Source organism: Leopardus geoffroyi, chromosome E3, assembly GCF_018350155.1.
Source record: "Leopardus geoffroyi isolate Oge1 chromosome E3, O.geoffroyi_Oge1_pat1.0, whole genome shotgun sequence".
Classification (NCBI taxonomy): Eukaryota; Metazoa; Chordata; class Mammalia; order Carnivora; family Felidae; genus Leopardus; species Leopardus geoffroyi.
In genome coordinates, this window is record NC_059340.1 from 23,625,182 (window position 1) to 23,769,360 (window position 144,179).

The 144,179-nt window shown below is 43.1% G+C and overlaps 1 protein-coding gene across 5 annotated transcripts; it reads left to right on the forward strand.

Moving 5' to 3' along the window:
- Positions 1–506: 506 nt before the first annotated feature.
- On the forward strand, positions 507–69,677 carry USP31 (ubiquitin specific peptidase 31). Of its 5 annotated transcripts, none has more exons than XM_045461869.1 (17): positions 507–1,311; positions 27,073–27,210; positions 28,442–28,530; positions 28,622–28,714; positions 29,278–29,413; positions 30,567–30,674; positions 31,677–31,821; positions 37,937–38,117; positions 41,424–41,535; positions 42,150–42,244; positions 43,938–44,015; positions 44,602–44,731; positions 49,482–49,601; positions 51,861–52,086; positions 57,580–57,738; positions 59,182–59,334; positions 61,463–69,677. In XM_045461869.1, exons 1-17 carry the CDS (start codon positions 685–687, stop codon positions 63,031–63,033), a joined length of 4,161 nt encoding a protein of 1,386 aa, XP_045317825.1. In that variant the 5' UTR covers positions 507–684; the 3' UTR covers positions 63,034–69,677. The 5 variants fall into 5 exon arrangements, with proteins under 5 accessions (XP_045317825.1, XP_045317826.1, XP_045317828.1 ...); XM_045461872.1 differs by lacking the exon at positions 507–1,311 and adding an exon at positions 1,756–1,844; XM_045461871.1 differs by lacking the exon at positions 507–1,311 and adding an exon at positions 3,146–3,270.
- The last annotated feature ends 74,502 nt before the right edge of the window (positions 69,678–144,179 follow it).

The following is a 144,179-nucleotide window of genomic DNA, read 5'->3' on the forward strand; positions in this document are numbered from 1 at the left end:
GAAGGTAATTCTGAGTATACAGTTTCACTGCGACCACAACGTGCCACCTGGAAGACAAGCCTATTGGGGCGTGCCAGACTCGGTGATGGCGTTCGGGTAGGCGCGCAGGCGGTCCGGGTCCCTCGGGAGCCGGGCAGGACTGGCTTGCTCAGAACTGTTCAGGGCCATATCCGTCACGTCTTCCACGGTCTGGTAAGGGGCGGCAACCTGATCTCCGCACTTTCTCAAGGCCTCCGCCACCAGATCAGAAGACCGAGACCCACCCCTGGGGTCCATCCCCGGGCACGAGCCCAGCGCTGTCCACCTAGCTGGGACCGTGCCCACATTAGACATGGCCTCTCTTGGACTTCACAAACCGGGACCGCCCCGGAGCCGAGAGTCATCTCGTCTGGCTGGAGGGGCACATCCATTCCCACAATAAACATGGCAGCCACAACGGCTTCAGCGCCGGGCGGGCGGCGCCGGGAGGCGGGTCACGTGAGCGGCCCAGCTGGGCGGATCGCGCGCGCGCCCGCCCGCCCCGCCGGCCGCCGCTCGCTAGCTGGCTCGCTCGGCGGCGCTCTGAGGTGTGCGGGGCGTCGAGCCCCCCGGCCCGGTGAGGCGCGGCGCGGCGAGATGCGGCGGCGGCCGTGGCGGGGCCGCGGGCCGGGCGGGCGGACGAGGTGATGAGCGTCGGCGGCCGCCATGTCCAAGGTAACGGCGCCCGGGCCCGGGCCGCCGGCTGCGGCGGGCGGGAAGGAGAAGCGCTCCTTCAGCAAGCGGCTGTTTCGGAGCGGCCGCGCGGGCGGCGGCGGTGGCGCGGGGGGCCCCGCGGGGCCCGGGCCGGCCGCGCCCGCCTCGCCCTCGTCGGCGCGCTCGGTGGGCAGCTTCATGAGCCGCGTCCTTAAGACGCTGTCCACGCTCTCGCACCTTAGCTCCGAGGGCGCCGCCCCGGACCGCGGCGGCCTCCGCAGCTGCTTCCCGCCCGGGCCGGCCGCCGCGCCCACGCCGCCGCCGTGTCCGCCGCCGCCCGCCTCGCCCGCGCCGCCCGCCTGCGCCGCCGAGCCGGTGCCCGGGGTGGCGGGGCTCCGGAACCACGGCAACACGTGCTTCATGAACGCCACGCTGCAGTGTCTCAGCAACACCGAGCTCTTCGCCGAGTATCTGGCGCTCGGCCAGTACCGGGCGGGGCGGCCCGAGCCCTCGCCTGACCCCGAGCAGCCTGTGGGCCGCGGCACGCAGGGCCAGGGCGAGGTCACCGAGCAGCTGGCGCACCTGGTGCGGGCCCTCTGGACCCTGGAGTACACCCCGCAGCACAGCCGCGACTTCAAGGTGAGCCCCGCCGCGTCCCCACCCCCAGGAGGGGGGCCCTGCCCCCTGCGTCCCTGGGGCACCCGGCCCCCCAGGTCTCCCTTCCATTCCTCCTTTCCTGGCGGCGCGGCGGGCCAACCAGCGCACGGGTCTAAAGAGGTGTGGGCCCCGAGTCTAGGACCGATGCCACTGTTTGTAAGGGAGACTCACCCATTCATTCTTCGAGTATTAAGGGCTTACTACGTGCCTGGCCCTGTGACGGGCCCTGGAGGGATATGGCAATGAACAAGACCTCCTGCCTTCATTGAACTTATGTTCTTGGGGGTGGGAAAGTTGAGCCTGGGTTCAAATCCTCGTTCTGCCATAATGGTTTACTAGCATTGTGACCTCAGGCAAGTTTCTCATCCTCTCTGTGCCAGCTTCATCATCTGGTACTTACCTCATAGGTGGTTGTGAGCTGCAAACAAGTTGATATGTTGGGTTGAACCCTGTGAGATTACCCATTTTTGACCGTTTTTGATTTACAGATTGGCACTTCTATTAGGTTCAACCTGGTATGCAAATCGCTTCCGTTGTGCATAGTACCATGTATATTTGCTGCGTTTATTCTCTTTATCATTACAGATTTTAGTAAGGTGAGGAGGTAATATCAGATAGTGGTTTGAAGAAATTAAAACTTGGTGATGTGATTGATGTGTTGGCAGGCTACTTTAAATGGGGAGGGGCAGGGTTAGGGTGACGCCTTTGGAAGAGGCGAGGTTTGAACTGAGACTTGAGTAACCAGGGAGAGCCAGCCTTGAGGAGGTCAGGGGGAATTGCCTCCCAGGTATAAAAGTGTGAAAGCCTGAGAGCTTGGTGCACTTGAGGAACAGTGTAGCTCTGGGATCAGCAAACTCTTTCTGTAAAGAGCCATATAGTAAATGGTCAGGATGCAAAATGGAAGCTCTTATGTAGGTACTAAAAAACAAGAAAAAACAAACTTCCACAAAATGTTCATTGACTAAAATAAAAATATGGTGAGTGAATACTGTATTTTGTAATACAGGTCTACTAATGGGAGGAGTGTTTACCTTAATTGGAGTTCAAAATTAGCGTTCCCTATCATCAGATTGATTACAAATATTTAGCTCTGCAAACTGTTCTTAGCTCTCTGGCCGTACAGAAACAAGCAGTGGACTAGATATGGCCCTTGGGTCCCCGTTTGCTGTCTGCGGGTGGAGCTGGAGGCGTGGTGAGCTCTGATGAGAGCTGAGTGGTAGCTGTGTAGGGCCATTTAGGCTGCACTAAGGAGATGGACTCTTATTTTGAGCAAAAAAGAGGGGAAGATGATTTGAGATTGCAGGAGGGATACTTTGAGGTGGGACATGGGTATGGTATTAAATAGAATGAAATCACACAGTGAGAAAGTTAATTCCTTTTCCATTCTGTCTGTCCTGATTATGCCCAAGAGAAGGTCTCAGCTTGGCGGTAGCCTGACTTTAACACCTCATGCTCACTCCCCCACCTTTTTGTTTTGTTTTGTTTTTTAAACAGAACAAGCTAAGTTTAGAGGCCTTGGCAGACAGCAGTAGCTAGGATTTAATAAGGGTATGTTTTCATTGTGTTTGTTTTTACATTTGTCTTCTATCTGTGACAAATGGTACTGGTTTTTCATTGGTGCTGTGAAAGTGCCTTTCTAAAATTTATTTAAGTAAAAATAAATGACTTGATTAAAATATAAAATGATCTGAGGATTCAGCACTTGATTGAGGACCTACTTTGTTGAGGAACAATACTGTCAGAGTGCACCCCTCCTCTTTTAATACATGTTATTTATATTTATTTATATTCTGTTTTTCTTAAAAAGAAAAAATGACTGCTGTTTGATCTTGGAAATTTGAATGGAAATACTTGACTGGGATAGGGACTGGAAAAAAATGAGATCAGTGTCAGAGATCTCAAAATAAGAAAGTAGGAGAGAATGGCAACCAACCAGCTACTGTAAGTCTTTTTTCTTCTTCTCTTTTTTCCTCTTTGCTTATAGTTGCCTGTCAGTAGCCACAGCAAATGGCAAACTTTTCAAGGTCAGAACCCAGTGTTTTAAGTTTGGTTTTCTACTCTTTCCAAAATATAAAAATCAATTCCTCCAGCATTTTTGTATGTGAACATTTCCATTGCTTTTTAAAAGGTTGTCTTTTTTTTTTTTTTTTTAATCCATTAAAAAGCTGTGAACAGAAATGGGTCAATAATTCTAGAAATGCGGAGGCTGATTTTTAAGCATGCTTTGGCAAAGTTGAACAGATTCTTAGAGGCCCTTTTTTAAAAAATATAATCTTCTGAACCCTTAGTAGATTTCACGTTGCATTCATTCATTCACTTCCCATTTATTAAGGGTTTACTCAATCAGTTAAGAATGCATTCAGCACAAGAAAGAGGAAGCCCCAATGATGATGCCTTAAGCAATAAAGATGTTGAAATAGCTCACACAGTAAGTCTGGAGGTAGGTGTTCTAATGTACAATGGCTTGAAGAGCTCAACAGGGTCTCAGACTATTTCTGTGTTTCCTCTCTGTTGTCCTTGGCTATTTTGTCCCTTTGGCTTTTTATCCTTAATGTTTGTCAAGGTAGGAAGGCACTGGGAAAGTAAGTTTTTCCAGAAGCGCCCCCTCAGCAGGCTTTTGCTGACATCTCATTGACTTACAGCCATGTCAGTTGGCCACCTCTGGCTGCCATGGAGGCTGGAAGGTGGCTATTGGGTTTTCTTGGCTTAATAGAGAAGTTGAATAAAGGAGGAGTTTGCCTCAGGGGCAGCCCGCCAAAGTGTGAGGCACTTTTATTTCGGAAACACACTGTACTTGCCTGTGAAGAACTAAGTCCAGTGAGACTTGGTACGTTCCCCAAAACATCACTTCTTATACTTTACTGTGCACGTAATTGTGGACGTCTCGTCACAAAGCTGATTTAGATTTGGTGGAGATGGGGTGGGGCCTGAAGTTCTGAGATTTCTATCAAGCTCCCAGGTGATGCTGATGGTCCACGGAACACTCTTGCTCTGGAGAACAAGTCAAGCATCACAGAGACGTGGTCTGCAGGATGAAGAGAAATTAGCCAGGCAGAGAAGAGGGGGTGGCGTGAAAGGGCATGCGGTTTTGGAGGAACAGACATTTGGTGGCTGGTTACACCATGAAGAGCAGTGGGGGTGCTGAAAGTCTGGGAGAAGTATGTTATGTGGATTCTGAATGGCTTTGTAGGCTATGCTGCCTTGAACACTGTTCTCTGGAAGTTGAGAATCCAGGGCTGATTTTTTTAAGCAGGAGAGTGATCGAATCAGACTCTTCCTCCTCCTCCTCCCTCCTCCTCCCTCCTCCTCCCTCCTCCTCCCTCCTCCTCCCTCCTCCTCCCTCCTCCTCCCTCCTCCTCCCTCCTCCTCCCTTCTCCTCCCCTTCTTCCTTCTCCTCCTCCCCTTCTTCCTTCTCCTCCCCTTCCTTCTCCTCCTCCTCCTCCTCTTTTTGCCCCTGAATTAGGTAAGCCTAGTGACACTGTGGAGGATTACTTTTTCCCCCCAAAATGTTTTATTACAGCCAAATTTGATGGGTATTATTTTAAGGATAAAGAAAGTCGAGTTGAACACCAAGAAGGTGAGTGCGAGGTATACGTGTTACCACGGCCCTTTGCCTGTATGTGTCAGACATTGGTGTTCCATGCGGATACTCTTTCCCTGAGCTCACATTCAACCTCAGAATCCTGCCCAATTCTGGGCTCCAGGCAGTCACTACCAGTTGATTGGAGTTGGCAGAGAAGATGAAACCAATTTGCCATCTTGAGAGTTTGCCTTGAGGTCTCGAAAAGCACTTAGTATGTCTTTGAGTATGCTTTTATCGTCTTAAAACTTTCTTAAGTTACTAATGATTTTCTTTGTAAGTTTTCCAATTAGAGTTCTTTCTTGATTCCTAACCACTTTGATTTATTTGAGGTTTAGGAGCTTGCCAGGTAGACAGATTCTTGGTTTTGGATGAGCTACTAGATGGTTGTTAAGGTTGGCCTTTCATTTTCCAAAATGAAATGAATTGACTGGCTCAACCTTGGCATGCTTTAAGAAACTTCTCTGGCTGCCACGTATATCCTTTTCTCCTTTTAAGCAGGTGTTTTTCTCCTCCTCATAGAGCAGGGTTCTCAACCAGGGCTCTTTTGCCTCCCAACCCTTCCATTCCTGGGGACATTTGGCGTTGTCTGGAGACATACTTGGTTGATGCAACTGGGGTGGGGGTGCTGCTGGCTCTGCTCCCCTCAGTAAGGGGTTGGTTATCCAGCCCAAAATGCGAGTTAGGCTGAGATTGAAAAACACTCTGTTGGAGGAAGGTTTTGTGCCTTCTTAGGGCGTTTTTCTTAGTATCCCAGCCTTTAGAATGCTTGCCGTGTTACGTTTTCTCCTCTGTGTGTGTGTGTTTGCAGCAGCACTAGAGTAAAATTTGACTTCACTGGAAGGATCCTTGGACCATCATCTTGGTAAAACAAGGAGAGAAAATAAATCATTCTGAAACCTGAATGCTCAAAATGCTGTTTTAAGAGGAAATGAGCTTATTGTCTAACTAGTAGGATGCTAGTGTGTGTGCTTCCAGTTTCTCCTACGTGCTGATTTCTAGTACTCAGTGCCCTTGCGCAGCAAGTAAAGAGATGGGTGGTCATCTTTCAAGTAACAAAGATACGTTTTATAGCAGCAGTTTTCAAACTGTGCTGCCAAAAAACAACTAGAACAGAGTTCTCTACTGATAATAGAACTGTGGGGATTCCTTCTAAATTTGCCGTAAAACAAAAGGTAATTGATGAATAGAAATTTCTATTCCATATTTTTTTTCCTTGAACTGCGGTGCCTGGTGGTGCCTATTTATGAGTGAGAGTTCTCAGGTTACAAAGGGAATAAATGTATAAATGAGTAGTAGCAGATAAGCTAGCAATTGGGTTTATACTGGCTCAGTTTCACACCTTACTTTTTCATAGACTCATGTTGGAGGCTCTGATTTTATGCTGCCGACCTATGATCTAAGTTTTCCTGGTTTGTGTGAAAATGTTTAGTATATTGGTATTTCACAGTAGTTCCCAAGGAGTATTCGGATTTGAGGGTACCCCTTAAATTCATTTGAAAAGTAAGAAAAAAAATTGTGTAGGTCACATTTAGATTTGTGGCCAAGTATAAAGTATGTGTCTTCCTGATCAGTTCCCTTCTCTGTCCAGTGCTGTCACTTGTTGTAGCGAAGCTCCACATCTCTGAAGGAGAAGGGAGGTAACCGAATTGTCAAATTTTAGACTTAGGGGAGATGTGAATGGCCTTTCTGGATGAAGGGAATGTGGTTCCCCTGCTGGCTAGAGACCGAGAGAACAGAACCAGAGCTATGCCTTCAGCCTTCATCACCTCTGCGTTGCTGATGCACACACCGAAGGACACCCGTGCTTTTGTTACCTTGTTTTTACAACCACTGAAATACAGTTCTCAACATAAAACATAAAGAGGTAGGGTGGGGTGTGCTGAAATATATAATGTTCTCCCTCCACTAAGACTCTGGTGCTCAATCTTAGTGAAAATAAGGTAGCTGCAGCTAACGCTGTATACATGCCATTGCTTCTCAGACTTAGGCACTTTGGGAAGTTGGCCTTAAAAATAATCCTTTCAGACCACTTAGTTGTGTATATAAACATGTCTACATCTTTTACATTGGTGGGCTCATGCTCCACATATAGTTCTGTAACTTGGTTTCCCCTATTCCCCTACCCATGGGTAGCATGGCTTTCCTTGTTTTTTGTTGATACATCCAAGCCCATCTCATTCTTTTTGGCAGTGGTATAGAAGCCCAATGGTGGGTGTTTAGGTAGTATAAAGTTTTTATTTATTTTTTTTTTATTTAAAAAAAAATTTTTTTTTTTTAGCGTTTATTTATTTTTGAGACAGAGAGAGACAGAGCATGAACGGGGAGGGTCAGAGAGAGGGAGACACAGAGTCTGAAACAGGCTCCAGGCTCTGAGCTGTCAGCACAGAGCCCGATGCGGGGCTCGAACTCACGGACCGCGAGATCATGACCTGAGCCGAAGTCGGCCGCTCAACCGACTGAGCCACCCAGGCGCCCCGGTAGTATAAAGTTTTTAATCATTGTAGCCAATCCTTCAGTATACACCAAGTCTCATTTTCTAAAGACTGAGTCTTAGAAGTGGCACTGCTTAGTCAAAGGGAATTTAAATGTTGCATTTAAAATGTTGCTGCACGTTGCTGGATTGCCCAGCAAAGAGTAGTAGAGGACAAGATTCTCTGACCCATCCATGGTGCATGCTAGGGCCTACCCCCGCTGACATGTGCTTCCTCTTATTAGTGACTGCCCTTGTTTGCCATTTTTTAAAATTATTTTCTTTTACAGGATCAGTTTTTTTTTTGGGGGGGGGCAGGACTATCCTGGCATTGTAGGATGTTTAGCAGTGTTCCAGTCCCTTACCCCAGTCATGACAATCAAAAATGTCTCCAGACATTGCCAAATGTCCCCTGGGGGGCAAAATTGCCCCAGTTGAGAACCCCTGATTTGGAGAGAAGGGGAAATAAATACAAATGAATGAGATGAGAAGGGCAAATTGTGGGTGGCCTTGAAAGTCTGTCACAACAGTTTAGCCTTGAGGCTGCAATCAGTAGTGTTTCAATATAGGCTTCTTGAGCTGTGCAGACACTAATTTGATGAAAAGGATGCTTTAGAAAAATGGGTCTGATGGTGAGCACAAATGAATCCAATGGAGGAGAAAGTAATTGCAGGAAAAGGACAATCATAAGTATGAACCGAGGAAAGGGTGAATCCAAGGGACATTTTGGAGGACATTATGACATTATTAGGGAGAGTCTAAGGGATGGAGTTGTAAACACCAAGGTTTCAGAACTGAGGTATGGAGAAAATCATGGGAATCATTTGATGGGAATGGAATAGTTGGAAAGGGGAAGTGGTTTGTGGAGCACAAGGGGCAGAAAAGATCATGCATTTAAATTGAACATGGGGTTGGGGCGCCTGGGTGGCGCAGTCGGTTAAGCGTCCGACTTCAGCCAGGTCACGATCTCGCGGTCCGTGAGTTCGAGCCCCGCGTCGGGCTCTGGGCTGATGGCTCAGAGCCTGGAGCCTGTTTCAGATTCTGTGTCTCCCTCTCTCTCTGCCCTTCTCCCGTTCATGCTCTGTCTCTCTCTGTCCCAAAAATAAAATAAATAAACGTTGAAAAAAAAAAAAATTGAACATGGGGTCAGTGATCATGGGATATTTAAGAAAGGGAGTCTTGATAGACAGGAACTGTGGTGCAATTTGGGACTAGGTGTGTAGACTTGGATTCAGCTGCGTATTGTGTGAGCTGTCTCACATAATTGTATTTTTATCACTGGACAAGTTTAAGCAGAGTCTTGGGGGTGGTTTCTGAAGGAGCCACATACGCTGTAGTGGATTGGAGTGGATTCAGCTTACTTATTTCCTTTTCCTTGCCTTTTGTTCCTTTCCTCTGACTTTAGAGCATGTATATAAAATCTATGTTTGAAGCAGAGTTGACAGTGTTTGGCAGCTTTATGGGTGTGTGAAGAGTGAATAAGAAGGAGGAACTGAACATAACTCAGAGGTACTGAAGCAGGGTGTGGTGGGATGGCAACTGTTTAAGACCAAAAGCACAGAATGCAGAACAGTTCTGCAGGTGGGCGGGTAAATTCAGTTTTGGACAGGTCATACAGTATATAACATAAGAGTCCTAGGAAGACTTTTTTTTTAGTTAAATTTGTCGAATGTCTGTCATATATCAGGTACTGTGCAAAATGAATCGTTTGAGTTTTTGGTGACCCATGTAGAAAGGAGCTGCTCTTGGAATTATCTCTTTAAGTCAAGATACAGATGTAATAACACAGGTGCTGGTCCTGACTTACAGAGGCTTATTCTGAACTAATTGTTTTATGTCGTCCTTTGTGTGGCCTAAAGTTTTTAGTTTGACTCTGCTTTTGTTTTGTTATTAGAGTGTGGTTTGATGGATTTTTCCTGTCCCCCTCTATACACTTGTCACAATGAGGGGCTACTAAATAGGGCAGTGTTCACTGTTTGTGTAGTTCCCCACAGCTGTTTCCTATAGTAAAGACTCTGGAAAACAATGACCTCATGGTTTCCACAAAAAACCTTTTATATATAATAGTGGAAAAGAAATCATTGAAAGCTGGGTAATTTAAAGTTCTGTCCTCTGTAGCTTTTTCCCTCAAAAATACTCTTGTTTGCTCTGCTAATTAATCCTTCACTGGCTGTTCCTCAAATGACCTTTTATGTTTAACAAACAACATTTTTGCAGTGGAGCACATCGAGATATCTTGTCTTTCATCTGACTGTGATCTTTCTTCATTTAGAAATCATTGTTTTATGCCATGGACTGTGGCAGTTCCTAGAGGAATTGGCCAGTCACTGAACATCTGTTGCTTCTTCCCTCCGGTTGTTGAGCTTGGATGGTAGCAAACAATGTGACCACAAACAAACAGTTCAGGCATTAGAAGATTTCATGGGACTGGTTGGGAAATGCCTTTGTTGCTTCTACTGCAAGAACTTCTGTAAGTGCATCACCAGCTCAGGAAATTCTTTGACTTGAATTCTTGGTCTTTCTTTCTTTCTTTCTTTCTTTCTTTCTTTCTTTCTTTCTTTCTAAGTTTATGTTCATTCATTCATTCATTCATTCATTTATAGTAATCTCTACTCCCAACATGGGGCTTGAACTTGTGACCCTGAGATCAAGAGTCACATGCTCTTCTGACTGAGCCAGTCAGGTGCTCCTTGGTATTCTAATATTTAAAAAAAAAAATTTTTAACATTTACTTATTTTTGAGAGACAGAGACAGAGCATGAGCAGGGGAGGGGCAGAGAGAGAGGGAGACACAGAATCCGAAGCAGGCTCCAGGCTCCGAGCTGTCAGCACAGAGCCTGATACGGGGCTCAAACTCACAAACTGCGAGTTCATGACCTGAGCTGAAGTCGGACGCTTAACTGACTGAGCCACCCAGATGCCCCAGATATTCTAATGTTTAAAAGCAAGACAGAGTCATCTGATTGATTCGAGAAACAGTAATAATCATAATGAAAATACCATTTATTTGTGTGGGGCCATATCATTTACAAAGCCATTTCTTGAACAATACCAGTTTGAACTGTGCAAGTCCACCTATATGTTGAATTAAAAATACACACACACACACACACACACACACACACGTGAAAAAATTTTGGGAATTTGTGGCAATTAAACTTGCAGATGAACTATGTGGCCTAGAAATATAGAAAAACTTAAGTAGAAGTTAGGTATGTCATGAATGCATAAAATATATGTAGATGCTAGTCTGTGTTATCATTTACTATCATAAAATATACACAAACCTATTACAAAAAGTTAAAATATGTCAAAACTTAAGCACACAGAGTGTACGTGGCACCATTTATAGTCAATTGTAAACAGGTACAGACATGTAGTATTAAATCATAGCTGTAAGGAATTAACTGTAGTACATACTGTACTACCGGTAATATTTTCATGGCCACCTCCTGTTGGCTGTTGCGCTGAGCTCAAGTGTTGCCAGCATCCACTTAAAATGCCAAGTGATGCTAATCATCTCTGTGTGAGCATTTAGTCTATTCAGTAAGTTGTATATCACAATTAAAAGTGATCACTTGGCAGTTCTCACTATTAGTAGTTAAGTTTTGGGGGAGTCCACAGTTATACACAGATTTTTGACTGCATGGAGGTGAGTGCCCACATTGTTCAAGGGTCAACTGTACATTCATATAAATTTTTTCATTAAATCTTCACTACAGACCTGTGAAGAGGCATTGGTATTCCATTTTTGAAATTAGGATACTGGGATTCAGTGCTAGTAAGTAGCAGAGCCTTGCTTGGTTTTTACAAGGATTAAATGAAAAGGTACAACTAAGAGTTTAGTGTAGAAACTTGCACATAGTAACTATTCAGTAAACGGCAGATGGTGATAATGAAGGTAGTCATTCTAACTCTGGCCTCAAGTACCCTTCCCCATTTCTAAACTCTGTCTCTTCCAATGGCCGGTTTTTATTGCTGCTGGATTAATCTTAAAGTTTATCCGAGATTATATTATTTCTCTTTTCAAAAATTGCTTTTACTTTTTCTTTTATATACAAAATATGGCATACATTTCTTAGCTTGGCATTTAAGCTTTTCCAGAAAAATGAAATAAAAGGCATACATAAAGCTAGCCCTGTTAAAAAAAAAAAATGGACTCACTAGACATAAAACTGTTAATTTGCTCTAAGTATTTCTGAATGCCAACTCTCAATTTTTGTACTTATCTTTTGTACTTACCAGTCCATGACTGGTGGCAAAAAGTTCACAGACAGGCATCTCTCTGTGGATCACATTTTGAAGAGTGCTGCTACAGAGCTTCCCAAAGTCTGATTTTGCCTGTTGTATTCCGGTAGTTTCAGTTAAAATGTTCTGTTCCCATACTTCCTGTAAAATGGTAGATTTAGAGGCTTAATGAGACTCAGGTTTGAGGTTTCTCTCTCTCTCTTTTTCTTTCTTTTTTTTTTTTTTTTTTGGTAGTGTTGTTAACTTCTATCAGGAAGCCTATAATGCTATAATGTCTGGTTGGGTCTCTTACTATGTTAGTAGACATTGATGATTATTCCTTGATCCATTAGTTCATTAAGGGTTGAAAAATGGTGATGTTATAATTTTAACATTCTTATTAGCTAGAACACTTCTGTAGCGACTCCTGCCCTCATCAATTACTTTGTTACCCCAACATAAATTTGGAGAAGAAAGGCAAGATAAATGGTTTAGGTTTTTTTCCCCTTTAATTTGGTTTTCTTTTTTTTTTTTTTTTTAATTTTTTTTTTTTAACGTTTATTTATTTTTGAGACAGAGAGAGACAGAGCATGAATGGGGGAGGGTCAGAGAGAGAGGGAGACACAGAATCTGAAACAGGCTCCAGGCTCTGAGCCATCAGCACAGAGCCTGACGCGGGGCTCGAACTCACGAACTGCGAGATCATGACCTGAGCCGAAGTCGAACGCTTAACCGACTAAGCCACCCAGGCGCCCCTAATTTTGGTTTTCAAAATAATTTCTTGATTTCCAAATGTGGTTAGTGAGTTTTTTGTTAAAACCATGTGAACTCATGGATTTAACTGTATATCTGATGTACTTCAGTTACAGTTGTTAGCCTAATTGACGCCCAAATTGTGCCATTTGTGTCCAGTAGAAGTGGCTCCTGAATCCTTCTGACATGATATTAGTAGTCTGTGATGTCAAACTAGAATCCAGGGAAGATATTCCGGCTCATCTTAACACATTTCCTGCCCCAGATCTGGGATCAGTGATTTCTTTAAGGATCCCTGGTTGCCTTTTTTGGCAAATGGTAGAGAGCCACAGTTTGGGCCCTAGGAGTGCATGTGGTTTCTTTGTCTTCTAAGTAGAGAGAGCTAGAAAATATGTAACTTTTTTTAAAGACATAAAAAAATCATGAATTCTTATTGATAATTCCCTTTAAGGGTTTCAGGGTTTTTCTTTAACTCCTTGATCTTGCATCTGTTTCTCCTTTCTCCCAAGCTGAAAACCCTGTTCCCAGCACAGTGTAATTTTTCATTGGCATTATCCTACAGTCCTCATAAGTCTCAGGATAATAATCCCAATACTACCACCAGTAGTATGTGTGCTTGAAAAATATTTAAGATTTATTTTTGGTATTTTTTTGTTTTGTCTGTAGGACATGGTCTACTGGGTCTGTATAATCAAATTATTAATACTTTTACGTTTATTTATTTATTTTGAGAGAGACAAAGCATTAGAGAGAGAGAGGGAGAGAGAATCCCAAGCAGGCTCTGCACTGTCAGCCTGGAGCCTCGAACCCACGAACCATGAGATGGTGACCTGAGCTGAGATCATGACCTGAGGTGAAATCAAGAGTTGGATGCTTAACAGACTGAGCCACCCAGGCGCCCCTCAAATTCCTATATTTTAAGGTCCCTTGGAATAGTTCTCAGTGTGGCTTTGTCACCAACTAGGTACTTAAAGTCATTTATTTCTTTTTGATTTTGAAGGATTACTTTTGAAAATTTAATTTTGTTGCATAATTATGTAAAAAATAAAATACATGGCCTGAAGTCAAATGTACAACATAAGATCTATTCAGAGAAGTCTGGTTTCTGTCTTTGATCTCTGTACCCTATTCTCTTTCTCCCTAAATTTTATGAATTATTCTTTTATTGTTTTAATGTAAGCAAATTAGTTTTCTTGCTTTGTGTGTATGTATATGTGTGTGTTGTGTGTATATTCATATTTGCTCTTATTTAGATAAATGGTAGCACATTATATAGAATTTTTTTCCTATAGCCTTTCCTATAGGTAACATGAGTGCTTACCACATGCCCTGCACAGTTGATTATTTTACTTATTCCTTATAATAGTGTAAAGTAGGTACATAAATTATTATTTCTGTCTTACAGATGAAGAAACAGAGGCATCTCTACAGACTTTTAATTTTGTGGTTCTCTAAATTTCCTATAGTAACCGGTCCTGTCTTTTGTATGCATCTTTATGAGTGAGTGAACGGGCAGGGAATTAACTTCTGTATCTGCTTTATTTTGAGCAATGAGGGAGGCAGGGAAAGGCTTGTGTTTAAACTGTGATAGAGGAGATTCAGCCTTTTCTTTGAGGTCCAGAGCTCTCTATAGCTGGAGAAGAATAACAGAACTGCTACTGACAAGAGGTGCTCCTAGTAATTCTAAAGATATATGAATTTGGAACATTCTTTAATCTTACCCAAAATAAGGGTCCCTTTGTAAGAGTGTAGTGACAACTTGGTAAATCTCCCTCGTTTTAGAGTCTAAAGAGAAGACAAACTCCTTTAAAAGCAGTAGCTCCTGGGAAATACCTACTAGTCAATATCAGGATTTTAATAGTGGCAGGAAGGAAAGAAGAGAGTAGTTACGTTTCCCTACAGGTGGGGTGAGAGAAAGGAGCATTGGCAGCTTTTTATCATCTATCCAGCGGGAGGAAGGGTTGGTTAGGTTGGAGACCTGTTGATTATTACCCTTTGAGGCTCTGTTGTGATGCCAGGCAGCTGGTTAGGCTGTTGTAACTGCCCGCACCCACTTCCTGGTGATACCCAATTCTGGTTCAGGCTTCAGGCTGTCAGTATCAGAGGATAGTGCCAGGAGGAGGGTGAGGGCAGCTAAGGGGCGGGTCTGCCCCTTCCCTTTTGAAAATCTGAACGAATGAGTTTTGAATACAGTGAGAATCCTGGAGCAACTGAGATCTTGGGCTGGTCACTGAGCTTCAGTTTCCTTACTTAACTTTTCATTGCTGTATGATACCAGCTTCACAGATCAAGGTGTTTGATAGCCATTGGTTCCTTTACACCTGAATGATGGGAACATTTTAGCAGGAAAAACCAACCAGCTGGCTCACACATTCACTAGCCCAGCCTGTAAGAGCAAGCCTGGGACATAGGCTTTTGGTTGTCATGAATAACGCTGCTGTGAACATTCATGCACAAATTTTTGTGTGGACATATGTTTTCATTTCTCTTGGGTATATGCCTAGGAGTGGGATTGCTGGGTCATATTATGACTCCACGTTTAACTTTTTGAGCGGTTGTCCAACTATTTTCCACAGTGGCTGCGCCATTTTACATTCATACCAGCACTGCACGAGTATTTCAGTTTCTCCACATCTTCGGCAACACGTGTTACTGTCTGTCTTTTATTAAAGCCATCCTAGGGGCTCCTGGCTGACTCACTCAGTAGAACCTCCGACTCTTGATCTCAGGGTTGTAAGTTCAAGCCCCACATTGGGCATAGAGCCTGTTAAAAAAAACAAAATGAAATAATGCAATCCTAGTGAATGTGAAGTGGTATTTCACTGTGTGGTTTTTTGTTTTGTTTTTAGTGACATCTTTCTTTTCTCTCTTCTTTTCTTTTCTTTTCTTTTCTTTTCCTTTCCTTTCCTTTCCTTTCTTTTCCTCTCCTCTCCTTTCCTCTCCTCTCCTCTCCTCTCCTCTCCTCTCCTCTCCTCTCCTCTCCTCTCTTATTTCTTTTTTTTCTCTTCTCTTCTCTTCTCTTTTTTCTTTTCTTTTCTTTTCTTTTCTTTTCAAACTCTAACCCTGACATGGGGCTGAAACTCACAACAACCCTGCACATTAAGAGTCACGTACTCCACCAACTAAGCCAGTCAGGCACCCCTCATTGTGTTTTTGGTTTGCGTTAAGTATGTGTGTGGTTTCTTCTGCTTAAGTTCATTATGAGATAAAATCTATTTTGGTAAGAGTGTTACCCAAGTTATTGTAGAAAACTTAGAAAATATGTAAAAGGTTGAAGGTGGAAAATTGAGGAGCACCTAGGTGGCTCAGTTGGTTAAGCATCTGACTCTTAGTCTCTTTCGGTTCAGGTCATGATCTCACAGTTCATGGGTTCGAGACCTGCATTGGACTCTGTGCTAACGGCTTGAAGCCTGCTTGGGATTCTGTCTCCCTCTCTCTCTGCCCCTCCCCTGCTCGCGCTCTCTTTCTCTCTCCCTCTCTCTTTCTCTGTCTCTCAAAAATAATAAATAAACATTAAAAAAAGAAAATTGAAAATGTATATAAGTTATTTGGTATATTACTCTCTTGCCTTTTTCCCCCTCTGGATGTTTTAACATAATTGATATCAAACTGTATATACACTTTTACATCATGTGATTTTCATTTCATATTGTATTATGATTAATTTTGTCACAAAACTCCAGATCATTGTATGAAGGTATATGATGACCTATTTTGGATGTTTCTGATTGTGATGAATAATTTTTACATAAGTCTTTTACTTTTTTTTTTTACAAGCAGAAAATGGTGATTATTCATAACATATGAATTCTTAGAATCAATAAGAAAACTACAGTTACTTTTGATTATTTCTTTAGCATATACTCTGTGAAATTCCTGGGTCAATGCTTATTTAGTTTGAAGATCCTTAAGTTACATTGTTACCTTATTTTATAAGGTTGTGCCATTAGCAGTGTGTAAGAATGTCTGTTGTACCCCACTGTTGCAAAATAGAAATCTTTAAGTTGATAAATAGAAAATAGCATTTTATTGTTTTAATTTTGATGTCTTAAATTACTAGTGACGTAGGACAGCTTCATCTGTTCTTTAGAGTGGAAGTGTACCCATATGATAGCAACATTTTGATAACTTAGGGAGTTACCCTGTTTTGATTTCGCAGACTTCCCTTTGTTTTCTGTGTATTCACACGCTCTTCCATTTAGCCTTCCCCTTCTACCGTCAGATGACCAAGGCCTGAACCAACTAGAATTGGTCAGGCCAGACCAGGCTGAGGCTGGGAAAGTTCTAAATTGTACTTTGTTAGGGAAAACCTAGAGGCAGAATGAGTCCCTATGCTGGTTTTTATGCAATCTGATTTTCATGGTGAGAGTTGAAAGAACTGGCAGAGGCCAGGATTGATTTGGAGACCATACCTGTCTGCCACTCAGGAGTCAACCTGGCTTGACTTTCAGGCCTACACAGTGTTGGGTGTGGAGAAGTGACATGGCAGGCCCGTGACTTGAAAACATCGTCAGCCAGCTAAGATATAATTGGGTTGATGGCATTCGGGTTTATGGCAATACGAACACATAATTTGTAGTGAAACTTGCTGGATCTGTTTTGAATGATACCTCTTGGTTACTACTAGTTGATGCTTCAGTTATCAAAATGCAGTAACAATAATGCTTCAAAACAAGATTATTTGCAGAATATTTTGGATAACTTTATAAAACTGACTGTTTAGTCAAAAACATTTCAGGGGGTGCCTGGGTGGCACAGTCGGTTAAGCGTCCGACTTTTGATTTCGGCTCAGATCATGATCTCACGGTTCTTGGTTTCGAGCCCCACATTGGGCTCTGCTGGCAGCACAGAGCCTGCTTGGGATTCTCTCTCTTTCTCCCTCTCTCTGACCACCCCCCCCCCCCCACTCACGCTATCTCTGTCTCTCTGAAAATAAACTTAAAAAACAAAAATTAAAAACTTGAGATCTGTTTATCACCAGATACTAATATATTCAGAATCAAGAGGATGCATGCTTTGTCTCTTTGTGTATAATTACATACATACATACACACACACGCAGATTATGTAAGAAATATATGCATGTTTAGCCTCGGCATAATTCAAGGCTTGACCTTATGTGTTCCCTACTTTTTGTCTCTCTCACCCTGTTCCACCTCTAAGGGGGTACAGGCACTTTACTTCCACCCCAAAGAGCAGTGCCACTCAACCAAGAATTTTGGCCCCTGGGCTGGTGAGCAGTGCCACGTGCTGAGTTTATAAGCCAAGCCTATGTTCCTCCTCTGCTTCTGTCCACTTGATCAGGAAGCTGATCCTGGGCTGTCTTTTTCTCTTCCTAGGGCTAAGCTTTCACCTCCTACCTGGCAAGCCAGGGTGGCTTAAAAAGGCCCTTGGTGGGTGTCTGTAGACGTAAACTCTTTTCCTGTCTCTTTCCGCCAATTTTCTTTGATGCTAGCCGCTGTCACTTTTTTCCTCCAGTGATAAGATCCAAAGATTGGTATGGGTTTGAGTTTAGGATTACGCTAGGCAGAAAACTGCTTTGAGGCTCCTTAGGTCTGTCTATTAGAGAAAAAAGAAATTCTCAGCATAGTACAGTCTGATTCACTGGGATTTGGGGCCAAAGCCGTAACTACAAATAAGGTACATATCTGTGTTTTGCCAGCCCCATCTTCTGTGCAGAAGATTTGGGTTCCCTGGCCAAAATACCGGGGTGTGCTCTCGTAAGATCCCCTTAAGTTCCACCTGGTCGGCCTGGTCGTTGTTACCAGCAAAACCATTTTAGAAAACATCAGAAATATGGAAACATACAGGAAGAAAGGGATAGATCACCTAAAATTTGCCATTCTGAGGCAATGACTGTTAATGTTTTGGTGTATATTTTGAAGGATAAAAGACAAAAAAAAGGTCTTTGAAAATGTATCTTAAAAGTTTGAAATCATGTTCATATGTAGTTTTGCATCTTCTTTTCACTTAATTGTATTATATATTAATTTCTCAATGATTTTAAAACTTTATAAAATTCCATTGTAGAAAAAAATAATTTCTTAGGTATTTTATTAAGTTTTTTTAACGTTTATTCATTTTTGAGAAACAAAGAGCGTGAGTGGGGAAGGGGCAGAGAGCGAGGGAGACCCAGAATCTGAAGCAGGCTCTGGGCTCTGAGCTGTCAGCACAGAGCCTGATATGGGGCTGGAACCCATGAACCATGAGATCATGACCTGAGCTGAAGTCAGACACTCAACCAACTGAGCCATCCAGGCACTCCTGTAGTTTTTTAGATATTTAGATGAATTTTCTAGTTTTTCTGTTTTGACTTAAAAAAAATTAAGATATAATTAGTTTTATTAAATAATTCATGAATCAAGCAGCATCCCATCTAGCAAGTAGAGGGGGTTCCAAGATATCTGTTTCGACTTTTAACTGTTGAAGATTATTACACTCCCATATGATGATGGCCTTTTGGGTAAATTGGGACTAGATGTATGCTTTTTTTTATTTTTTTTATTTTTTTACTGTATTGTTAGCCAAAATTTCCCCCTTCCTCTAAAAAACAAAAACAAAAAACCCACAAACTTTTTAAAAGGCTTTATTTTATTGTGGCTGGCAAGAATCTTAGAAATATGTTGGATAATGACAGACCAAAAAGAAGATACTCCTGAGTTACTTAAATTACTTGATTAGATACATAAACACATTTTGGCAACCTGAGCTGACTTTAACCTTGGAGTTGGCTAGGCTTGGCCACTTGGGGTGTGCTGGAAAGGATGGACTGGATCGGAATTTATCGCCACCAGCAGAACAGCTTGAGCATTTTAAGGTGAAAGCACTCCCCTTTACACTTTTTGATGAGAGACAGATGTAGTTCTCCAGAGCCAGATTGTTGTCTCTCTATTGTTTGCTTTCTCTAGCATCCTGGGACACTCAGGCAGGACATAGTTCTTCACATGCTGCAACTTGATCTTCTGACATAGTCCAAATTCCTCCTTACCCCTCAAATAATAACATTTCAATTAGATAAGCTCCATTTTTATTTCTGGGTCATATTTCAGTCATAGGAAAAATGCAAATTACAACAAAACAAACACCGATTAACAAGGATTTATTTAAAAGCAAATAAACTCCCAGAAGCCTCAGGCTTGGTACAGCTGTAGTTCAGTTTCTAACATATGTTTTATGTCTGCATTGAGAAATGACATACCGAATGACCAAGCCCTGTATGATCCTGAGTCATATAAGGAAAAAAATCATTTATTGAAGGATTATGGACAAAAATGCCTTAAGGCTGTTTTAATTAGAGGAGGTTGAAGAACGGTGTAACTTTGGACAAGTTATTTCACTTTTTCTGAGCCCAAGTTTTTTTGTCTATAAATAATGGTAATAATACTTAACAAAATAGGGAATTTTGGGGGATTAATTTTATAAGAAATAACACCTATAAATAATTAGTCTAACGCCTGATGCTTTATAGGCTCTCAATTATTAACTGCCATTACTATTACTGTTTGTTTCATGTATTGTATTTGCTAGATATTGGGGAAATAATATTGAATAAGACCTTATTGATCACTGTCTAGTGGTGGAGGCAGATGGATTATATGTTCTGGTGATACAAATACAGCATAGTGTAATAAGTGATATAATATAGTTATGACAAGAGCCTCCTGTAAATTTTAGTGCCTTTGGAAGTGAAACTTCAAGGCTTTTCCACTGTGACCATGTTCTTTCTGTCTTGGCTTCACATAGAAATAGAATTTAAAAAAAAAAATCACACTTCAAAAAAATTAGCAATGATCAGGTCCCACTGTAGATAATTAAATCAGTGTCTCTGGGCTGCTCCCAGTTCGTTGTTTTGTTGTTGTTTTTTAAATTTCCCTTGATGATTCTAACGTGCAGCCAGGGGTCAAGAGCCAGTGCTTTTCTTTCTCTTTGACATTTTCCAGGCTTCTATAGGATAATTCCTTTCTTTTCTCTTGACTTTTGCAGCTTAAATAATAGAAGCTGTGTAGAGTTTAAGAGTTTATAAAATGCTTTTATAAAACTTTTTTATGAAATGCTTTTATAGAGTTTGTAAAATAAATCTCATTAAAGCTTCACAGTAATTCTTTTAGAAAAGTATTCTCACCCCCATTTTACAGAAAAGTTAGCTGAGGCTCAGAGAAACCACACATGAAGTAAAAGGTGGTGGAAAGAGGACTTGAACCCAGGTATTCAGAATCTAGTCTTTCTGTTTCTGTTGCATTTCTAGTGGAAACTTCCAGCCACTGTTTATACACTTGGGGGGCTTCTCTTGCTGCTGTATTTTCTACCTTAGTATAGCGTTAGGATCTGTTGTGACACGTTTGCTCATTGTTCATCTGAATGAACCACTTGGGGTTCCATTTGTTTTTCTCCCTATCATCCCATCTCTAATACTCTTGACCCTACTTCCACCTTACTTGTAATTTTTTGAAATGCAGTAACCATTTCTTAACATTCTTATTATAGTGTTTTGTTTTGTTTTTTTTTTAAAGAGAAGATATATACCCTTTTCTAGTCTCTATTTCAGCAATGAGTCTCTGCCACCAAGTCTTTATGGTACATGTGAGTCTGTTTAATATCCAAATCTAATCTTTTAACAGTGCAGATATCTCTTGCTGTCCAAATCTGTTTAGTTCCTGAGTCTGAATCATGAGAACTTGTATACAAGGAACAGCTATACTTAAGTCACCCTTGTTAGGCCCTTCTGTCTGGAATGATGAAGGAGCTCTGGACCCGAAATAACTCCCTCTCCCCTGTGGTCAAACATGGACACACAAACAGGCTGTGTGTGGCATTCTCTACTATTCTCATTGAGTTGTCTTTCCATCTTGGATGGAAGCTCCTTTCCTGTTGTTTCTTTTCTTTTTTGTCTCTGTCCTCTCCCACCCAGCTCCCCGCTCCATCCTACCAAGGAAGGAGAGTAAGGGAATGCATTTGAGGAATGGGAGTGGAAGGCATTCGAGTCATAGGGAAAGTATGTGTGAAAGTCTGGAGGCTTTACAGTCTCTTTCAGGGGTCTGTTGTTGCCACGGCTGGCTAATACTGGCTAATACCGAGGGCCTCTCGGCCTAACTTGGTTATGTGAAAAGACTTCCCCACCAGAGGTGAAGATAAGGAACAAAGAATGGATTCAGGACACAGGGAACTCTGAGCATGGCTGCATTCTGTACCCTGGTATGGAACTCTGTTGTATGGGCACTCTCTATCACTGTTTTTCATGGGTCATGTCTGGTTTTGCAGTATTCATCCATTTGCACCAATTTCACCCCTTATGCTTTGGTTAATTATTCTTCATCAACTTAGTAGTTGTCCATAAAGTCAGATTCAAAAGATGGAACTTTTCTCAAGACAAGTGTTATTCTGTTCTTTCCAGCACAGTCCAGAAACCAAATTTCACTTTTAGATGCCATCTCTGAACTCATCTGTTCACATCTCATCTTTCTCTTAACATGTAAGTACTGTTGTCCTCCCAAGTTCTTCTGCTTCTTACCCAGAATCACTGGAAATAAATTCTCCTTTTCTTCTGGCATAGAATCATGGAAGGTGGGTGATAATTTGGTTTGGTGAGTTTTGGCAAGCTACCTTTTCCCCGAAAGGGTAAACCCAGCTCCTGATCAAATCAATACCGCCATGTCCCTTCCCCATGCTTTGTTGTCTTCCTGGGATCAGATAAAGTGTGTCTTGAACCAGTTTCTGTCTTTTCCCTGGAGCCCAGGACTCTGCTGCTTCTGTACTAGGGCTCTACAGAAAGAAAGAAAGAACCTCATGTCTGATTTTACCGTTCCAGGTAGAGAGATTTAATTCTTTTTCTTTCATGGGTCATGCTTCCAGCTCCTTTTTTTTTTTTTTTTTCTTTGTAAGGGGAAAAAAAGCTCTCTTAAGGTTTTATTAAAACCTTAAGGTTTTATTTGAAGGGTAAAGAGAAATTTTATGAAACTTGAAAGCTCTACAAATTTGTTTAACCTTTATTGTTTAGCAACTGGAAGTTAAGTATCACCCTAACTGAAAGGAAAATTGGAGTGATGGTCAAATTTATTCATAGTAGGATGTATAGGATTTAAACCAATAGGTTAGTTAATGTTTTTCCAAATAAATGCCATACCCCCATTCTATAAAGTAGACATAAATATGCAAGGTTGATTTTAAGAAGGCTCATATTTGGGGCACCTGGCTGACTCATTCCATGGAGCATGCAACTCTTGATTTCAGGAGGCCCACGTTGGGTGTAGAGATTACTTAAAAATAAAAATTTAAAAAAAAAGGCTCATATTTATTTTTCATAGAAGTGACAAATTTAAATTCTCAGATTGTAGCAATGTTCCTATTTATAGATGACCTATTCCAGCGATAATGAACTTTTTTTAAAACTGCAAAAACACAAAAGGATTGATTTTAGGACATAAATAAAAATAAACTAAGGTTTAATTATGCAAAAAAATCATAAAAGGCAAACCAAAGCAATGTCAGATGAGACCCAAAGCAAAAATCAAATCGCTTGTTGGGACTCTGGGGGAAGAGCTTAGGTGAAGATTTGGGACACCAGGGGTGTCATCGATGGCCAACTCCGCTGCTTCGCTTTATAAATCAGGAATCAGTGGTTCTGTGACAAGCGGTGGTTTGTGGCAGAGCCAGAGATCCAGCCCAGGTTTCTTGATTCCCACTATTTTTCCTTTTTTTTAAAAAAAATTTTTAATGTTTATTTATTTTTGAGAGAGAGACAGAGCACAAGCGGGTGAGGGGCAGAGAGAGAGGGAGACACAGAATCCAAAGCAGGTTCTGGCTCTGATTGTCAGCACAGATCCAGATGCGGGGCTCAAACTCACAAACTTTGAGATTGTGACCTGAGCCAAAGTCAGATGCTTAACCTACTGAGTATAGGATTGCCCCCAGGTGCCCCTCCACTATTTTTCCTTCTTGGCTCCCACTTTTTTTTTTTTTTTTCCTGTAACACACACTAAAGGATGGTTATTAGATTATTCTGTTTTGTTTTGTCTTGGTAGGAAGTAAAATAAATAGTCCCTTGGGTCTCTGCAGTGGGAATAAGTCACCATTGTGAAGGAGGCAAAGGGGCAGAAAAAGGATCCTTTGGGTTAGTGTGTGTGTTCAGCGAGGTTCCCTGTAAAACAGTCTGTGATGTAGGGATTTAGGGTGAGGTTGACCCAGAGTAGTTTTTGCCCTAGTTACAGTGGTTGTGGAAGTCCTGTTGCCTGTGGAGTCGTGCCCAACAAAAATCTTGTTGAGCAGCCTCTGTACGGCACCTTATACACCGCGATTGACAGTTAAGCACCAGATGAGCTGAAGTGATAGCGGCAGGAATCATAAATCAGTCTTAACTGTACATCATCCCCGCTCCAAAATGTGATGGACACTGTGCATGAGGTGTCTGCTGTGACACAAGTGAAGAGCCTGATTTCAGTTCATTTGTTTCTTAGGATCGTGCATATGCTGAGAAATCCCTCACCCCCACTGGAGGTAAATACGGGAGAGGGTTCCCGGGCCAGACACTTGCTATGCTTCAGGCAGTTTGTGTGCCCAGCAACATGCCGTGACATTTGTCATTAACCTTGCCACACCTGAGACTTCCTCTTGGCAGTTGTCCTTTGCTTCTTCCAAAAAGGAACAACACAGAACAAACAGAAACAAAGGTTCCCTGCTTTCCTGTCTATAACTTCTGAATCCGTAACCATCCTTACCTCCTCCCCTCCGCCTCCTGTTAAAGCGCTTCTCTACTTCTTTTCTGAATCCCACCTTCGGCTCTCACTGGAGAATCCTCTTTCTGCTGTGTCTCCCTTCTGTTAGCTCCTTCTCTCAGTGCGTAAGTCCCTCTGCCCTGTAAGCCTCCCAACGGGCAGAGCATCTTTCCTCTTCCCTTTTATAACCGAGCCTCTTGCATATGAAGGGTGGTCTTCTTGCAGTCATTCAGTTTCCTTACCTTTTCTTCCCTCCCACCCTCTCTGGTCGGTATTCTGCATCACTGAAATTGCAGTCAGCCTCTTAACTTGCCCTTCCCAGGGACCACGTCAGTGCCCTGCTTGGCTTGCCTGCGGTAGTTTACATCACTGCCTCCGTCTCTGGTTCTCCTGGCCACTCTTATCTTCCTTGGCTTCTGTATTGTGACTTGTCCCTTCTGTGCTAGCATTCTTCAAGATCCTAGTTGCCTCGTTTTCTGCTTTTTTTGCCTCCATGTTCATACGGAAGGTGAGTGCCTCTCCGATTTAACTTGGCAGCTCAGTTCTCTTTCCTGAACACCAGACTTCACCTCACTGGCGATCATTTAGGTACCTCAGATTCACCATATATGAAGCTCTGCTGTCCCCCATCTCTTCCTCTGTTCCTGATCTCATTGTCTACCTAGACTAGAAACTAAAAACCTTGGTGTTGTCCATCATTTCTTCTTTGTATCCCTTAATAATAGTATCACCAGTCACTTGTTTCTCTTCCATCCCGAGTTGGCCACACCATCAACAGTGCTGCTGGTGCTAATGTTTTTTGTTTGTTAGCTTGTTTGTTTTTGGCCTATTTTTCTTTACTGTGAAATCTTCTCTTCTGTAGCTCACATTCTCCCACTGTACAAACCAGTGGCTCCAGCTTTGGTTCTCCTAAATGAGTGCATAAGGCCACAAGCCAGACTATTTCAAGATGAGGTAAGGTGTCAGGTATAAAATGCTATGGGAAGATTGAGGAAGGTGAAGACCAAGAAAGGAAATGCTGAATTTGATGATTCAGGTGGCATCTGACCATGGGGGAAGCGTTGTAGTATAGTAAAGACTCCCCACACCCATTTCTCCTTTTGTATACCTTTTTCCGAGATAGCATTCAAGTGGCATCTTTCTAGTCACTGAAACCTTGTTTATTGTTAGGGTTCTTCTTCTCCTTTGCTGCCTTTGGCCAGTTAGTAAATTTTGCCAATTGACACCTCAGTATTCCCTCTCATTCATGTCCCTTTGATTTTTTCCTCCTTTAGTTTGAATCTTTGTAAATCATCATTTTGTTACCATTCACATCTAATTGATCATCAGGGTGTGATGGTTCTTCCTCATTATCAAGTTGTAAGTCTGTCCCTTGTTTTCTTTTCTTTTTTAAAATAGTTTATTTTTAAGTAATCTCCACACCCAGTGTGGGACTCAAACCCACAACCCCGAGATCAAGGGTTGCACTCTCCACCAACTGAGCCAACCAGGCACCGCCCCCCACCCCGCCCATAATCATCTTAATTGGAAAATTCGGTAGACAGTTTCAGTTCTTTGTCCTACTCTATCACTCTTAACGCTATTGATCAGTCTCTCCTTCATAACCCTTTTCTCTTGACTCTTGTGACTATTCTCCTGATTTTCTTGCCATATCTTTGGTGGCCTTCTCTTGGTCTCCTTTGAGGGCCCCCAAATATAGTGTCCTCTGGATTATTCTGTCTTCTGGCTTGATCTCTCATGACTATGTCTGGGCAGTCTCAGCTGTACTCATGATTTCAACTACCACCCATCTGTTGACTTCCAAATTTTTGTCCTTAGCACACACTCTTTCACCAGGCCCCAGATCTGTAGTTTTCAGTTGTTTACCAGGTACTTCTACTTGGAGGTTCCACAGAACTTTAAATGCAGTCCTCTTCCCCAGACTTCTTTTTCATTTTATCCTGATGAAGGGTACCATTGGTTGCCCATATTCAGAGAAGACACCTTGGTGACATTAATGCCTCCTTTCTCACTCTCCCCATTCATTAGGTCACAAATCCTATGGAGTCTACTGCCTAAATTCCTAAATCTCTCAAGTCTGCCTTCACATTTCTGTTCTCACTGCCTTAGCTTGGACCCTCATTATTTCTTGCCTCATCAGCTCATTTGTCTTCTAACTGCCCTCCCTTTGTGCGGTTGTGTCCCCTTCTTCCACCATACTTCCAAATCCCATACTCAGAGCTGAAAGTTGAGTGCTTATTACCTCACACACAAAATATCGTGCATGCATTCTCACTAACCATCACACTAAACCATTATTCTCCCTTTTACTTTGGAAGAGAGTAGATCCAGGCTTCACAAATACAAGTGGTGGGGCAGAAATTTGAACCCAGGTTCTTTGCTCCAGAGCCATGATCTTAATTAACCAGTTCACCAAGAACCTTTCACCAGCCCCCGTGCCCCCACCCCCGCCTCTTTCCATATTCTAGTGGAAGCAAGTCACTACTCAAGGTAGGAGGTTAAGGTCCAACTCCTGGAGGGGGAAGTACTGACATTAATTATTTGGAAATCTATAAAGAAGATTTATCCAGTCCCCTTACTTATTTATTCACTCAGTCATTTATATTTTGTAGATGTGTTTATTTTATCCTTTGGTTTATGATTCAATGCTCTGTTACTTATTTAACCAGTTCTTGTTTTTAAATGTTCAAGTTATTACCATTTTTTTGCTATTATAAAGCCTGACGAATAAATATTTTCTTAGAAGTCTTGGCATGCTGTTTTCATGGTTTCCTTTAGATCTATTTCTCAAAGTAGGATTGTTGGGTAGGTGCATTTAAGTTTTCTGTACATGTTTCTGGGGGTGGGGTTTTTACATTAAGCATCTGTTTTTATATTGCTGTCTTTCTAGAAAGTACTCTGTAACACCCTTGAGATCTTGCATCCTTCTTTGGGATTATAAATAGTTCATCTTTAAAGCCATGAATTCACGACTATTCATGCTGATTTATTTATCTGTGTAGAGTATTGTGTCAAAGAACGCACTGCAATATCGGGGAAATTCCCAGCATGATGCCCAGGAGTTTCTGCTGTGGCTTTTGGACCGAGTTCATGAGGACCTCAATCATGCTGTGAAGCAGAGCGGCCAGCCTCCTCTGAAGGTGAGGGTGCGCACCCTGCTGGGGCAGCCAGGGAGCAGTGAGCAGGGTAACCTCCACTGAGGAGTTGTTGCAGTTTGCATTTAGTTAATGTGGTGAAATAGACTAAGCTCCAGGTGAGTATAAAATTCAGGGATACTTAGAGGATTTTCCCCACGTTTATTGCTATGCTGGCAGCATAAGATACGAGAGATGCCGTCTCTAAGGAACTTAGAGTCTAATGAGAGGGGACATAATTGCATGTATGACTAGCTTTAGACTACAGCCAAGTGATTCCAGTTCACTAAGCTGTTTTTAAAGCAGAAATTTGCTTTCTTTTCCAATGACACACATACCCTTATAGATCACTGAGATGAATACATAGGTGAAAAGGAAATGGATGGATGTCTTTGCTGTTTCGGTTGGGTTTGGGTGTAGAAACTGAACCTCTAGAATAACATTCTTATTAGGACACAGTGATACATTCTCAATTTTTATGATGCAGCCTTAATATGATGGAAAACTGATTTATATACTAGAAATAATTAAGACCAAAGAGTTGCTTTTCTCTTGCCACCTTTAAAGTTTTTGTTAATTCTGCTCTGTGCCTCAAAATTTCAGCCTGTGGTTCTGGTAAGGCGTCAAGATATTCTGATTCAGGGTTCTTCTGTGCCTGCACACTCTGTACTAACATATGACCATGTGCTTGTGGCTGGCTCTCCCACCAGATTGAGACATACTCAAGGTCAGGCACTGTGTCTTATTTATCTTTGTGTCCTAATGGCCTTGCAGGGCTCTCTGCACGTGGCAGCAGGTGTTCAGTGACTCTTTGTCAGGTGGATGTATGTGAAAAGGCTAACTAAGTATATGCAGTAGAGGGACTGGGCACCAAAGCGAGTGGTGCAGTCGGCAGGGGCTGTAGCTTGAGGGCACAGTGGTTGGGGTTATTTCCTGCAAGAGGCTGCAGGGAGACCTTGAGAGTTGGAGATTGAAGCACCCTGCGAAAGGACTGCCCAGCTGCTGGGTGGGGTGGAGAGACCGGCACAGGCACGGTGTGTGGGAGAGCCCGTGGGGAGAGGAGTCCTTGTGACCCCCGTCCTGGCAGCTGCGTTCCAGTGCCTTTAGCACATGCTTTTCACTGGCACCTCTGCACAGCTTGTAAAGGAAGTGAAGGCCATTTGTGACTGTTTCAGGTTCACCTTCAATCAAGAGTTGGTACTTCTAATCTGTGAAATTGTACTTTCCCTTTTTTTAGCCACCGTCAGAGACTGATATGATGCCCGAGGGACCATCTTTTCCTGTCTGTAGCACTTTTGTACAAGAACTTTTTCAAGCCCAGTACAGGTATGAGCATATCAAATTGTCTCTTATATGGTCTGCTCAACACAGCTGTAGATGCTCTTACTGTGTGTGTCTTTCATTTTTGTTTTTGAAGATCTTCTTTGACATGTCCTCATTGTCAGAAGCAGAGCAACACTTTTGACCCTTTCCTCTGCATTTCTTTGCCAATTCCTCTACCCCACACAAGGTAAGAAGAACAGATTTAATAAAATTAAGACTGTTCATTCCTGTCCAGCTCCTGTTAGGTGTTCTTACTTATTTAGAAAAAAAAACGGGATTAGTGATAAATTGAATACAGGCATTGTTAAAACCCTACAGAAATTTATAAATCTCTGTCTGAGTTTACAGGGTGAACAGGTACATGGGGCCAACAAGTCGTTTTAGTCCCTGTGGTTGTAGTCTGTTCAGTTGCTCATCCATTGATAGTGTGGGGGAGGAGGAGAGTTGTTGAGTGCCTTCTAGATTTTCTAGAGACTTTCTATTGCACTTTTAATTAGTTGCTTTATTTGAACAGTTTTTCATAATTTCTGGGAATTATGCTGTTGTGAAGAACATACAAAGCACAGGATCAAGTGTTGATATATTTTGTTCAACTGCCTTTTCCAAAGATGTGTTGATTATTGTTTTCTGGTCCTACTGAAGTCCAAATGAGATTTTTCCCTTTCAGTTCTGTGTTTGTTTCTTCATTTTGCTTCTATATTTAAGTTGAAATAAGTGACTAATAAGAAGATCTGGCTTTGATCTGTACAGGCCTCTCTATGTTACCGTAGTGTATCAGGGGAAGTGTTCTCACTGCATGAGGATTGGTGTTGCCGTGCCTCTGTCTGGGACTGTCGCCAGGCTTCGGGAAGCAGTGTCTATGGAAACAAAGATCCCTACTGATCAGGTAATAAGTGTGCTAAGGCCGATTACACATGAGTCATAAAAGTGTTGCTTTCTGTTCTCCTGGAATTTTTTAACAATCCTCTGCCAAGCATGGTTAGATAGAAATGTAAAACCAGTTGTGTGTGTGTGTTGAGGGGAAAAAAAAATTAAGACCCAAAGGAGGAAAATGTACATCAAAACTTTTTGTGCTTCATTTAATCGTACATACATTTTTAGAAGGAAAGTTGTGACCTTACGCCAGGACCTTCTTTTAGCTTTGTTTATAAAGTATAATTATACAGTCTCTCTTAAACCATTCTTAGGGAAGCTTATGCAGGCAATAGGAAGAGCATTGCTGTGGTTGTTGAAGGTCAGAGAGGCTTAGAAAACTTGACTGGTGGTTCTTGAAAACCCCTTTCCATTGTGGTGGCAAGAGTGGATATCTTCTTGCTGGTATAGTACATATAGATGTTCAGTATGGTTCACTTTCTGCTTAAAGCTGGGCCAGTGTCTCGTCCTTTGTTTAGATGAGAGAAAGGAACATTGTGCTCCCTCTGCCTTCTTTTTTTGGGTACATTTTTGATAAGTAGTTATATTTAAATTGACCCCAGATACTCTGGCCTGTTTGTGACTTGACATTTTTGCATACAGTTTTTACTCAATTCACTATTATGACTTTATTTGGAAAAACATTTCCTATTTTAGATTTACTAAGAAAGATGATTCTGTGGTAGAATAACTTCTCCCTAGATAGCTTCTGGAAGCTGCTGTGTAATCACTTGATTACTAAAGGTATGTTGTACTTTGGCCTCATGTGGCTTCATTTGGGAAGTTACCACAGTAAAACAAATACAACCAGCAGTGGGGCCCTAATGTAGTAAGTATCTCATATTTTCATAGGCCAAGTACTGGCATGTTGATAAAATGTTCATATTCTTCCTTACTGTGAAGTCCTTGTTGATTCTTTTTTTCCCCTTCAGAATGAGGGGAAAGACAGAATGAGGGAGGGAGGCAGGCTTAGATGTGTTTCCAGGGTAAATCTGGTTGTATCTGTAAAGCCTCCAGTGGCATCTGGCTCTTTTTGCATGTGGTTTAAATGGGTGATGTAATTACAAGTTTGTTTTTGACCTTAGCTTGCTGGAGAAAGCAAATTATACTTGTATGTTCACCTGCAGAAAAACAATGTGGTCATTAAAATCATTAGAAGAAAAATGTGCCAGGGATATTTTTCTTGGACTGTTTGTGGAATATGCCACCAGCCTGTTTCACCTCACAGACTTGTGGTATGTTTGCATTAGTAGAGGGGATTTTAGGGGTCCATTTTCCACCCCCTCATTTGAAGGAGGCCCAGAGAAACCATGTGACTTGTTCAAGGTCATAGGGCTGGTTGGTGGCAGGCTAGGACTGGAACCTCTTCAGGCCCCATCCAGTGCTTTTTCGCTAGACGGTGCTACTGAGCATGTAATGAGCATCTAAATGTTTGCATTGTTTTTTTTCCCCTCATCTTTTGCTTTTTTGTTTCATTGTGAAATATTCAACCATTTCAGAAGCATAACTTAGAAGTATCTCGTCCTAATAAGTACCTTAGAACTAAGACTTACTAACTTTAATACTGTGTTGTATATTCACTCTTATTTTTTTCTATATATATATTACATTTATTATTTTATAAAAATGGAATTGCTTACACACATTACTCTTTATGTTGTTTCTTATTTACTCCGATCATTCTTTGTAATAGCTTTATAATTACAGTAGGACTATAATACATTTAACTAGCTCCTATTGTTGGACATTTGAGTTGATTTCTTTTTTTTTCTAATACACAGTCCATGGTTATATGGCATTTCTTAACTTGAAATGAAAAAAGTTAACGAGGTAGGAGAAAGTCTCAGAATCAGATGTGGACTCGGTCTTCACTGCGAGACTTAACGGTCGGGTACTCTGGCAAGTTTCCCACCTGTCTTCAGTGTCTTCCCCTTGTGAAACAGGAGGATTTGTTTTTATAATTTCCTGGGTTTCTTCACGGAAACTTAGAGGAACTCTGGATTCAGTGCCATAGCGTTCTGAAATCAGAGTATATTGTTTGTTACACATTTACAGAAGATACTGTGCTTCTTAGATTTCCTTACTGAAGGCAGATAGTGTGGGCTCTGTGACATGTCTCAGAGCCCTCTCACATCACCACAAATCCTGACAGGCTGCAGAAGTTCATGGTAGAATTGGGAGATCAATTCGTATTGACTTTCCAGTTGTCCAACTGTTTACATTTTTCCCATTTTTAGATTGTGTTAACGGAAATGTACTACGATGGGTTCCATCGTTCCTTTTGTGACACAGACGACCTGGAAACAGTCCATGAAAGCGACTGCATTTTTGCCTTTGAGACTCCAGAAATATTTAGGCCTGAAGGAATTCTCAGTCAAAGAGGTAAATGAGCATCTGTTTCCACAGGAGTTTGCAGGTTTCACAACTGTATACCCTTTTGAGATGTCTATTATGTGATGGCATAATTTTTTTAAACTGTGGTAAAAATACACACAATGCTTGTTTTTAGGATGGCATAAATTTTATGGTAACATGTTTCTCTGGAAGAAGGCAGTTCTCACTATTTCTTTTCTAACCTTTCCTCTTCACAATTGGAGGCTCAGAACTGACTAAATCCTTCCTGAAGTGATTCTTAAGTATCTTATGACAGCATTTGGGAAGGTGTATTATGCCATAGCTGCCATCTTTTTTTTGTTGTTTTTTTGGCATTTTGTTCCCGGCTCTGATGCTTTCTAAATTCTAACTCTTTGCTGTAAAATGTTTTCTTGATACCTTGCTCTTAAGAAATTTGCATCCATAGGCAGCAAGAGAGTACAGCTTTGACAGTGCCTCCTTTTACTGTGGTTTCGTCTGTGATTTGGAACTCAGCGTGTCTCTCTATAGTGCTTCCAGGATTTGGGGGCTATTTTGAAAGTTGCTAGGCAACTCGAACTTTGTTCCTGGTCTTTTTCATGGTTCTGGGGCTTCTGTCCTTTTTCTCGACTCCAGTGGTTATTAAAGCATGAGAGGCACCTGGGAACTGGTGAGAACTATAGATTCCTAGACCCCACCCCGGACCTACTGAATGAGCAGCTCTGGGGGTGGGGCCCAGCAAACTTGTTTTTCACAGGCAATTCTGATGCACACCACGGTTTGAGAACCCGTCGCTCCATCCAGTCTCATCAGTATCTCTTCTACTGCCATGATTTTTAGAACTGAACCCCCCTGCTCACCCTCTCTTTCCTTCTGGTTCCATTCCCTGACTTCTGCCTGTCCACTGGAATCTCTGCTTAGAAGTCCTGTTGGTGTCTTAACACTCAGCATTTCTTAGACCCGATCCTCCTGCGTTTCTTCTGTGGAATCATGGTGCCACCACTTTCACCCAAGGTGGATCCAAGCACTTCTTCAAATTTTGACCTCTCAAAATTCACATAGAACTAAGTAAACACTATGCAGTTTTCCTCCTCATTCTCTTGCCACTGATACAGCTCAGACCAGTGTCAACCGGGCTTTTTCTAGTAACTTCTCTAGTAATACCTTTATCCCTAGGCTTTCTTCTGTTCAATTATTTCTCCATGGTGCCACCAGACTGATTCCGACTTACATTTCTGATCATGTTACATGCTTTTTATTGATTTGCTAGGATTTCCCCTTTATCTAACATTACATCTGAACACCTTGGAAGGATGCCTGGCCCCTCATGATGAGTTCTTGCCTCTCTTTCCAGCCTCTCTACTATATTCTGTCTCCTTCCCCATGTACCCTACCCAGGTCACTCTCTTTCTCAAACATGCCGTGTACTTTTATACTTTCCCACTGTTTGCTCTGTTGAGAATTCATTTCTCCAGCTCCTTTCTCAGCTCCTATTTTGTCTCCCCTACACACACCTCCCTGCAACCTACCCATCCTACCCAGTCCTGAGTGACCACTATTCTACTCTCTGTCTCTGTAGATTTCCCTAGTCTAGACTTTCATGTGAATAGAATCATAATTTGTGGCCTTTTGTGACTTGTTTCTTTTACTTAGCATGTTTCAAGGTTCATCCATGTTGTAGCATTTATCGGTCCTTCAGTCCATTTCATGGCTAAATATTATATGTATATAAAACATTAAAAATTTTTTTAATTCCATTATATGTATGTAGAACATTAAAAAAAATTTTTTTTTTATGTTTATCTTTGAGTAAGAGAGATAGCATGAGCAGGGGAGGGGCAGAGAGAGAGAGAGAGAGAGAGAGAGACACAGAATCTGAAGCAGGCTCCAGGCTCTAAGCTGTCAGTACAGAGCCTGACGCGGGGCTCAAACTCACAGACCAAGAGATCATGACCTGAGCCGAAGTCAGATGCTCAACCGACTGAGCCACCCAGGTACCCCCCCACTTTAAAAAAAATTTTTTTTTGTATATAGAATATTTTGTTTTCCATCTGTTGATGGACATTTGGGTTGTTTCCACATTATGAAATAGTGCTGCTGTGACTGTTCACATACAAATATTTGTTTGAATACCTGGTTATAGTTCTTTTGGGGGACGCACACACATACATCCCCCTAAGAGTGGAAACACTGGGTCGTGGTAATTCTATGCTTAACTTTCCGGGGAATTGTTGGACTGTTTTCTGCAACAGCTGAACCAATATATGAGGGTTACAATTTCTCCACATTCTTGTCAACATTTATTATTTTCCATCTTTTTGATTATAGCCATCCTAGTGGGTATGAAGTGGTGTGTCATGATACATGAAGTCGATCATCTTTTCATGTGCTTGTTGGCCATTTGTTTATCGTCTTTAGAGAAATGTCTATTCAAGTTCTTGCCCCATTTTTAAATTGTGCTGTTGTTGGTGTTGTTGTTGTATTGTAAGAGATACATGCTAGATTCTAGACCCTTGTCAGATATGTGACTTGCAAATATTTTCTCCCATTCTATAAATTGTCTTTTCACTCTCTTGCTAGTGTCTTTTGATGAACAGAAGTTCTTAGTTTTGATGAGATCTAATTTTTTTCTTCTTTTATTGCTTATGCTTTGGGTGTCATCCCTAAGATTTCATCCTTAAATCCAGGACCATGAAGTTTACTCCTGTGTTTACTTCTGGGAGTTTTTATAGTTTTAGCTTTTACATTTAGGTCTTTGCTCCGTTTGAATTAATTTTTGTGTATGGTTTGAGGTGGGAGTCCAGCTGCATTCTTTTGTAGGTAAACACCAACATTTGTTGGAGAGATCATTCTTTTTTTCTTTTTTTAAGTAGGCTCCATGCCCCACGTGAAGCCAAATGTGGGGCTTGAATTCATGTGACCCTGAGATCAAGACCTGAGTTGAGATCAAGTCTCAACTTGATCTCAAGTTGAGATCAAGCTTTGTTCCAGTCAAAGCTTCTGCTAATCTCTGACACCAGCTTAACGGGCTGAGCCACCAGGTGCCTCAAGAGACCATTCTTTCCGCTTTGAATGATCTTGGTGCCATTCTTGAAAGTCCTTATTTTAGTTCTTTTCCTTCACACCTACTTCCATGGGTGCCTCTAGTTTCTGAACCTTTTGGTAATTCTGTATGTTGGGTTGATCAGCTTTCTCCACTGCCAGTTAGGATTCAGTTTTCTCTGGTATACCCACCCATATTTACATTATTAGTTTCTAGGTAGTCTGTTATTCAAGTTTTAATTTTTTTGACCTAGGAGCTTTATTTTCCAGGTGCTTTTTCATGTGTGTGCTTTTGTTTGTTCAATTTGTTTTCTACTTTTAATTGCATTACAGTAAAAAAATACTCAGTCATCACCTTTTCCTGAAACCCTTTCCTTACCTCCTCCACATCAGGCTGCTGACTTACTCCTCTTCCTTGTTCCAGTCAAAGCTTCTGCTAATCTCTGACACCAGCATGTTGCATGGAAATGATCTTTTTTTCTCCTCTGCCTGCACCATGCTGTGAAATTCTCTGCACTTGGGGCTATGCTTTGTTTTATCTTTCTGTACCCAGCAGGTTAGTATAGTTCCTAATGCAGAGCAAGAGCCCAGTTAATGTTCAACTGAAAATTTCCTCAAATCCCCTTTCACACCCCAGTTGTTAATGGTTAATACTAAATTTTGTTTTTAAGTGAATTTGATGAGGTCCGAGGTGATTGTGTCCTAACCAGAGAGTGGCTCTGTTGGAACACTGTACTTTACTAAGTATGTGTTAGCCTTTGCTCTAATCTTTATAAATAAGTTATTTGAGGCCTATGAGGCTACTTGCTGCCTTCCCCGTTTTACAAATGAGGGAAGACTTGGGGAGTTGAATAACTGCCCCAGTCATGCAGCTGGTAGTAACTGGGCCTGCTCTTTGAACACAGAGCTTGATTTCTGTGCAGTTGAGTGGTACTCCCTCATCTCATTAGGGACCCTTATCACTTGAGAACAGGTCTCCCCAGCCTTCTTTCTGCCAAGGAGCTGGACAGTGAGGCCATTTATTGTCTCAAATTCAGACTTCTCTTATTTTTATTTTGTCATACCAAAGTTTGAAATGGCTATGGAGTGAAACCTGTTTTTCCTCTTGTGATTTCTTTTTGGTATTTAAGGTTAAAAAGTTTTCTTCCCTTTAATAGCTTAATGAAGATTCCATTTTTCCTTATTTCTAGCTTCTGTATACTTTTTTTTTTTTTTTAACTCTAATTCATCTGGAATTTATTTTGGTATTAACCATATACTTGTTATTTTAAATTGCTGTAATGCTGATGTCCCTTAATAGGTTTGGCAAGTCTTGTATTGCTGGATGTTTAGGTTATTGCCAGAATTCTGCTATGAATTCTTTTTTATAAGCCACTTTTTATTTTCCTTTTGCTGTTGTTCTCATTTATGCGTGTGGTGGTGGTGGTGAAGGGCTTTCTTCTATTTGCAAGTTGGGGTATAATTTCCTTAGGCTATACTTCCAAAAGATTAAAGAAGTGAACAATTATTTTAATTTAATTTTATTATTTTTGTTGAGGTGTAATTGACATATAACATGTTAGTTTCAGGGGTACAGCATAATGATTTGGTGTTTGTGTATACTGCAAAATAATCATCACAGGAAATCTAGTTAACATCCATCACCATAGAGTTACAAATTTTTTTTTATTATGATGAGGGCTTTTAAGGTCTACTCTCAGCAACTTTGAAATATACAATACAGTATTATTAACTATACTCACCATAGTGTACATTACATCCCATTACTTATTTATTTTATAACTTGAGGTTTGTACCTTTTGACCCTTTTCACCGATTTTGCCTGACCACTCCCACTCTCCTCTACGACCACCAGTCTCTTCTGTGTATCTCTGCCTTCGTTTTGTTGTTGTTGTCTTAAATTCCACATATAAGTGAGATCATGCAGTATTTGTCTTTCTCTGACTTATTTCACTTAGCATAATGCCTTCAAGGTCCATCCATGTTGCTGCAAATGGCAAGATGTCCTTCTTTTTTTTTTTTCTTGTTTATTTATTTTGAGAGAGAGTGTACGTGCACGAGTTGGGGAAGGGGGCAGAGAGAGAGGGACAGAGAATCCCAAGCAGGCTCTGTGCTATCAGTACAGAGCCCAACATGGGGCTTGATGCCACAAACTGTGAGATCATGACCTGAGCTAAAAAGAGTTGGAACCTTGACTGACTGAGCTACCCCAAGGTTTTATTCTTTTTAATGGTTGAGTAGTATTCCATTGAAATGAATGGTTGTTTGATCAAGCACTTTCGAATTTCTACTAAGTGCAGGGCGTTGTGCTAGGTACTGAATTGCTGAGTAGCTAAGATTGACAGATAGCTCTGCTTTCAGGCATTTCTAAAGACCTGATTCTTAGCAACCTGTATTATGCCTATCGATCATATATTTTTGTTCACTTAAATGTAGGTCCATCCAGGGTGGTTGATTGCATTAAAGTTGACATGTCCTATAATGGCTGTGAGTCTAGTTAAGTGCGGTTTATACTTTGTTTTTTATAAGTCTGTCTTGTTAATCAGGGAGAAGAAACTGCTACTAAAATATTGAAGATCATTCCATGTTTACTAGTGTTAATTTTTTATTTTTTAAAAATTTATTTGGTTCCTGGTTGCATGGTCTCCCCTTAAATTTGCCTTGGTGGATCATCTCTGCAAACTTGCTCTCAAAATCTCATGATTGTGAGATTGAGCCCCGCCCATATCAGGCTCTATGATGACAGTGCGGAGCCTGCTTGGGATTCTGTCTCTGCCTGTTTCCTGTGCTTGTGCGCATGCATGCACGCTCTCCCTCAAAATAAATAAATAATAAAAAATACAACTGTATCCAGTATTCACTGAAGTGAAGAATTTTAAATTTCACTTTTTAAGATATATAAAGCTAGTTTAAAGGAAATGATAGATGCTTAAGAAATTATTTTAATGGCTGGTTATCTCATAATCATTTGTTCTTTTTTCGTTTGTAGTTTAAATTACATAATGATAGCTTCTTAATTTCTCTGCTGGGTAAATTTCTTTGTAATGAATGAATGAAAGAATTTTGAAAAGATAGAATAAGTTGTTTTTAATTTTTTTTCCAGGAATCCACTTAAACAACAATCTAAACCACTTGAAATTTGGCTTGGATCATCATCGACTGTCTTCTTGTACACAGGCAGCAGCAAAGCAAGGGAAAACAGACTTGCCCCCGACAAGACCAGGAGGCGACAAGATTGTTCTTTTAGTGTGTAACCGAGCTTGCACTGGGCAGCAAGGGAAAAGGTAAAAACTGACCTACCAGTAAGTGCTGAAACTTTAAAAGTCTAATGTTTTCAAACAATTTAAAATGCTTTAAAAAGTAGGGATGACAGGCACCAAGGTAGCTCAGTTGGTCAAGCATCCCAGTCTTGATTTCAGCTCAGGTCATGATCTCACGGTTCCTGGATTTGAGCCCCACATCGAACCCTGCACTGATAGCACAGAGCCTACTTGGGATTCTCTTCCTCCGTCCCTCTCTCTGCCCCTCCCCCACTCACACTTGCTCTCTCTCACAATAAACAATTTAAAAAAAAACAAAATAAAACTATGAGGGGCACCTGGGTGGCTCAGTTGGTTAAGCATACAACTTTGGCTCAGGTCATGATCTCACAGTTTGTGAGCCCTGCATCAGGCTCTGCACGACAGCATGAAGCTTACTTGGGATTCCCTCTCTCTGTCCCTCTCCTGCTTGCACATGCTCGCTCGCTCTCTCTCTGTCTCAAAAATAAACATTTAAAAAATTTAAAAAAATAAAAAATCTTTAATTTTTGAATCTGATATTTATAAAGAATGTAAGTTGACCTGATTTGAGGGTTTGGGGAGGGGGGAGAATATAAAATAAGGATGGTAGAGTCTGAATTAGAAAGGCTCTTCGAGCTCATCTAATTGTTAATGTCTCATTTCATGTGTTTATTTTTGGCTCAGGCGCCTCGTGGATCCTATAGACCTATATCCAGCTACTTTGTTAACAGCTTTTTTTTGTTTTTAATTCTTTAATTCTTAGCATATCAACTTGGACAGTACATGTACCTCAGTGTTAGGTTCCAAACTGTACAGATTCTCTTACCCTGTAAATCTGGTCCTCCAGCATTTCCTGTCTCAGCGAATGGCACCGCTATTCATTCAGCTGCTTAAGTCAGAAATTTGGGAGTCACAAATCTCTCTCAAATCTGTTCCTGCTAAGAATTTATGGGAGGTTTAGACTATCTTTTTTTTTTTTTTACTTTATTTTTTATTTTTTAAAATTTACATCCAAATTAGTATATAGTGAAGCATTGATTTCAGTAGATTCCTTAATGCCCCTTACCCATTTAGCCCATCCCCCCTCCCACAACCCCTCCAGCAACCCTCAGTTTGTTCTCCATATTTATGAGTCTCTTTTGTCCCCCTCCCTATTTTTATATTATTTTTGTTTCCCTTCCCTTATGTTTATCTGTTTTGTCTCTTAAAGTCCTTATATGACTATCTTTTAAAGCAGCTTTGTCACAGTAGTAATGTAACCTGAGTAACAACAAGATATGGATAAGTTTCAGGGACAAAGGACTTTGTTTCTGCTCTTTGTCAGGGTAGCATTACATTAGCCTTTTAAAATGTTGCTTTGCAGTAATTTCCTTATTTAATGATGGTTCAATAACATAAGTGTGAAATATGTTGATTTGTATATATATGATATTGGTTGACAAATGCTGTAGTGTTTACAGTGTGTCGGGCACTGTTCCGACCCTAGGGGTAGAGCAGTGAACGAGATAGACTGTGTTTTTGTGGAGCTTCTGTCCCAGTGAGGACAGACCGACTGCGAACAAGTAAACACACTTAACTTCAGACAGTCATCAGCACCTTGAAGATATGAAAGCAGGCTGGAGTGAGAGAGTGGCAAGACTCGCTGGAGAGGGGGACAGGGAAGTCCACCCCGGGATGCAGCACGGAGCAGAGTCCTCCGAGTGAGGAGACAGTGTGAGCCTCCGGGGAGAAGGATCCGTGATGAGGGAACATGAGTACAAAGACCCTGAGACCGAGAGGAGCGTGGCATGTTTACAGGGCAGAAAGAAAGGCAGCTCAGCCCGTTGATATAAAATAAAGAACTTGTGGAGTCCCTTTCGTAATACTATCCCCTTACAAGTGAGGACATGATCATGTGAAAACCAGGAGTGGCTGATTTACAAGTGCTTGTAATTTATCTCCCATCATGGTGCTGGTTGTGGAGTACTGCTGTGTGTAGGCTGAGGTCATAGGAACAGCTTTCCTTTTCTGTTTGTTTATTTATTTTGAGAGAGACAGGGGAGGGGAGAAGAGAGAGAAGGGGAGAGAGAGAGAGAATTCCAAGCAGGCTCTGCATAGTGAGCCCTGAGTCTGGTGTGAGGCTCAAACTCACGAACAGTGAGATCATGACCTGAGCTGAAATCAAGAGACACTCAACCGGCTGAGCCATCCAGGTGCTCCAGGAGCAGCTTTCTTGATGTGAGTGCCTCTGCTTCACCCTGAGTCAAGGTTTATCTCTTTGTTCATTTGTTCATTAAACACTTATGGATTCTTAGGGGTTGGCTATTTGGGTGACTATGATAAATAAATCACAGTTCCTGCCTTGGTTTACTGGTGGGAGTTAGGGAGATAGACCTTATCTTTCGCACGGTGTAGTGAGTGCAGTGGCCCAGATAGCACAGGGAGCCGATCAACAGGGTGCTTCCTGGGGAAGAATCCCTCCCCTGGGTCTTGATGTGGGGGACTAGGGAGTGGCTTAGGGAAGAGGTGGGAGGGTTGTTCAAGCTGAAGGAGTTGGCTGCACAGAGACCTGGCTGGGTGAGTAGCATACATGTAGGGCACAATGAGTAGGTATGAGTGGCCAGGTGTGAGTGAGAGTGAGGCTGGGCCAGTGGTCCTGCCCTGGCTGCGTGTTAGAACCATCTGGGGCTTCCTCAGCAAAGCTCAGTGCTTGAGCTACATACCAGAGTGATTACAGTGCAATCTCAGGGGACTGCCGGGCATCATTGTTGTTTCAAGCTCCCTTGGTGATCTGAATACCGCCAGAGCCTTACATGGTACATGTACATGGTACTGCCTCTGATCCTCTGACTCCTGAGAGCCCAGCATGGGCAGGGGCTACCTGGCTTCTCCCCTAGGCTGGGAGCTGACTTTCAGTGTCACTTGCTTGTCAGATTACCAGGGTACAGCCACCTGCCCGCTAGACCTTCCAGCCATCTATTCCTCCAGCACCTGACCCCTTTTTGTGGACCCATGCCATTTGTCGGAGCGTGTCCACTCCCGCTCTCTTTCCTTACCATATTCATTGATCCTGGCCTCTTGTGACCTAATATCCCCTAGAAGCCATTTTGGCACATGAGGTATTAAATTTCATTTAGAAATCTAAGCTTCTTTTCTGACTTTTTTATCCACTTCTGGGAGTAACTGTTACATTTCCTGTTTGTTTTATTTTGAGAACCGTCCTAAACCCAATTAGATAATTGTTCCATTTTAAGAGATCATGAATAAAGAATTACAGTATTAAAAGAATTGCCATACTTTTAAAGCGATTGCAATATTTATGTGTGTTAGATTTGGACTGCCTTTTGTGCTGCACTTGGAGAAGACAATAGCATGGGACCTTCTGCAGAAGGAAATCTTGGAGAAGATGAAGTATTTCCTGAGGCCCACGGTTTGCATTCAGGTGGGTCGGCATCTGGATGCTCCAGCACAGCATGCGTGTGTACCCAACGATGAAACAGTCCCTGCAGAGAAGTTTGAGTTTTGGACCTCTGCACTTAGGGAAGACCAGACATGGCGCTGGGATGCCAAGGAGCTGTGTGCAAAGCTGTTTAGTAAAATCAGCTGTGTTCAGATTTTCAAGACTGAGGACTTAGCCCCTCATTTTCTGGCCACTGCAAGAATTTCCTTGAACTGCTGGGTATTTCTTTATAATATATATTTATCTAATAAAGATTAGCACACGATCAGCTTGGAGAGATTTTGTAGAACAGCTATCTGTGTACTTTCAAAATTACGACTACTATATTAAGGTATCCATGGGAGACTTACATGAAGTTAACGTTCAGCCTAAAGCAGCATGTTAATTGTCCTGCATAACATATTTGATATGTAAACTGCATTTAGGTAAATCATATTTAAAGTGTGTAAGAGTGGCTCAACAACCTAATAGAATATCAGAGAGAAGCATTTTGCCAAACCATTTGCTGTCTCTCTAATCTGTTTTGGAAATGCTACTGTGACGCACATGCCTTTGAAGAGAAATTCAGTCAAATCCTCCTTTACCGTTTGATGCAGGTGTGTCCATTCAGTTTGCGTGTCGTCAGTGTTGTGGGGATAACATACTTGCTGCCCCAGGAGGAGAAACCCCTGTGCCACCCAACGGTAGAAAGGTAAAAATAAGTCAATAAATTGTCTTCTACAATTTTATTTATGCTCATGTATAATTTCTAGTGACGGCTGGTACAGTTTCCACCTACGTATGTAGGCTCTTGAGGCTCGTTTAGAAATTAAGTATACTTTTTACTTTTCATTCATATTTGAGTATGATATGTTTTATGATCTTTTTCGAAATCAGAAAAACCTGGAGTCCTCCTGTCAGGAAAGCAAATTAATGTATGTCCCAGGACTACAGATATAATTACACTTTCATACTCAGCCACGATGGAAGTTTTCCAAAGTAGAATTCTCATCATGCCGCTTTCCTCCTGGAAATTTTTTTTCTTAATGTTTATTTATTTTGAGAAAGAGAGAGAGAGAGAGACAGAGACAGAGCACGAGTGGGGTAGGGGAAGAGAGAGGGAGACACAGAATCCGAAGCACGCTCCAGGCTCTGAGCTGTCAGCACAGAGCCCCCAATGTGGGGCTCGAACCCCTGAACCATGAGATCATGACCTGAGCTGAAGTTGGATGCTTAACCAACTGCGCCACCCGGGTGCCCCTCCTCCTGGAAATCTTAAATGGCAACCTGTGACCTAAAAGATGAAGCCCATCTTCCACAGTGTATGAAGCTCTACAGTTTGAACCCTGCTTACACCCCGTTTGTCAGGCTTTTCCCCTCATCTTAAATCTTCAGCAGTATCCCAGCATGAGGATTGTTGGAACACGTGGCACAACTCGTGTGTGCCTTTGCATGTGTGGTGTCCTCTGTGGATCACTCCATTCCCTTGAACCTTCACACTGTTCCTCCTCTCCCTCAGTAGACCTAGTTGCGTCCCTCTGCTACCTCCCTGCTTTTCTACATGCTTCTAACACCCTACTGCATTAATAAAAGAATACACGTGTGTGTGTGTGTGTGTGTGTGTGTGTGTATATATATATACACACAATATATATAGTTGCATAAATCCAAAAACTCACATTATCTTTATTATGATTTTTCAGCAAATATTGTGGTGTTTGCACTTCAAGATTCCAAAAAAAGTATACAATGTGGTTGTGTTTGAAAGCAGTTTATGTTTGGTTTTAGAGACAAGAGTTAAGAGATTAGATACTGATCCAGAATACTGCAAAGCGTAACAAATATTAGATGGGTAATTAATATTGACTACTCTTGCTGAAAGAGTTTCTCAGGAGATGGTGACAAGAAAGGCCACCTGAGGGGAGTGCTTTATAAAAGACAGGGATGGAACTTGAGGGGTACCTTGCAGGAAGAGCACGGTTTGGATTGGCATGGGGCACAGTCCAAGGGCCCAGGTGTGGGTTATGGGGGAGAAGAGGTGTAGGAGCAAGACTTTGTTCCCAGAGGGACTACTATCTGGTCCCTTTTTGGGTTGGTGAGAAATGAGACAAAAAGTTGGAAAGGTCATAAAGAACATCTGAGAGTGATTGTAGACAGCCTACATATGTGAGACTAATTTCTTCTAGTCTCCTTCTGTACTGGACATTTTTAAGGATTTTTCAGTCCAGTTGTAACCTAGTTATTCTAAATATGAAGTCATAATTGTCTTGCTAGAAACTCTGATGAGGAACAGTGTTGAACATTTTCAGCAATCACATTATGATATCAAATTTCAGATAGGATATAATCATAAGTAAAATAATTTATTAAGAGCATAATATGTGACTTCCTTCTCCATCCTCTAGGGCATTAAAATCTTGTGGACCAGGTGGCACTGCTCATGTGAAGTTAGTGGTAGAATGGGACAAGGAAACAAAAGATTTGTGAGTATTATTTTATTTAGTGTTTATAGAATCATCGTTTTAATTACCATTTTTAATAGCATCCCTTTGATCCCTCAGATTAGCTGAGACAAATCTCTCTTTTTAGCTAAGTATCCAGGTGGCTTGCTAAGCCTTTAATCAGTTATTTCTTTCCTATGCATTTTGTTGTCTGGATCTCAAAAACCTCAGAACATTTGCTGCTGATGAGACTGAGCTATTTATTCATTACTGTTCAGGGCCAATGATTTTGATTTTGATTATAAGCCCATTAACTCTAGTAAATTATGCCAAATGCATGCCTGTAGATACAAAGGACAAGAATATATATTAATGGTTCATGACCAATCCCATGAAAACCAACTCCCAAGTTATTTTCAAGAAATAATTTTATAGATACAGAGCTTTTCAAGACTATTTTGGAACATAGAAAAGTCGGATGACCAGTTGATAACCTGTTTTCTGTTGCTTTTGTTACACATTGGTTCTTTTTGGTTATGAATTTATAGTCACGTTGTGAAGCTGCAGTTTGGGGGTCAGTTTTGCAAGACATTCTCTGATAAATGCTTCCCTCCCCCGCCAATTGCAGCTTGTTTGTGAATACTGAAGATGAGTATATTCCTGATGCAGAAAGTGTCCGTCTGCAGAGGGAGCGTCATCATCAGCCCCAGACTTGCACTTTATCCCAGTGTTTCCAGCTCTACACCAAAGAGGAGCGGGTAAGAGCCTGGCAGCACTTCTGGGGTGGTGAGGGTGCTAGGGAGGGCGATGTGGCAGGATGACACCGGACAGCAAAGTATGCCCCAGAAAAGTCCCCAGGCGTTTTTCACTCACATAATGGGTGTCTTAGTGCTATTCCTTTTAGGACTTTACAAAAGTAGTTTAGATTACTAGAAAACCTTGATTGATTGAAATGCTCTAGAAGTGAACCTTTGTAGTTAATTTTTTTTCTTTTTTAACAGTAATATATGTATTATTTTTTTGTTTTGATTTAGAGATTTTAAACCTTGTTTTTAAATGTTTAATTTTGAGAGAGAGAGAGCGTGCACGTGCACACGTGCGCAAATGGGGGAGGAGCAGAGAGAGAAGGAGACACAGAATCTGAAGCAGGCCCCAGGCTCTGAGCTGTCAGCACAGAGCCTGATGTGGGGCTGGAACTCGTGAACTGTGAGATCATGACCTGAGCTGCAGTCTAACACTTAACTGACTGAGCCACCCAGGCACCCCTTGATTTAGGGATATTAAGTCATTTCCCCTAGTAACAAAAATAGTTATTCTTAACTTTTTGGCATCAAAAACATATGTGCCAGGACCTACTTAAATTCAAACTTAAATTAATTAAAATGAAACAAAATTAAAAATTCTGTTCCTTAGCTACATTAGCCACACTTTGGAGTGCTCAGTGCAGATGTAGATCGAAAGTTCGGGGGGCACCTGGGTGGCTTAGTCAGTTAAGCGCCTGACTTTGGCTCAGGTCGTGATCTCACGGTTTGTGAGTTTGAGCCCCACATAGGGCTCTGTGCTGACAGCTCAGAGCCTGGGGCCTGCTTCGGATTCTGTGCTTCCTTCTCTCTCTGCCCCTCCCCCATTCTCTCTCTCTATCTCTCTCAAAAATAAACTGTAAAAAAAAAAAAAAAGAAAGATCAGAAGGCATGTTTTAGACCACTTAGTACAGTGCTTTGCAGATTGTAGGGACTCAGTAAATATTTGAATACAAGAGTGGGATACATGAATAAGTCTGTGGATGGGGCCAACGCCTGTGTGGTTTTTAAAACTCTCTAGGGCATTGCACCTTAAGCAGCCTTGACTAGAGCACTTGGTGTTCAGCTAATCTTGAGCTGATGTTTAGTATACTTTTGACTGCTAATTGTTACTGTTCACGCTTATATTTAGTGAATCCTGTGATTTCCGGGTTGGAGGGGACTTTAAAACTCCTTTTTTCTTTTCTTTCTTTTTTTTTTTTTTTTTTTTTTTTTTTTTTTTGAGAGAGAGACCATGAGCAGGGGAGAGGGCAGAGGGAGAGAGAGAATCTTAAGCAGACTAAAGGCTCAGCACGGGGCTTGATCCCACGACCCTGGGATCATGACCTGAGCCAAAATCAAGAGCCAGACGCTCAACCGATTGAGCCAGTCAGGCACCCCAAAACTCGTATTTTCTAATGGTTGAGTTCTTCTGCCTAATTTCAAATAGGTGATTATCCAGCTGCTATTTGAATACCTTAGTTATGAGGCATTTCTGTACTCAGGAGACACGCCATTTCCTCCCTGGATATCTCTGGTGGTCCCCGAGGCTTCTCTGAAATATGCCCCGGGTTACTGCAACCAACACATTCATTAAGGATATGTGATGACAAGTCCTGATTTTCTTCCACTTGTCTATCCTTTAAATATTTGAAAATACTTTTAATATTCTCACAGTCTTTTTTCCCCTAAGCTATTCATAGCTAGCTCCTTTAATAATAGTTTTTCTTTTTTTTTTTAAGTTTATTTTTGAGAGAGAGAGAGAGAGGGAGAGAGAACCAGTGGGGGAGGGCCAGAGAGAGAGGGGGACAGAGGATCTGAATCGGGCTCTGTGCTGACAGCAGAGAGCCCACTGTGGAGCTTGAACTCAGGAACCTTGAGATGATGACCTGAACTGAAGTCAGGCACTTAACCGACTGAGCCACCCAGACATCCCTAATAATAGTTTTTCATAAGACCTATTTTTTTTTTTTCTTCCCAGTTTGGAGCCTAATTATACAATAGGCAGTTGGCTTTAAAAACAGGTTGATGGCAGACTCTGTGTGGTACCTCATCCTATTTGGGCTTTTTTTTTTTTTTTTTTAATTTGGGAAATGTTTGAGAATGGCCCAAAGCTTAAAACTGAGTGGATCTACTAGATGACAACATTGGTATTCCACAGAACATCTCATTGACCTAGAAGGTTAAGTTCAAGCTAGCAAGATACATTTTAGTAGGGATTCATTCATTCAGTAAATGTTTATTGAGTACATACTGTGCACTAGGTGGTACACTTAGTACTGGGGATGTAACAGGGACTAAGCCAGGCAGTGTTTCTGACCTCAGTCTGTTTGGTGGGGATAAATAAGTAAATAAAGCAAGCAACTTGGCATGGTTGAAAAACAGGAATGAGGCCAGTGTGGCTGGGACACAGCGGGTAAGGGAGAGAGTTGAGAGAGTCTGTTCTGGTCATAAAATAATCCCAATATCTATAAGCCATGCCTGGCACATAGACAGGGATTCAGTAAGTCCACACTAGAATGAATGCATAAATGAATGTTACTTGGGAAGTTCAGTCATCAGGTCCAGAAATACGACAGGGACACAGAAGAGGAGACAGTGAGATTCAGCAGCAGGCTGTGAGACGCTAACTTGGGGATTTAGATGTCTGTAAGCTCAGTATTGATCAGCAGTGTCATGTGCCAGCCACTGTCAGCTGCCTTAAGGATGCTTTAAAACAGTGCCCAGAATTCAGATGGTGATAGCACCGTTCTTTTCATTACCTTAAATGCTCATTCTTTAATAAGAGACTGACAAACCGGGGCACCAGAGAGAGTGGATAGGGGCTGGTGCATCTGGAAACCACGACATGCTGAATTTGACAGAGGAGGCCTTGAGTGGGGATCTAATAGTTATTTTTAGGCACTTCAAGGACCGGCTTGTGGATAAGGGATTGGACTTAATTTTATCCGAAAAGCAGAACCTAAAGATTGGAAATTACAGGGAGAGTGAATTTGTCTTAATATGAAGAAGAACTTTGTGACAGACAGTCTGAAAATGGAAGAGCTGCCTACTGAGATAGCTGCCCTTCATCTGCTGGTCAGAGTCAGCGAGACCAGCGGTGCTCAATGTGGTCGGCAGGGCCAGGAGCTCTTTGTAGCAGTTTACAATGAGATAAGTACAGAAATCAGAGACGTTTTCTAAGCTGTCATAGCTCTTAGACATTGTCAGGTTGTTCTTATTGTATCTTATAAAAGTATCTGTATTGGAAATTGACAAAACAGACTACAGCCTGCTCCTTTACCACACACGCTGGGCTGGATGGCCACATACATAGACTATTAATAAGTCACACAGAGATGCAGACTGACCAGATGACAGTTGTGGGTCTGTGCCAGTGTTAAGTGTCTGAGTCACTTCCATCCACCCAAACTTCTGTTTTTCCCCATGTTTCCTACAAATGTGATTTGGTCTTCCTGCCATGGGGGAAAAAAAACAACAACCCAGTCTGCTTCCTTTTCCTGTTACCATGCCTGCCTTTCTCCTCTTCTTTTCTGCCTTATTCCCTATTAGTGGTTTCAGCTCTTTCCCTCTCTCCATCCCACTTGCACTTCTGACACTGCCCTCTGAAACTCTCGGTGGCCCCTGGTTTGCTCAGTTCTGTGGCCTTTGCTCCATCACCATCTGACCTCTCCATGGGATCTTGCCATTCTCTCTCCTTGGTATGCATCAGAGGGAATGCTTCTGATTTGCCTATTTTTCTGACTATGCATCCTCAGGCTCTGGTGGTTTCTCAGCTTTAGTATTTCACTTAAAAAAAGAGGCATTCCCCAAGATTCTGTTCTGTGCTTCTATCTGTTCCATCTCAGTAGGCATGGTCATTCCTTACCTCATCATGTTGATAGTCCCTGATCTGGTGCATCTTCTGAACTCCAGAGGAGACTTAAATCTCTCATCAGACATGCCTCATGGGCATACCTCTAACTGAATAAGTCCCCTTCCTGAAACCCTCACCTGCAGAGATGACATATGTGGACTTGAGGCCTCAGATTGACGTTCAGAAAGACCTTGTTGGTAGCAGGATGGGGGAGGATTGTTTGGAGTGGGTTAGTGCTTGGGAGAGAGAGATCAGATAGGAGACTCCGAAGTCCAGATGAGAGCGAGGGTAGGGACTCTGAATTAAGGCCATGTTAGTGGGAATGGAGTGCAGGAGACAGGTGTGAGAGGTAGCAGGCAATTACTTTGGGTAGATGTGGAACGAGAGGAAGAGGGAAGGGTTTGAGGGTTTGGGATACCTGTCCGCCCTGCCGGTTCTGCTTTTGGTGGGTGGCAGTAGTGTTTGTTGAGGTATGACATGGAGGAGGAGGGGGAGGAAGGGGGAGGGAGGGAAGGAGGATGGGACAGGTGGAGGAGGAGGAGGACAGTATATTGATGGAAGCGCAACAGGTTGAGTTTGAGAATCTGTGGAATTTGAGGTTCTTCTGTGATGTGGAACATCCTCTGTGTAATATTTACCTGTTCAGTCATGCATTTTTGAGAGATGATTTATTCAGCAAATCTTTGGGTGCCAGCTCTGGCCAGGTGCTGCTTTTGATGGTGTTTTCCATTGACTCTGCATCCTATGTATGTGGTTTCCCGAGAGACCCGAGTTGTACCGTGCCCTGACCAAGAAGTGGGGGCCGCGGCCTCCTATAAAAGCCTCGCCTGAGGTGGTGCGTAACGGAAGTCGTGTCATGCTCCTTGTTTTCAGCTTGCCCCGGATGACGCCTGGCGGTGCCCGCACTGTAAGCAGCTGCAGCAGGGGAGCATCACGTTAAGCCTCTGGACTCTGCCTGATGTGCTTATTATCCATCTGAAGAGATTTCGACAGGTAAGGATGTCCTCTGTCACAGTGAGAAAAGCTGTGACCAAGTTTCTCATGCCTCTGCTGTGGGCTGCATGGGGGTCCTTCGGTGTCCCTGTTGGATCCAGTGTCCCTGTCCACGTTGTTACAGATGCCTCTGCCCCAGTGTCTGGGGTCATGTTTGTTCTTACCCAAAGCAAAATTTGAGCATCCTGTGGCCTTTTCAATTCAAAACATTTTAGTTCATACTGCAGATGTTTTACTTTGTTCTTGAGGATTTGCTTTAGATTTGAAAATGTTGTGCTTTAAATTTTGGCAAATGTACTTTAGGATTAAAAAAAACCACAGAGCTCCTTTCTGGGGCAGGTAGAATTCTCTTTGTACCTAAAGTAATAGCAGGTGTTACCCTGCTCCCAGAAGCGGTCACATAGTTGGGAAGATGACTCATAAATATATGCAGAGAAAATCTGATGTGAGTTGTATTGCTCCGAGTCAGTTTTTCCCAAAAGGCTGTGTGTTCCCTGAGGTTAGGGTTGTCCTGGGCAGACCCCACTGTAAGAGAGGGAAATGAGAGGGAAATGTTCAAGGAGTCTCTCAGGCCTGGCTTTAAGGTGTGTATCTGAAAGATTAGGAGTAGGCCTCTCCCAAGTGAGGTGGGGGCCGTGCTGCACACACACGGTGGCAGAGGGAGCCACGTGTGCAGAGCCCTGAGCGGAGCAGCACATGCAAGAGACTGACAGCACACCGGTTTGGCTGGAGCTCCAGAGGGTGGGGGAAGGGCAGGGGCTGGTTGTTCCTCGTGGGCAGAGTGGGATTCTGATAAAGGGTTTTAAGCAGAGAAGCAACATGGCCAAATCTGTGTTTTGAAGAGACTATTCTGGCTGCTGTGTGGAGGATGGGAGGCCACATGAATGAAGCTAGGGAGATCTGAAGGGAGCCGATGCAACCATGCAGGGGCGGGATGCTGGTGGCTTGTCCGGAGCAGTGGCTGTGGAGAAAAGACTGGAATAGATCAACAGATGTTTAGGATTTGCTGATGAAGTGGGAGTGTCTGGGGTGACAGGCACAGGATCCCTAGGTTTTTAATCATAGTAAAGAGTGTCCCGACTGTATGCAGATAGCTGCTGTGTGCAGATAGCCGAGGTTCAGAGCCCGGCCTTCTTCCACACACAAGCTGACCGATTTCCTTTGCCTTCTGTTTCTTTAGAAGAAATGTCCTCACCCTTCCAGCACCCAGATTCAAAACTGCAGTGTTGTTTTCGACTTCTTTCTTGTCCCTCCCATGTAACCAGTCATCTCTTCAGCTTGGTTGTGCCTCTGCGTTGCCTCCTGTGTGTGTCCCCTTGTCCCCATTCTTGCTGTCAGCCTGCCCGTTCAGACTTGTGATGCTTTCTAGCTGGTTGCAGTCACGTTGTCTTCTACTTGATTTCTTCACTTAAGCTGCTCCTCCCTTTGTGTCCCGTGCTGTGCACTGCTTACACAGCTTTGATGACGTTCCCTCCTCCCTCAAAGCCTCAGTGCTTGACTGCACGGCAAGGTCCAAATTCTCTGGTCTGACTTTCCTGACCATCCAGGGCTCATCCTCCCTTTCTCTTATGAACGTTTTCCTTCTCTTAATAGATCCATGGCTCCATGGGGTGGGTGTTATCCATGCCCAGTTAATTTCTTAGAGCTCCCACAGACACAAGAAACATTCAGAAAATAGCTAGTGAGCGGACAGTTGGATTTCAGAGGATTTCCCCGTGGCCTTAATGGAAGATACAGATTACCCGAGATTATCAACTAAATGAATTATTATCAACTAAATGACTATATTAAGTCAATGTTAACTGTTACTGTGCTTGTTGGAGGAGGTGGGGAGGAAAAGGGTACACTACTTATCTGGTGGCTATTCTGTGCCAGCACTAACTTTGTCTTTCATGTACAGTTTTACTCCATTACTTTTCATGCCTCTTTGACAGAGGTATCATGATGAACTGCCCAATACTGTCAGTTTGTAAGTTAAAAACCTAAACTCATCTATCAGATAAGGAAATGGAGACTCCGAGAGGCTCATCACCCCTTATATGTAGGTCATTGCCTGTTCTGCTTTGAGTAGTATTAAAACTTGTTCCTCCAGATAGTTAAAACTGTTAGTGTGTTTCCTTATTTTGTACATATCTTTGGAAACCATCAGATCGGTAACTCAAACCACTTGAGCTGTTAGGGTCCACATCTCACGCAGAATTGATCTACCATCTACTTGCATGAAAATATCATCAGAACTTGTTTTTCTTCTTGTAACAGGAAGGAGACAGGCGTATGAAACTTCAGAACATGGTCAAGTTCCCCTTGACTGGCCTGGACATGACACCTCATGTGGTTAAGAGAAGTCAGAGCAGCTGGAGTTTGCCATCCCATTGGTCTCCATGGAGACGGCCCTATGGACTCGGGAGGGACCCTGAGGACTACGTCTATGACCTGTATGCTGTGTGCAATCATCATGGCACCATGCAAGGGGGGCACTACACAGGTCTGCAGTGCGAGAGGCCGGGTGTCTGTGCTGACCGTTCCTTCAGACATGTTTTGCTTGTGACAGGGCTACTTTTGCTTTAGAACCTCACTTTCTCTTCTAGTACGCAGTCTGCCATCTTTGAGGGCAGTTTTCATCTGCTGGATCTCTGTCCAAGAGCAAATAAATGCAAATTCTTCCTTCTCTTCCTGAGTCGGACCATCCAGTAGCTGTGTGACCTGACTGGGGAGTGGTGTGTGCAGGTAGATCATGTTGTCTGGGTCACCAAGGGCTCACTTTGGTTACGTCACCCCCACCGCCATTTAGGGTTTCACTCCACTCCTTGAGGTTCTCGCTTCTCCCTTATTTGGAGTGATTAGATGAACCGGTTTTATAGTGTCTTTAAGGTGATTTGGAAGAATTTTTCCTTTTTGTTTTAAAGCTAAATTTACCTTTTTCATTTTTAATTTTTTTTTTTTCAACGTTTACGTTTATTTATTTTTGGGACAGAGAGAGACAGAGCATGAACGGGGGAGGGGCAGAGAGAGAGGGAGACACAGAATCAGAAACAGGCTCCAGGCTCTGAGCCATCAGCCCAGAGCCTGACGCGGGGCTCGAACTCACGGACCGCGAGATCGTGACCTGGCTGAAGTCGGACGCTTAACCGACTGCGCCACCCAGGTGCCCCCCTTTTTCATTTTTAAAAGGGACTTTTCGTTATATGAAATTTATACACGAGAGAGAACAGTACCATCATCCATGGGCTCATCACTGAAAAATAACCATTGGTAACATTTTTAAAAAATGTGATAAATATACATATCAAAATTTACCATTTTCACCATTTTTACATGTATGGTTCAGTGGCATTAAGTGCATTTATGTTGTAGTGCTGCCCTCAACACCATCCATCTCTAGAACGTTTTTCTTCTTCCCAAGTTGAAACTCTGTTAAACAGCAAGTCCCTGTTGCCTTTCCCACCCTCCCCCCACCCCCACCCCCACCCCTGGCCACTACTGTTCTGTCTCTATGAATCTGATTCTCTTGGAACCTTCTATAAGTGGAACCTTGCAAGTATTTGTCCTTTTTTGTCTGGCTTACTTCACGTAGCGTAATGTCTTTAAGATCCACCCATGTTACAGCACGTGTCAGAGTTTTCTTCATTTTTAAAGCTGAATAATACTATCCCATTGTATGTAGGTAACATTTCTTCCAGTGTTTTTCTGGACGTTTTGGCCATTATTTTACACTTTTGTGGTTGTACTGGTATGTTCTGTTTAGGTGAACATTCATGGGGCACCTCCCGTGTAACTTGCACTGGGTTCACATCAGAGGCACATCAGAGATGAATAGGCCTCAAACTGTGTCTTCTAAGAGTGTAATCGAGCAGGGACATATAGGACCACATGATATGTCAGATCAGTAGTGTGTAATAGGTTGTGTGGTGCACAGAAGTGTACACAGCGGGAAGAGCAGGGGGCCAGTGGAGAGGGTGGTTAGAGCAAACTGGAGGCACAGGAGAAGCTGATGGGATAGTGGCCTGCACTTCAGGACTGTACCTGCTGACAGGAAGACAATAAAAAAGTTCCAGAATCAGAAGTGTGGTGAGATGCGAGGGGTGTGTGTATGTCCCTGCATCCCAGTCTTCACACTTACCTGTTGTAACAGGAGTATTCAGTTGTCTATGCTTAATTTGTATACACACTACTTTTTAGGACCACAGGATATTCTGTTGGTGGAACTCTAATTTTATATAGCCATTTCCTGTTGTTGAACATATCTACTGTTCCTGCTTTCTAACTTTGACCATAACACTGATGAACATCTTTTAGTTTACATTCTAGTTTTGTATTTCCTTGAGATGGAGTCTCAGAATTGGAATTATCCGTGATGAACATTGGGGAGGCACGCAGGTGTGGGGGCTCTTCCTTGGACATTCGTGTGTGTGGGGAGTCCATGGAGGGCACTGCTGTTAGTCTGGCCATCTGTGGGGGTGGGCGGCCAGGACTCGGAGTTTTGCTTCCCTCACACTCAACACATTTGACATGTATACTTGCAGGCACTTCCTTTCTTCATGAACTCAGTGCTTCATGCTACAAGATTCTAGGGTACCAGTGCTTCATAAAGGTCGGGGGTGGGGGTAGAGGAAGTCTGGCTCTACCAGCTGGTTTTTCAACTGTGTGGAGTTCCCTAGCAGTCAACCCTGAGACCTCCCTGTTGGGCTCCCGAACCCCTTTGCTGGCACATTCTCTCAACCTGCTTTCCCCACGGGATGCAGGAGACAGGGAAGGTGACTGGATACAGTAATCTTATATTTTGGGGATGTGAGAGGAATGGTCCCAGCTTGGAGCGTGTCTCATAGTGGAGCGGTTTGCTTTGCCTCTGCTTGCTCTAGAAGCACGCTCAAGGAGAAGAACGAATGAGATTGAGAAGTATAAGTCTCCAGAAGACAGAGTTAATATTAATTAAACGTTTAGATATATCTTACCTAGTATTTTGGCTTAAACCAAATTTAAAATCTGGTGAGACTATATTTTGGTCTTGCATATTTTGTATTTATATTTGATGGGACCCATTTGTATAATAAATGTCGTGTGTCTAATTGGATGTTTGCCTTTGGGGTGTTACCAGTCATATCTATGTTCTTTGATACTGAGTCATAGAATTACATGCCCAGGGACTCTTCAGATGGAAAGGGGCTTAGAAATGGTTTAATTTCACTGGTTAGCTGGTGTGGTAACACCTTTGCCAGCATCCCTGGTTGGTGTTCGTCCAGCTTCAGCTTTGGTAAAGAATGTGTCTTCCATTTATAATATTGTTTCTCAGGAAAGCAGTGCAGTTTCTAGCAAGAAATTGTTGAGAAAAATGGGACAGTGCTGGATATTAACCTATCATGTTACTCTTTAAAAAAAAAAAAAAAAAGTGAGGCATGAGCTGGGGCAGAGGGAGAGAGAATTGTAAGCAGGCTCCGCACTCCATGCAGAACCCAAGGCAGGGCTTGATCCTACGACCCTGGGATCATGACCTGAGCTGAAATCAAGAGTCGGACACTCAACCAACAACACCCCTCATGTTAATCTTTATATAGAGAAGACTTTGGAAAATGCCTGAAAACCCACAGGTACTTTGGAGGCAGCATAGTTTAGTGAAAGGAACGTGGGCTAGAGGCTAGACACCTCTTCGGAGCTCTGTGACCTACAGCAGGTAATCTTACTGGAACTTGGTGACCACGCCCGTGCACTGGAACCGCTCATGCCTGCCTCTCAGGGCCTGTGTTACCTAGGAAAAGCTTAGGCTCTTTCTGCATTATTTCCCCCTTTGTGATGCTTAGGCCATACCACTGCTTTTCCAGTATATAAAATGTTTAGGGTTTTAGTTTAGAGAACATTTTAAATACCCTAGTGTTGTTGAATTCGAGATACCTTGTTTTTAAGTCCTTGTTTGGATTTTTTTTTTTAAGTTTATTTATTTTGAGAGAGAGAGAGGGCTTGAGCAGGGGAGGGGCAGAGAGAGAGAGAGAGAGAGAGAGAGAGAGAGAGAGAGAATCCCAAGCAGGTTCCATACTGTCCATACAGAGCCCGACGTGGGGCTCAATCCCATGAAGCATGAGATTGTGACCTGAACCGAAATCAAGAGTTGGACACTTAACTGCCTGAGCCACCCAGGCGCCCCTATTTGGGATTTTATTTTGCACTAGTTCTAGATATAATCAACTGGTACGTGTATAGCTAACTTGTGTATGGATTCTAGATCAAACTTCTATGAGGCAGAACCTGCCTTGTTCTTTTTTAAAATTTCCAATTTTTCACGACTCATTACTTACGTAAAAATACAGTAAAAATATCCCGGCAGTGTCCAGTTGCTATGAAAGTTTTTAAATGCTTATCTCAGTTTGAGTGCTTAGCTTGTTGTGGACTGGGACCAGTCTGCAAACCACAGTTTGAATAATACTTGTCTAGAAAACATTTGAGAAGCTAGTTCCAGAAAGAAAAGTGAGTTATCTAGTAAATACATTGTTAAACCATTAATGTGTTCCTGGGCTGCCTTAGTTGCCGTGCTGTGACTGGGAACAGACTGTCCTGGAGAGAAGCCTACTGATGCTAGTGCAGGGCTGCTCTGTCACCTTGTCTCGGGGGCATGTCCCACTCCAGAACAGCCGCCATCTCCCCAGCTGGGTCGTTTATACGTTAGGCCTGACCTGCCCACTGACGAGTTGCTGTTTTACCAGCTCCCCGTGCTGCTTCTGTCTCTATTTCTCTCCCCTTTCTGGTCCCAGGAGTCCATGGCTGTACATGGCTTCCTTCCCCATGATCACAGATTCTTATTCTGCTCTTTTTTGGGACCTGTCTGGTTATAACCCATCCTCGCCTGTATCCCCTTTATCTCTTAAGGCTCCATACTTTACAAATGTCGTTGTGGCCTGTCGAGGGAGTCACTCCTGGTGCCTCATGGGACCCTGTGTGCCCTGCCCCTCAGGCATTCATATAAATATTCTAGCCCTCATTTATTATCACCCAATAAGTGGGTATTTTTAGGAAGTGTGATAAGGTACTCCTCTGAATCAATTTTATCACACCCCTTGACATATCTTTACAAGATCACGTGGCTTCACAAACACTAAGTTCTTGTCTTTTGCTGGTACTTGAATGTTCTTAATTTCTATTTCAGGGTTAGAATTTGAACTGGAGAAAAACACACATGCATTCCTGAGCTCAAGTGTTCTTAGTTTGCCAGGGTGCTTCCACTGGGCATTACGTTGTTCATACTACCCCTGAGGGAAGCAGGGTGGGATAGGGTTTAAGTGCAAACTCAGGGACTAGATACACCTGAAATGAGCTGGGCCCTGTCCTTCACCAGCTGCTTGACCTTTGGGCAAGCTGGTTAATCTTTTTGAACCTCTGTAAAATGGGAACAACAGAATAAATCTCATGGGATTAATTGAGGTATTTGGCACATAATAAGCACTAGCTGCTGCTATTATTAGTATCATTATTTCTAGTCCTATTTTCTATCTAATAAACACTGAAATGTTACAACATACTTAAATCAGGGTTTTCCAGCTTCAGCACTCTTGATAGTTTGGCTGGATAATTCTTGCTGTGGGGACTGTCCTGTGCATTGTGGAATGTTTTGCAGCATCCTTGATCTCCACTCACTCAGTGCCAGTACTACCCTGTCCCCTAGTTGTGACAATCAAGAATGTCTCCATTTGTTGCCGGATGTCCCTAGCGGCGCAAAATCGTCTCAGGTTGAGACCCACTGCCTCAAGTAAATAAGTACGTTGGGCTTTCTAAGATTAAGTAGAATTTTGTACATTTGGAATAGTTTGGAATGTCTTGAAACATTTTGCCTGAGCTCACAACCCAATTTGGATTTTTTACCACTTTGTGTGTAACTACGTGCGACCTTAAAAAGCTCTTGAATGAATTAGATGAGCCAAAGAGCTGGTCTGTGGGCAGAGTGGAGCGGCCGGTGCCCCCTCCCCTGGTACTGATGGCGGGCTCTTTTTGGCAGCCTACTGTAAGAACTCTGTGGACGGCCTCTGGTACTGCTTCGATGACAGTGACGTGCAGCAGCTGTCAGAAGATGAGGTCTGCACACAGACAGCGTACATCCTTTTCTACCAGAGGCGGACAGCTATTCCATCATGGTCGGCCAACAGCTCAGTGGCAGGTAAGGCCAGCCATTCTTCAGCAGCTTCTTCCTAGAGCAGAAGATTGTAATGGTCCAGAGAACTTCTCCACAAGGTCTCATGAGTCTGTTGTGTTGATCAGATAAATTCTCACATTTGAGTTTAACCTGGAAACCAAAATGACTGCAGTCAAGGAAATGGGGGTGGAATGTGCGAACCAGCAGAGTTCCCACAGAAGTGGGTAGCGCCAGTCTCAGAGTGAGCTTGCCATGTTTGCTTGTGGAACGAATGAATGAAAAAGCGGTATGGCTGCCACACTAAAAGCAAGAGGGAATGAGACCTGGCTTTGCCATGTTTCGGTCGCATCATCTGGAAGCACGTCACATCCAAGCCACATATTTAAGCATCTGTAATGTGGGTGTACTAATAATATCTGCCTCATGGGGTCATTGCATGCATCAGATTACATAAATGTACGTTAGAGCCTTTTAGACAAAGTAAAAGCACCATTAGAAATCGTTCTTTTTCCCGATGAGGTCGGCCTGTTCGGTTGGAAGAGTTGAAGGCTATAGTAATGATAGGTGGGCTGGATTTAGCTGGATGGGGTTTAGTCTGGATGCAGCCACGCGGTCCAGACAAGGTGACGCACGCTCCTTAACGCAGTGTCTAAGAGACTGTGACCGACAACGGAGACATGGTAACATCGGATCATGTTAGAGAGTATTCACCCTGAATCTCCTTGAAGCTTGTGAGGGATTGGTTTGAAGCCGCTGAGAAGAGGAACCGCTGAACCGAGTGAACCCCTGCTGGAGTGAAGCCCCACTCAGTGCACCCACCCCTCAGTAGCTGCTCACCCTGTTGAGAGAGTGAGAACTCCAGTGCTCTAGTGCCTTCCCTCAGTGCTTTCCAGATTCTGAGATATGCTTGGAGATTACACCCTCTTGAGGTCTACTTGAGTCTTGTTCTCAGTTTCAAGAGCAGTTTATGTTGCTCTGGAATTTAAGGGTATCCCTGGAATGGACAGTACAGATGACATACAGCCTAGGTGTGTGCATGTTATGTGTTTGTATGTTAATATTGTGAAAACGACTTAACAATTCCACAAAGCAAGCTAAGAAATAACGGTGCACTGCCACTTTTATTTGCTCTGTGTCAGAATTTTTACTGTGTGTACTTAGAACGGTGCCTGGCAATAGGTGCTTAATAACTATTTGCAGAATGAGTATAGATGATTCTGTTGCCAGCACTTAAGATTTGCACTTTGCATTATGAAGTGTCCATGCCAATACTTGCATTTTATTACTATAAACATGAGCTGGTCTGCCCTCCTTCTTTTCATCTTGATGGGATATTCAAGCAGGGGTCTGGGAGGTAAGACTGACACAGGCCACCCCAGCTCAGGCGCTGCCCCTTCACACGAGTGTGTGCCAGGGAGCCAGCCTGGGACTCCAGCCTGACCCCAGTGCCTGCTTCCTTTACTGCAGGCTCCACCAGCTCCTCCTTGTGTGAACACTGGGTGAGCCGGCTCCCGGGGAGCAAGCAAGCCAGCGTGACCTCCGCAGCGTCCTCCAGACGCACCTCTCTGGCCTCATTATCCGAGTCGGTGGAGATGACCGGAGAGAGGAGTGAAGACGATGGTGGGTATGGGTTTTGTGACAGATTTCCAAAGTGGCATCTCACGGACACGGCACAGGGTCCCTCACGCTTAGGAGCTAGGCCCCAAGAAGATTGTCGGAGAAGGTAAAAGGGCTGTGTGGCTGTACGGTCATAAGTACCATTTTATATAAACCTGGTTATTCGCTTTTCCTCTGTGAGCTCTAGGATGAGTTTCTCCTTGTACTTCATTATTTTCTACTTCTAAGGCTTAGTGTGGAGGCTGGAGCTTTAACTCTACAATAAGGGATACATTTCTTTCAGAGCGCTTTCCAAAGTGCTCGGTGCTTTGCCCAGGGCCACCTGGCGAGGAGTTGCTGTGCTCGCCCAGTGTGGGGGCTTCCCGGCTCTCAGCTTTTCCCCTTTCCACTGCCGTTTCCTTTACAGGAATTTGTGGCATGTTCTTTTAAGTGCAGAAGCATCTAGAACAGAAACTCTTGACTCTGCATGAAAGAATTCTGAAGATGGTCACAGTACGGATACTTGGGGAAACACAATACAAATAGAACCATGGGGTTTTTTTGTTTTTTTGTTTTTGGGTTTGTTTTTTTTGTTTTGTTTTGTTTTGTTTTTTACCTTCACTTACGCTTGAGTAATGGCAGCCCTCAGTTCTGACAGGAACCCCAGGTGGTGCGGGAAGGATCAGGCAGCCCTTGCATTGAGGCTGGAGGAGGTGAGAGTGAGCTCAGCTTCTCTAATGAGGACAGTGACTCATCTCCCAAGCCTGCAGCCAGCATGTCGGTTGCTGTAATCTGCATCTAGTGATGGGTAATTGTGAGACCATGAAGTGAAGGAAAACTGCAGGAGGGTGGACGGGGGCCGCCAGGCCAGGGAGGTCTGCCTCATTGTAGCTCCAGGCCCGCTTGCTTTTCTGGCTTGTTGCCTTTTGCTTTGTAAAATCACAAGAGTACTGGGCAAGAATTGCTAACAAGCTCCTGATACTTTATGAAAATCCGACCACTGAGTCTTTGCTTTTTCAGGTAGAGGTTTTTCTCAACACAGCTTTTTAAACTTAGAATTCACTGTTGTTTTAACAGTAAGCTGGTTTGTCCCTGGTCTGTTTTTAGACAGTGTAGTTGGTGAGATCAGTATCCTCTTAAGCATCATCATCACAGTGGTGCCAGGGGGTGCCCACAGAACAGAGCCTGTCTCCGAGGATCTTATCTGGACAGAGCTTTATAAATACTGCAGCCACAGTACCAAGTGTGTATGGAAGTTAATTTAGAATCTTTTCTTTGGAAGGAAGTTTTAAGGCACTCAGAATACAAGTATGTAGTTCTAATTGTGAACATTTTCTTCGGAAGTTTGAAATCACTCAGGATACGAGTGTATTGTTCTAATTATGATTGTCATCTCTAGAAGTTTGAAGTCAGGATAGGAGTGTATCGTCTCTGTTCTTTTTCACCGATCTGCTGTTATACTCAATAATGACAGGCCAAGCTGCATGTGGCATTGAGTTGGGGGCAAGGATTTGTGTTTCTGGTATTAGCTCTGCCTCTAATTTTGTGTAATCTCGGGCAGAGACTTCACTTCTGTGGGCTCGGGCTCTGGATGTCCTTAGCTGGGTCAGTAGCTCACACTTACTGTGCATGTGTGGAGTGCCACGTGGGCACAGGACTTTCAGGATTTTATTTAGTTCTTAACAGTAGTCCTGTGAGTTAGAGCAGGGATCAGCAAGCAACAGCCTATGGGCCAAGTATGAGCTCTGCCTTTATTTGTAAATAAGGTTTTATTGGAACACAGCCACTCCCATTTGTTTATGTGTCTTCTCTGGTTGCTTTTGTGCTGCAGTGGCAGAGTTGAGTGGTTGGCCCACAAAACCTAGAGTGTTAACTGGGCCTTTCCAAGGGAGGTCTCCTGACCCCCGACATACAGAAAGAAGATCGATAGTTTGCCGATCCCTGAGTTGGAATGTCCCTATTTTATGGATAGGGGCCTGAACTCCGAGAAGTTGCAGTCGTGTGGCTGCTCCTTGACCCCAGACATGCTGGCCCTGAAGGTCATGCTCCTGTCATTCCACCAGGCTTGCCTTCCTTCCATCTTCAGTATCTTAAGGTGTTGCTCAGACATGTTTTCGGTGTAGCTTAATGCTGTTCTCTCTGCTGCATTCAGGAGGTTTCTCAACTCGACCATTTGTGAGAAGCGTCCAGCGTCAGAGCTTGTCATCCAGATCTTCTGTCACCAGCCCCTTGGCCGTTAACGACAATTGCATTAGACCTTCTTGGTCCCTGTCTGCTAAGCTGCAGATGCGCTCCAATTCTCCTTCCCGGTTCTCAGGAGACTCTCCGATCCACACCTCTGCCTCCACCTTGGAGAAGATCGGGGAGGCAGTGGATGATAAGGTCTCCATCTCTTGCTTTGGCAGCTTGAGGAACCTTTCTAGCAGTTTCCAGGAACCAAGTGATAGTCACGGCCGACGTGAGCACAAGGCTGTGGGTCGGGCCCCTCTGGCTGTCATGGAAGGCGTGTTTAGAGATGAATCAGACACCCACAAATTGAACTCCGGTGTTTTAGACACACAGAGCAAAAACTCAGCACAAGGGGATTGCGTGCCCCCCATCTCCGATCCTTTTGATAATAATAACCAGATTGCTTATGTGGATCAGAGCGATTCTGTAGACAGCTCTCCAGTCAAAGAGGTGAAACCCACGAGCCACCCAGGCTCCCTTGCAAAGAAACCAGAGAGCACAGCCAAGAGCTCTCCCAGCTCCAAAGGCGCTTCTGAGCCAGATAGAAGCTTGCGGAAGGGGAGACCAGTCTTGGCAAGCCAGGAATCATCTCTTTCAAGTACATCCCCTTCTTCTCCTGTTCCTGTAAAAGTTTCTATAAAGCCCTCCCGCTCCCGAAGCAAAGCAGATTCTTCTTCCAGAGCCAGTGGACGGCATTCCTCCCCTGGCCCTGCCCAGCCTAGAAAGGAGTCCTCCCCCAAATCCCAAGACTCCGTGTCATCTCCTTCGCCCCAGAGGCAGAAGTCCTCTTCCTCCCTCGCCTACACTCCTTCCTCCGCATCTGCCAAAAAAGCCCCCGGCCCGGCTGCAAGGGGCCCCTTCCCTCCTGGGAAGAGCAGGACTTCAGACAGGAGCTTGAGTAGAGAGGGCTCCAGACAGAGCCTGGCTTCCGACAGAGCCAGCGTCACCTCCAGCTCCAAACCCAACTCCCCTCGGGTGAGCCAAGCCAGGGTAGGGGAGGGCCGAGGAGACGGAAAGCACGTCAGGAGCTCCTCTATGGCCAGTCTGCGCTCCCCCAACACAAGCATGAAGGCTGGTCTGAAGAGGGACAGCAAGTCAGAGGACAAGGGGCTATCCTTCTTCAAGTCAGCCTTGAGACAGAAGGAAACCCGGCGGTCAACTGACCTTGGCAAAACAACCTTGCTCTCCAAGAAGGCCGGCAGTAGCTCTGCCAAGTTGGCCAGTAAGAATGCCGTGGATGACAAGGCAGAGAAAGGCTATCAGCCTGCAGGTTCCCAGCAGCCAAATGCAAGTGTAGTTGGAAAAGAGCAGCTTGTCTCCAAGGACCCTGCTTCCGCTAAACATTCCCTGCTGTCTGCTCGCAAATCTAAGTCTTCCCAGCTAGATTCTGGAGTGCCCTCATCTCCTGGTGGCAGGCAGTCTGCTGAGAAATCCTCAAAAAAGTTATCTTCTAGCATGCAAACCTCTGCACGGCCTTCTCAAAAACCTCAGTGATGTTTCTGCAATCCAAGTGTTTTATCTGTAAAGATGTTTATTTATTTAGAACCCCTTCCCCCCACCAAAGCCCTCTATGCTTTTGTTTTATATGTTTTAGGTCACGTGCCTGACGTGCGAGTGTGTGTGCGTGTGTGTTTATGTGTGTGTATGTGCGTGTGTAGAATTCAACTGCAAATTGTTAAAAGCGTCGCCTTATTCTGCCATTGAACCAAATAACAGCCATAGGCAAAGTATTGATACCAAGCTAACTGGAATCATTGTAGACGAGACCCTGGGCGGTCCCTTTAGCAATTGTACATATTTCTTTCTAGAGAACTCTAATGACTTTCGTTGGACACTAGGGTTTGGAAACCTGTGAACCAGTTAAGCTGTCATTAGTGTGTGCTGTAGAGGGATCGGTTATTTGACTTGGGTTTCATCTGAGCAGGATTTGTCCTCACAGCTGATTGTCATGTGGCACCAGGAGCTCTAAAAACTGTGACACTAACAAACAAACCGAGAGAAGACTGTGGCTTTGTGCACTTTGGCCCCATCTACCAGTCTCTGTGAAGGGCAATATTTTAACACTAATGTTTCTCAGGTATATACTCAGCTAGTCTAGGGTGGATGCGCATCAGCAAGAGGGTTAACCAAGAAGGTGGCCTGTGGGTGACTGTCCTTTCTCCAACTGCCACAGATAGAAGTTTCTGGAGATAGAAATGAAGTCCTTCATAACTGCAAAGATGTGTGTACTACACGCTATCTTGGTTCTTTGGAGATGTCCTAAGGGGTGGCAAGTTGGACGGCCAGAAAGCCAGTCACTAGTTAATTTTGTTTTCCTTCTAAATTTGCTAGCTAAGGCCATTGGGATTTTGAAATGTAGTAGAGCAGTTAACACCTTTGAAAGATGCCTGGAAAAAAAAAAAAAGGATTCTGAACCGGATGCATGAATTTGTACCATTTCCCTTCTCTGGTGTTGCTTGTTCCTTGTGTTAGAAGCCAACAGCTCCATGCTGCCCTGGGTGCACATGCCCACATTTCTTATACCTTGGGGAGAGGAAAGATGTTGCCTGATGCCAAAAGTCAGTTGATGGTGTGTTGGAGTGATGTGTGACAAAGTATTACTTGTGTGCTTCTGATCTGCCTGGCAAAGTTACAGACTGCTTTTCAGTAAGTCATTTATTTTTTCTTAGTGGTTAAGATTTCATCTCTTACCCAGAACTCACAAGCAGGATTGGAGCATGTTCCGTCTGGCATTGTCAGTGAGAAAACAAGGGAACCTCACAGAAATCTCACAGATAAGCAAGATCATAGTTCTTCAAGCTTTCTGGAGGTATCCTGGAAATTCTTAGCCTTTTTTTTTTTTTTTTCCATTTTTCTATTTTTCTTTTTTTTTTTAATGTCAGGAGAGCCATGGTCCTGATTCTCTTTGAATAGCATTTGTCACTTTGCCATGAGATACAGCATGCTAAGTTTATATGCTTTTAAATATTAACTTTTAAAAAAAAATCATAAACTTTCCAGTTCTTCCTGAATTCTTGGTGCACAGATCCATTTATAATCTCCCTTTTCAGTATTGCTGTGTGTGAAGTAATTAGAGCACATACACATGCACAGCTATGAATTCTGCACTGCCTTTTGTTTTGTTTTCTCCCCATAAATACCTCTTGGGAAATATTTCCAGTAGGTTTCTTAACTTTATTTTGCTGCTATTTGAGCATTAGCAGGTAACTTGCAAGTCTGGAGGCCATTTTATGTTGAGGGTAGCTGGAATTTTAGACCCTTGCAATATTTAAGACTTAGATACTCAGCCTTGTGAAAGTTACCTTGTGCTCTGTGAATCTCATCGAACGTGAGCCTGTTGCCCAGTGCACTCAGTCCTGTACTCGCCCCTGCACCGGGTGTCCCTGTTTCACTGCGCAGGTGGCTGTGGGTTCCTAAAGCAGCATCCCTCTCCTCTGTCATAGTGTAACTGCCGCTGACTGGCTGCCTGCAGTGGTGTTATTGCTGCCAACAGCACACCAACAGCCCTGCGAATGTTTTGCCACCGCTGGTTTTTCTGTGTTGCTTTTATTTCCTGGAAAGGACGCACCAATAATGGGATCGTCGGTAGCAGGAGTTTGATTTGAGCCTTTTTCTTTTAATAGGTAAATCTCATTTGAAATCTCCTACCTGAAGCTCTGAAACAGTCTTAGAATTAAAGTTTGACTACACAGAGGGTTTTAATAACACCTTTTCCTGAGGCTGTTATCAGTTAAGCATTAATAGAATCTGGTTTAATTTTCACGTGGCAAATATTTTTATTCTTGTATCCTCCAGGAATGGATTTCCCATTATGTCTAGTGTCTTAAGCACACACACACACACACACACTCCAAAAAAACACCTCTACAAATTTCTTTAATTTTCTATGGTATCTAGAAATAAAATTTCAGTATCAGTAAATTATATGTCTATGGAGTTTAGTCCTTCTTCCAGATTTAAATGAAAAAGTACTGTGGTATTGTCAAGGTAACTTTAAGCTATTCTTCCTGTGCTTGCTAAACAATGAAAATCTCATCCCCAACTACTAGGTATAACCTTTAAGACACAGAAAAGGAGATTTGCCCAGAAGTTTGGAGGTGTTCTTTGAGGTGTGAAATATCTTATGGGAAAATTATTACTTGATTCAATTCAGTTGTTTGGTAGGTTAGGGACTTGGTGTTTGCTTTCCTTTTTATTTTCCTGGTAGCATTTGGCACAGAAGCACATCTGCTTTGGGGTTAAAAATCATCTGTTGAGGATGGTGGGCCTAGGTTTCTGGTTGACAACTGAGTGGGCCTGACTAGAGCAGTCATTTCCTGGTGGACACAGAATAATCCCTGACAGTAGTGTTACTCTGTAATGTTTGTTTGCTTTTAAAAAACTTTATTTTTGATTTCTTTTCCTGTAAACATGCAGTGCACTGAGGCTATTCCATTCCTTAAGACAGCCCTACACCTTGCCTTTGTAATCTCTTATATAACGTGGAAGCACAAAGAAACTGCTAAGGTCACGTCATCTCAAGATCATCTCCCAGCCCTTGTATTTTCCCATCCTAAAAGCAGCCTAACTGAAAGTAAGTCATACCTCGCTGGACCAGTAGAAATTGATGTGGGTGTATTTGTGGTCTGGTAAAACATTGTAATTATCTGTGAGGCTGTCCTAAACTCTTGCAATCATTCTTTCCTCTCTCATTCATTCATTCTGCAAACATTCGTTGAGGGCCTGCTTTGCTCATAAAGGCAAGCTGAAAGCTTCAGGAATTTGCTGTAGCTGAGGAGCCCTGGGAGCACAGCCGATGAACCAGGGGATGCCGGTGAGGCCCTAGATGGAGTGACGGTCCCCCGAACAAAAAGATCAGGTGGATTCTGGTGAACCGGACAAGGCCTGTGGTCCTCTTGAGCAAGTCTCTCCTGTTCTGGAAACCAAAAGTGCCCTTCTTCATCTTCAGAGACATTTTACTCTTACATCCACTTTTTCAGACTGAGCTGTCTCTACGAGTTAGCGGTTGAAAATCCATTACAGAATCACTTTCCATTAGAATTTGGTCATCCACATTTGTTTAAAATAGATGTGGGGATTGGGGGGTGGGGGACAAATTGCCATCCCTCTAAATAGCTATCATGCTAAAAAGTAGGAACAGTATGTAAAGGAAGCAGTAGTGGCAGCCTTTAGGAAAAATGGAACAGAGAAGAGCTGTGAACAAAGCTCACTTATTTCAAATAAACATGTTTTTAAAAATAGATTGACATCTGATGTTACATTTCATTCTGACAAATTACTGAACAGCTGACGTTATTGTTTCCTATGTAGGTTATTAGAATTATTGGATGCTATGATAATTAGCGTTTCTGGGTTGGATTTTTGAGATAGTATGCAAATCATAAGCACAGTTTCAATAAAACACATATTCTGTGAGGCATGTTGAACTTGTATTATTTGGAATTGAGAGGAGCAAAACTTGCTGACAAAACAGTGCCCATATCATAAACAGAAAGTAGCTGTTCCTGCACAGACTGTCCGTCTTTACTTTCATAAAGGGTACATAATTGTTAAACCTGACTACATCTTTTGGGGGGAAATCCTATGCTTTTATTTAAATGAACACTTAGTGTTTCACACTGCCTTTTGATCAACTCTCCAAGTGTTTGTTTTGCAGCTGCAATTTGAGCGTGACCGGTCATTTCCGCACCCCCCACCCCAAGTAATGAAAACAATTTTGCATGGCCTCCATCTAACCCAGAAAGCATGTTCTTACCACCTATGCAAACAACGAATACAAAATGTGGGGTACACTAAATGTGAATTTTACAAAAGGCGATTCTTGGATTATGGAGCTCTATTTTTGAATTTGTAATTTTTTACATGTGGCTTAATCATCAATAGAGAAGAGCATGAATGTGTTTTCTTGTTTTGCTTTGCACATGTTTCTCTTTGCTGATTTTTTTTTATCGTTGGCAAGATTGTATGAAAATACGTATTTTGCAAGCACGAGTGGAATTGGATATGTGAACACACACGGGTTTATATACTGTATTTAGCCTGAAGACTTTCCTAAAGTATTTTGTTCTAAAAATAACCTGCCATTTTCTATAGATTTTAATTTTTTATATCTTCTAGGGTTCTATCGTGGTCACAAGGAGAGAATGTGGCTTCTAATAGTGCTAACAATTTTAAAATGCTTTTGTAGAGACTTAGAGCTGTTTTGGAAAGCTGTGGAGCTTCGCAGCCACTGGTCACAATAAGAATAAGCTCATGGAACTTAGGGTAGCAGTCTACAGTGGATTAGGTTCTAGATCCATCTCACATTCATTTAAAAACTGGTGTTTCCCAATTTTGGAGGGAAGGGAGATCCATTGCAGGCTCGGGAGGCTTTTTGAGTCTCATACGTGTACTTTCCCCAAGATTCTGTTAAGCCTCTTCTGAATGACTTGTCTGAGATTCTGATACCCAGCATTCACTAGAATCATCTAGAGAACTTTTAAAAATGCTTGGGTCCCACTCCCAAGCTTTTGATCTAATTAGTATAGGGGCAGGTCCCAGAAATTGCCGTACATTTTAAAGCTCTTGGGGGTTTCTGATATGTAGTCAGAACTGAGAACCACTGTGCTTACACCATCCCTATGGTGAGAATCACTGCCATGTGAAGCACTCAGGAGTGACTCAGACTCCTCTGTTTCGTTGGAGAAGAAAGGAAAAAAAGATTGAGAGTTACTGATATTAACATCCTGTTTGAAATAAGGGAGTCTTTCTGATTTGAGGCCCTGTTTGGGAGCTTGGAGCATTTTGTGGGCAGCCCAGCACTTTTGCCACTCTGGTGGGATTTGGTGGTCTTTAGTTTGCTAGATGAGACAGAGTTCCCTGTGGGGTGTGCATCTTTTCCAGAGCCTTTTCCCTGGATGCCACCACAGGACCAGACCCACAGGGGAGTAGGGAAGTCATCCTGAGTTTAAAAATGCTGAAGCGAAGCCTTCAGTGGCTTGGAGAACCTGTCCTGATTTTGATGGAACAATTGTTTCTGTAGTAATTACAAATAGCCGACTCCAGGCTGCCACCTAGTTTCCTAGTTAGCTCATTCTCTACTTCTCCACAGGGTAGTTTCAGAAGTGATTTTACTTTTAAAATGACTGTAAAGCATTTTGTTTGGAGTCTTTTTTTTTTTTTTTTATTAACCCCCAGTATTTATTCTTGTAATTAAAAAAAAAAATCAAATAATACTCATCTAAAAATGTGGCAATAATGTTACCTATGGAGGCAAATGAAATTTACTTTTGATCTGTGGTGAGCTGCACTTACAACATCTTCAAAGTAGTCTGCTATGCTTTTTCAGGTGGTTTCATCCTGTTGAGCATTATGCTGCCTACCAAAAAAAAAAAAAAAACACACACACACACACAATTTACCTGGTGTTTTCAACATTTCAAGGAGTGAAGATCTAAGTAGAAATCCAAATTGGAAATCCTCCTTTAGAAAAGCCCCTTGAAGCAGAGTTCCCTGTCGCGACGGTGAAAAGGCAGTATGGTTTCCTAGGTGCTATTCTAAGTGGTGTGGTGTCATGACATCAAAGGGGAAGGCAGATCCAGTGTTTTCTGAAGCTCAGGTTCTCTTCTGTAGGCCTTTCGGATATGTGTTTATGTTCCCTATCGGTTTGCTCACCAACTGTGCCTCTCACCACTGGTTAAAATCGAATTCAAGCCCCATTACCAAAATCGTTTCTTCATTGAACTCCTCAGTGTCACACTGGAATTTGTGTAGTTGTCTCACAAGCTGCATGTCCTGTCACTGTACACGCAATGCTTTGGTACTGTTCATGCACCATTCGTAGTGATTTCTGTATGATTTTCTTGTTTTGTTGTACGGTAATAATGGAAGGCAGGATGTCTTTCCTTGAGGCCGAAGAAAAGTGTGTCATTTTAAATTATTTTAGAACAAGTGCATGAGATGTGTCACTGACTTCTGTTATTTATTTGTATGTTTTATTATTCCAGGTGTATGCACTTTTAAAAAGCAAAATTTATATTTTTATGTTTAAAACGTTTTATTTCTGGAACAGCAGTTGATTATATAGTATACAGTTGGAATTAAGAGAAAAGTGGAAAATGTAACAATATAATAAATTTATTACATGATGCCCTCTTTAAGCCATATTCCTCTTTCTCCCCCTTACCAACATGTATCTTTTTGGTATTGACTAGCCTTGAAAATTAAGCAGAAATTATCTTTGTACCACACTGATCTCTACAAAACTCTTTAGAACCGTAGTGTTAAATGAAAACAAGCAAGTTAACAGAAGGATATAGATACTCTATATGTAAAATTTTAAAACAAAAAAATCACATCTATGCTTAATTTAATTTTCACAGTTGGGGATTATTATTCCCACTTTTCCAAGAGGCAGATTGTCCTCGGCCATGGGGCCGAGCAAGAACTCACAGTCTCGCTTAATTCCAGTGAAGGAGCCATTCTTTTCTGTGCCCTCTCTTGTGCCCGGATAACCTCCTTTTTAACTGTCTTGTTCTGATAAAATTTTCTCCACGGTCTTTACCTCCCCTTGGGACAGGACTCCCTGTTGAGGATGTCACATTACTTATGACCACTTGGGGGCACCAAAGATCACCATCATGAAATGGAATTTAAAAGTCTAGTGCGTGTGTGTTCTATGCCTGACTGTTGAAATGCTTATTCATTATGAATTGAGTGCATTTTCAGTGAGCGGGGGTTTCAGTTTATATGAGTACCTCACCAGCCATCATTTTTCCTGGAAACTATTAAATGGAGGTCATAGAGGAGATCTTGTTTTCTAAAGCACAGCATGATGATTTAGGGTTAGGGCAGGGAAACCTTTCCTAATCCAGGACACGTGTGAACCACATGCCCTAAAACCGAAGTGCAGCACTTACAAACCTCTCTAATTTTGAATAGTAAAGTTTTGCTTTAGGTTCTCTAAAGAGTTTAACCATGTAGTACACTGATTGATTATTCAGGAAGCTTCATTATGCCTGAAAGTATTTGCATGTCGTGAAATACATAGATTTAATAGTTCTGCAGATATTTAAGGATCATTTTGTCTCCATAGAATTTGAAAGATTATTTTTAAAAATTTGAGTAATTAGATCTCCCTGTACACCTTTCTGTCCTCTGTCAGTCTTCCCGGAAAAAGCCAAAGGCAAATAAAGCCCTGGGCCCTGGACCACATGTTTCTGTATGCCCAGGGAGTGATTCTAGGCCACTGTAACTCTGCAGGATGTGGCTTAGGCCTGTTCCCCACCCTCAGTGTCCCTTTTCTCTTTCTGAGGCATGCTCCTGCGTTCTCCCAAGTGAAGGTTTTGGTTTTCCTTTTTGTAGACCTGGGTCTCAGGCATCTCCACCCAGGTCACTTGGGAGATCACCTCTCTCTGGGTGGGTTGGGTGTATCTCATTTAGAACCCTCTGGAATTCAGTCTTGATTTGGTCTGGTCTTAGCCATGTTTCTCATCCCCTGTCAGCACTTGCTACTTGGAGAGAGGACCAGGGCTCTCTCCCAGAGTGATAGGTTTTTGCATCATGTCATATAGCCTGATGGCCTGGCACCTCATTTCTTAATGAACGTTCAGAGATGTGATGTTAATTTGACTTGCTCTTTGTATTTCTAACAGCTTAGTTTTTCTTGAAGTGAGAAGGCGATGTGAGTGAAACCAGGCTCTCCTGCACTTCACCTCTGCTTTGGAAGAATCCACAGAGGCCCACAGCATACAGACCGAGTTCCCAAGACTCAGGGACCGTGTTGGATTCGTCATCCCTTCAGAGAGTGGGGAAGGGAAGGCGCGTGTGGAGATAGTGCAGGGTGGCTGAGGATGGGCGGCGCCAGCTCCGGGGTTTCAAATCGATACAAGGCTGTGGTGGGGAGAGTGCCCCTTCACTGTGGCACTCAAAATTGAAGTCCTGATTCCTTCAGTTAGCAGTGCTACCTGTGTGCCCAAATGCTGAGGGAATGAGCCCTGTGGGCACCTCCAAGACAAGCCTTCTAGGCAGAATTCCAGGAAGTAGGCTGGAAGAGGGATGAGAACATGGCGATGCCTTGAGAGAAGAGCAATGAGTAAATGGTGTGGCGGGTAAGCACGGAAATGTTGGAATGTTAATTATCCATAACCAACTTGACCCCCTGACTATCTCGTCTCTTTCATGGCTCTACTGAGATGTCACCTTCTCCGTGAGGCCTTCCCTGACCACCGTTTTAAGACATTGCAACCTGCTTCATGTTCCCTCCCTCCTCCCTACTTTATTTTCTTCATGTAACTTGTCACCAACTACCAAGGTCTATGTGCAGTCTATCTGCAACATCGTCTACAATATATATGCAACATCAGTCTATCTGCAGTACGTATGCAATGTACAGTCTATCTGCAACATAAAATGTATTCAGTATATTTGTAATATTTGGTCTATATGCAATGGTATATATGCTACATCAGTCTATAAACAATAAATATGCAATATGTAGTCTGTATGCAGTCTATGTGCAATATATATGCAACATAGAGTCTGTACGCATGTATATATGCTCAGCTCTGTGGCTTGCTTACCTGTTTTGTTCACTGCTCTTTTCCTGGTACCTGACAGAGTGCCAGGCATATAGTAGTGAGTATCCAAATTAATGGATTTGTTTGAGTAATCCACTTAACCATTCTGAGTCCCCTTCCTATCTGGAAGATGAAGAACAGTACCTTGTCATGGAGTTGTGAGGGTTAAATAGGAAGATTCCCCATACAGTCCAGGACAGTGCCTGGCATTGAAAAAGCCCTCAGGGAATAAGTGCCATTCCTACATTATAATAACAATAGGGATGGAGAGAGGGACTGAGCCTAAAGGGAGCTTTACAGAGGAGGGGTCATGGGAACAAAGCTCACACATTGTTGACTGGGGAAACTGCTTATAGTTTCCAAAAACCCCAGGAATCCAATTCTCCTGGAATGTCGTGCAAAAAGGCAGGAAGCAGTAGATGGAGGGGGAAGGGAGGCTGGCAGAGGCCTCATCTAGAAGGACCTTTATTGACCTACTACGTTTGTCGTGAAGCAAATGAGAATCCAGGAGAAATTTTTAATTTAGGAGAAAGATGAGATCCAGTTTGTGCCTTAGCACGGTCACCATGGCAACGATGTAGCATCAGCGAGCCTGGGTTAGGAGCTTGTTGCAGGAATCTGGGTGCAGTCTGTGGAACACTGATCTAAAACAGTTTTGGGTGGAGGGGGGCCGGGGGGGGGCTTTTGGAGGGGGGTGACGTGCTCAGGTCCCAGAGGCAGGCTGCTAGGTTTGAATGACTCCCTAGCTGGACAGCTTTTGGCAGATTATTTAACTTCTCTGTGCCTCAAATTCTTCACCTGTAAAATGGGGCTGATAGTGCCTACATGATCACTGGGAGGCTTAACTGGGATGACTGGTTTATTTACATTTAATGCATTACATTAATTACAAGTGGATTTTATTTTATCTACTATCTTCCTATTCTTTTGATGTTTGTCCCACCTGTTTTATATCTTTTTCTCTTCTTCCTTGCCTTTTAGATCAGTCAAGCATTTTTTAATTTCTAGTTTTTCACCTCTGCTATTATTCATCCTTTTACTCTTTCTTTTTTTAGTGGTTATCCTTGTGATATCAGCATGCATTCCTGATTTATAAGAGTCTGAGAAAGCTTTGTAATTTTCACCCTTCAGAATCTTAGAACACTTTGATTCCATTTTACCCTTTCTACCATTTTTTATTGGTGGCTGTGCATTCCAATTCCATGTGTATTTAACATGCATAGTATAACTCCCGTAACTAACGTCGCTACTAACGTAAAAGCCAGTGTTCATTTAGATGTACCAGCACGCTCACTTTCCATTGCTGGTTGTCACCTCCTGCATTTCAGTGTGTTTCCTGTAATCATTTTCCTTCTGCTTGAAGAATTCATTTTAGTTTCTTTCTCCGCCCACCCCCCCCCCCCCCCCCCCGCCAACCTGTGCTAATGATGCACTCTCTTATTTTCTGTTTGATTGGCAATGTCTTTATTTTGCCTCTACTTTTTGGAAGGTATTTTCACTGGGAATAGAATTCTAGGTTGGCGGTTCTTTCCTTTTCATTCTGTGGTATTCTGCTGTTATTATTTCTGTTGATAGATTAGTTATTAATGTCATGGTTGTTCCTTTGAAGGTGTATTGTTTGTTTTTCTCCTAAATGCTTTGAAGATGCTTCTCTTTGTTTTTCATTAGTTTCATTTTTAAATTTGTTTTTATACTGTACTTTGTGAATCAGACTTGGAAACTTTTTAGCCATTATCTCTTTAAATGTTGCTTTGGATCCCTCTTCCCATCCCATCCTAGGACTCAGTCAATGGCATTACCATCCACCCCAGCTGCTCAGTCCAGACCAGTGATCCATCCTTGACTCTGGTCTTTCTCTCAGCCCCCCATCCTTACATCAGCTCCATTCACAAGCCCTGTCCTGATCCACTTCTGCAATTATGTCCTAAATCTGTCTGCTTCTCCAACCCCATTTTATATCATTCTTTCTTCACTTCCAGGCACAGAAGCCACCTCTTAATGTCTTGAACAGAGGGTCTTGGCACACCTGCCATTTCTTCTCAGGAATGCTCTTCCTTCAGACATTCATACAAGTCCTTTTTTCTCCTAGTGGAGCTCAGGAAGTCCTCCTTGGACCCCTGTATCCAGTGTTGCCCTCTTTATCTCATTACCCTATTTGTTTTTCACAGGCTCCGTTATTTCAACTTTACACATATATAGACTGAGGCTCAGAGGGAATAAATAGATCACACAGGTAATGAGTGGTAGATCTTGGAGGTGAATTAGGCCTATTAAAGCTTGCGTTCTTTTTTTTCACATTATTACTCCCAATACCTTACACGATAGTAAGGGAATTGAATAATCAACATACAGAACCGCATTTAGCAATACAATTACTAGAAGGAGAATCCTTTCTAGATTGTATAAAGTCCTTTTCTTTGTAATCTCTGAGTAATTTTTATTATATAAATTCAGGAAGTGAGGAAGTTTTGCTTTTTGCTAACAGAATTTAAGGGAACCTCCTTGGCTCAATTTTTTCTTTTTTTTTTTTTTTGAAGCCATAAAGTAATCATTTTAGACTTAGAGAAAAGTTGCAAAAAAAAAGTTCAAAGAATTCCTATATACTCTTCACCTACTGTTAGCATAATGTGTAACCATGTACAGTGTTCTAAACCAGAGATTAACATTAGTATAATACAATTAACTAAATTACAGACTTTATCTGGGTTTCACCAGTTTTTCCACTTCTGTTCAGTCTCAGGTCCCACAGTGGTCTTAATTGTCGTGTCTCCTTGGTTCCTCTGATCTGTGACAGCTCTTAGTCTTTTATGACCTTGACAATTTTGAAGACAACTGGCCAGTTATGTAGACTGTCCCTGCATTTGGATTTCTATTGTGCATAGTCACAATTAGATTGAGGCTTTGCGGGGCTTTTTTGGCAAGAATGTCACAAAAGAAATATGCCCTTCTCCGTGCATCGTAGGGAGTACTTGATATTGATGAGTCATTACCGGTGATATCAGAACTTTGGTCACTTGGTCAAGGTGATGTTTTCAGGTTTCTCCACTGTAAAATTACTAATTTTCCCTGTGTACTTAATAAATGTCTTGGGAGAGATACTAGTAAACCAGGCAACTGTCTCCTCAGACTTTGGCCAACTCTCCAAACTTTAGCATCTGTCAGTGGATCTTGCCTGCGACAATTTTTATTACTGTGGTGTTCTAATGGCAAAAGAAAGGCATTTTAAATACCCAATTTCATAAGTCCCTAAGCAGGGCAGGTACAGGGGGTTGGATCAACACCTCATTGGTGTCATAAAGGACCAAGGTTCTTGTGCCGTCTGCCATTCTCATCATGGTGGCCTTCATCCCCAGATCTGGCCTTTAATAAGCATAAACTTGTCAAGCAGAGGATTGACAACATCCAGTTAAAGAAGGTGGGACCTCTCTCTACCTAGGTCTCTTGACCAGTAAGAATGTTTCCCAGAGACCATTCCCAGGCCCCTCTAAAAATCCTTTCCTTCTGTTGACTAGGATCTTGGTTACCTGCCTATGACCAAGTTGCAGGAAAATTGAAGGAGGTGTCTGACATTTCTCGCCAGTGTTTGGGAGGGTACATGGGTGGGCTCTGGCAGAGAAGAGGCCTGGGGGAGTGAGTGTGGGGAGGCATCCCAGCCCCAGAGGCAATGCCTTGCAACAGAATCTTTAGAAATCTCAGTAAATATTTGTGGAATGAGTGAGGTTCTTTGTCTCTTGCCTGGAGACATAATCAGCCATTACCTGGAGGCATTAGAGCTCTCGCCTGTGGAATCAGAGAGTGACTTAGAGAGTGAATCAGGGCGACAGTGAGGACATCTTGGCAGGATGGCAGAATGACAAATGAGGGTCCCTGTTTGGGGAATTCCCAGCTTTGCAACATCCTTAGCTTTCTTGTGCCTTGGTCTCCAGCAGGATGACGCATCTCTGGCCCCGTTCCCTCTCAAAAGCCTGGAGAGACCTTACAGATGCACTTTTGAGGGAGGACAGAGAAACCTGTCTGCTGTTCCACCTCCCTCTACTCAAAAGGCTCTCCAGAGGCAAAGGGACACTGAAAGGAGGTCCCTGCCCCTAACACTCAGGCGTCTGGCTCTGGGGGCCTTGGGCGCAGCCTGGTAGCTTGTTTGGTAAATAATGACATTGTTATAAATATTTAATAAGTCAAGGGACTGCAGCACATGCAAAATTGATGAGGTCCCTGTGTGGGAAATGCGGGCTTTTCTCTGTGCGTGTGCTCTGGAGGACGCAGTTAGAGGCTGACGTCTGCTCAGGCTGACACCTGTATTTGTGGTAGGGCTGATGAATGGCCGGAGAAATATCCGCCATGTTCAGGAAGCATCGATCCATCATGCTGGAGTTTCGGCTGAGGGAGGAATTCACGGCCATCAATATTCTTGTGTTTATTAAGCACCGCATGCTGCGGGAGGCAGTGAGTCCTGCACCGGTCCTGGGAGCAGCGCCTCCAGAAAGGGCACGGTGGCTCCTTGATGAATGACTTTAATAAGAAGCAGCTTGGAAGCACCTTCAAGTAAGAAACTAATAACAATAATTAGATGTTTCTTAATCATTTATTTATTTTATAATTTATACCCTGCCTGCTTCTGGAAAAGGAATGGAAGTGGCTTGCAATTAAAACACATCTACCCAGGATGGTTCAAATGAAGATAAACACGAGATCAGAAACTGTATTGAGGGAGTGGATTTTTCTTAATCAACTTTCCTGCTACCCGCTGAGAATATTGTATTCCCTCTCCTCAGCAGTCACCTTTTGCTCCGCGGAGCTACTGGATGTAGCAAATGTAAAGCAGCGGCTGGAGGTGTCCTGGGGACAGGAGGATGAGGCGGGAGCACGATGTGACCGGTAGTCTCGGCATCTCGGCACTGGGCTCCCAGCCACATTTGCATTTCATTTATCATCGCTCCAAACAAATCTGTGTGTCTGTGGCAGGGTGGCATGAAAAATTAATGCCCCTGTGTCAGGCAGAGCTTGTCAGAGTGACAGTGCAGAAAGGAAATAACAAAGGGGCGACATGTGTGGCACTTTCTACTTAACAACCACTCTCATGTTCCCTGAACGCCTTCTCCTAAGCCTGTGGGGTCGGGCTAATGGGGCTTCAGCAGCCAGAGCCTCCCTGCGAGCTGAGGACAGAAAGCCAGTCTCTACGCAGTAGCTCAGGCCGTGTGTCTGGCATGTGCTGTCTCCTTCTCACCCCCATGGGAGCAGAAGTAGCTGTGGTCAGAGCGGGTGACCAGTTTCCCAGTCTTTGCTGAGCCCCCCTGGGCTCACGGAAGCAGAAAGAAGGCAGCCCCCCCGAGGATTCTCAGAAAGCAGGCTAAGGCAGAGACATGTTAAACAGGCTCCAGGGTGGGATTACGTGGGGGACAGGTGTGCAAGAGGACAGGGAGGGGAGGTTTGAATGTGTGATGCTTCCGAACCTGCGTGAGAGAGATAGATGTTTTCCTGCACGTGTAGATGCTCCACAGTTGGCCCACTCCGAATCTCATGCTGGCTTCTTTCTGACCTGTGGTCATAGTGGTGGGAAGAGCCACCTCCTTCCTGCAGTAGGGATGGTCTAATGCAGCAGTTTTGAAATCATGGATTCTGGAGCCAGACTGCCTGGGTTCAAGTCCCAGCTTTACCGCTTCCTAAAACTTTGAGGCCTTGAGTACATTTTTAAACATTTTTTGTGTCTCGGTGTCACATATATACCTAGAAAGAAGTCTGGTGCTTGGTGTTAATTGGGCTAGTGATGATTATTTCCCTGACCTTCATCCAAGGTGAGTGGTCAGGGAAGGACATGGAACTCCCTGACCTAGCCTTGAGCCACATCAAAAGGTCATGTGGCTGGAGCTGTGGAGCGAGCATTAAGAGCTTGTTGATTTGTTGAATGGCCTCGGGAAAATGTACATCCTCTTCTGTCTGGTTGACCCACCAAAAAAAAAAAAAAGAAATCCCTCTCGCCTCACTTCCCCACCAAGCATGAGTATAAATGTGATTTTAGGGTTATTAGATGAAGCACTCTGACCCCAGCTGGGGGTGAGCACAGCACTGTCTTCTTACGAAGGAGAAAGGAACGAAGCTTTCCTGCCCTCTGTGGAAATTTAGTAATAATCTTCAAGCACTGGATCTCTTTCCTCATTGCACATTAGAATCCCCTAGGGAGTTTTTAAAAAAGCATTCCTGAAGTCTGAAAGCCTCATGTAGAGATTCTGATTGATCTGAGGTGAAGCCTGGGTAGCAGTGTGTTTTTGTGGCTCCCTACAACACATTTACCTGTTGAACTAGTGAGGAGGTGATGAGTGAGTCCAGAGAATCTGCAGGAGGAAGGTGTGTGCACCTCTGCCCTAAGGGCTATGACATGATTTTGTACAGGATGACAGATAAGGCAAAAATTGTGAAGGTGGTTCCAAAATGTCTGGAGTTTGGACAAACTCTGAGGTAGATCATTCACTGTTGGTTTGGGGCTAGCTGGGCCGTCAGGTCTCCTGCTCTAGCCCATGAAATAGAAACTTTTGCCAACACTTAGGCAAGTGTTAGGAGGCATTGAGAAGTGAGTTTATTTCCCTGGGTTAATGTGCATGTTCTCTGCAAGACAAACTGGCAATTGTCCTCAGTTCTATTATTGACCCTGCGAGAGGCTGCATTTCCCAGCCTGCCTGTAGGTAGGTGTGGTCCTCTGACTAAATTCTGACCAGGAGGGTGTAAGAGGACGGGATACATGCAACTTTTGGATCACATCTTTTAAAAGGAAGCAGGTTGACCTCCTGCTCCTCTCTTTCCCCTTCCTGTCGGCTGGGAAATGGTGGCTCCTGCAGCAGAACCGAAGCCACACGTGAGGGAGGGCAGTGCAGTCCAGCGGCTCTGGACTACGGTGTGAGAGAGAAGAAAAGCCTGTTATTTTATTGAAGTCACCTCATTGTTAAATGTTTGTTTCATTGGCATAGCCTCCACTCTAACTAGCGTATGATTCCTTTGGCACCAACTTTGGCACACACCAGAATTCTAGGAAGAGGAAGAGGAAGAGTAGAAAGAGGAGGGGAGAAGAAGAAGGAAAGAGTGGGAGGATCTTCCCATGTCTTTGCCACCTCGGTGATCTGTGTTCGTCTCCTCTCGAGTACCACAAAAGTCTTCCTTGTGGCCAAGTCTGTCCTCTCCAGCATCACCACCAAATGCTTCTTTAGTTCCACACACCTCTGATTGACAGCATGTATCACAGTTGTGATTTTCACACATCCCTTTGGCTCCTGTTTCATCCTCAGGTTTTCTCTCAGCTGCCTCAGGTTCTCAGGTCGTTGTCCAAATCCTGCCAGGGCCGGGGGATGTTATTCCTTGACCCCCTTGTCTCCCTGCCATTAGGAAGCAATGATCTGAGGTCAGACTCTGTGCCCTGTTTCCTGGATCAAAATATGGCCCTGATGGAGGCTTTCATTTTCTCTGTAGATTCCATTTGGCGACCTAGCCTTTGAAGATTTGTTCATTCAACACATATTTATTGAACACCTACTGTGCGTCGGCCACAGTGTGCCAGTCACTGGGACAGTGTTGAGCAAACCCAATGTGCTCTTTGCTTCCATGCGGCTTGCAGTCAAGTGGGAAGAAAGCATTAACTGAATAACTTCATTGGATTCGCATTATTCATAGAGAAACATTTGTATTTTTCTACTTTGCTCAGGTCTATCAGAAGAATGAGAGCAATATTACCCCTGAGTGGCTTTTTTTCCCCTGGAAATGAAGAGAAATCTAGTGTCATTTTGGTTTTTGTGATTTAGACTTTTCCTCTCATAAGGCAAGCAAAGGAATAAGCTGGAGAAAAGGATTTTTACAGAACAGATAACAATTTAAAGCTGTGTGTCTGACTCTTTGTCTCTTCCAGTATCTTTCTGAAGTGTCCTGGCTTAAACCAAAGGGAAAGCTCTATACCACTCCTACAAATAAAAGCATCGTCCCTTCACACTTGAGACGTCAAGACAGCGAGAGAGGAGAGCTCAGTGTGGGGGTAGGGTTGTACCCCCCAAAACCCGTGACCTTGAGAAGGTATTGCCAAAAGCAATGGAAGGATTCCCCCACTTCCAACCTCCCTAAACCCCATAACATCTGTGGAATCAGTGAGAGGATAGAGAAAAGGGCCAGGGAATACAGGACGATCCAAGGGACAAGTCCTGAGATCTAGGAGGGTGTGTGTGGGTGGGTCCTTCAGTGCTGCCTGGAGCCTGCATTCAGGCAACCTGTAGGGGTGGAGGGGGGACCTTGTTGTGTGTGATCAGTACCTGCCAGGTAGCCCCTTGGGGAAGGGGTTATTGTGGAGGCGAGGGGAATAACTAAATGCATAAATAAGAGAAGGAACTTTCAATTATTTATGAAAGAAGGCTTTTCACAGACTGAATATGATAACATGCCATAAACCAAGGGGAGTGTTTACCTCAACTTTCTGCAACTGAGGTCAATGAGACAATCTAATGATCAAACAAGGTAGAGTTTTACTTCTCCTTTTGATCTCACAGTCCATCAACATGAGGAGTCGTTATGAAGCTCACTTTCAGCTCCTGGCTTTGAACTACCTTCACCTATTTCTGAGAAAAGTCTCTGGACACGTGCAGGAATTCCTCAGAGTGCAAGAGGGGGAGTATCCTCAGGACTCAGAGCAGGGGCCACATGGTGAAGCCCTGGGCTGCTGTGAGATTCTGGGGGAGGGATAATGGAAACACAAGCAGGGTCCTATGGAAAGGTATCATCAGAGAGGCAAAAGGAATTTTGGAGATAGAAAGCATGATTTTAAAAAATGGGATAGCATCATCAGATGAATAAATTAAAAGGCTTTATCAACAGATTCCTCTAGAATTTGGTTAAAAAGGACAAAAATCATAAAATCCAAGATATGAAACTAGATCAAATTATTCAATACTTATGTAAAAGGAGTTCCAGAAATACATAATGAAGTAGATGGAGGGGAAGAAATAATCAAAGAAAAGAAGAAAATTTGCTTGACCTGAATACTTAAATTTTCATATCAAAAAGACTTCCTGATTTATGCTTAGGATTAATTGGGGAAAAAAAAAGTTCTGCACTTGGAGATGTTTTGTGGATTTTTATAAATTCTATGTATAAAAAGATATTAAAACTCGGGGAAAAGAAGAGCAAACTAAACCGAAAGCAAGCAGAAGGAAATAATAAAGGTTACAGCAGAAATTAGTAAAACAGAGACTAGAGAAATAATGGAGAAAAATCAACAAAACCAAAAGTTGGTATTTCGAATGAGTCAACAAAACTAGCAAATCTTTAGTTAGACTAATCAAGAAAAAAAGATTCAAATTACTAAAATCAAGAATGAAAAAGAGGACATTGCGATGTTATGATTGATTATAAGAAATATGTATTTGGTCTTCATCAGGTTCCTGGCACAGAGCTCCCAAAACCTTTGGAATTTCCTGATGTGAAAGGAGTGTCTTTTGTTATTCATGAGAAGCCCCTTCAACCACACCTGAATTTACTTTAATGAAGTGATTTTGGGAAAGCCCCTGAGGAAGGAGTGGGTTGTTGGTTGCTAGGGGAACCACCTATGCTTAGAGATTTGGAAATTTCAGCCGCACCTCCAACTTTCAGAGACCAGAGAGGGTTGAGTTAATTACCAATGGCCAATGCTTAATCAATCATGCCTACTTAATGAAGCCTCCATAAAAATCCTTATTAAAGTACAGTGGTTGGGGGTGCCTGGGTGGCTCAGTCAGTTAAGTGTCTTACTTAAGCTCAGGTTATGATCTCGCGGTTCATGGGTTGGAGCCCCGTGTTGGGCTTTGTGCTGACAGCTCGGAGCCTGGAATCTGCTTCAGATTCTGTGTCTCCCCCTCCTTTGCCCCTCTCCTGCTCACGCTCTCTCTCTCTCTCAAAAATAAACATTCAAAAAAATTTTTTTAATAAGTACGGTGCTTGGAGAGCTTTCCAAGCTGGTTGGTGAAGACAGAGGTGCTGGAGGATGATGTGCTTGGAGAGGGCATGAAAGCTCCTTGCCTCTTCCTACATAGCTTTGCCCGATCCATCTCTGCCCATTGGCTGTTCCTGAGTTGTATCCTTTGGTAATAAACTGGTTATCTAGTAAATAAACTGTTTGCTGAATTCTGTGAGCCACTCTAGCAAATTATCAGACCTTCGGAGGGGGTTGTGGGAACCTCTGATTTATAGTCAGTCGGCCAGAAGAACAGGTAACAAAATGGACGTGCATTTGGTATCTGAAGTAGAGGCGAGGGACAGCCTTAACCTCTGCAGCCTGTACTAACACCAGGTAGACAGTGTCAGAGCTGTGAAATTATAGGGCATCCCACTGGTATGCACAGAGAACTAGAGGATTACTTGGTGTGGGGAAAACTCTCCCTCATTTGGGTGTTACATGTGAAGTATTGAGAATAGTAGTAAAAGGTTTGGGAAGAGAAACTGAGTTTTTTCCTTCTTACAATATTGCTACCAACCTTACAGAAATAAAAAAGATTATGAGGGAATCCTATGAACACTGTAGCCAATGAATTAGACAACTTAGGCAAAATGGACAAATTCCTAGAAAGATAGAATGTACCAAAACTGATTCAAGAAACAGTAAAACATCTGAATAGACTCTGAACAAGTAAAGAGATGGAGTTAGTAAAATTTTAAAAATTGGGGCACCTGGGTGGCGCAGTCGGTTAAGCGTCCGACTTCAGCCAGGTCACGATCTCGCGGTCTGTGAGTTCGAGCCCCGCGTCGGGCTCTGGGCTGATGGCTCAGAGCCTGGAGCCTGTTTCCGATTCTGTGTCTCCCTCTCTCTCTGCCCCTCCCCCGTTCATGCTCTGTCTCTCTCTGTTCCAAAAATAAATAAACGTTGAAAAAAAAAAATTTAAAAATTATCCACAAAGAAAAGCCCAGGCCTGGATGTCGTTGGTTAATTCTACCAAACGTTTAAAGAAGAATTAATACCAGCCCTTTCCAAAAAGCAAAGGAGGAGGGAACACTTTGCAATTCATCCAATGAGGCTAATATTACCCTGATAGTCAAACAAATTAAAGACATCACAAGAAAAGGAAACTAGGGACTAGTGCCTCATGAATATGGATGCAAAAATCCTCAACAAAAACTAGTATATAAAGGATTACACACTGTGGCCAAGTGGGATTTATCCAAGCAATGCAAGGTTGGTTGAATATTCCAAAGTCAATTAATTTAATATACTATATGAATGAAGGACAAAAGCCACATGATCATTTCAATAGATGCTAACATCTCTGCATTATAAAAATACTCAACAAACTAGAAATAGAAGTATATTTCCTCAATCTCATAGAAAAAGGACATCTATGAAAACTCCACAGCTAACATTATACTTACTGGTGAAAGTGTTTTCTCCCTTTCATCCTTTTCAAGAAGGATGTCTACTCTCCCCACTTCTATTCAACATTGTACTGAAGGTTCTAGCCAGGGCAGTCAGGCTAGAAAATGGAATAAAAGGCATCCAGATTGGAAGGAAGAAGTCAAATTATCTCTAATTGCAGATGACATGGTCTTGTCTGCAGAAATCCTAAAGAATCCACTAAATCCACTAAAAGATGATTAGAACTAATAAATGAGTTCCGTGAGGTTGCAGCATACAAGATCGATATCCAAAAATCAATTGCATTTTTATACACTAGTAATGAACAAATTGGAAATGAAATTAAGAAAACAATTCTGGGCCACCTGGGTGGTGGCTTAGTTGGTTAAGCATCCAACTTGATTTCAGCTCAGGTCATGATCTCATGGTTCTTGAGTTCGAGCCCTACGTTGGGCTCTGCACAGACAATGCTAAGCCTGCTTGGGATTCTCTCTCTCTGCATTCCCCCCACTCACGCACTCTCACTCTCAAAATAAATTAATAAACCTAACCCCTCCCCCCAAAAAAACAATTGCATTTGCAACAGCATCAAAAAATAAAATACTAATTACATTTAACTAAAAAAGAGATTCAAAACTTGTACACTAAAACTACAAAACATTATTGAAAGAAATGAAACAAGATTTAAATAAACAGACTCATGGATTGGAAGACAATGTTGTTAAGATGGCAGCACTTCTCCCATTGATCTACAGCTTCAATGAAATCTTTATCAAAACCACAGCTGGCTTCTTTGCAGAAACTGACAGGCTGATGCTAAAATTCATATGGGAATTTATGGAACCCAAAATAGCCAAAGCAGATCTTTAAAGAGAAGGACAAAGTTGGAGAACTCACCCTTCCTGACTTAAAAACTTATTAGAAAGCTACAGTAATCGAGATAGTGTAGTATTAGTGTAAGGAAAGACATATTGATTAATGGGATAGAATTGAGAATCTAGAAATGTACCATCGTATTTATAGCCAATTGATTTCAACAAAGGCATCAAGACAACCCAATGGGAGAAAGAACAGTCTTTTCAACAGTGTGGGGACAGCTGGATATTGCATGCAAAAGAATGAACCATAGGTAAAAATGAACTCAAAATGGACCAAAGACCTAAATGTTAAGTGCTAAAACTATTAAATTCTTAGAAGAAAGCATAGATGTAAATCTTTGTGGCCTTGACACCAAAAACACAGCAGAAGGAAAAAAACAGGTAATTGACATTATCAAACTTTAAAAATTTTGTGCTTTGGGGTGCCTGGCTGGCTCAGTTAAGCATTTCTTGATTTCGGTTCAGGTCATGATCCCACAGTTCATGAGATCAAGCCCCACGTCAGGCTGTATGCTGACAGCATGGAGCCTGCTTGGGATTCTCTCCCTCTGTCTCTGCTCCTGCCCCCACTCATGCACTCTCTCTCTCTCTCTCTCTCTCTCTCAAAATAAGTAAACATTAAAAAATTTTTGTGCTTTAAAGGACATAGTTGAAAAGTGAAAAGACAACCCATAGAATGGGAGATAATTTTTGCAAATCATATTTCTGACAAGAAACTTGTACTAATATAGATACAGAACTCTTACAACTCAAAAATGCAAAAACAAATAACTCAATTTAAGAATGGGCAAAAGGGATGCCTGGGTGACTCAGTCAGTTAAACGTCCAACTTTGGCTCAGGTCGTGATTTCACGGTTTGTGGGCTCAAGCCCCACATCTGTCTCTGTGCTAACAGCTCAAAGCCTGGACCCTGCTTTAGCTTCTGTGTCTCTATCTCTGCCCCTCCCTCCCTCTCTCTCTCTCTCTCTCTCTCTGACTCTCTCAAAAATAAATAAAACATTTTTTAAAAAATTTAAAAAGTGGGCAAAAAACTCAGTCTAAGAAGATACACCCATGGCCAATAAACGTGTGAAAAGATATCAACATTGTTAGTCATCAGGGAAATGGAAATCCAACCCTCAACAGGATACCACTTTACACTTGCTAGAATGGCTAAAGTAAAAAAGACAGATGATAACAAGCATTGGAGAGGTTAGGAGAAATAGGAATGTGATATGCTGTTGGTAGAAATGTAAAAGGGTGCAGCCACTTTGGAAAACAGCCTGGAAGTTCCTCAAAAAGTTAAACATCCAGTGATTTCACTCACAAGTATATACCCCCAAAGAATGAAAAACAGGTGTTCAAACAAAAACTTGTACATGAATATTTGTAGCAGCATTATTCATCATAGAAAAAAAGGAAAAAAATGCAATGTCCAGCGAATGGATGAAGAAATGTGGTATACTCATACAATGGAATAACTGGGAGTAAAAGAAATGAAGTACCGATGTATGCTACAGCATGGATGAACTGTGAGAACATGCTAAGTGGAAGAAGCTCATCTTGAAAGACCACCTAATGTATGTATCATTCCATTTATATGAAATGTCCAGAATAGGTAAATCCGTGGAAACAGAAAATAGATTAGTGGTTGCCTAGGGCTGTGGGCAGAAGTGGGATGGAGGAGGGGCAAGAGGGGTTGGGGGAGGTTGGGATGAAATAAGGAGTACTCCTAAGAGGATATAGAGTTTCTTGTTGGAGTGATGGAAATATCCTAAAATAGATTGTGGTGATAGTTGCTCAACTCTGCAAATATACTAAAAACTATGTACATTTTAAATTGGTAAATTAAATGGTATGTGAATTATAGTTTCAATAAAGCTGTTATAAAAATAACAGTGGTGAATCACTGATAGCAGTGAAAATTAGAGTTGGCTAAGTAATTGTTAGTGTGGTTGTTGCACCTATAATAATTCAGAAAAATATGTTTTGGGAAAAAATAGATTCTTTGTGCCACGATTATCAACATTTTGACAATCTTTGTCTCCTAGCATATATTTGAACACCTTTGATAATCTGGGACCATATAAATTCTTTTACATATTTAGAATACATATTTAGCATTCTTTTCAGCTGTCCACAGATGAATAGGAAAAACGCACTCTTCTTGTAACTTTCTCCTTTACTCTCACACAACTACCACACTCACAACACTTCTAACACCAGATGTGTTGTGTTCCCCTCCCGCCCCCTGGTACCAAGCAATTCTCCATGATACCAGCTGGGTATCTTACAATTCAATTCAATTCTGACCCTAACGGGAGTAGCACAGAACCCACAGGTTAAGGGCCCAGTCCCACGAGACTGCCCCCCACTTCAGATGCCATTTACAAGTGGTAGGTCCACAGATTACCCACAATTTCTGTTGACTTGGTTGCTAGTCAGAGGTTCCCATGACCACCACCACCCCCATTTTGAATTCAGTTACTTGCTAGAACAGCTCACAGCCACCACAGCTGGCTTCTTTGCAGAAACGCTGGTTTACATTGACAAAGATTATATGTGATAGAGCATACAGAGGACTGTCCAGATGAAGAGATACCTAGGGCAAGTTCTGGGAGGGTTCACCAACCCTGTTCACCAACATGGAAGTTCTCCAAACCCTGTGCTATTGGATTTTTATGGAGACTTCATCACGTTGGCATGAACAACTCTTGACTCGTTTTCATCCCTCTTTCCTCTGTGGAGAATGGTCGGAGGGGCAAGGCCCAGAGAGAGGTGGTAGGGCTGAAAATCCCAAGCTTCTAATCACGGTCTTTCTGGTAACCAGCCCCCATCCAGGGGCCACCCATTAGCCCATCCAGAGTTTTCTCATTAGAACAAAAGGCACTGACTGCTATCACCCAGGAAATTCCGGGGAATTTAGGAACTGTGTCAGGAACTGGGATCAACTCTCAGATATTGGAACAAAAGAAGCTCTTAGTGCTCTGATCGGTTAGGAAAGTACAAGGCTTTTGGAAGTTCTGTGCAGGAACTGGGGGGCAGAGACCAATGAACATAGTTTCTATAATTTCATAACAATACGTCTAATGGATTATTACTGAAGATGGGAATTGTCTTGTTTACATGCTGAATTCTTTTATGACTCAGAAATGCTTTCAGATGCAAGTAACAAGAAACCCAACCACAGTGGTTTATACAAACACGAGGCTACTTTTTTCTTCATATGAGAAAGCTGTGAGTAGGCAGCTGCTGACATTGGTTCAGATGCTCAACAATGTCAAGGCAAATGTTTCTGGCATTCTCTTGGCCTTTCTCAACATTAGCACTCAAGACAGGAAGAAGGAGGAAGAAGACCAGACAGCACCAACATCAGAAAAACAAAAGCTTAAAAAAGAAAAAAAAAAGAAAAAAAAAGCTTTCCTAGGAACCTCACCAACTTCCACTTACATCTGGGTCACATGGCCTCCTCTGGCTGGAAAGTGGATGATAACAGGAGGGTCAGGGATGAGAAGGGGAGGCAGGACATCAACTGACAATATCTGCTAGGATTCCAAAGTCTATGACAAATTTTGGTATATATCAGGAGGTGTCTCAACAGTCCTTTATAAGTATCTGTTGAATGCATATGATAGAATGTTTATTCACAAATACTCAGTCCTCCTCCCTTGGGAGGTTAAGACATCCATGCTGTGTGGAACCTTGGCATCTGAACTTCCTTCAGCCAATGAAATGAACACAGAAGTGCCTTTAAGAGCCAGGTTCTCTTTTCTTTGCCCCTGTGATCATGGAAGCAGGTGTCAAAGTGGAGCCTCTATCAGCTCCAGTCCTTAAATGGATATGATGAGAAGAACACCCAGCTTACCCATGTTAGTTAAGGCACTGAGAATATTTAGTTGTTATTGAAGCTTAACCTAACCCATCCTGACTGATACAATGTATGTACCCAGGCAAAGAAATCCACAACCAATCCCCAAATTAAAATTTTACAAACTATATTTCCTGATCACATTAATAGCAAGACTGTGCCTAAATTAAGATAAATGATAGCCATCTGGAAGTTAAACAAAATAATAGCTCCTCTGTCAAAGTGGAAATCAATACTGAAAAGACAGACTAGACATTTAAGATGATGAGACCACTGTATACAAATACATTCTGGGATGGGACTAAAGTTATTCTTGGTAAAAATTCATAATCTAAAGCCGATACTGCTAAAATAAATATGCTTAAACGTTGGAAGATTGAGAATAATTGGATTAAGAATTCAAAATAAGCTAGAAAATGAACAGCAAAATAAAAAGTGGAAGAAATTAATAAAGATAAGAGCCTACATTAATCACAAAGCAAAAAGTCTGTGGAATTGATTAATCAAATCAAGGACCAGAACTTTGGAAGGATAAATCAAGTAGACAAGTCTCTGGGAAATAGGATTCCCCTCAAAGCAGGTAGAAAGAGATAGATACTCAATGTAAGGCATGAGAAACAGACAATATAAATTGGTACACTATTTCTGGTGGGCGGATTGACACAACTGTCAAAATGTAAAATGTGCGTACCTTGAAAATTTGATGAATACATAAGTGTTAGGTTGAACTGACTGAGGTTCTCAAATGTCGAAGTCTCATGGAGAAATACTACTTTTTTGTAAGAAGTTTGAAACCCCAGACTTGGCGAACAGGGGATAAATGGAACTCCCCTCTCCAGAAGCCTTTGGAGAGGGATGTGTCTCAGTCATTGACCTTGGCCCCATGATTCTATGAATCAGTCCTATACAAAGGACATGGTCCTAGGTAGCCAACTTCCCCTCTTCTCCTTCTGGAAAATTTTCCTGGATTGTTCTGGGCTCTAACAGCCAAAACCATCCCCAGGCTCCCAGAGCATCCCCAGACTCAAGGGGTGTTCACAATGATGCCTTCTCTACTCACTGAACTGTCTTTATCTGATGCCTCCAGGGAAGCTCCTTGAGTCCACTTGTCCCTTCTCATGCTGTGAAGCAGGGCCTTTTTGAACTCAGGTTCCTCAGGTTCACATCCCCTCCTCCTCCATCATGTTGCCCTAGGCTTAAATCAGCACTTATGGCTGGAAAGCTGGGGCTCATTCTGAGCTCTGGATCTCACTCTGCCTTTAGCATCGCCATCTCCCATCGGAAGATTTCTTTATGCCCAGAATCCTAGAATGCAAAGTGCAGATACGTCCAGGCTTCTGGCCTAGAGTAGACTCTGGCCATTGGGATTCATGGCCAGAAATGAATGCCTATTCATTCATTTATGCATGTTTACATTTATTTATGTACTCTAGTCACTCAAAAAAATATGTATTTGCACACCTAATTAGTGCTGGACATTATTCTAGGGCACTGACGATTCAGCAGTGAAAACAACAGAGGAAAATCCTTGCCCTCCTAGAGCTAAGATCCCAGTAAGGTGGATCAACAGTAAACAAAATAAGTAGGTGAACTAAAGTGTGGGTCAGTAGTAAAGTCTATGGAGAAAAATAAGACAGAGATGGAGGCTAGGGAGTATGTAAGGGGTAGAGGCCCCATTGAATGATGACATTTGGATAAAGGTATGAGGGAGTGAACCCTGCAGGTTTCCAGGAGAGTTCTGTTCCAGTAGAGGGGATGGCAAGTGAAAAGCCCTAAAGAGGAAGCATGTGAAGAATATCTGAGGTAGGAGGTCAGTAGTGCTGGAGCTGAATAAGCAAAGGGTGAACGCTAAGAGGCGAGGTTAGAGGGAACAGTGGGGGTGGAGGCTGTGGTCAGAACCCTGGCTTTCTTGTAAGTGAGCTGGGAGCCACTGGAGGGTCCTCAGATGGAGAGGGACATGAAAGACCTCTTGCTGCTGTGCCGGAAGCAGACTGTAGTGAAGCTGGGATAAACACAGGTCGGTCAAGAGGCTTCTGGAATGATCTGGTGACAGGGGAGGGTGGTGTGCACTCGGGTGATGGCACGGAGGTGACACCATAGGCAGTGAGAAGGGGGTGTGTGAAGAAAGGTAACTGGAGTGGCTCCAACACCAGCCTTTAACACCCAGAGCCTGCACCCCGTCTAGGAATCCCAACAGGGTGACATGGTCTCTGGTGACTCCTCTTCAGCCGCCTTCTTCCTCTCTGAGGACCTGCATGTGATCATGTCCAAAAGCTTGTTCCCCAGAACTCTGTGTTTCTCCCTCCAGAGGGCTCCATTCCTCGCTGTTGGATGAAAAATGAATAGGATGAGAACACCAAGTGAGCATGGGCTCATCTGAATTCTGCCTCAGCCCCCTTGCTCTCTTCAGTGACAGGAAGAAAACACCATGTAAGCTGCTCAGTGAAAAAACAATAATTAGGGCTGAGAGAGTTAGACAAGTAAACAATTAAATGTTCTATTATGATCAGTCTTTAGCCATTTAAGCTTCGGTTCAAGAAGGAATCATTATAAAGGTCTAATAGAAATGAAAATAGAAGTAGGATAGTTTTGTGTTACATTTCAACCATGGCCTCAGCCTTGCAGATCTAAAGTCGGTTTGACCATGGCAGAGAAAGGCTCCCAGCCACAAGGGGACTTACACAGACATGAAGGAGGTGGAAGACAGGCATGTCTACCAACTGGCTGGGGTGGAAGCAGGAACCTTTCAGCTAAGAAGGTTTCATCCTGCACAACAGGAGCTTTTTCGTTTTATTTTTAATGTCTGAGAAGCAACATGAGAATTCTGCCTGGGAGGCAGGAGAGGCAGCTTACAAGAAGCTTCTGGATGTCTTGTGAGATGCTGGATTGTAGAATAAATATGTCTAATAAAATCCCCCTGGTTACCCAGCTTTGAGGATTTGGAAATACCATTCGACTGTTTCTTGAAGGAATTGCTTCACTGAAACTGGAAAAATACCTGCTCAGGACACCACAATCCCAGCAGAGGACTTTGGAATAAAGATACTATTCATCACTGAGGTCTGAGTCTTTGCAGCCAAGACGCCGGCACATCCTTCTGGGGATATAGAGAGGCAAGCCCAGGTCACCTCTTCCTTGGATCCTCTCAATGTCTTGTTCCTCTCAAGGAGTTCCCGTCTCTTCTCCAGGATGTCCAGAATCCCAGGGGACTTCCAGAGTGGAGGGTGCTCCAGAGCCCAGGTTGCCCATTAGAGGAGTCCTGCACTGGGCAGAAATGACCAGCCCCTAGTACTGCCATATTTCTCAGTCTTGACCAAGGACCAACCCACAAAAAGTGTTACCTTGGTTCAAATCTAAGTACCTGGAAGGAGCTGTCAGATGGAGGCTGTCAGTGATTCATATTCTTGCCACGGCAGTTTGCTTCTTTTGAAAGGGAACTTGAGTGCTGTGTCTCTGGGTCTTCCACAAGCCCCCAAATCAAGCAGTAAATGTGAGAGAAGAGGCCAGGGAGGAAGAATTGCTTACCCTGGAGTAGGACCTTGGCCTGCCTCTAAAATGGGCCACACAGTTTAGATTTGGGACAAAAGCCTTTCAGTACAAAGTGTGATTTTGCCTACAGTATTCTTTCTCTTGAGAACCCATGGTGACATTTAGCAGATGAATGAGAAGCCAGAGGCCCTGGCTTCTGGCCAAACTCAACGTGGCTACTACTTTGAGGTTAATCAAATTCATTTTTTCCCCCATCGGCAAACTTTTAGTTACAGTTTGGCTTCCCATGTGGCTTTCTCTACAGTAAAGATGGTGCTGGCCATTGGGCTTGAATGAACAATTGTATCTCATTGTAAATGAATGCTTTGAAATTACACCTTCCATACCAGCCTTTACTTCAGTAAGTCCACCTCAGAAATGGGTCCAACGTCAGAGTCTGGACAATATTTCAGCCTAATAAACTGAGAACTGTATTGTGAACAGAAAAAGTAAATGCCACCCTAGAAGGCTTTTTGGAACTTAATAAGGCCACCTTCCTTAGAAATTCCCCTAACTTGTCAAACTCTTCTTTGGACCTTCTGTATTACAAATGTTTGAGAAGGTTCTTTGGGTGGATGACAATCAACAAATCCTGTAAAGTGTAAAAGGCCCCATCATTCATCAACATCTGTTTTACCATGAGGTCAGTGCAGAGGTTAACAGCTGTAAGCAGATTTCAACCCCTCACCCCCTGCAGCGGGTCCAAAAGACACATGGCTCTTTGGCAAAGACTGTGTTTCCTTGCCTCTCTTGCAGCTAGCTGACCATGGCCATGGATCTAAGTTCTAGCCAGTGGGATGTGGGGATAAGCATTGGGTGCACCTTCTGAGTTATGCTCTTACAGAAAAAGGGGCACACCTTCCCACTTTCTCTTCCATTTTCTACTGTCTGTGATGTGGTTGTGATGATTGGAGCAGTCATCTTGGGCCACAAGATGGAAGCCATGCAATGAGGGAGGCACAGCTGCAAGATAGAAGGGTCCTAGTATCTGGATGATTATGCAGACACCATGCCATGCACTGACTGCCTATCTAGATTTTTTATGACAGAAAAATTAATTTCTAACTTTTAAAGGCACTATTATTTTGGGTCCCTCTCTTATAACAGCTGAACTGATATCCTAATTAATTCAGTCATTTTATTCTTCATGTATGCAGTGAGAGAGGATCATTAGAAGATTTCAGGTTTTTGACAAATGTCTAAGGGGGTGCAATGTGGGCAAAGGAGCTGTGAGTGGAGGGTTAAGGAATGGTGGCCAAAGTCTGGTCAAGGAGATGGATAGCTCTGGCCCCAGTGCCAAGGTCTTCTCAACTGGGGAACAGAGAGAAAGTGATCAGGAAATAGGAGAGAAAACCATGGGGTATTTGTTGCATCCCAAGCACTGTGCTAGCCCTTTACATATTACCCAGTCCACTGACCAATACGTCCCAAGAGAGCAAGAACTTTACAGTGACTTGCCACTATATCCCTGGTGCCTAGAACAGTGCCTGGCTCATAGTAGGCCCTCAATAAATACATGAGGAATGAATGGATAAATTATTCTACAGTAATTCAATGAGATTAATAGTAATAGCCTGAGTTTAGCCAATGAGGAAAGTAAGACTCAGAGACATTAAGTAACTTGGCCAAGTTGCACAGGTGGTAAGTAGCTGAACTAAGGTCCAAAATCAGGTGGATGTGTTGCAAAGCTTTGGCTCTTTTCTCTGCTTTGGATATCATCTCTTTTGGGAGTACAGAATTTTATGCTTATATGGCCAGAGAAGCAGTATTTCCATATGGGTCTGTGTTATTCAAACAAGTAGTATTAGATTCTTCCTTGAAGTAGCATAGGGTCCCTTCAAGATATCTGTGTCTATAAGCCGCAGGGAGGCTAAAACCATTGTGTGAGTCCAGGGTACAGGTGGGTACACTGGGGGTAGAGAAAAAGAAAACTCTGGAAGGAGCACAGGTTAGCATGAAAATTATTTCTGTGCTGAGGTCCAAGACAGTTGTCACGTGTGGAAAGCCCCATCAGAAACATTGTGACCATGAATTTTTTGCACACGTGCAATAACCAGAAGAGCTGTTGATGAAGATTAACCAAAACAGCATCCTCAAGTACAGCAAAAGCTATGATTCACCAGATATTTGGGACAACAGATCAAGTTGCAAATAGATTTGTTTTATCTTGGAAAAGGGGAGATTTAAAGAATTTGATAGCATGTCTAAAACTTATTTTTTTTCATTTCAACATTTTATTTATTTCTTTATTTGAGAGACAGATCGTGAGTAGAGGATAGGCAGAGAGAGAGAGAGGGAGACACAGAATCCAAAGCAGGCTTCAGGCTCTGGGCCATCAGCACAGAGCCTGATGTGGGGCTCAAACCCATCCACATTGAGATCATGACCTGAGCCGAAGTCAGACGCTCAGCTGACAGCCACCCATGTGTCCTGCTAGCATTTTTTTTAATGCGGAGCGTTCATTTGAAAATCCTCTTTCTAGCTTCTCTTACACTCTAGGGCTTGAGTAGCATCTGTCTTCTTTAAATGGGGCCTAGGGCTTCATTCACAGGGGGCCACCCAGCCAGCTGCCCTTGTTTATATCCCCAGTCTGGCTGGTTCCTTCTGCATTTATAACTCTCTGTTTTACAGAGAACAGAGCAGCAGGACTTCCCAGAGGACAGAAGTGGGTGTCTTCCTGTGTCTTCCCCGGGTCCTCCCAGCCTAGGATAGGTCCCAGGTCCTGACTTGGGGACGGCTCACCTGGAGCCTCAGGTCAACAGGGTCCTTACACCCTTAGGGGGAGCAGAGCAGTGCTTGGGGTGCCTGCAGTGCCATGACCCAAGCCAGGGGCCACACAAGGCCACAGGAGGTGGCACCTTCCTGAGGAGTAGAGTGACCCCACCAGCTTTGCAGAACGTTCCATCATCTTGCTAGGCATGAAGAGGCTGGCCACGGGTATGTGTGGCTCTGAGGCGGGGGAATGGATGAAGGTGCACGTGGGGTCGGCGTGTGGAGGCCCTTTCCCTAGGTGGTCTCGGGTGAGTGGTGTGCGTGCCGAGGGAGAGGGGCTTTGTATCTGCTGGCATCAGAGCAAGTACGTACATCATGTCTGGGTGACTGTGACAGATGAGGAGCCTATGTCTTGAACAGGGCCTGAAATGTGTGTACAGCGTCTGAATAAATGTGCTTAGTTGTTATCATCACACAGCTCTTTTATTGGCATATTATTTGTTTAATTGATAGCAGTTCTCCCTCCTCCAGGATAATTCATTCGGGTTTAATATTGAGAACAGAACTCAACCGTCCATCCTCACTTCACAGCGTGTTTGAGACTGATCTCCTGGTCCTGGTTTGCCTGTCTGGTTAGTTGGTTAGCTAGCTAGCTGAGCGGTCATACTTTTAAGTATCCTGAGTGGGTTTCCTGTCTTTTCTGAGCCACATCTTTGGCTTGTTGCGTGACGTCACCAAATCCCTGTTCTCTGTGTCAGCTCATTGCTGCAGAATTCTTTCTTCCCTTCTTTCTTTTTTTCAATTTTAATGAGTTTAGGTTATTTCAGAATGTATTAGATTATTCTCTCCCTTGTGTTGGATATTTGAGGGGATGCAAGTAAACCGAACATTTCTCAGTCCTCTCTTCTCTTAATTGAACAGGGGCTGACTGCTGCGAGGCTTGGTATTCTGCCCAAAGATGTCCCTGAACATCCACAGCTGGGCTTCTGTCAGCTCTGTAAACAACAAGGACAGGCCAGGGCGAAGGTGCTTCAGCATTTAGAGCTGGAGCCTCTCGGCGCGTGAACAAAGCCTGTTTGAGGCACCCCGTTTGAAGCCCTACTGAATCCATGATGGCCGAGTCCTACCTTAATTGGCAACCATCTGCCTCCTACAGCAATTCACAGGGAGCTCATGCCAGCATTAAGGCAGCTTCCTATTTTGCAAATGATTTGTGATTCATAATGAACAAAAGATTGCTCTTCAGATGACCTGTCAGGGTAAGCCTAATTCGGGGATGGGATCCATAGGAACCCGTCCTCCGTGTTCTGAGGGGTAGTAGAGATCGGAGGGGCCACAGTAGTGCAGGGGTGGTACAGCTCAGGCTTGCTGCTAGCTTATATAATGCCTTTGAGTGGATTTGCAAGATGTGCCCCCTCTGGGTTGACACAACCCCATGGCCACACAGCTTGGCAATGGGAGGGCTCCTTCTTGGAGGAAAATGTGTCTCTTTCCCCTGGCACATTCAGCCCTGAACCAGGGAATGTGCTTTGGTAAGGAAAGCGTAGACTGTATTTAAGGCCCCACTTGAGCCCTGGTGCTTTAGGGGTGCTTTGGTGCAGAGCCAGGTGCTTTAGTGCAGAGCCCTGAAGCAGATGCCCCTCCTTCTCTAGTGGCAACTGGGCGAGCCTTTCCAGTGCTGGTTCTTTCCACCTTGAGAGTGTTAAAGACAAGACAGCATACCCAAAATGGAGTCACTTATGCTAAGTCCCACTCCACCAAACTAAGGCTTAACTTAATTACAGTTTTGGCTCTCCCAGAAAGGGAACCTTAAACCATTGAATAGCCTGATCATCATGAGTCAGGTAATCTGCATGACAAGCCCCTTACATCCCCTAAAGGAAAGTAACCTTGCCATAACCAACCCACCTTTTTTTACTTCCTTCTTCCTGTTCCCTCCTGCCTATAGAATTTCTTGCCTTGTGTAGCAATTCAGAGCTCCTTTTTTTTTTTTTAAAGTAGGCTCCACGTGGAGTTTGAACTCATGACCCTGAGATCAAGACCTGAGCTGAGATTAAGAGTAGGGCACTTAACTGACTGAGCCACTGGGCTCCCCTCTTCAGAGTTCCTTTCTATCTGCTTGACTGGATGTTGCCCACTTCATGAATTGTGGAATAAAGCTAATAAGATCTTTAAAATTTACTCAATTGAAGTTTTATTTTTTTCAAGAGAAAGAATAATCTATCCTTTTTGTCTTCTCATATCTTCCTCATGTCTCAACCATTCTGTTATGATGTAGGTATTATTTGTCCCATTTTAGAGATAAGAAAACTGAGAATAAGGGGGATCTTCCAAGGGTATAAAGCTTGCAAGTGATTGGATTGGGATGATTAAATCCCAAGTCTGTCCACTTTAAAGCCCATGGTCTTCAACTACATTTCCTTTAAAAATCATTGGATGGATTTGAATTTTGTGTGATCAGGATACAGCAGTGTTGAGAGTCTTCTCCTCAATCTTGTGATAATGCCTTTAGTGTATCTCTAGCTACCAACTCTTTCCTGGGCTCTGTGATTAATGCTGGGTTTAAGAGGTAAATGAGCAAGGGGCACCTGGTTGTTGATTGAATGTCCAACTTCAGCTCAGGTCATGATCTCACAGCTTGTGAGTTTGAGCTCTGTCTTGGGCTCACTGCTCTCAGTGCAGAGCCCACTTCAGGTCCTCTGTTCTCTCTGTGCCTCCCTTGCTTGTGCTCTCTCAAATAAATATTTAAAAGAGGTAAATGAGCAAAAGGAGCTTCCTGTCAGGAGAGATTATCAAGTCCTGTTGACAAACTATATTGTGTCTATTTCTTTTCCTTCATGAGAGGTACCTAGGAGAGAAGAAGGAGTCCTGGACTGGGGATAGGGGTCTGGGAGGCTTCCCTCAGGCTGCTGATGGTTTGCTATGTGATATCCTGAGAAAATCACTCAGCTAGGTGACCAACTCATTCTGTCTAGTTTGCTGGGGACTTTCCTGGTTTTAGCACTGAAAGTCCTACATCCTGGGAAACTCCCACACATCTCCACAAACCACCACAGTTGGTCACCCTACACTCAACCCTAAACTCCTATCAGTCTCCTTCAGGAGATTGCAAAGCACTTTGCAGAAAAGGAACATTTTTCTTTTGTTTTTTATCATACAAGTTATGCATGTTGGCTGCTGAAAATAGAGACAACAAAAAAGCACTATGCTAAAATGGCTAATAAACATAAGAAAAGATGCTAAATTTCACTCTTAAAGAAATGCAAATCAAAACAAGATATCACTTTCACTTCTCAGATTGGAAAAATAAAAAAAGAAAACATTGAGAATACACAGTTAAAGCTGGAAAGACTGTGGAGGATGCATGCCCTTCCTTTTTCAGTGGTGGGAATGCAAATTGGTGCAACCTCTTAGGTCCATTTGGCCTATCTATCAGCATCTGAAGGTGTACATCCTTTGTCCTAGCAAATCCTTTTTTAAGAATGTGCCCTACAGAAATACTTGCGTGAGTCCATGAAGATGTATACGAAAGAACATTCAATACAGACTTTTTGTTGTAAGAGAATATTGGAACTAATGCAGGATTCTACCCACTGGGATGAACAAGAGAACAATTGCCCATGGTGGAAGTTTAGACATCCTCTTCCTGTGATTCCTGTAGACAGGGGTTCTCAAATGCCAGTGTGCATCAGAATTTTATGGAGGCTTATTTAAACAGATTACTGAAGCTCATCCCTAGAGTTTTTGTTTTAGTAGTCTGGTGTGGAGTCTAAGAATTTGCATTTTAAATTTGCTGCTGGTCCTAGGACCACACTTTGAGAACCACTGATATGGAAAGAAAAGACAAAGGCTTTTTCAAGGTTTTTCCAGATCTTGGAGGAGAACAACCAGAGACAGAGAGGCCTAGGCAGGAGTCCAGGAGGTAGATGGGATGTACCCTCTGATTTCCCTTCCACTGGCCTGAAGCCCCCACCTGATCACTCAGAGCATTAGCCAGGAAAAATCCTTGGCAAACAGGACACAGGAATACCTGGGATTCCTACAGAGCATGTCTCAGTTGTGGGCAGAGGGAATGGAGCAATTTGGGGGTTGGCCTCACTAGCAAAGGTACATATAGGGTAGGGAGGAAGAGAGAGGGCCAGCTGGGTGACTTCTGCCAGCTGTGTTTGTTGGTGTCTCTGCTCCTCCCTGGGAAGCTGGCATTCTGGATTCAAGGACAACATCAGATGCTTGGGGAATAGAGGAGCAGGTGTTCTCTGGAACCAAAACTTGCAAATGAATTAACAGGTGCTGATTGCTGCCAGGCAGAGGTGTGTTATGTGTGGATATTGATTTGCTTTTTTTCCCCTTCCAATTCCGGGCTGGTACCAACAACCTCATGCCCTCAGTTGAAGGGCTTGAGCCCTCTCTATGTGCATACTGTGACTTAATTTGGGACTTTTCCTTACTGTCTTCCCTGGCTAAGACAATGGTGGGGGCATGATGACAAGTAACAGGAAGCAGTGGGGAAACACCCCCTTTCTTGCCTCGTTTTTTGGAAACACCCACAATCCCCATCAACACCGCCTTTGGTAGAATTTTTCTCAATGTCCCAGGAAAGGTCAATGGAAGAAGGGAAAAGGAAAATAAATCATTACTATTGCACTGCTCCTCACCCACCAATCCAGGCTCTGCTCCATTGCTGGTCTCTGTTCTTTTTGTGTTCTATCTTTTGTTTCCACCAGACTGGTCCAGGTCCTCTAAAATGCTATACCTTCTACTTCAAGTTCTATGCATCACCTATAAAGGGCATTCTGGTGCCCAGTTACTCTTTGTGGTCTTATTCTTGAACCACTTTGATCCATTTGTCATACCTCACCTCATTTTGGACTTGATTTTTTTTTTCTGGCTATTGAATTTGCTACACATTCTCCCTTTATCTCTGGTCCTCATCCTTCAGATTCATACCAACTTGGCTCTTCTCAAAAATTATTTTGGTTCTCCACCCAAGCTACACTGTCCTAGTTTACCATGGGTAATACCCTCTCTTAGTTCTCCCTGCTAGCTATTTATTTATTTATTTATTTATTTATTTATTTTTTGGGGACAGAGAGAGACAGAGCATGAACGGGGGAGGGGCAGAGAGAGAGGGAGACACAGAATCGGAAACAGGCTCCAGGCTCTGAGCCATCAGCCCAGAGCCCGATGCGGGGCTCGAACCCACGGACCGCGAGATCGTGACCTGGCTGAAGTCGGACGCTTAACCGACTGCGCCACCCAGGCACCCCTCCCTGCTAGCTTTTATCTCACTCTTCCAGTTCCAGCACCATGCCTGCAGACAGAGCAGCGCCAAAAGAAAAAGCTTGGGAATTTCTTCTAGTGGAACCCCTGCCCTGAACTGGAGAAGAGAACTATGAACTTGGAAGCAAATGATGAGGCCAGAGCCATAAGACTCCAGCCTCACACCGCATCAGCTGTACAGCTCATAGGAAGTCTTTGAGCCTTGAGCCGACAGGAACTCTGTGATAACTGGCCTTAGCAGCCTCCCTGCTGTCCTTGGTGCTGAACCCCACCAACCAGTTGCCTCTAGGAGAGGAACAGGACTGAGCAGTCCACATGAAGGACATTAAAACCAACTGCTCCCCAGGGGGCGCCTGGGTGGCTCAGTTGGTTAAACACCCGACTCAACTTCAACTCTGATGGTTCAAGAGTTCGAGCCCCGCATGGGGTTTCGTGCTGGCAGTAGCGAGCCTGCTTGGGATTCTCTCCCTCTCTCTGCCCCTTCCCCTCTAAAATAAATAAGTAAACTTAATAAATAAAAAAAAAAAAAAGCCCGACTGTCCTGGAACCTAAGCCCCACCAGGGAGATGCACACCACTATGGTAAGGTCTAGTTAAATTGTCGTTACCTGAGAACATCTGGCTGGGCTTCAGGTCCACTTTCCAAGAAGAGAGGAAATAACATTGAACACCTGACCAGGCACTGTACCTGACACCTTGGCTACATGATTTATCTTAATCTTTAAAATAACCAGCAGGGGTAGGAATTATTATCTTAATTTTACTGATGAGGAAATAGAGGCACAGAGAAGTTGCTCACACTTTGGCCAACCTCCTACAGCTGTTCTGTGGTAGAGTCAGGGCTCAGAAACAGAAGTGCCCATTCCCAAAGCTGGACCTGCTGACATTAGACCCATGTGCCCTAAGGCTAGTGCTGATGGCTCTTTGTCAGGCAGCTACCCAAGAGATGCTGACATTTGGGCAGGCCACCAGATTGTATGTTTTCTCCCTGGGACATTTCAAATTTCAAATATTTGAGACTCTGAAACCATTTCAAAAGCCCTCATTGTCCTCAAAAAACACACACCACACCCACACAAATGAACAAGCTTCATTTACTTTCTCATTTATGGGAAAGGAATGTGAATATAAGCAAGACATTCAAATTAAAATGGACTGTTTTATTTTAATTGACCTTTGATTTCCAACTCACTATCTCCTTCACGTCTCCGCTCTGGCCTCTTCCAATCCCTTGCTGTGCTCTGTGAGTCATGAGGGCCTGAGGCTCAGCAGCTGTAATTGGTTTGTAACTTCCTGGAATGTCAAAGCCAAGATGGAAATTTTACGTATCACTCCACCAATTCTGTCCCAGCTTTAATAATAAGTTGGCAGAAGGGAAGGCAGATTTACAGCAGGAGAGAAATGTAATCAAATTTGGAGGTGAAATGCAATAAGTACAAATGCTAGTTTTCATTTGGAAGCGTCTTAGATAAATGTGATTTCACCCAGCTCCCCAGCCAAATCTGTTGTTTCTTCTCCTGGAGCAGTGGAGGGCCCTGGTGTAGTAATGGGAGGGTTTGTTACTAGGATTCCCCCTACTCGGCCCCAGCAGAGTGACCCTGGAGGACTGAGGGAAAACAATGGTAAAAGAGACATGAAGAGTCTGTTAGGGAGACGGGGCTTCACTGGGGCATCAGAACGACTGAATACTGGAGGGAAAAGCAAGTTAAGTACTTGCTAGGTACTATAGTAAGTGCCTTGCATGTGGTATCTATTTGAGTTTCATGGCAACCCTATAAGGAAGCAGTGTTATTCCTCCCATTTTATAGAGAAATAAAGTGACTTTAAGGATGGGGTTCTCAGCTATAGTAGAATGAGACTCTGCTTGCTTCTGAAGCTTATGTTATTAATCCTTCTCTTACAGGAAATTTAACAGCTAACATTTCTTGAATACTTACGTGCCAGTCACTTCTTAGGTGCTTCGTGAGAACTTTCACAGCATCTCTGTGCGGTAAGTACTATTGTCGTTATTATCTCCATTTAACAGGCAAGTAAACTTTCTCAAGGTTGATCTTTGTAAAAGTCAGTGAGTGTCATGTGAAAAGGTGTTCACATTAGTAGCTGTTAGGGAAATGCAAATTAAAATCACATGAGATACTACACTATACTTCTATCAGGATGGTTATAGTTTTTTTTCCCCATATGCTTCTTTTTATTTTTCAAGTTTTTATTTAAATTCCAGTTAGCATACAGTGTAATGTTAGTTTCAGGTGTGGAATTTAGTGATGTGTCACTTACATACAACACCCAGTGCTCATTACAACAAGTGCCTTCCTTAATACCCATCACCTACTAGATGGTTACAACTTTTAAAAATAGTGACAACATCAAATGCTGGTGAGGATGTAGAGGACCGGATCACTCATTCATTGCTGGCAGTGATGTAAAATGATACAGCCACTCTCAAAAAGAGTATGGCAATTTCTTATGGATTTAAATATGCACTTACCATACAACCCAGAAATTGCACTCTTGGGCATTTGTCCCAGAGCATTGGCGACCTACATTCAAACAAAAACCCATGCATGAATGTTCATAGCAGCTTTATTCATAATGGTCAATAATTGGAAACAATCCAAATGTCTTTCAACAGGTGAATAGTTAAATAAACTGTGGAACATCCATACTATGAATTACTAGTCAGCAATAAAAAGGAACAAGCTACTGTTTTATGCAACAACTTGAATGGGTCTCCAGGGGATTAGGCTGAGTGGGGGGAAAAGCCAATCCCAAGAGATCACATACTATACAATTTCATTTATATAATATTCTTGAAATGACAGAATTATAGAAATGGAGATTAATGGTTGCCATGGATTAGAGAGTAGGGGAGGGAGGCAGGTGGCTGTGGCTATCAAAGGGCAGCACACAGGATTCTTGTGGTAATGGATCTTGACAGTGGTAGTATTCACACAGATCTATATATGGCATAAAATTGCATAGAACTAGACACACACACACACACACACACACACACACACACACACAAGTGAAGTAAAATTCCACACAAGTGAAATATGAATAAGGGCAGTAGATTGTATCAATGTCAACTTCCTGGCTGTGATATTGCATCATATTTATACAAGGTGTTACCATTGGAGAAAATCAGGTAAAAGATCTATGACCTCTATTTTTTCTTAAAAGTGAATGTGAATCTACAATATCTTAAAATAAATTTTATTTTTAAATGGTGATGAGAGGAATGGTTGGAGAGAGCACGGAGGGGAGAGGTGAAGGTGCTTGCCCAAGTTCACACACCAGGCAATCGGACTCCAGAGCCTCGGGCTCCTATTCTCTGCTCTGTGATGTCTCCCCAATAATAGAAAACTGTTATGTCCTTTACTTCTGGGAACTTCCCTTTCCTCTCTTCATCTGACTTTAGTGATGTGATCAGTAAAGAGGCCTGGAGCCCAAGATCACAAGGCTCTACTCACACTCAGTTTTCACACTCCACTTCCCTCCTCCCCATTCTCCCAGGCTGTGGTCCTTGGCCCTGATGGAACAAGTACCAGTGCTTCTTCACTGGACCAGCCAGGCCCTTGACCCACACTAAGCTAGAGTAGAGGACGCAAGCTCTGTGAGGTGCTGTGATGTGTCATTCCCCGGTGGGCTGGTCTTCAGGATCTGCTGAGGGGCTCCCACCTGATTGAAAGGCTTGGGCCTGAGTCCTGAGCTCTCTCCTCTCTCTCTCTGGGCTTCTAGTCTGCTTCCCACTCCATGTTCCTGCTACAGGTATTGTACAGCTCTTCCATAAAGGGAATTACAACTGGTGGTCTACAGATACATTTTCTTTGGCTCCCAGGACAATTACAAGATGGAATTCTTTTGACAACATTGAAAACTAAGGATATTTCATTTCAAAGTCTAGACTTTCAGATTGTCCTGATGAGCCTGGAGGATCTTGTGTGGCAAAAAGTTGAGTAGTGCCACCCCCAGTAGAGGGCGTGCAGCTTTCAGCTCTGCCCACTTCGACCCACAAGGTTGCCTGCCTGGTGTCCACAGGCACTGGGTTGGGACCCCTGCTCTGTGAGCCTGGATCTGCCTTCATTTGCCAGCCCTGCCACTCTGAGCTGGGGTTGTCGCCTTCTTCTGAGGTTGATCACAGATGCTGTGAGGAGCTTCCTTCCACATTCCACAGGGTGACCTTGGGTGAACCACCAAAGCTCTGACACCAAGGTGCATAGTGAATCAGAGACAGTGAATAAGATGTGAACATCTTAGAAGCAAAAGTGCTTAAATGCATGGCCAGTGACTTGTCTGGGACCCCATTTTTTAGTATATTGGGCTCATTTTGTTTCTGGGGAAGTTGAAAAGATGTCAAAGACCCATCTGGCAGGCAGTAAATTGAGGGAGTTTACTATTTTCAGGTATCTAGTTACTTGCTCCAAGCTTATCTCCAAGGAGATGATGTTGCCCAAGACTTATAGGCCATAGGAAACACCTTCTCCTAGGGAAAGAATAAATAGTCTTTTCCAATTTTTAGTCTCCTCCTGTGCAGCATTGTAACCAGCCACATTGTGTAGCTAGGCGGGATGCAGGGCAGGGAAGGAATGTCTCCAAGATATAGGGGGGAGAGTTTGCTGCTCTGCCTTGGGTGGGTCCCCATCTTCTCATCCTAAACTCTTCATCACTTTAGTATTTTTAATGCCTCCTTAGAAAATTTGGAGGCATGGGCTTTTTACTAACCACTGTAGTATTTGGCCCCCCTGCACCTCATGTCCTGATGGATGCCAGTATTAAATTGATCCCTCATAGCAGTGAGACCTATGTTTCTCATAGCAAGAGTCTGTGGCTAGGCTCTGCTCCAGGTGGCTGGTCCCAAGAATCTGCATTTTGCTAAACCACACTTAAGCTGGGTAAACCTTACTCAAATGGGAGGTTGATATTTAACTGATACAAGCTCTAAATTTTAGAGGAAAGGTTAAAATATATATAGGCAATGAAAGTTGAGGGTTTTTTTTGTTTTATAGATAAGGTTTGGCATGGTGGAGACCTGCAGAATTTAAGGTTTGGTTTAAAGGCTTTCAGCATGGAAAATATTAAGGCATTCCCTAGATCTGCCATCATTAAGTCAGAATAAGAACAGTTCAAAAGTATAAAACATAAAATGTCTATGTTGAAATATCTTCCTTCTAGATGTGCTAATTGGCAAAGGTTGAATTAATTTATTGAAATGGAAATGGTTTTATTTGGGGGCTGCTACTACTTAGCTGGTGTTCCATGATGGTGTTTGTTCTGCGTCATGAGTCATCTGGCTCTGGTAACATACATGCATTCATTCATGCATGTCATTCATGTAGTGACTATTGAGCTTGGCACAGAAGTTAACCAAAAGGCAAACATCTTTGCCTCTACAGAGCTTACGTTCTAATGCTGGGGAGACAGGCAAGAAACACAGTCAATACATAAAATATATGGCACGTTAAGAGCAGCAAGTGCTCTGGGGGAAAATAAGGCAGGCAAGACATATAGAAGTTTCTGGAGGTTGGAGGAGAGGTGATCAGGGAAGCCTTCCCAGAAGGCAAGGTTTGAGAAAAGTCCTGAAAGGTGAGAAAGTGAGCCCTGAAGAAGGCAAGCCTGGACAGAGGGAACAGAACTTTGCCTAATCCTGGAGCAGCCAAGATGCAGGACCCTGACCCTCAGGTGCAAAGCCCTGAGTGACTCCCAATACAGAGGGAAGCCATGCAAAACCCCGTTGCTCTCATCTCATTGTGGCAACAAAATTTGACCTGCTCTTCACCACTGGGTGGGCACAGGGGCTGTTAACCAAGCCCTGCCAACAGTTACCACCTTCTTCTCGTGAAGTCAGGTCTGGTCTGTTCAATGAACCCCAATTAAGCACTGATTCCATTGCCTGGACTTAAACTTGAAGGTCAGAGACTGGTCAACAAACCTGACACAGAAAATCTCAATCACAGTTGGATCTCACGTGTGAGGAACTGAGCAGGGTCATGGAGGGTGGTGTCGGGGCTGTCCACCTCTGACATTCTCTCATTCCATACCCTGCTCACTCATACTCTAGGCTCTTTCTGGGTCTCAGAGCTACCAAGTCTGGGTCTCAGAGCTACCTGCTGCAGGACTCTAGCTGTTTCTTTCCCTTGAATTCTCCCCAGGCCTTCCAGGGGTGAGTATTTAGGCTTAGGACAAATGTTTCCTCTTCAGGAAGGCCTGCAGGGCTACCCTGCAGCCTGTGTGCTGTCACTCTGTGCCTCGTTCTTATTTCCTTCTTATCACTGCCACCATCTGAAATGATTGGTGCTGGTGTCCCCTCTCCCTCATCCTCTCCAGGAGAGCTAGGACCCAGTTTCTCCCATTCACCCCTCCATCCCTGGTGCCTAACAAACAGGAGGCGCTCAATAAATATCAACCAATGAATACTTGATGTGTTCTTGAATAACCTACACATCTGAGTGTCTCTCCTCCTACCCACAGCCCTCTGCCTACTGTTCAGGCCTGTGTGGCACATGCTTTAGAGTTTGATTTTTTTTTTAGCTTATTTATTTATTTATTTATTTAGAGAGATAGAGAAAGAGAGAGGCAGAGAGAGAGAATCCCAAGCAGGCCCTGAGCCACCAGCACAGAGCCTGACGCAGAGCTTGATCCCACAAACCATGAGATCATGGTGTGTGGCACATTCTTGGATGCTCCCACTGGCCATGAGAACTGTTGTTATCCATCTTGCAAGACTTAGGGCAATGTAGTGATTAAGAACATGAATTGGGGACCCAGATGGGCTTGCTTTGACATCTGGCTCTGCCCCTTACAAACGGTGCACCCTGGGCAAGTTAATTAACCTCTTTGAGCCTCGGTTTTCCCACCTGAGCAGAGGACACTTTCAGTAAATAGTAGCCTTTGTTATTCTGCCCAGTGTTTACCAGATTCCTGTGTCCCAGAAGGGTGGCTTGTACCACTTTCCTCCCAAGATGAAAGCCTTGGCCTAGGCTGGATCCTCCAGAGACCCCTGCAGAGGGATGGACACATCGAAAAAGTCCAGCCTCAGTGATTGTGCCTCTGGGGACCAAGAGTTAATGATCCAGGAACAGTTAATGAGCTTCCTCCTCTGCTCTCTCCCATCGCAGGTGGCATGGCAGCCTTCCAGCCCAGCGGCTGCTCCCTGCACCTGCCCCCTCCACATCCAATTTCTTTGCAGTGTCCTAAAAAGCTAACCAAGCTGAAATCACTTATACCAAGGCTCTAAAACTCCTGCACCATTATTCAGTGTTCTCAAGGCCTCAACCTCATCACCGCCTCCTCATCCTTTCCATCTGCTGGGAGCAGTTGAAGGACCCAGTAATAACCGCTGAGATGGTCTCTTTGGTGCTGCCCATCTGGCCCTGCTTGGGTGGGGAGAACAGAGTGAGGCTTCCCTGAATGGCTTCCTTTGGTTGTGAATTCCTGCAACATCCCTTCTCATCCTTGGGCATTCTTCCTGGTGCTTTGCAAGGTAGCCCCATGCATTAGGGTCACAGTCATATTATCAGATAAAAAATGCCACCAGTGATTACCCCTGGAGAGGTGGCAGAACAATGTGGCTTAGAGACTTAAGAATCAGACTACCTGTATTGAATCTTGGCTCCACCATTTAATAAGTGTGTGATCTTGGCCCCAAATAATGTTAGTGTTTATATTACATACAACCTGCTTTGTGGGAGCCAGGCATTTTTCATAAACTCTCAAGCTAGTAATAATAAAAGGAGCTAATATTTATTGAGAGCCAGACAATACTTTGATGAATTCCCTTAATCTTCAGAAGACGGATATGTTAATAGATAACTTTTGGAGGTGTTTAGGGCTGTGCCTCAGCTGGGACTGGACCAGAAGCCTATGATCCCCCAGGCGTTATTTGCATGGTAAGTTGCATCAGGGCTAGGGCCCTGTGATGAGGACATTGTAAATGTTCATTTCCAGGCTCAGAGAAGACAAGCAGACATGTCCTTAGCCCAGCCTAGCCCAGCCCACACCACATCCTCTTGGCCCTTGTCAAATTTTAGCAGCAGCTGTGGTGGTCAGTCCTCGTGCATGTTGACAGTGTCCTACCACAAGTACCCATCTCCTCTCTGTTTCTCTGTCTCACTGAGAGTGGCTTAGCCCTTGGACAGGCAGGGGAGAAAATGCTCCCAGGGATAGACCTCAACCAATGGGATATGGGAGAAGGGATAAATATCTCAGTCTCCTGTCCTTCAGAGAGACATTTCCTCAGAGTGCCCATGGTAGAACTGAGTTCTACTTACCCACAACAGTTATTGGGTCAACAGCACACAATTTATTGACTTTTTCTCTTTCCCCTATTACTCTACCTACTTCTTCACTTCTACTTCTTGGGATCACCTCCCAAATAAACTACTGGCTTCTAAATCCTTGCCTCTGGCTCTGCTTTGAGGGATCCCAAACTAAGACAGTGACACAAGTTCTGGGAGCTCAAGGGAACTAGCCTCTGGTCTGTGCACTGCTTTCTTTGCTGATTCCCAGCATGCTGACAGAGCAGACATGGCCAATGCACAGGAATGGTGGGACTCAGATGGTGTTCAAGCACATGTGCAACATCCTCCAAGACTCCCAGCAAAACTTGGAGTAGTGCTGTCATGTTGACTCCTTGCTGCTCCCCCAAAGTATACTCTTCCCTTCTTTTAGTCATAGGACTCTGTAAACTGTTCAGTGGAAACTGCATTTCTCAGCCTCCCTTGCAGTTAGGTATGACCATCTTCTTGCCATTGGAATATGAGAGGAAGTAATGTGTCACTTCCTTAAAAGGAAATTGCTTGGCCTCTGTTTCCTCTCTCTGGGGGATGTTGATGGTAGTGCATGAGCTCTGACTTAGATGAGAACAAGATGGAAGGAACCTGGGACCCTGAGTGACATCATAGAACAAAGTCACCTCCCTGTCCAGAACCACCATCCATTTCTGGGATATTACATGAGAGAGAAATAAACTTCTATTTTCCCTGAACTACTATGTATTTGAGTCTCTCTGTTCCAGCAACTTATCCTGTGCCCTAATGAAGGGGTCTGAGCAAGCAAATTATGAGTATAAATGCTGATGTGACCTCATTTGTGCCCCAAGGCTGGTGAGGCCCAGGGGCATTCAGGTTATATAACTCCCCTGGGTGGTGTGCTGAGTGCTACAAACAGGGCACTTGGAAGTCAAGTGAGACCCAGGCTCCTCTCTGACTTGTCACAGACCTCAGAGGCTCTCTTCTCAGCTTGTGTCCCCTTTCCTGTAATGCTGTATACTTCTCTGTTCTTTCTTTCTTTTTTTTTAATATGAAATTTATTGTCAAATGGGTTTCTATACAACACCCAGTGCTCATCCCAACAGGTGTCCTCCTCAATGCCCATCACCCACTTTCCCCTCCTTCCCACCCTGTATCAACCCTCAGTTTATTCTCAGTTTTTAAGAGTCTCTTATGGTTTGGCTCCCTCCCTCTCTAACTTTTTTTTCCCTTCCCCTCCCCCATGGTCTTCTGTTAAGTTTCTCAGGATCCACATAAGAGTGAAAACATATGGTATCTGTCTTTCTCTGTATGACTTATTTCACTTAGCAGAACACTCTCCAGTTCCACGTTGCTACAAAATATTTTATTCTTTCTCATTGCCAAGTCAAAGTGGCTAAAATGAACAAATCAGGAGACTATAGATACTGGAGAGGATGTGGAGAAATGGGAACCCTCTTGCACTGTTGGTGGGAATGCAAACTGGTACAGCTACCCTGTTCTCTCTTCCAAATGCTCTCTTCCCAGTCTTGGCTGTACATCAGGCTTGGGCTATATTGTGTGTAGAGGGCTTTAAAGGGAATGCTCAGTAAACTTTGGGGAACTGGGCTCCACAGTAAACAGGCAGCAGCTCTGGAGCAACCATGCCTTAGCTTCTCATCTTTGTTGTTCAGGGCAGTAGTTCACCTTTTGGGCAACCATGCCTTAGCTTCTCATCTTTGTTGTTCAGGGCAGTAGTTCACCTTTTGGGCATCCTGTATCTCCCTATCTGTTGAACAGAGCCAGATGGTGATGACTTGTGGTATTAGTTTTCTATTGCTGTGTAAATAATTACCATAATTTTGGCAGCTTAAGATAGCATCCATTTCTTACCTCACAGTTCTGTGAGTCAGGACTCAGGGTGGGCTCAGCTGGGTTCTCAATTTCAGGTTTCCCAAGGCTGAAAACCAAGATGTCAGCCTGACCAGGCTGTCATCTTGAGGCCCTGGTGGAAAAAACTACTTCCAGGGTCATTCAGAGTGTTGGCAGAATTCAATTCCTGGTGGTTGTAGCACTGAAATCCTAGCCTTCTCGCCTGTTATTGGCCACCCTCTGGTTCACAGTCCCCTTCATGTTCAAAGCCAGTGATGGCACATTAAATCTTCCTCAACATTCAAAAATCTCTCTGACTTTACTATTCTGCTATCAGCTTGATAAAATGCTCAGTCTTAAAGGGCTTTCATGATTTTATTAGACTTACCACATAGCCTCTTTTTTGATGAACTCAAAGTCAACTGATAAGTAACCTTAATTACATCTGCAAAATCCCTTTTGCCACATAAGGTAATGTGATCACAGGCATGATTGTGCCTCATATTCACAGTCTTGGACATTACAGCAGGAAACCTTGGGGCCATCTTAGAATTCTGCCCACCACATCTGGAGTCCCTTGAATTTTAGAATGTTTAACGTTCACCCTTCCTCTAGGGGAAGGAAAGGTGATCTTTCAATGCTGGATTTGGGGGAAAAGCCCTACTATTGCAAGGTGTCCAAGAGTTCTTAGAGGGGGTGAGATGAAGAACCAGAAGCACAGTTAATCTTGGATGAAGGACAGACATTTGATTTGCTCACCCAGGCATATTTATTGAGAACCTTTAGCACTAGGCATTCAGGGATCTGGCAATCAACAGAACAGAGGCAGTCCATGACTTCACGGAGTGGATGGTCCAGTGCTGTCGCAGATCTTGAAGATGATGAGGACTTCCCAAGGAGAACTCTAGGGTTCAGTGGGAGGGAAATGGAAGCTGGAATGTCTGCTAAGGGTGAAGAGAGTAGGAATAGGAACAGGGTTGAAGTAAAGTTTTACAGTTTCTGTGAGTAATGGGAAGGACACCATCTTCTTGGTGAGGTTAGAGCTCAAACACTAAAGAGAACTGAGTCCTCTAAGAATCCTGAGATTTCCTTGGGTCCCATGGATCACCAAGAAACTCTATGACTTAGCTGATTAGCTTATCCTGGGGGTCACCTACTTGAGTAGAAATGACTACCAGGGCAGGAACTTGACATAAGTCAATGAAGCAGCCTGAGTGTGAACTAAACAATAGGGCAAGCATGAAGGCAAATGGGAACTGGCCTGTGGCCTCAGTGTCACAGGGTAACAGGGAGCGATGATGTCTCTGCACACTGAAGCATTGACACCCATCTAAAGGGAAGGGTGGTCCAGCTGATGGCACCATTGGGGACAGATCATCTGGTCTCCTGATTTTTAACTAAATTCAAATGATTTTGTGAAATATCCCAAAATATTTTAAATTTTAAGTAATTTAAAATTTAAGTAATTTTTTTAAAATGTAAGGATCTTCAGAGAGGTGACACATGTGTGGGTGTTTATGGCCCAGGGCCAGCCTGCAGGATTCTGTTTGTGACTTTCAGCAGAGTTGCCCTCACTGAGTCAAATTTGGATGCTTTGTCAGCAGCATCAACTGAGAACAGTTCTGAGAAGGCGGGTGGCCTCTGCGTCTCAGGGTTCCCAGCCAGAAGTTCTACACGGGAAATACCTTTGAGATTTCAGCTTAGGAAATCTTATGTCTCCACCTTGATATTCCCTTTGCTTTCTCCTCTTCCATCATGACCTTGAGAACAATCATGTTGCCTTTTCTGCCATGCGTATTAGACACTCATCATTCAATTCTACTTATCCCTCCTCCAGAATCCAGTATTTTGTCTTCTCTTCCTCCTTAAAGCCTTTAACTCAGACAGCTGTACAGTCTTCTCTTCCATTTCCTAGTACTTGCTGCCTGCCTCTGGGCAGGGGAAGTGGGCATTTTATTTAGCTCTGTATCTGCAGTGCCTGGTACATGGTGGGCACTCAATAAATACCTGAGGGTTGGACAAATGACATTACTTTTGGTTCATACCAGAAGTGAACATGTGTAAAAAGAACTCTGAAATTTGTGTAACTGCCATTATTGAGAACTCTCCTTCAGTGTCCCTTAATTAATTAGGGTGACCAACCATCCTCATTTTCGCAAGACTGAGGGTATTCTTGGGATGTAGTACTTTTAATCCAGAAAACTAGGATGCGTTGGTCTCCTGCCCTTAAATAAAGACTCAGAAGAAAACAAGATTCTCTTGAAGCTCAAAAAAAAAAAAAAAAAAAAAAGGAAAAAGACCATTTCTCCTGCTAAACTGGGATGTTTCCTTTTGTCTGATGATGAGATGTTGCGAAGCACTCATGTTTCCCTCTTCTCCTTGACCTCTAAGAAGCTCCAAGATAACTTATCTGGATAATTTCAGGAGCATCTGTCAGTCTAGTTAGTGTGAAATAATTGCTTCATTGCCTCTGCATTGGTTTTTATTGTCTTTTTCCTCTTTAAAAATTTTAACATGTGGTGAAAATTGCACCCAGAATTACATTAAATTATTATTACCTGGCAAACATGAGGGAATGTTTATGTCTTTTTGTTTCATGTGGCTACTATTCTATTCTATGTGTTTATTGTTTCAGGGGTTGGCAAACTATGGTCTGTAGGTCAAATCTGGGACTGCTGCCTCTTTTTGTAAATAAACTTTTATTGGAATAGAGCTATGCTTATTAACTTACATATTGTCCATGTCTGTTTTACTGTTACAATGGCAGAGTTGAGTAGCCATGACAGAGACTGTGTGGCCCAAAAAGCCTAAAATATTTACCATCTGCAAAGTTTGCCGATCCCTGCATTGTATCAGAAACCTCAAATCCTTTTGAAAGGGTTTATACAAAATTTCAAATTTTACATATATATGTATACTTTCTGTTCCAAAATGTAGTACCGGTATATATTTCTAAAAGTAATATATGCTCATTATAAAAATGTTAACATCACAGAAATATGCAATTAAGATAGTAACCATCCCCCACCCCCCTTTTTAAGTAATCCCTTTTTAAACTCCATTCCTACAAGTGGCCTCAGTTAACTAGTTGGTATAGATTCCTCCTGATTCCTTTCAGTACCTAAACTCATCTACGTGTATCATTAAAATACTAAAAAAGAAACAAATCTCCATGCGAGCAGATTTTCCTGGGTAAGCATTCTTAAATTCTCCGTCAGCAGCATTTTTTAGCTGCTTCTCCACTGACACACTCACTGACATTTCTCACTCATTGTTTCCAATATCTTTCCTCATTGATCTAGTTTAATCAAAAGCCCTTCCTAACTCATCTTCACAACAGCAACATCATTGAAAGTTCTAATTATTCCTGGTACCTCTCATTATACTAATTATTCTTTTTTTAATCATTACTAATTACTGTTACTTTAAAACATCTCTCAGAACCAGTGAGGATGTCAGATGCCTGAAGATTGTCACCTAGCTTCCAAACCATTAAGCTAAATACTTAGGACGATGGCTTCTGCAGATCATCCACTTGCTTCTGGGAGATCACTCAGCCCCAGAAGTCCAAGTCTTGTAGGGCATCTGTTGTCACCTAGAAACCGAGGTCCATAGTGTTTTCTACATCCTGATTGGACCAGTTTCCTTTATCCCCCTCTTACCTCCCCAAACTTTTCCTCTGTTCCATCTGGAATTCCCAGTTTGTAGCCAGCAGACATCCCTATATTCTCAACATCTTCTCTGACATTGTCTTTCATTTCTTGTCTTAGCTTGCACCCAGAGGTCCCCCAACCTTCCTGAGTGTTTCTGTCACCACATGTACTTCAGTGTTCCCCTTTGCCACCTCCAAAACATTTTCCCTTTCAAAAAAAATCCCTGAGGGGCACCTGGGTGGCTCAGTTGGTTAAGTGTCCAACTTCACCTTAGGCCATGATTTCACGGTTCGTGGCTGTGACCCCCACGTCAGGCTCTGTGCTGACAGTGAGAGCTTGATTCTCTCTCTCTCCTTCTGTGCCCCTCCCTGACTCATTCTCTCTCTCTCTCTCTCTCTCTCTCTCTCTCTCTCTCTCTCAAAATAAATGAATAAACTAAAAAAAAATCCCCAAATCTTTCAAGTGAAGTCCTCAGATTGTGGTACCAGCCGCTCCTCCTCAAAGTGGTCATTTATCATCCCCTCAATCATTAAAGACTCTAGTGCCCAGTTAGTCACTGTCTTTATTTCCAACCTCTCCTCATAATTCTTGGTGATTTCAACATTTACATAGATAACTCATCCAGTCCTTTGACTTCTCCATTCCTTGGTCTTCCTGCACACCTATGACCTATTTCTCCATCTCTCCTTACCTTTTCCTATAGCCTTACCATTGATGGTAACTGTACCGCCCCAGCTCTGAATTTCAAGTCTCCCACTCTCTGACCAATATTTCTTCTTTTATTCTAATACCACCACCCCAATCATTTCCCCAAGTCAGTGGGACTTTTGCTCAGTCCTGTCCAATGGAAATATGATGCAAGCCACATATGCCATTTATGTTTTTCTGGTGGCCACATTAAGAAGTATAAAATAGGGCCACTTGGGTGGCTCAAGTGGTTAAGCATCTGACTTTGGCTCGGGTCATTATCTCATGATTTGTGAGTTCAAGCCTGAGATCAGGCTTTCTGCTGTCAGCACAGAGCCTGCTAGCGATCCTCTGTCTCCCTCGCTCTCTGCCCCTTCCCCGCTCATTCTCTCTCTCTCTCTCTCTCTCTCTCTCTCTCTCTCTCTCTCTCTCTCTCTCAAAAATAAGCATTTTAAAAAAGTATGAAATAAACATTTAAGATTAATTTTAATATTTTTAATTTAACTCAAGAGATCCAAAATATCATTTTATCATTGTAGCCAATATACAATTATTAATGACATTTTACATCTTCCGTTGCTCATAAGGTCTTTGAAATCCGTTACAGTGCATTTCAGTTCAGACTAGCCATATTTCAAGTGCTCAATAGCACACGTGACTGGTGGCTACCATATTCGATAGAGCAACAGCTCTAGTCCACTGACATAATTAAATTTTTATCCAGCTTCTTGAATGTCTTATCTACCCAATATAAGTTCCATGTCTTATTATTATCATCACACTATTTCAGATATCCTCCACTCTCCCATCATCTATTCATCTGGAAAAAAATGTCATTATTTGTTGGACCAAACTGTCAGTCTATACTCAGGCAATTGAATACCACAGGAGAAAATCACATCTAGGCTGCCTTGCTTCACCTTAGTTTCATGACCACAGATTTCAGGTCGGCGCAGAAGGTTCCCCAGAAACCTCATCACACACTCCTCATTGAATTTGCTTAATCGGTCTCTGAGACTACCATTTCAAATGTTTCTGCCTTTTCTCAAGACTCCCTTCTTCCCCCAACCTCTTCCTTTCAGCAGATGCCCTGCTTCATTATTCACTGCCAGTCGTCACAAATGTAACATGTCAGGATGGAACCCTATACTTTCCAGCCTGTTCAATTCAGATGATGGGTCCATCATCAAGCCCAAAACCTAGGGGTCAGCCTTAATCCCCTCCTCACTTCTAATTTACCAACCCATTTTGTAGTCTGAAAAGAACCTAAAATCTATCCCCTTCTCTTGGAGTCTAGAGCCACCACCTTGGATATTAGTCCCCACCCCTTGCTCAGACTTCAGCAACAGCTAACTGGTCTTCCTTGTTTCCATTCTACCACCTTGCAATCCGTTTTCCACTCAGCAGCTAGAACAGTCTTTAAAAAACATAAATAAATTGGAGCATGTTGCTCCCTTTCTTAAAGTCCTTGTTTCCATGGCTACAGAGGTCTTCCATGATGGCCCTTGCATCTTCAATGTAATCTTTCATTGCTCTCTGGTCCACTCCCCACACTGCAGTCATACTGGCTTCTCTCTCGTTTCTGAAACACACCAAGCTCTTTATTGCCTTCTGTTTTTTGCATCGCTGTTCCCTCTGCCTGGAAAGATCTTATCCTAGTGTTTCTCATGATGGGTTCCTTTCTTCCTTTTGCTTTTTAGAGACATCTTCCCTTAAAACCCCATGTAAAGCTCTCCTCTCCCCCTCCCATCAGTTAATTTCTTACCAGGTCTCTCAATTATTTCCCTCATGGCACTTATTATCTGAAACTGCCTGGTTTATTTCCTCGTTTACTTCTTTATTACCTGTTTACCCACTAGAAATAAGCTCCATGATGGTAAGGATGTTGTCTTGTTCACCATTGTATTCCCTGAGCCTGGCACAGTATTCAGTACATAACAAATTCAATGAATATTAATTGAATGAATGAAAGAACAAGTCAAAGAACTGGATGTCCCAGTATTTCAGGGCTCCCCTCATTACTGTGAAATGCACAGACTCCCAAGATTGAACTTAACAGCCCAAGCAAGATCATTAACCTCCTATCTGGGTCACTGAGATTGACAAAGTACCCTCTTTCCCCCACCTTGATAGAGATCATGCCTATAAATACTTCTGGGTGTCTGAGCTCTCTAAATGTGGTAAAACAGCAAGTCTAAATAGACTGTTTTCCTGACAGCGTTGGGTCAACAGAATATATTATCCCAGAGAGACAGATGGGGTTGAAGCCTCAGGGCTACATCAGTTCAGGAGCTCAAGGGATGTTCATCACACAGGCTGTACAAATAGGCTGTGACCTAGTAGTAGTTCTGAGAACTTATCATATATTCACTTTAAAAATCATGCTGGCTTCTGTATGCATTGGAAGGAGGCAAGAAGGGATATGGGGCATCCATTAGTAGTCATTCATTTGCAAGTGACAGAAAATCAACTCAGATTGGTTCCAGAAATACAAGAATGTATGGACTTACGTAACTGAGAATTCTGGGGGTATATGGCTTCAGGTATAGGTGGATCCAGGGGCTCAAAGCTACCATTATGATGTGCAGCTTAGTTCCCTCTTCTCTTTTGAGCATGGGCTGTGCTTAATGACTTGATTCCAAAGAACAGAGTATGGGAAGGGGTAAAAACAAGGTAACTTAAGTAGAGAAGCCTGGCACACATTATATTGGCCAGGTGACCAAGGTCAACAGTGACAGCCATTTTGATAATATATACCTCCTGCTGTGATGTGATCAGGGGGGCACTTCACTTCTGGAGCATTTCTCCCCCAAGCCCATAACTCTAGTCCAATCACCAGAGAAACATCAGAAAAACCCAAATTAAGGGACATTCTGCAAAATACTTGACCAATACTCTGTCAAACTCCTAATGCCATGAAAAATAATGAAATACTGAGAAGCTAAGGAGACATGAGAACTAAATGGGATGTGATCTCCTGGATTGGATCCTGGAACTGAAAGTGTCATTAGTGGAAAAGCTAGTGAAATCTGAATAAAGTCTGGACTTTAGTTAATAGTAATGTACCAGTGTTGGTTTCTCAGCTGTGATAAATGTACCATGGCAATGTAAGATGTTAACCTTGGGGGAAACTGCGTGAGGGGTATATGGGAACTTTCTGGACTATCTTTGCAACTTTTCTATAAATCTAAAATTACTTGAAAGCAAAAAGCTTATTAAATCCTTAGTACTTACCCATATGAGTTGAACACTTGGGTCTATAAAAAAACCAGCCCATGGATATTTATAACAGATTAATAATTGCCAAAACCTGGAAATAACCAAAATGTGTTTAAGTAGATGAATGGATAAATAAACTGTGATATATCCAGACAATGAAGTATTAGTCAGTCCTAAAAAGAAATTAACTACCAAGCCATGAAAAGACATGGAGGAACCTTAAATACGTATTTTACTAAGTGAAAGAAACCAATCTGAAAAGGCTACACACTGTATGACTCTAGCTCTATGACATTTTGGAAAAAGCAAAACTATGGAGACAGTAAAAAATTAGTGGTGGCCAGGGTTTGGGGGATGGAGGGATGAATAGGCAGAGCACAGGGGGTTCTTAGGGCAGTGAAACTATTCTGTGTAATACTATAATGGTGGATACATGTCATTAGGCATTGGTACAAACCCACAGAATGTACAAACCAAGAGTGAACCCTGATATAAACTGTGGACTTTGGGTGTTAATGAGGTGTTGGTGTACGTTCATCAACTGTCACAAATGTACCACGCTTGTGGGGGATACAAACAGTGAGGAAGGCTTGGGGGAGGGGAGGAATGGGACAGGGTTATAAGGAGACACTGCATACTTTCCACTCAGCTTTGCCATGAACCTTACAACTGCTCTAAAAGTAAAGTCTATTTTTTAAAAAAATTTTATTTAAAAAAATGAAACTTTCAGCTGGACTCGATTTTTCTTAGTCCTGCTTTTCTTGCTGTTAGCTCTTCTCGTGGCCAGGATGACCAGTCACTCCAGCTTGCCCAAGACAGTCCCAATGTTTGCCTGATGTTCAGCGTAATTACTAACAGCATCTCCTTTTACTCTCAAAGTGTGCCAATTTGGATGATTAATTATGTGGCCACCCTCTGTGTGGACCTCAGCAGCTCCAGGCCTGCATCCTTCCAGCTTTCAGGCCAAGAGGTAGGAGAGGTCCTTGTTTCTCAGCAGTTCTGATAAAAGTCCCTGCACTGAGTCTGACTGGCTCTGATTGAGTCTGGTGACCAATCTGGGACCAATAGTGTGGGGCATATTGTGTTCTCATTGGCTACATCTGGGCCACCTGCTCACCACTGGCATCAGGACTGGAACTGACTCTACCCAAACAACACTAGAAAGGCAGGGGGTGGGGCGGGCAGGCGCTTATTTTTTAGTCTGATTTGAAGGTGGAGTAGATACCAGGAAGACAAAAACACAGATGTCAACCAGATGGAAAGAGAGTCCGTTTTCAAATGATTTACCTTCCAGCTCCTAAAATTAGAATGGGTGTAAGATTGCACACATAATACATTGTTCTCCCTCCCTTGCATCATAGTTAGTGTGTTAAGAATCACACGTAACCTGCGGACTATCTTGTCTTGGTCATAGTTCATAGTGATGGATTGTTGCCGTGGTGTTGTTTTCTTAACTGTGATAGTTGGGAATTATTGGACTGCCTGCAAGTTGTGATTTATAGTTGCATCAAGTTTCTCTTACATTTTGCCCATGTGCAGAGTAGAAATTTTGCTGTGTCCACAGAGGTGTATCACGAATTCCATCTGTTAGTGTTTCAGTTGTGGGGAATGGGTGAGAACCATCATTTCAGTGGACAGATGGCCATTCTCTGTAACCAGGCAGGGCAGGCATAGTCCTCAGTGTGCTGAGTTCTTGGCAAGTCCCATCCACTTGGGCAGTGGATATAAGCATTGGCTAAGGTCACAAGCTCAGAGGGACCTCGGGGCTACTGAAGTGGTGAGACCTTGGGCAAGTTTCTCAATCTCTCTGAGAATAAATGAGACTAATAATCCTGCCTCCCTCAGAACATTGTTTAAGGATTAAATAAAGTAATACATAGGATGTGCTTAGTGGAGAGTAGCACATAGTAAGAGCTCAATAAATATTTGCTGTTACTTTTATTATTTTAGTATAACTCCAGAGGCCTGCCCACAAGAAGTCAGCATTGCAACCCAAATGCCTTTGGATAGTGCAACTCAAGGTGTGGCCCAAAGCTCTGCAGCAGCCACAGCAGGAGTTGGGAGCTTGTTAGAAATGCAGGCTCCTGGGCCCACCTCTCACCTTCCAAATCAGAATCTCTGGGGTTGGGGTTGCAGTTTAACAAGCTCTCCTGTGATTTGCCTATATGCAAAGTTGAGAACCACTGTCTTTAAACATCTTTGCATTAATCCTAGCTCCCAATGTCGATGATTCCAAGCCATAGCCTTGCTGCTGTGAGAAATGAGGCGAGGAGAGAAGATAAAGCAGAAGCAGTGAGGTTTCAGGAGGGAGGCATTGGTCCCTGGGAATACACTCTAGCCATTGGGACCCAGACACTGACTGGATGCAGGAGGATCTTCCCCTAAGAGCGAGCAGAACCCTGAGACCACACCTGTTTGTTATACTTTAAAATGCAAAGAAGGAGGGTGGTTAGCTAGTTAAGGAAGCTGTTACTTTGCAAAAGTCTTTCTCTCCTTTTCTGACTTCCTTGACTATTCTGAGCTCCCTTGATTGTCCTTGATCCTGAAGTCCCCCTTTTGCACTTCCTTTCTTCCCAGCCTTTAAATACTGTTCTCTAGGACTCCATTCTCAGCCCTGTCCTGTGTGAGCTCACTCATGCCTATAGCTTCAACCACCACAAGTCTATGGAGCCCTTGCTTCTCTCTCTGGAACTCCAGGTTAAGTGCTTTTAATTGCCAACAGAACTTTCCACCAACCGGCCACTCAGTCACCTCCCGCTTAAAATGCTCAATGCAGACTCAATTGCTTTCCCCTTTCAAACATGATTTTCTGTCTTCCTTGTCCAGTTGAATGCCTCCTTCCACTGCTCCTTTCCACCCAGACACACCTATAGCCCAACTGCACTAGACAAGTAGGAGATTCTCAGATGTGCCGATTCTCCTATCTCAATGGCTTCCATATTACCTCTTCCTGGAATCCTTTTCATCTAATGTCTACCCATAAATTGCCCACTCATCATCCTTCCTTCTAGAAAATGGCACCACAGCCATCCAGTTACTGAAGCCCCAAATCTGGGAGTCATCCTTGACCACCTTGCTTCTTCTTATCTAGCAGGATATTAGCAAATCTTGCTGTCTGTCTTTAATCTATGTCCAGGATCTGTCCAGTCCTTTCTGTCCCCTCTGCCACCTCCTCAGTCCAAGTCACTATCCCCTCTGCCCCGTGCAGTGATGCAACTTCCTCACAGTCTTCCTGCCTCCAAGTTTGCACTTAACAACCAGAACCATCTTTCTAAACTGCAGAAAATATCACTCCCAGCTTTAAATCTGCCAGTGCCTTTCCATCTTTCCTATAATAAAATCCAAACACCTAACCTTCAAAGCCTTACATGATCTGCACCACCCCTTGATCTGCCCAAGCCTTTCTCCCAATTCTCATTTTGTCATATCGTTCTTCATTCTGTTCCTTAAACACACCCATCTCATTGCCACCTCAGGGCCTTTGCACTTGCCACTTCCTCCATCTGGACTCTCTTCCCTCAAATATGCACATGGCTTACTCATTCAACATTTTGGGGAGAGACCACCTACCCAAAGGAGCCCTTCTCTGTCACTCCATTCATAGGATTAGCAGCCATCATTTTATTTTCTTCTTAGCATTTGTCACTGGCTAAAAATATCTTGTTTGTTTACTTGCATGGGAGAGACACCAGGTATGTCTTGTTAGCTGCTATATCCACAGTGCCTAGAACAATGCCAGGTCAGAACAGGTATTCAATAAGCATTTGTTGGATAAATGTCTAAAATGCCTTTCCAAATCAGTTGTTAGCTGACTGCAACTAACACTCCTGGCAGCTAGGGGAATGAAGGCATAGAGGGAAGATGTGGGTGGCCCACATGGCATCCACTACCCACCCCTTGAGCAACATTTAGCAGAATCTGCTCTATATCACTTATTTGTATATTTCTGCCTCTCTCTCTCAACTTATTTGGCCCCTGGAGGGCCAGAACTAGGATTTTCCCATTTGTCTGTCGCCCATAATGATCAACACATGTGTTTAGTAGATGGTATTTGAATTGAATTTATCAGGAAAAAATCATACCTAAGAATTTTCTTTATTTGGGAAATTCTCAATGTAGACTCCACAAAATGGTTAGTGGAAACACTTTTGGGGTTGGAAAGGGGAGGTTATAGGCAGGGTCCCCAAAATGGAGGCATGGGAACTGAGTAAGTTCTACTAATAAGTTTCAAGGATTCTTAGCCGTTGGGTTCCCTCCTCTCCTTAAAAAGCAGAACAGAAGTGAGTGCTGAGCATCACAGATCTGGACTCCTGGCACATAATACTCTAATGTGGGAATATTTTTATAAAATGGAAATATGTTGGGAAATTCAATATATTTTGCTGCATTCCTTCCAGACACAATACCTAGAATACATGGGCTGGAGGAAGGAACCAAAAGGAAGAGGAATAATTGAGAAAAATAATGGGTTTCAAGCTAGAGTTCAACCCTAGTTAGTAAAAAAATGTGATGTTTCTTTCTAAGGGATGAATAATTGAACAGAATAAGATAGGGGATGCCAAACATAAGGCTCTTGACAAGGATTATCAATTTAGGGTTGAACCATTTCAAATCTATCCTGGTGGCAGACTCTCCACCCAGCTGGAATGGCTTATATCTCTCCCACTCCTTGTTTCTTAGACTCACAGCTGTTGGGGTTTTACCAGTCCTATCCCAGCTGGATGAAGACAGAGGTGACAGGGCAGTGGCAGGAAGGGTCCCATTGATTTAGGAAATGGAGGAGCAGTTGGAGTGGAGAGAGGAAATAACCTACTTATCTGTGACACAATTCTGTGACTGTGTCCCTTTGGACTCCAGGGTTAAACACAGAAAAGTAGAGACCAGAACGGATCACAACACCTTCTAAGTTTTATTCATGTCATGATACTGTCTATACCATGAGAATAAGACTATGATGTTCCCAGCAAACTCAAAGGAGTTATGTGTATTTGAACAGCGTTTAATAAGTCACCAACCAATTCAGCCATTCCTCCATTGTTTTGCTAACCTACCTTCCATGTTAAATGGCAGGAAGGTTCCCCATTCATTAAAACAGGTAGCTTAAGTAAACTTCATGTCCATTATGGCTTTGGGTGGTTTCTCTGTATTTCCCATTTTTGAGATCTTAGTGACTTATGACATTCATCATATGCTGAGTATGGTGGACAGTTGACTAGAATGCTCCAGGGTTTGTTCAGCTGCCTATCCCACTAATCTCACCATAGCTAGCATTAAGCAACCAAATACTCAAACTGGAGTCTGACCAGATTATGAAGATGGACAATTAGGATGACTGGGCAGGCACTAAGTGTCCCAGGGCAGGGCAGGCTCAGTGGGCCCTAGTGTGTGTCCTGGGGCATCTCACATTGAAGTCTTGGGGCCCTACAGGTAGGCAGAGCCCAGTGGTGATAGAGACAGATATGGTGATACATTTGGAAGGCAGGTGAGTCTTGTCAGAGAGACTTTCTGATATGGGTTGAATTCTGTCCCTAAAATTTAATTGAATTCAACCCCAAAAGGGCAGGTTGAAGTCTTAACCCCCAGTACTTCAGAGTATGACCTTATTTTGAAACAGGGTCTTTGGGCTCTAGAGGTAATTATCAGGTTGGTTCTAATCCAGGATGACTGATGTCCTTATAAAAAGGGGCAATTTGGACACAGAGACAGACATGCTCAGAGGGAAGATGATGATAAGACACACAGGAGAAAGGTAGCTTTGGTACTAGAGGGATGCATCTATAGGCCAAAGAATGGCAAGGAACACCAGAACATCAGAAACTAGGTGAGGCTGGGAAGAATTCACCTGTAGAGCCTCTTTCCGTTTGCTTAGTTTTTCTATGAACTACTTGAGGATAGAGTCCAAGCTTGGTTTACATTTTTAGTCTCTGTGCCTGATCGAGTGCTGCTACAAAAATAGATGCTCCAAAAAAAAAAAAAAGTTTGTGGTCGCATGGATTATTATTATGGCTACCATGGGAATAAATTATTTTTGTATTTGTGGCCCTGGAGAAGAGTGGTTTTAGTATGCTTGCTTCCTTATACATGGGGAGGGCGAGCTGCCAAGGATTGCCCATATCTGTGGGAAGAACTGATACACAGTCTCGGAATGGAGATTTTGGAGCTCTTTGGAAGTCAACCACTGAACAACGATTTACTCCAGAAGTGAATACTGAGTGGGAGGGAGAAAGTGTAGCAAAGATCTGGACTGGCCAAATGAGATTGGTGTTCACCAACTTGTGTGTTAGCTGGTGGAACTGCCAGGACCCTCCCCTGCTTAGTCAGTGAGCCACCTGGCCCTCAGGGTCATATGGAGAAGTGTAGAGACCACTCTGGCTTAAAGAATTTTAGCAAACTTTATGGGCCTCATGCTGCCACCTGGCATCATGGAAATAGGACATGCAATTGGGCAGGCCTGGGATGCATATCCAATAGAACTTGTGTAAAGCTAACTATCATTTTTGCATAGAAACAGTGTTCACAATTCTCTCTAGCCCTCCCCACCATCTCCTACAGCCCACGTCCCATGAAATGTGGCAGGAGAGACATGAGAAGCAAGATTACTAAGGAAACCTTCTCCCTAAGTTGGAGATATACCTCCTTATCACCTCTTTGGGGAAGCTGTCACTCTGTGCACCCTGGGAACCCCCTGACATCCAGTGTGCTGCTGAGTGATCAGGCAGATCTGGGCACCGAGGGGATGCTTGGGCTCATACATTCCCTCCCTTTGGCATTTGCATATTGTTTTTGCCTTTTCCCCAAGACTCTTGGAATTTTGATGAATTTCTTATCAAACTGAATGACTTATTTAGATTACACAGAACTTCATTTGTACCATGTCAAAGAATGTTCCTCCCTAGTCCATTTTTCTTTTTCTTAGAGAGTGCCAAAGGAGATGAAAAAAATTAACATATTGAATTTCCAGTGCCACCCCCCCACCAAAAAAAGACAAGGATATCTAAATGCTCAAAAAAGAGATTTCCCACAGGTTAGATGGAGAAAACACCCCTTCCTAATTTCCTAGTGCCTGGCAGATATTTGTATCAGGCAGAAGTTTTGATTTAAGCAATGGAAAAATGATTTATTAGCTTATGAACAGTAAAGGTCAGGGTTATGGTTAGCTCTAGACATGGCCGGATGCAGGAGTTCAGACAAAAGTCATCAGGACTTGTCTCTGTGTCCTGGCTGTACTGGACTATCGAGGTTGGTTTTATTCTTAGGCAGAGTCCCCCTTCAAGTGGTGGCCAGGATGGCCCCTCTGTGGCTCTAGACTACAACTAGCTTGCATATCTAGGAGAAAGAGATAAACTTGTGCCTAATCATCCCAGCCAAAGCCCTAGGGATGACACTTGTTGGCTCTGATTGGTGCAGCATGGGCCTTCTGCTCACCTCTGAACCCATCACTGTGGACAAGGACATAGAGTACCCTCATTGAACAGGCCTGGCTTACTTGCCCATCCCTGGAGCAAAGGTATGGGCTATGTACCCCCTTACCCTTGGAGATTTATAGGTTGATGGGGAGCAGAGGGAAAGTGGTTCTACAAAAGAAAACCATGGTGCTTTTGTCAAAACAGAAGCAACGGTATGCCAGACAGAAAAACCTGGCCATCACCCTATTCCATATGCCTCCAATAAGACATAGAATAGCCTGTTTTTGTCATATAGCAAAGTTGGGGCTGCAGCCTACCAAAGACTTGCTTGGCCATCCTTTTGCTGTTACTGAACAATTTCTTCCCTTCAGCTACTATTCTAGATACAATAATGAGACATAGGATAGGAGGAGCTCCCCATCTTCCCAGAAGATGTTTCCATTTACCCTTCTTTCCATTTGATTCCTTTCATTACTTAATAACCCAAAGGGACATGACTGGCAGCTATGGAATACAGCTATTACTCTGCTTGGCCTTGGCGATGCCAGTCTGATCACTACACCATCCTCATCATTAGCACATCCAAACAGGGTTCCCTCCTTTTAAAAGGAGACACAAGGCAGCTTTTGTCTACACCTTGGAGTGTAATGCAGTGTGAGTCTTGGAGCAGTGTTGGGTCCCCTAGTGACACTTCTGGCCCCAGAAACCTCTCTGACTAAGCAAGCCTGGAAATGTAGTATTAATATGAAAGTGAGCACCCAAGGTGGGGGTGAGAGATCAGAGGAGTGATGGCCACACAGTGGCCAGGAGACTCTGAAAGCCCAGGTCTGTGGTAACTGGGGGAGAAGGGCTGATTCTAGCCTGTGCCCGCAGGGAGATGGATATTTTTAAGCTGGGCAACACAATGCAAAGTCTGTGCTGGGAAATGGGCTTGATTCCTGGGAGTTCCTGGGTCTCTCTGCCTACTGAAGAGGATACTCTTTGGCCTGGCTGGGGGCAGGGGCATGCTGGGTCATCTCATTTCATCCCCACCATTCCTGCCAGCCCCACTCAAGCCATATGGACTGAGAGAGGGGGTGGGATGGTTTACCCAAAGGAAAACGATGGTGATTTTATCCAGAAAGGGGAGAAGCATTGCCAGGAAAGCATGAGATGTACACTGGTGCCTAAGAGTGCAGGACTTCTCTAATGACAGTTGTGCTCTGTGATAATGACAATGATGCACAGTCAAGGATAGCCTGTAAAGCCCCCATAATTGGGAGTATCCACAACTGTATCCAGGTGGAACTGTAAATGGAGTAAGAGGCCCATGTCAGTGATGGCAGCCAGTGGGCACTGGCATCACTGACCTAGTAAGGCTAGGCGCTGTTCTCAGCCCCCACCCCCACCACCCCCATGTAATTCTCTCAGCAATCTTTGGACCAGCTACTGCTAGCCCTGTTTTGCAGTTGAGGAGCTCAAGGCCAAGAGGCATTATTCAAGGTGACAAGCAGCAGCAGAGCTGGGATCTGGGCCCAGGGCTCTTTGTTTTAGGGGGTCTGAACCCACCAGGATTTTCTACAGTGAACAGGAGCTCACTCTGGGTAAGGGGGGAGGGTGGTACATGAGACAGGGTCCATTCACCAAGTTCCCAGGAGAAGAGAAAGGGGAGGGAGAGCAGAGGGGCCCTGGGCATCCACCACCCATCTCAGGAAATCCACTCAGACCAATGGAAGAAGCCTCTCAGAATGGCAATGGCAGTTCTCAGCCAGAACCAGGCTGTGACTCTCCACCTCAATGGGTGGCCCCTGGGCTTTGAGAGGCTTAGGTTTCTTCAGGGAAGGGCTGGGCAAACTTTTCCTGTAAAGGACCAGGTAGTAAATATTTTAGGCTTTGGGGCCATAAGGTCTAACAAATTTACTCTGCTTAGCTGAAAGCAGCCCTGGACGATATGCAAATGAATGGGCATGGGTGTGGCCGTATGCCAATAAAACTTTACTTACAAAAACAAGTCTGGAACAGGCTATAGTTTGCTTTAGGGGCACTTGGAGGGACAGATGACTAGTGCCCAGGCTAGACTGCAGGAAAGGGGGGCTCTTGCCACAGAATCAACACTTCTGGGGGAACTTCTTCCTAATAAACTTCACCCAACCCAGACCTCTTAGCCCTGAGCCTCAGTGGAAGGGCCTCAGCAGCCCCTGCATTGTCCCCTCTCTGACAAGTGAAAGATAAAAAGTCATCAGCCTATAGGGTCATGTGCAGGAACTCCATACGCTGATGGAGAAATTGTCCAGCAAGTATAATAACTTTCTTTATTCATCTTCCCTCTATCTTGTTACTGCTGCATTATCTTGTGACTTCTCAGCTGGGACCTCTCCCATGGCCTTATATCACCCAGAATATAAGCCAACATCCTTGTGATAGCCTGAAAAGCCCAGAAATTTCTGGGCCCAGATGCCTCTTGGGCAGCATCTCCTACCCCTCTCCCCCTCATTCCCTCCAGTGACACTGGCCTCCCTGTCACTCCTTAAACATACCAGGCACACTGTCACCTCAGGACCTCTGTACTGACTGTTGCTTCTGCCTTGGATTCTTTCCCCCATTTATCTGTATAACTAGCTCACTCATCACCTCTGTCAGTTCTGTGCTTATATCACCTTTCCATCACAGCTTTCTGTGGCTACCTCATTTGAAACTGCAACCTTCCCTTCCCACTTCCTCACAAGCCTTATTCCCTTTTCCTGATGTATTGTTCTCTATCACAGGTAGCATCATCTGATAGTCTCTGTATTTTATTTATTTATTTATTTATTTATTTATTTATTTATTTATTTATTAAATGTTTATTTATTTTTGAGAGAGAGTGCAAGCAGGAGGGAGGGGGCAGAGAGAGAGGTGGGGGGTAGATAGAGGGTCTGAAGCAGGCTCTGTACTGACAGCAGAGAGCCCAACACGGGGCTTGAACTTACAAACCATGAGATCATGACCTGCACTGAAACCAAGAGTTGGACATTCAACCAACTGAACCAGCCTGGTACCTCTCTATGCATTTTAATTATTTATGTGTTTATTGTCTGTCACCCTCCATTAAAATATAGGGCGGGGAGATCTCTCCCCAAGCAGGCAGAGATTCTATTTTATTCAATGCTCTATCTCTAACACCTGGAATAGAACCTGGCACATAGTATAGTATATATTTAATAAACATTTGCTGAATCTTGCTGTTTGATATAAATTAATCACACAGCTCTTATGAATTCCATTACGTGGTTATATCCTCATTTATTTAACTGACTTCCTTTTGATGGATGGCATCTACTAGTTCCAATGTTTTGTTATTGAAAATAGTGCTGCAAAATCTAGACTGAGAAAAAGTCTACAGACAAATGACATGGTTTCTTCAAAAAAGAAATTGCAAGGAAAATGAGAGAGAAATGGGGTGGGTGGGGGATGAGGAGGGCCTGAAGACTAAAAGAAATGAGAAACATGTCAGTAAATAGCAGTTTGTGAACCTTTGTTTGTGGATCCTGATTCAAATAAACAAACCCTTAAAAAACATATTTTTGACATTTATGGTACAACTGGAAATCTGAACCCTGGATATTTAGTGATATCAGGACAACACTGTTAATTTTGTTGGGATATGATAATGGTACTGTGGCTGTTAAAAGAATGAAGTCCTCACCTCTTGAGATACTTCATGAAATATTTGCAGATGAAATGATTTGATGTCTGAGGTGTACTTACCAATGAGACAGGGATGGGGGAAGCAAGAAGGATAGAGATAAGACAAGCTGGCCATGTATTGATAATTGTTGAAGTTGGAAGGTTCATGGGGGTTTATTGTTCTGCCTTGTCTACATTAGTATATGTCTGAATTTTCCGTAATAAAAAAATAAAATATAGTGCTATAAAATCTAGTGTGTGGGGTGTGTTGGAGTAGGTGGGTTTTGGATTAAATAAATTGTCTATGAGTTGGATCATTGTTAAAGATGGATGCTGTGTACATGGGGGTTGTCTATACCATCTTCTCTCTGTCTATATATGCTTCACATTTTCTATAATGGAAAATCAAACAATTGCACTGCAGCTAACATCCTGTTGCAAGCCTCTTAAGTCTTGCCTGGTCTCAGTCTCCTTAATTCTTTTTTTTTTTTTTTTAATTTTTTTTTTCAACGTTTATTCATTTTTGGGACAGAGAGAGACAGAGCATGAACGGGGGAGGGGCAGAGAGAGAGGGAGACACAGAATCGGAAACAGGCTCCAGGCTCCGAGCCATCAGCCCAGAGCCTGATGCGGGGCTCGAACTCACGGACCGCGAGATCGTGACCTGGCTGAAGTCGGACGCCTAACCGACTGCGCCACCCAGGCGCCCCATCCTTAATTCTTGATGTAGCTTATTCCAGAGATGCTACCAGTGATATCTTGACCAAACTTTGTTTTTGCCTTGGTATACTAAAACTGTTAGCAAAAAAACTAGTTTTTTGAGGGATCATTTACATATCATACACGAAATTCACCTGTTTCAGGTGTGTGATGTAATGCTTTTTAGTAACTTGGTAGAGCTGTGTACCTATCACCATAAACTAGTTTTAGAAAATTTCCATCACCCAATAAGACTCTTTGAGCCCATTTACACTTAATTTCCCTTCCTATCCCCAACCCAGATGACCACTAATCTTTCTGTCTCTATAGATTTGCCTTTTCTGGACATTTACCTGAAAAGGGCCCGTGCCTGCAATTTTTGGTATTCTCTTTCCTACTCTATAAAATTCCATTTCTTACTCAAGGATACTTCCTGTTCTGCTATCACTGAACCACTTTTTTGGGGAAGACATATCTTCTCATTTCTGTTTAGAAATTTAAATGATTCAATTTCCTACATTTGGAGAATTATTGTGTCACAGTGATGGTCTGTGACCTCTACTTTACATAGAAATTAATGATATGCTAATAAGGCAGAAATGATCAAGGCTCAGAGAACGTCCTGCAGATTAATGAGCAGCTTAGAAAGTAGGCAGACAAATCCAAATCTAGAGGTCACCAACCCTGATAAGTAAATTTCCCAATAAATGTTCCCAGGACCATGACAGTTGATAAGGTCCAAGAACCCTCTGGTATTTTTTGCAGTCCCAGGGCTCAATTTTGCATTAGGTCCGTGTCACAGATATTTGACCCCGGATCCTATGGGGACATCAATATAATAATTTCTGAGCTTTAGTTCCTTACTTACTGAGAGTTTTTACATTTTGTGAGCTAGACTTTTCCCAGGATCCAGAATACTGGATGTGGGACCTGATTACCTAGTGATTTAATAGTCTATATCTATTAGATTATTTTAAAATCCATGGGGCCATCCACTTGTTCAATAAATACATATGAAGAAATACCTACTATATGTCAGATGCTGTTCTAGGAGTTGGGGATACAAAGATAAAGAAAAAACTAGTTCTTGTCTTTAGAAATTTCACAGTATAATGGTGAAGACAGACATATAGAAATAATGGGAAAAAACTGAAATATGATATAAAAGTTATAGCATTAGTATAGAGGGAATCAGCTAGTATTTCTTGGAACTTATGTTTGTTTGACTTGGGTCTTGAGGGGGGAGTAGGAGTTTGCATATGGCAAAAAAGGGCAAGAACATTTTAAGAGATGGAACTATAAAAAGCATGAGGTGTAAAATGAGATTCAAAAGCCCAGAGTATCCCCTTTCTTTTATTTTCCATTGAATATGATTCTTCTCCTTTCAAAAATCTAAAATGGAACGCCCTTTTTGTTTTGTTTTGTTTTGTTTTTTTAGGTATTAGTATGATTCATCGAGAATTACTGTCAGTTGAGTAGAAAGCTGGCATGTGGATTTGAAGGATTATCTGGAAAATTAACAGCTCTGTAGCTTTGGAGGAGGGTAAAGTTGCAGGCTGTGTTCATCTAGAGGGAAGAGTACCCTGGGGCCAATGAAGGGAACTGTGTAACATCCTCCATCCTCCAGAAAAGATTTTCTAATGTTATGGTGGCAAAAGGTTTTCTGGGCCATTATATTCCAGAAGGAGAGCATCTGCATACTTTAGCATCTTCCAAAGGAACATCTGTCCATCCCTGCTTTAGGGATTCATTGAGATGCCTTCCTTTTGCTCTTCTGATTCTAACTAGACTTATGTAGGACTACCAAATCCATAGACCTGACTGTATGCACATTTCTTTGTGCATTTTAGACCTTTCTTCTGGGATTCACTTTCTTATCCTCAAATATTTCCTTTGTTGGTTCTTTAATGAAGACATCATTTTATTCTATTTGTCATTATGGCATTATTTTGTTGTTGTTAGAGAATGATAGTTTAGCTAGGTATATAATTCTAAGTTGACAGTCATTTTAGCACATTGAGATCTTAGTCTATTGCTTACAGGTTTCTGTTGAGAAGCCTTGCTACTCAGATTTCTCTTCCTTTGTCTTTTATTTCTGGCTGCTTTTAATATCTTTATTCTTGGAGTGATTGGATGGCTCAGCTGGTTAAGCATCCAGCTCTTGATTTCAGCTCAGGTCATGATCTCACAGCCCATGAGTTCTAGTCCTGTGTCAGCCTCCACACTGACTATGTGGGGCCTGCTTGGGATTCTCTCTCTGCCCCTTCCTCCCTATATCTCTCTCTCTCTTTCAAAATAAATAAACTTAGAAAAAAAGATCTTTATTTTTGGTGGGTGGAGTGGGAAGAGGAGTAGTCTGCATATTTATTCAGTTTCTGTGGGATGTGTACAAATGTGGACTTAAGAAAACTTCTTGGATTTGTATGTTTTCTGAGTCTCAGGATTAATTTCTTTATCAATTTTAGAAAGTCATTATTTCTTCAAGGATTTCTTTTATTCATTCTTTTCATTCCCTTTTGTCCCTTCTTTGGAGGGGAATTCTTAAGATTGTGTGCCTTCTCTCCATCCCAAAGTTGGGCCAGGGGCTGAGAGCCTTCTGTTTATTTTGTCTAGGGCAGCACCTTGAAGTGTGCAAGCTTGTGTGCCTTCTCCAGATCTGCAGAATCAAACCTGCTGCTGATATCAATGTATCGTCTGCAGAGAGTTGCACATGCCATCTGTGGGAGCATGTGCATACCGTTTATAGAGGCTTGTGTGCACTATCTTAGGGGTACACATGGAGTGCTGGGGGATGCATTGGTCACTTGGGGGAGCTGCAGGTGAGAAGTTCCATGAGATTTGTGGGCAGGCCTCTTGGTGGAGTCTGAGAGCTAGTTAGTAGGATCTGTGGCTGAGTTTTTGAGATCTGTAGGTTGTTGTGAGCCTATTCCTTTTCCCTGACTTTTCAGCTATACTAATCCCTTCAGCATTCTGGGTGGCATGAAGCAGAAGTGGGCCTCTTGGGCAACATCTTTCTAGGCTAGGAAAGCCAGGCACTCACTCAGTCTCACTTTCCTGTATGGGAGAAATTATGGGCCAGGAACCTCTCTTGGTACTGAGCTATGCCACTAGTGGAGGAGTGACAGAGATTAAGTGAAACTTTTTCTATTCTCTTCAATGCATTTGTTTTTGGAGTTTGAATAGGGTGCTGGAATTTCTCCACTGGACTCCCAGGTTCCCACAGAGGTATTCTTGTCCATGGATGGTTGTCAGAATTGATGTTTCTGTCAGAGTAAGGGCTGGAGTATACTATTCTGCTATTTTGCTTATATCACTTTGCAACTCTCTTCCCTTCTTTTGGAAGTATGATTGAATATATGTTCCAGAATCAGTGTCTCTTAACCACTTATAAATTTATACCTCTATCTCTGTGTACAGTATTCTAGGTAGTTTTTTCAGGTTTATTTTCTGGGTCATTGTTTTTTCTTTATCTGTTTCTAATCTGCTGATTTACCTGTTCATTGAATTTTCCATTTAAATTATTATGTTTTTATATTTAAACATGATATTTGGTTATTTTTCACTCTCACCTCTGCTCTTTTGGGATAGTATTTTCTTTCTTTCTCCTTTAAAAAGCATTATTTAAATATTCTGAATCTGACAATTCTGTGCTATGAAGTTCTTGGGGGTCTAATTCTGCTGTTTGTTGTTTCTGTTTATTTTCATTTGTGGTGGCTTGTTTATTTGTGTGTTTTTTAGTTTTGGTTAGTGAACTAATGTTTAATGGGGCATTTTCTGTGGCTTCCAGGGAGGCTTGGGTTGAGGATAGGTACCTCTAGAGAGATTATGCATTTTCTTCTTCTGGGAAGTCTGAAGTAATACCAACGTGGAATGACGCTACTAATATTTTGCCTTGGGGTTTTCCAAACCTTTCAGGGAGTGCAATTTAAATTCCAAATGCATGTGAGAATAATTCTGTGATTATGAATTCTCAGGGAAATATTCTTTCCCTATCAGATCTCAGATTGAGTCCAACAGTCTTCCTTAGTCTTATCTCTTTGCCAGTGGGTGAATTATTTTCTAGTCAAACTTTTCACCAGGGCATGGCCCTTTGAGGATCTTGGCCTTATTTTTCCACCATGGGTAGGTCTAGGACTTTGGTCCTTTGTCCCCATATAACTTAAAATATGTAAAACTGTAAAAAACCTCTTGGTCACTGCGATTGGCAGTTGTCCCCAAGCCTCAATGTCAATTTGCCACTCTGATTTTCAGCCCTCACTTCATATTTGGCATCTTGGGAATTTCTTTTATTTGCATCTAATTCATGTATTCATTTAGAAGGATTTCTACATGTTTTATGTCAGAGATTTTTGTCAAGATGCCTGGTCCATTAGATTATTAGAAATGCAAACCCTATGTTGTTTTATTTCACTTTTTCCTTAACAATATATAATGAACATACTTGGTGACAATAAATATTCATTTAAAATGTAATTTTTATGAATAAAAATATTTAGCAATTTGCATATTTCTTTGTACATTACTGTAAGAGGTTTTTATATCATTAAAATATTCTTTACATAGACAAATGTAAACATATGGGTTATTTCTCCATTTTGAAAGTTAGCATTTTTTTTAGTATAGCAAACAGGCAATTACATCCTTGTTGTTCCTGCATCTTAATGATGACTTAAGATACTCCCTTGAACTTTTGTCCCAGATGTGGGTCTTTTGTTTCTTCCTTGTACGGACGTTTTTTTCCTCTCCTTGGCTAACTGTCTCAGACATCATTATCATTGTACATGCTTACCAATGCTATTTTTAAAGGCAAAAAAAAAAAAAAATCCAGAATGTGTGTGTGTGTGTGTGTGTGTGTGTGAGAGAGAGAGAGAGAGAGAGAGAGAGGGAGAGAGAGAGAAAGTGACAGATAGAGACAGAAAGGGATACGCACACAGAGACAGAGAGAAACGGAGACAGAGACACAGAGACAGAAATAGAGGCAGAGAGAGAGAGACTGAAAATACTTGCAGGTATATGTACTTATTTACCTGTTGTACAGATGTCTTTATGAGAAAAGATAAGAATATACCCTCATATGAGTGCAGTTTTCCCCTTGCTGAGCTCCTGGAATCGCCACAGTAGCTTAACTGGGTCTGTGGCTATGACTGTTTGTGCATTTCTTAGGGCTGGCATGGGCTATCTATTGATTCCAGGGTTGCTAATGACTGTGTGGAATAGAAGAAGCTTTTGTGGCCAGACTGGATCCAGACTGGGAATTGCAAAACTAACCATTCTTGAGACATTACTTGCTGAGGTAGTCAAAGTGGGTTTTATTTTTGATAAACTTTCTGTCTCCAGTCTCCCTGTGGCTATAGGTGAGGTATAGCTGGGAGCAGTCTGGGCAGGGATGGGTTCCCCTGAGAGCTTGGACATTCATTCATTCATTCATTCATTCATTCATATTTAAATGTTTATTTATTTTGAAAGAGAGAGGGCGTGTGTGGGGCAGGGCAGAGAGAGAGAGAGGGAGAAAGAGAGAATCCCAAGCAGGCTCTGAGCTGTCAGTGCAGAGCCTGATGTAGGGCTCGATCCCATGCACCATGAGATCATGACCTGAGCTGAAATCAAGAGCCAGATGCTTAACTAATTGAGCCAACCAGGTGCCCTAAAAGTCTGGATATTTAATAAGACAAGAATTTCTTCCTGGTGCAGTGGAGAAGTGGGGGGGGGGGGGTTGTCCTTGGAAAATTATTTGGACCCAACACCAATATGAAGTGCAACCTTCTCTCAGTGTCACCCACACAGTGGTCCCTTCAGGAATATCTATATTGGGCAGGCATGATTTCTAGAGTCCTGTTTACGCAAGGTTATACAAAAAGTGCTTACAAAAAAGAACCACACATAAAGCCTTAAGTCAGCAGATGTTTCACACACCCTGAAAATTCCCTGATATCCAAAGCTCAGTTTTTAGAATGTCTTTCACCTCAGTTGGGATGACTAAAGTCTCTAGTTCTGGCTCCTCCCAGGCATCTGATGAGGCTTCTCAGGAATTCAGCTGTATTTACAAATTCTTCCTTTGTTGTTGTTATTGTCGTTATTGTTGTTGTTGTTGTCGTTCTTAGTTGGGGGCATCTCTGGAATATCCTTAACTGGGTAGTCAGCTCCATGAATTATTCTAAAATTGATTGGCTAGTCATAACTCCATGGTTTGAACAAGGGAAAGTTGGGTAAATGGAATTTTCTACCCCATCCATCCATCCATCCATCCATCCAAATGTCCACTTAATGTCAGGCACTGTGCTGGACACCCAGGCACAGAACTAAAAAGATAGCCCTGATTCCCAACAGCAGAGAGCCTACACTCTATCAGCTGAGACAGATAGGACACAAGTGAGTATGGAATTAATTGAGCCAGTAGTTGGTGTTGCACATGAGATATGTTGACTCCTTTCTAAGGCTAATTGCCAGAGTCATTTTCACATACCCACCACTTATAATCTTCTCCACTGCAACTCTCCTGTCCAAGCCACCATTATCTCTTGCTTCCTAAATGGATGCCTTCCTTCTACTCTTGTCCCTTGTCATTCTTGTCCCCTTCAGTCCATTCTCCATACAGTAGCCAGATTGACCCCTAGTAAGAACAATTTAGATCTTGTCACTCCTCTGCTCAGAACTCTCCAATGACTCCTCACCCCCTGGCCTACCTGGAACCTCTTTGACCTCATCTCTGAGTCTTCTCCTGTCACTCATGTGCCCCAGCCATACTGGTCTTCTTGTATCTCCATGCCATAGTCCCATGTCAGGGCTTTGCATTTGTCCTTCCCTCCACCTGGGATGTTCCTCTCCCAGATATCCACACAGTTCAGTCCCTCCCCACTTCAGGTCTTTGTCCCTATGTCAGCTTCTCACCACCTTCTCATTTCCTTGATTTGTTTTTCCATAGCACTTCTCACTAACACACCATGTGTTTCACTTTTTTATCTTATTTGTGTCCATCTCTCTGTTTTGGAATTCAGGTCCAGGAGAGCATGCATGCTTATTTTGTCCCCAGCTGTATCTCCAGCACTGAGAACAGTGCCAGGCATCTAGTAGATGCCCACTAAATATTTGTTGAAAGAAAAAAAGGAATGAGCCTTCAGTCTCTGTCCCCTTGGATGATTTCTTCTCTCATCTGCCTGTCATAGTAAAGAATCTGAGGGAAAGAGAAAGTGTAGACAGAGGCCTCAGTCACCTGGCATGGCCTTTCCCTGCCCACTTCTGGGATGGTGGAAAACATAAGACATCCTTAAACTCAACTAATCCCTCCTTGAGGGAGGAATACCTTGCTTCTTGATCCTGTCTGCCACTTGGGGAGGAGTGAGAAGCTAGGTGAGGAAAGTGGGAGCAAAAAGGAACCCCAAGCTACATTTTTGGAGGCTGATACAGGGCACTTTTGTAGACTGATTAGTGGCTCCATTTGACAGTAGTGAGTAGTTGATGGCTCCTTGCTGTGGTTTGGGGTTCTTCTGGGCAGGGCAGGGCCAGTTTCCAGGTCTCTTATGGAAGGGAAATGGGCCACCCCTCTAGCTGTCCACACTTCCAGGCAGAGAAGAGTAGCTCTTATCCACAGCTGGAGGAGGACCAGCTGGCTTGAGCCATGATGATGGTACAGAGCCAAATTAGGGTCCAAACATGCACAGCATTCAACAACTGAGTAGTTGAGACCAGAAACTGGACACACTATCCAAGCCAGTGGTTAATAAGTACACCAACTAGCCATGAACCAAACCAGGGGCCAAGCAAGTCCAGAGTCCTGCTGGCTAATGTCAAGAGGAGACCCTCAACCTCCAAACAAGCTGAAAAGCCAGAATTGTCATGGCCAGTGCAGTGTAATGGTGAAGAGTGGTCCAAGAGTGGACATGGGAACATTCCTAAGCACACTGAGTGGTCAGCCACCTCTTTCTGAATTCACTTTCCACTCTCAAGCCAGATCTTTTTATACACCTATGAGGGCCATTTTTTGGCCATTATTTTTCTCGTATGCCCTGTAAAGCCTGCAGTTACCCTCTTACACCACTAGGTGGTGACCCTGCTTTGAGGAGTCAAAACGTGAGATTATTGGGATCCAGGCACTGCGGTAGGCAAGCTGCTTACATGCATTATCTCATTTAAGCTTCACACAACTCTGGAGAGTAAGTGCTATTATTATCCCTATTTTACAGATGAAAAACACTGAGGCTTATCAAGTTTTGAGAGTTTTGCCCTAAAACCACTCAACCAATAGGTGACTCTCTTATCACACTGCTTTCTGAATAAGTTTGGAATTGGCAGAAACTAAAATGACCATTTTGAAAAATACATAGAAAAAAAAACCACATTAATACTGTTTAGTACTCACGTGGAGCCCCTCCTATGTCTCAGGTACCAGAATAATGTTTTACAAACATGATTTAATGTAACCCTCAAATAACCCTGTAGATCAGACCCTGTCATTACCCTCATTGTGTAGATGAGTTTGTTGAGGCTCAAAGGGTTGAATAAATTGCTGTAGGTGCATCTGAGTAGGTGACAGCCCCAAGGTGAAAAGCAGAAATCTCTGATAGTTCAAGGTGCTCTCAGTTCTGAGTGGGTACTGGGGGTATCCAGACTATTATCCTCTAGTGCAGAAGTTGGGTCTCAGAAAGGCAGGACCTCCACCTACAAGCAGCACACAGTCAGATGTTTGACCCAAGTCCCAGCACTGGCTGTGATTCAGGGACTTTGAGCTTCCACTAAGGTAATGTGAGGGGCTTGGTCTTCTCATTTACAAAATGTATAAAGCTTCTAAACTCAGATGCTTGCAGGACCAGGCAGGTAACAAAAATGAGTGACATGGATCAGGCGGGGACTATGGGAAACTGGTGAATGCATAACTCATTTTAAGGGGTAATTCCAGCCAAATGTTGCCATGCAGGAATGTGGGTTTTGTTGCTAGGTCCCCTAATTTTCCAGGGGAATCCAGAAATCTAGGTTTTTATGTAAAATCTCCTTTTAAAAAATGCTGGCAGTTTAAAAAAAATTTTTATTACATTTATTCATTTTTGAGAGACAAAGAGACAGAGCACAAGTTGGGGAGGGGCAGATAGAGAGGGAGACACAGAATCTGAAGCAGGATCCAGGCTCCGAGCTGTCAGCACAGAGCCCGATGTGGGGCTTGAACTCACAAACCGTGAGATTACGACCTGAGCTGAAGTCAGACGCTTAACCGACTGAGCCACCCAGGCGCCACAAAAAATGCTGACAGTTTTAAAAAGCTTTTTAAAGGGGCGCCTGGGTGGCGCAGTCGGTTAAGCGTCCGACTTCAGCCAGGTCACGATCTCGCAGTCCGTGAGTTCGAGCCCCGCGTCAGGCTCTGGGCTGATGGCTCAGAGCCTGGAGCCTGTTTCCGATTCTGTGTCTCCCTCTGTCTCTGCCCCTCCCCCGTTCATGCTCTGTCTCTCTCTGTCCCAAAAATAAATAAATGTTGAAAAAAAAAATTAAAAAAAAAAAAGCTTTTTAAAAACTCCGTGTAAAGAAAAAAATTCCGTGTAGATGAAAACACACACATGTGTAATGAGCTGGATTTGCCTGTCAGATCCTCTTACTGTGCTCAAAGATGCCTTCAGTTCTTTCCAGTTCTGAGGTTCTCTTGTTCCTTGAGTTTTAGGAGCCATGGTGCCAGACAGGTGGAATTGAGGAAGGTAAAAAAAATTAGGAGGAAAAGAGAACTGGATAGGAAGCTTCCATGGGACTCTTCCCTCACAGTGCTTCTCCTACTTAGGTCAGTTTCAGAATCACCCAGACACTTGGTTATTCTTACCAAGGCCAGGACTCTGCTCCCTCACCCAGCCTGCACCTCTGTGCACCCAGTGAGCTCTCCAGATGATTCGGACACACACCAAAGATTGAGAAGCATTGTCCTAGGTCAGTGGTTCTTAGCGCAGGCTGCGTGTGAGAATTACCCAGAGAGCTTTTAAGACCACTGATGTGCAAGCCCTACCCAGGGCCAATTAAATTAGATGCTCTGACTGTGGAAGGCAGGCCTTGGTATTTTAAACAGCCCCCAGAGGATTCTAATGTGCACCCGGAGCTGAGACCCGCTGACCTGGATCAATGTTCCTGGTCAGTGCTCTTCACACTTCAGTGTGCTGGAGGGTCACCTCTAGGATCTTGTTTAAAATGCAGGTTCCACGTCGGTAGGTCTGGGGTAGAGACTGAGATTCTGCATATCACACAAGCTCCCAGGTGCCGCTGCTGGTGCTGCGGCTCTTGCTCTGGGGTCTCTGAGTAGCAAGGGTCTGTGGTGGTGTTTTCCAAACTCCCCTGATAAGAAGAATCACCTGTCTTTATTAAGTATGTAATTTCTGTGGAAATAAATGAAGACCACCTAAATAAGAATACGCAAAAGCTATTTATTCTGAGGTTGCTCTAGAAGCTACCATTGCTTGAGTTGTGGCAGAGACTCAAAGACAGGCAGGGAGTGGGAATGCTCTGTAGTGGAAGAGAGGGAAGACTTTGGCTGTGCCCTGATTGTAGGCTACTGGCATGGGCAAGCTGGAGGTGGGCTAGCTAGAAGTGGGCATCCTATGTGATTGGTTAGGGGAGCACATTTGGCTTTCTCTGCTTGGCCCTAAGTTGGAAGCAGGGCCCAAAATTGGGGAAGCCTTCCATCAAGTCCTGGCCATGTTGTGTTGATGGCTACAGGTTCATGGGCTGATTGCTGCAGATAATGGGTCAGAGTTCTATTTTTATATATGATCTGGCCAATGTCCATTTGTATATTCAGTCTTTCAATTCTTGGGTCTTTTTTTCTAGACTTTTTGATTCATAGGTTCTGGGTTTGGGCCCAAGAATCTCCAGGTGATTCTTATCATCAGGAAAGGGGTAGGGGGTGGACAGTGAGGGAAACCATGTGAATTAGTAATCGCCTAGGACACAAGTTAACAGTAGTTACCCAGACCCTTTCCCAGACTCAATGAGTCAGAATCTCTGGAAGTGAGGTGAGCAGTCTGCATGTTTCGTATATCAGTTATCTAGTCATGAGTAATGAAACACCTCAGAACTTAGTGGCTTAAAACAATAATGGTTTATTATTTCTCATGTTCTGTGGGTTGACTGGGACCTCCCCAGTTTAAAGAACTTGGAGCCCAAGGACAATTGTGGGAAGTCCCCCCAGGTCTACTATGTATCCCTTAGGAAGGAAACTTGGTTAAGTACTAGAGAGCCATCAACAAATTAGGTTGAGTGAACCCCAAAACAGTATTTTGGGAAGTTTTAAATATCAAATTGTAGTGATTCCAATGGCTTCCAAGAGGGAGTTTCTTGTAATGTGATGTAGTAACTAAAATTGTTTAATTTGCTGCACAAACCCTGCTCTGATGGAAATGATAGAAATATTTGAAATTTTTGAATGACAGAGGTTGTAAGAAGGTACATTTCAAACATGTTATAATAATGATAGCTAATATTTATTGAATACATATTATGTGCCAAATACCATTCTAAACACTTTACATATTTAGTCCTCATTTAATCTCCATGACAACCCTATGAGTTAGATCCCATTTGATAGATGGGGGGAAAGGCCTGGAGCAGTTAATTAAGTTGCCTGAAGTTATAAAGCTGGTAGGTGGAGGGACCAGGATTTGAACCCAAGTAGTCTGATTCTACACTGCATACACTCAAATACATTGTATATTCTGCATACATTCAAGTAAAAGGAATTAACTCCTTCTGAAGCCTCCCTAACTATATATTTCATGGGTTACAGGAAAGACACTGCTTTCTTGGCCTGGCTGGATTAAACAAACAGTGGTTGTCAGGCCAGACAGGACTAGTTAGGGAGCTCAGTCTCCCAAAAGAAATTATATCCTGTCACTGTCCAGTCCTCAGCCAGAAGGAGGTTGACCCTCTACCTCTCTTCCCTCTGCGCCTATAATTGTCCAAACACACCTAGGGCCTGCTTGACAATCTCAAGCTTGTGAAAATAAAACCATAGGGAAAACAGCCACATCATCAGTTGCTATGCCAAACTATGCTGCAACCAATGCTATTTTCTGGGGGGTATTGAGGTAGAAAAGGTTCTGGAGGCTAAGGTGGGGTGGGGGGTTGTTCAGAGTCTGCCTTGATGGGTTTTGTGTCTAGTCTGCCCAAAATATTCTTCAATGGCTTACACTGCCCTTAGGATACGGTCTCCCTGCTTAACATGCTGACTTCTTCTCCCCATGGGCCTTCAACTTCATCTCTCTCCATTTCCTCATCAGGTTCCCCAATTCCCATTATAATGAACAATTTTGTTCTCCATTTCCTTGCTCTGCACCACCTCCAAGTCTTTGCACATGTTGTTCTCTGCCTAGACCTCTGCTCATCCCCACCTTCTGATTTATTTATCTTCCAGATTCAATTTGTAACACTTTGTTTGGGTACATCAAGAGCTGTGAAGGGTCTGAGTCTTGCCTGCCTTGCAAGCTACACTGTTAGCTTTGCTACTGCTTCATGGATGCTGGCAGAAGATGAGAGACACCTGGGTCAGAGAAAGAGGACACTTTATTACTCACAGCAATAGCAGGGTCCAAAGTATCATCATTTTGCTTTGGTTTTCTGAGCCCTATTTCCCACAGGGTTATGTGACACCTGTGCATGCAGTGGGCTGCATTATAGTAGAGGAACCTGAAATGTAGGGAACCCAAATCTTTTATACTGGGCAGTAAGCATGCTGACCCATTGCTCCAGAGGGAGGTATTATCACTGTCTTCCAAGGCTGCTTACTATACAAATATCCTTGAAAAGCTAGCTTAGCACAAAGGCAATTAGGGCCTCTGCTTTCAAGGTGTATGGAAATGCAAGAGATCTATGGAAAAATATCTCCCAGTCCCTCAGGCTTCCATTTTCCCTGGTCCTCCCAGTTAACTTCTCAACTGTCCTTCATTTGGAGGCCACCTTCTTTCCTTCCCCACTCTCATAGTCTACACCAAATTCCTTTGTGGCAACTTCTCATAGCACTGGGATTTTGTCTTTCAGAGCCTTACCTCAGTCTGCAAATATATGATCATTACCGAGATTATTTGATTAACACCTATTTTCCCATTATGCTACATGCTTCATGAGGGGCAGGGCTGTCTATTTTCACAAATGTATCTGTGTTGTCCAACACAATGCCTATCACACAGTGGGAACCAAATAAGTGTTTATTGAATGAATGGGACTGTTGAATTGAGCAAAATAAAATCACTAAGGCCCAGAGAGATGAGGTGGTCTAGCCAGGGTCGCACAGCTAGTTTCAGGTAACTGGACTCAAACTGCCTGATTCACAACCCACTTCCTTTTCCTTCCATGGACATGCTTAGTCAGATTCTGTCTCCACATAATGGTGGGGTACCGACTGGGTGGGGCATTGGGAGAAGGTGGAGCATTGGGCATGCATGAGCAGTATCTGGATATGTTTGGTTATAAGATTCCTCCCAGCTGCTCCTGCTCTGAGCTCCATTGAGGGCCAGAGTTGGAGTAAGACTATTAGAAGCCTAAGAGGCAGTTTAGTGAGAGGTTCAGAGCTGAGACTATTGTGGAGATTGTAAAAACAGGCCCTAATTATTCCCCTCTCTATGTCCATGACCTTGGGTAGTCCCCTCCCATACTGACTCTGGGTTAGTCTTATAACTTGTTTTAGCCAGTGGGACATTGGCAAACGTGATACAAGTGGAAACTCAAAAAGCACTTGCATATTGGGACCTTTCCTCTCTCATTTATCTTGGGATCCCTATGACCACCTCTGTGTGAATAGCCTTGGGGCAGCCTACTGGATGAAGAGAGATGCACAACCAAGTCATCCCCATCACCACCACAGACTTGGATCTAACCACCAGACATGCAGATGAGGCCATCTTGGACCATCTGGCCCTGGCCAAGCTGCTCTGCAGACCACCAAGATCAGCTGAGCTGGCCCACATCAGAAATACCAGCCTGCCAACCCATATAGTTGTGAGAAATAATAAATGTATGCTGATTAAAGCCATTAAGCTGGGGATGGTTTGTTACATAGCCAAAGCTAGCTGATACAACTATGGTGCACATTTGTTTAGGTTGAAATCCCAGCCTCACCATTTAATTGTCTAACTCAAGAAAAAGGTCCTTAACCTCCCTGTGCCTTAGTTCCCTCACCTGTAAGATAGAATAAAAATAGATCACATAGGGGCACTTGGCTGGTTCAGCTGGTGGAGCATGCAACTCTTGATTTCAGGGTCATGAGTTCAAGCCTCACATAGAGCTCACTTAAAGAAAAAATAGGTCATGTAATTCAAAATGTTAAAGCATTAAATGAGTTAATATTTTAAAAATCCTTAGAATGGAGCCTGGTACACAGTAAGTGCTTTCCACTAGCATAGCTATTATGAAAGATTATGGTTTTTACCACTCATCCAACATATAGTTAAAACAAAAACTTAAAAAAATTAATACACGTAAGGATGTCTACAAAATCTGTGTTGGAAATATTAAATGCTAAGCGCTATCAGCATTCTCCACCCCCTCGTTTTGTGTGCACCCCCTGTTGCTGATGCCCCAAGTATATTCTCGTCTTAGGAAATCCCATCTGAAAATGGCTGGATGGAAAGATTCTCCCTTGTCTCATGGCAGACATTAAAAAGGCTCTAGCCAACCCCCTCCCTGCAGGGGCCTGGGGTTTCAGCAGGCTTCATCTGTATTCAAGCCAGGGAGCCACAGCACAGAGCAAGAAATTCACATGCACATTTGAGATCCTGTGAAGCCTGTTCTCCAGACCATGGTCTGTAGGGAGGGCAGAGCCCTTCCCAATGACCTGCGCCTCTGCCCTCCCTCCTTGGGGGTTGTGCTCATTAGACGGAGAGTTCAGTTAATGGGGGTGCATATGGGCACCAGCCAGGATCCTATGCATGCTCTGCATACATGGCCTTGGAGGGCCCAAAGGGTTACAGAGACCAAGGCCTTTGCCCATTTCTGCAGTCGCAGATGCAGATACAGTTCTGTTTCTTTAACAAAGTTCCACTGAATGGTATTAATAGAAAGAGACTGAGCCGTCTCCCCACCCTTGTATTATGTGATATCATGAAATCATCCCCTGGCGGAGGAGGGATG

Excerpts from the sequence above, each read along its gene's own strand:
- USP31 (XM_045461869.1), top strand. The coding sequence starts at position 685 with ATGTCCAAGGTAACGGCGCCCGGGCCCGGGCCGCCGGCTGCGGCGGGC. Across the intron at positions 41,536-42,149 it reads GGCCCACGGTTTGCATTCAG|GTGTGTCCATTCAGTTTGCG; the intron begins GTGGGTCGGCAT and ends CGTTTGATGCAG. Across the intron at positions 44,016-44,601 it reads GACAAGGAAACAAAAGATTT|CTTGTTTGTGAATACTGAAG; the intron begins GTGAGTATTATT and ends CGCCAATTGCAG.